The 131,988-nt window shown below is 44.4% G+C and overlaps 4 protein-coding genes and 1 long non-coding RNA gene across 9 annotated transcripts; 1 reads left to right on the top strand and 4 right to left on the bottom strand.

Moving 5' to 3' along the window:
* The first annotated feature begins 32,202 nt into the window (after positions 1-32,202).
* On the top strand, positions 32,203-72,188 carry LAMP2 (lysosomal associated membrane protein 2). 3 transcript variants are annotated; one of them, XM_032329938.1, is made up of 9 exons: positions 32,203-32,451; positions 43,506-43,624; positions 44,294-44,507; positions 48,844-49,002; positions 50,326-50,513; positions 51,742-51,864; positions 56,401-56,464; positions 56,989-57,153; positions 69,807-72,188. In XM_032329938.1, the coding sequence occupies exons 1-9, from the start codon at positions 32,388-32,390 to the stop codon at positions 69,947-69,949; spliced, it is 1,239 nt and encodes a 412-aa protein (XP_032185829.1). In that variant the 5' UTR covers positions 32,203-32,387; the 3' UTR covers positions 69,950-72,188. The 3 variants fall into 3 exon arrangements, with proteins under 3 accessions (XP_032185829.1, XP_032185831.1, XP_032185830.1); XM_032329940.1 differs by lacking the exon at positions 69,807-72,188 and adding an exon at positions 67,028-67,541; XM_032329939.1 differs by lacking the exon at positions 69,807-72,188 and adding an exon at positions 59,942-62,443.
* Positions 72,189-80,074: 7,886 nt separating this feature from the next.
* LOC116583058 (testis-expressed protein 13D-like) lies at positions 80,075-83,264 on the bottom strand. Of its 2 annotated transcripts, XM_032331023.1 has the most exons (3): positions 82,395-83,264; positions 81,999-82,284; positions 80,075-81,180 (listed from the first exon to the last, which is right to left on the bottom strand). In XM_032331023.1, the coding sequence occupies exons 1-3, from the start codon at positions 83,029-83,031 to the stop codon at positions 81,162-81,164; spliced, it is 942 nt and encodes a 313-aa protein (XP_032186914.1). In that variant the 5' UTR covers positions 83,032-83,264; the 3' UTR covers positions 80,075-81,161. The 2 variants fall into 2 exon arrangements, with proteins under 2 accessions (XP_032186914.1, XP_032186913.1); XM_032331022.1 differs by having other exon boundaries at positions 81,999-83,264.
* Positions 83,265-90,201: 6,937 nt separating this feature from the next.
* Positions 90,202-99,297, bottom strand: LOC116583367. The gene is made up of 3 exons (XR_004282697.1): positions 99,284-99,297; positions 94,283-94,287; positions 90,202-90,490 (listed from the first exon to the last, which is right to left on the bottom strand). It is a non-coding gene; the product is annotated as an uncharacterized LOC116583367 (long non-coding RNA).
* On the bottom strand, positions 90,901-91,664 carry LOC116583366 (histone H3.3A-like). The gene is made up of 2 exons (XM_032331456.1): positions 91,219-91,664; positions 90,901-91,025 (listed from the first exon to the last, which is right to left on the bottom strand). Exons 1-2 carry the CDS (start codon positions 91,565-91,567, stop codon positions 90,934-90,936), a joined length of 441 nt encoding a protein of 146 aa, XP_032187347.1. The 5' UTR covers positions 91,568-91,664; the 3' UTR covers positions 90,901-90,933.
* A 7,537-nt stretch (positions 99,298-106,834) lies between the features above and the next one.
* ATP1B4 (ATPase Na+/K+ transporting family member beta 4) lies at positions 106,835-126,491 on the bottom strand. 2 transcript variants are annotated; one of them, XM_032331344.1, is made up of 9 exons: positions 126,474-126,491; positions 126,063-126,227; positions 121,786-122,068; positions 117,391-117,519; positions 117,021-117,125; positions 114,004-114,200; positions 113,104-113,160; positions 110,827-110,922; positions 106,835-110,086 (listed from the first exon to the last, which is right to left on the bottom strand). In XM_032331344.1, the coding sequence occupies exons 2-9, from the start codon at positions 126,123-126,125 to the stop codon at positions 109,925-109,927; spliced, it is 1,092 nt and encodes a 363-aa protein (XP_032187235.1). In that variant the 5' UTR covers positions 126,126-126,227; positions 126,474-126,491; the 3' UTR covers positions 106,835-109,924. The 2 variants fall into 2 exon arrangements, with proteins under 2 accessions (XP_032187235.1, XP_032187236.1); XM_032331345.1 differs by lacking the exon at positions 126,474-126,491 and having other exon boundaries at positions 121,798-122,068; positions 126,063-126,456.
* Positions 126,492-131,988: the final 5,497 nt, after the last annotated feature.

The following is a 131,988-nucleotide window of genomic DNA, read 5'->3' as shown; positions in this document are numbered from 1 at the left end:
AGAGCCCAATGTGGGGCTCGATTCCAGGACCCTGAGATCATGACTTGAGCTGAAGGCAGAGGCTTAACCCACTGAGCCACCAGGCACACCCACATTACATTTTTTTACCTTACTTTTGTTGATTATGAAACAGAAGTATTATACATTGACATAGTGCTATTTGGATTCCTTTTCATTTTTTTTTAAAGATTTTATTTATTTATTTGTCAGAGAGAGTGAGCACAGGCAGAGGCAGAGGGAGAAGCAGGCTCCCTGCTGAGCAAGGAACCCGATGCGGGACTCTATCCCAGGACGCGGGATCATGACCTGAGCCGAAGGCAGCCGCTTAACCAAATGAGCCACCCAGGTGTCCCTTGGATTCCTTTTCTTTTCTAATTTGTCTGTCATGGCTTTAATATCTTAAACATCATTATGCCCCCATAGTGATAGTGTCTTCTGTCTTACTCTGCGTTCTCCCTGCGTCTATGCCTTGTGGCTCTGTAAATATTAGTTGATAGCCTTAGGAAAGTGCGCCCCCTGGCGTTCGTCTTGTGTCAGTTCAAGAGACAATGTCCCATTGACTGTGGTCTAAGGTCCCTGACTACTGCCTGTGAATGGAGACCTTTAGTCCCAGAGAGTATGGGGGCCGTTGAAGCCGTAGATTTTACAATAGAAAACCTCTGGCTATTATAAAATAGTCTTGTCCTTTCAAAGGTATCATACATTTCCTAATTAATATATAGCCCACATTAGTTGATCCATGGCCCAAAGACTATAACATATAAAACGACTTTCCTAGAAAAAAAAAGTCATAAGGATTTGGAGACCTCAGATCAAGGCCTTAGAATCCACTATTACTGTGTGGCCTTGGGAAAGTCCCCCCAGTTGGGCCTTCCATTTCTGAGATGAAAAAGACTGGATCCGTGTTTCATGAAATATATTTTTTAGAATACTCTACTAATTTTGAGGGATTACATACAAAGAAGAGAGGAGAGGCTACAAATAAACTGGGAAAATGAGGGTTAAACAAAATTAGTGTTTCTTTACCGCAAGGCTTCTCAGATTTTTACAGTGCTAACACGGTATTACAAATTTGCAAGAACATGGCTAGAGCTTCCCAATGGCAGTCGACTGCAGAACCTTTTGCTGGCAGAGCATCCTACAGGGCCAACATACTATGTTTTTTTAAGATTTATTTATTTATTTGACAGATCACAAGTAGGCAGAGAGGCAGGCAGAGAGAGAGGGAAGCAGACTCCCCTCTGAGCAGGGAGCCCAATGTGGAACTCCATCCCAGGACCCTGGGATCATGACCTGAGCCGAAGGCAGAGGCTTTAACACACTGAGCCACCCAGGTGCCCCCAGGGCCAACATTCTAAAGAAAACATTCTTGAAAATGCTGGTCAATGCTATGATTTAATTTGGTGAATCTTCCTGATCACTGGGTTCCTTTGCTAAGTAAAGACAAGGTCAAGCCACCAATCTGCTAATGTTAGGACACCAAGTCAGTGATAAAGATAATTTAACAGCAATCAAGAACATAGCCTCTTAATAATAGTAACAAAAACAATAATAATAGTTCATGTTTATCGAGTGCTCTATCTGCCAAGCACTGTGCTGTGTTATGCATGTTACCTCATTTCATCCTTACAATAACCCAATGAGTCTATTACTATTATCCCCATTAAAAAAATTTTTTTAAGATTTTATTTATTTATTTGACAGAGAGAGACCACAAGTAGGCAGAGAGGCAGGCAGAGAGAGAGGGGGGAAGCAGGCTCCCTGCTGAGCAGAGAGCCCAAAGCGGGGCTTAATCCCAGGACCCTGAGACCATGACCTGAGCCGAAGGCAGAGGTTTAACCCACTGAGCCACTCAGGCGCCCCCCACCATTAAAAATTTTTTAAAGTGGGTGCCTGGGTGGCTTAGTTGGTTAAGCGACTGCCATCGGCTCAGGTTGTGATCCTGGAGTCCCGGGATCAAGTCCCGAATCAGGCTCCCTGCTCAGCAGGGAGTCTGCTTCTCCCTCTGACCCTCTCCCCCTCATGCTTTCTCTCTCACTCTCTCTCAAGTAAATAAATAAAATCTTTTTGAAAAAAATTTTAAGTGAATTTATTATTTTTATTATTTTGAGAGACAGAGAGAGCAGGGAGGCCAGAGCCAGAGGGAGAGGGAGAGTGAGAATCTTACGCAGGCTCCACGCCTGACTTGGAGCTCCATCTCACATGCTTCAGATTATGACTTGAGCCAAAATCGTGTCAGATACTCAACTGACTGAGCCACCCAGGCACCCCTAAAAATTATTTTTCAAGATTTTATTTTTAGGGGCGCCTGGGTGGCTCAGTCGGTTAAGCATCTGCCTTCGGCTCAGGTCATGATCCCAGGGTCCTGATATCGAGTCCCCCATAGGGCTCCCTGCTTAGCGGGGGTCCTGCTTCTCCCTCTGTCTGCTGCTCCCCCCTCTCTCTCTCTGACAAAAATGATACTTTTAAAAATGATACTTTTTTAAAAAAGGATTTTATTTATTTATTTATTTGATAGAGATAGAGTGAGACAGAGCACAAGCACGGGGAGCAGCAGACAGAGGGAGAAGCAGGATCCCCGCTGAGCAGGGAGCCCTATGGGGGACTCGATCTCAGGACCCTGGGATTATGACCTGAGCCGAAGGCAGATGCTTAACCCACTGAGCTACCAGGTGCCCCAAAATGTCATTCTTCAACAAATGTTTTCACAAGACAAAACTCATTTAAGAAGTTGTCTTTGTTTCTTTTGGAAATTTCACCACATTTGGATGCTGAAAATCATAGGCCATCTTAAATTTTGTTTTGTTCAGGTACAGAATATAAATGTACCCAATTAAAATTTTATCCAATTAAGAAATAAGAACTCTATCAAAAAGTCAAGTGTTGGGGTGCCTGGGTGGCTCAGTGGGTTAAAGCCTCTGCCTTTGGCTCAGGTCATGATCTCAGGGTCCTGGGATCGAGCCCCACATCAGGCTCTCTGCTCAGCGGGGAGCCTGCTCCCCCCTCCCCGCTCTCTCTGCCTCTCTGTGATCTCTGTCTGTCAAACAAATAAATAAAATCTTTAAAAAAAAAAGTCAAGTGTCTTTTCACAAGGCAAGATATCCCAAAGCACAATTACAGAATTTCATGATTCAGTCCTATTTGTTTCTCACTGTAATCTGTCTCAATCCTTTTTTAGGGAAACATTTTAATGCCTTCCTGTTTTCATTAACCGCAACTCACTAAAAGCTTCAAAAGCCAAAGGGATTTTTTTTAGCCTTCTATCTGTTGAGTATTTTTTTTTAATTTTTTTAAAATTTATTTGTCAGAGAGAGAGAGAGCGTGAACACAGGCAGACAGAATGGCAGGCAGAGGCAGAGGGAGAAGCAGACTCCCTGCCGAGCAAGGAGCCCGATGTGGGACTCCATCCCAGGACGCTGGGATCATGACCTGAGCCAAAGGCAGCTGCTTAACCAACTGAGCCACCCAGGCGTCCCTATCTGTTGAATATTTTGATTAAATATTTTCACGTGATGGTAAACAAAAGACCCTGAAATTTAGAGAACTCTCTTTTTAAAAAATCCAGTGCCACTGTAGGACACTTAGGTGGAGTGACAAAGTAGTTCTTCAGAAGATCAAATGTTTCTAAAATCTGATGCTGCCATGCTAAGTTTTTCTTATTTTGGGAGGTAGTCAACATGAACTTTGTCACATACAAAAAATGTTCAGACATTAATTTTGTCTGTAGAGAAAATACATAATATTGCAGTTTGTTTGGGAAGCCTAGGTGGCTCAGTGGGTTAAGCCTCCAACTCTTCGATTCGGACTCTACATTTTGGCTCAGGTCATGATTAGGGAGGAGACTAAAGATTCTGTTCCTCTACCCCTCTGCTTGCTCTCTTGTGTGGATTCTCTCTCAAATAATTAATCTTTGAAAAAATATTACAGTTTGTTTGGATGCAGTTATCAGTTATATGTGTACTATGACCAATCTCAATGTTCCTGTGATTACAGACTTCTTAATTGAGTGAAACATTATTTTTACCACATTTTCCTCTGCTAGAATTTATGTTCACATTATCATTGAAAAAAAAACAAATAAATGTATTAACTTCCAAAACTGTTATTTGATCCAACACATTGGATGGAATCATTGCACTATTATTAATTTAACTTGTATTTGAAGCACCTAGAGACCCTGATGTAAAGTTGGTATCATGGGACCATTTGTTTGCTAAATTCAGCCAACACTTTAATAGCTGCCACTTCATTTTTCATACATACACAAGGAAATTAAGGATGAAAAAAAAGAAAATGAGTTTCGAACAACCATTTGATCTTGAAAAATTATGCTTTATAGTGTTATATGTAAATCTTTTCTACCTGCATATACATTATTAAAGTAACCACCAACTTCTTTTTTATTTTAATTCCAGTACAGTTAACATGCAGTGTTATGTTAATTTTAGGTGTAGAGTTTAGTGATTTAACAGTCCCCCCTCCCTTGCTCATCAGGACAAGCGCTCTCCTTCATCCCCATCACCTATTTCCCGCACCCCCTGACCCTCCTCCCTTCTGGTAACCATCCATGTGTTCTCTGGAGTTAAGAGTCTGTTTGTCTCTCTCTCTCTCTCTCTCTCTCTCTCTCTCTCTTATTTTTTCCTTTTTGTTTCTTAAATTCCACTATGAGCGAAATCATATGGTATTTGTCTTCCTCTGACTTGCTTTTCTTACCATTGTATTCTCTAGCTCCATCTGTATCATTGCAATGGCAAGATTTCGTTCTTCTTAATGGCTGAGTAATATTCCATTGTGAATAACTACTGAATTCCGAGGTAGATGCTGATGTTTTGTCATCGGACAGGTATCTTCTGGTTTTTGTGTGATCAGTTCTATCTCTGTGGCCCGCATGGGTGTCAGAGGTCAACAGACATCTTGGGTGAATTACATGTAAATCATTAAATTCAGTACCTACATTTTCATAAATACATATGTTCATTTATTTGTGCGCAGTACTGCCAAGAGGATTTACTGCAAAACAGAAAAGCACTATCAGTGAGTAAAATAAATAGCTGTAGATTTATACCATGCATAGATTGCATAACCATTGTTGCTAGAATGTTCACACTGCCCTCTCTATGTGCTATATGCAGGGCTGCTTAGTCTCTATTCCCTACACATACTCCATGTACACCTAACACTGTGATTTCCCACACTTCCCATTGACCCTGCCACCTGGTGAGCCAAGAGCTTGTGCGACTGACTATACACTTGATCTTAGCCAAAAGGCCGAGAAGTGACGTGCGACTGACTATAGAAATTGGAAGTTCAAAGTGGAAATCTATTAAGCCGAAATCAAATTGTTTTGGCACAGCTATTAATTATAATACCTGGTTCAAAGCTGAAAAGCGTGAGACAAACTTCACACCCGTCAGAATGGCTAGGCTAAAAAAGACAAGAAACAACAAGTGCCGGTGAGGATGTGGAGAAAAGGGATGTCTCGTGCGTGGTTGGTGGGAACGTGAACTGGTGCGGTTGCTGTGGAACACAGTATGGCGGCTCCTCAAAGCTTACAAAAAGAAATGCCGTGGGATCCAGTAATTCTACTTCTGGGTATTTACTTGAAGAAAATGAAAACACTAATTCAAAAATATATATATGCCCCTATGATTTTGTTTTTGTTTTTTTAAGATTTTATTGTTAAGTAATCTCTATACCAACATGGGGCTTGAACCTACAACCCTGAGTGAATGAAATAACTGCATGACATGACTTAAAGGTCCTGAAGCAGAATTTTCTGTCTTTCTTTCTAATGTGTTTTATTTGGGAAATAATGGGGAGCAATGTTGGGAGTAGTTGTGTTGTATGAGGTTGGGGACGGTTTGTGTATAAATTACCTAATGTAAGTCACCTCTGGCAGCGTAGACTTCTACTACAGGACTTCCTAATGTGTTTTGTGCCATGCACCTCTTTGAGAATTTGATGAAGCTTATGAACCCTGACATAAAATAATGTTTTAAATACACACACGTATATAATATATATAAGATTACAAAGGAACCTAATTATATCAAAATATAATTATTAGAATATTCAATAATATGTGATATAATATGGGCTTCTCTCTTAACATATAATATAGAAAGACCTAGGGGCGCCTGGGTGGCTCAGTTGGTTAAGTGTCTCCCTATGGCTCAGGGCGTGGTCCCAGGGTCCTGGGATCGAGCCCCACATCGGGCTCCCTGCCCAGTGGGAAGCCTGCTTCTCCCTCTCCCACTACCCATGCTTGGGTTCCCTATCTCACTATGTCTCTCTCTGTCAAATAAATAAATAAAATCTTTAAAAAAATAAATAGCAAGATCTAAAGATGTAAAAAGTAACAACGTTGAAGTACTGTTGAGCATAAACCAGTGTGCAGATACTGACAGTAACATTCATGTGATATCAAACACAGCCACAGTTTCTACTGGTGACTAAGTCATAGGTTTTGCTAAATTTACTGTGGGTTGTTGCCTATACCCATGATTTAAGGAAATCCTCAATTTCAGTAAAACACTGGTTCAGATAAAGATGCTGTTTTTTCCCCATCCCAGGTCATGAGCCCCTCTGAACTCCATCTACGGACCCTCGGTTAAGGACTCCTGGTGTAGAGTCAGGGAGTTCAGGACATTAACTAGAAGAAAACCTAGTATACCTATATATATTTCTGTAACTTAGGATCCCATTTGGATTGTCCTTCCTTTACCACAGCTCCTTGGTATGTGTTACTAAGTCGCTGGTTCACCCCCCAGTGTGGTGGACACAGAATGTACGATCCAGATCACCATTCAAGGAAGGACCTGGCGCCATGCATGCTCAGACACCAACTGGCACCCACTTAGGGTCTGCCTCCACTCCAGGTTGTGGGGTCGTGCTCTTCCTGGGACAGTCCACATCCCGTGATTGAAAGAGAGGAAGGTATAAAGTCCCAGCCTTGTCAGCCTGCTGTGGGATACTCTGATGGGTATGTTCCAGACCTCCCTGTGAAGTCAGCCGTGGCTTTGTTCGGCTGACATCTCTGTCCAACTTTTCCCTCCGTCTGATCCCACCTCCCACTCATTTCTGTCATAGATACTGACCTCGAAACATCGTGCCCCCAAATTCCACCTCAGCATCTGCTTCTGGAAACCCCAATCTGTCACACCCCACTTCCTGCCCTTATAGCAACCACCACTAAAGTCCACAAAGTCTGGGGTAACATGTCAGTGCAAACAGAGATGCTTGTGCATGTGTGACCCAACCTAGCTTGCCCACCCTGTGCTTCCCCAAGATGTGCCCCCTTGGCATGCAGATTATTCCGAGCTGGAAACAAGGCCCAGAACACTTGAGAAGAAACGTTGACCTCCCTGCCTAACTGCATGAAGGACTTGGGATAGGGGACCTGCTCCAGAAGAGAGTGGCCACCATAAATAACTACAGTATATTACGAATTAGGGTCCCAGACAGAGAAGAATTTAGAAAAGTCCCTTTGTTAAGATTCTTCTCTGTGTCCTATTGTTTCTAGATGGCCCAGCTAACATATGTTTACCAAATGTTTACTTTTTCATCTTCCTGTGAGTTGCTTTCCTTCCCTTTGTAGTCCCAGACCCCTACCCCCTTCTCCTTAGTTGAGGATGACGTATATACCTCTTTTTTGCCTGCCTCTGGAATCTCATGTGTATGTGGGTTCCCCATACTTACATAATCAAATTTTAATTTCTCCTATTAATCTGTCTCATGTCAACTTAATTCTTGTATCAGCCAAAACTCTGAAAGGCAGAGGAAAATCTACCCCCTTAGCACCTATATCCTGTCCCAGAGCCACAGGAAAGGCCCTGTTGTTGGCCCAGGGGACACAAAGCAGGGAGAGCTTCATGGAGTGGCCTGAATTTGGGGTGAACAATTCAAAGTAAGGAGAGAGAATGGGGAAGAGAATTAAGACCCACTAAGTTTACCTTCTACGTGTCAGGCTAGCTGCTGGGAATGTTGTCTGTCTCATCAGTGCTCTGCTCACAGTGACTCTGTGGGCTACATGGTTCCACCAACACCAATAACAAAATAAAAATAAGTCCACTGATTGAATGCAGTACTTACTATCTGTAGGGTACTATTCTGAGGCTTCCCACCCATTACTGTTGGGGTCCATTATCAAAGGAACGAGACTGAGACAAGTGAACGTTATGCAAAGTCTTATTCTATACCAAGCATTACAAGTCAGACTGACCGGCCAGGGCCACCTCCGAAGAGAGGGATGATGCCTCGATCTTGCTGGCTTTTTAGGGCATAACCGCAGGCCCAAAGTATGTGGCTTCTATTGTTAAGGCGTTTACTCCTGGAATCGATACCCGGAACCTTACCAGGAATTACTGGGGCATTTATTCCCGGAATCAAGTCTGTGGATGTAAACAACAATATGGCTACCTAGGCAATATGGAGTTGCTCTGGCTAAGCAGGCCCTAATAGTTAAACAGGTTTTAACATTAAATCAACCCTAATATTCCCCCCTTTTCTTTGGAGATTAGTCAATTTCTTGACTTTCAGCCCGTTTTATGTCTTTCTGTTGTAAGGAGTTATATTGAGTTTGTAGGACTGACATTTTTATTGCCCCAATTCCTCTTTTTTTGTACAAGTGACATTAGGGTGTTAATACCCAGAAGCAGCATTCATCTCCCAGGGCTACACAGAGCCCCTTCTTTTTTAGGAATAGTATGCTAAGTCCTTCTTTATTAAAGCTGTGGTTCCTATTGCTGTGGACCCTGCTATTCCTGCCACAACTAGTGCCGGAATTAGGATGGGAACTGCACACTCTGTCCGTTTAATTCCTGCAGTAAGATGTTGGAATCCTTTGGGTCCTCCATAGGATGATAGTAAACGGTCCCTTCCAAAGAGGCTTCAAGTTTCCCACTTGGTGGTGGCATATCCAAACCAGGTCTCCGGGTTGGTAAGGATGTGGTTCCACCCCCGTCTCCGTCTCAGTGTAGGCAGTTTGGATCCCTGCGTGGGCTCTTTTTAAGACAGACTATAGCACCTGCAGTAATTGGAGTACAGACTGATTGGTCATTTCCACTAGGGCAACCTCTTGTAGCCGAGGGCAGAGTGGAGGAGGTCTCCCGAACATTACTTTAAATGGGGTAACCTTGTTTAAGTAGGGTGTACATCATGCCCTAAGGAGGGCGAAGGGAAGGAGATACATCCATCCACCGTCAGTTTCCAGAATTAACTTGTCAAGATCTCTTTAAGAGTCTGGTTCATTCTCTCTACTTGTCCAGAGTTCTGGAGCCGGTAAGCACAGTGTAGTTTTCAATTAGTGCCCATGGCCTTGGCCAATGCCTCTGAGACTGAACTCACAAATGCAGGGCCGTTGTTTGACCTGATCTCGAGAGGCAACCCAAACTTAGGAATTATTTTTTTGTAGTAGTAGTTTTTTGGCTACTATTCCTGCCATCTCATGTTTGGCAGAAAAAGCCTCTACCCAGTCTGAAAAGGTATCCATAAAACTAACATATATTTGTGTCCAACGGGTTCTGTTATTATCCCTACAGAATATTAGGCAAGATCATCTAAACAAGCTATTGTGCAACTTTTCTGAAGTCTATCTCAAGTTGTCTAGCTTAGGTAAATAAACATTTAAAGACAACAAAATCTAGAACTTAATATCCATAAAGGTGTGTTACTGAAACATAATTTTTCTCTCTAAAATAACCCTCATTTCCAGACATAGCTAAATCAGGACTAATTTATTTGAAAAACAAGTCCAGTTTTAACAAACTTGGCCTAATTATTTACATAAGTTCCGCAAGAACAGTGAGTGATCATATAGATCTTTTAGAATCTGCTATGCTAGAACTTCTTTTTATTTATTTATTTATTTATTTATTTATTTATTTATTTGACAGACAGAGATGACAAGTAGGCAAAGAGGCAGGCAGAGAGAGGAGGAAGCAGGCTCCCTGCTGAGCAGAGAGCCCAATGTGGGGCTTGATCCCAGGACCTGAGCTGAAGGCAGAGGCTTTAACCCATTGAGCCACCCAGGCACCCCTTTGCTGGAACTTCTTATAAGGAATCTCTAGGTTGAACTTATAATAGCCTCTCCAGGCCAGAAGCCAAGCCAAGTACTTGCCATCAGACATGCCTGCAATACTGTCGATTTTGGTGAATTCCTCTTTCTGAGGTCCCCAATATATCCTGAGGTCCCTCCACCTTCCAGGAAGTGACATTCTTTACTCACGTGGTGAGGCTGTTGGGAACTCTGTGAGCAAGGTATCAGGCCAACAGTTTCAAGGGGCTGTATTGCTCCAGGTTTTATAAAGTCAACCTTACTTCCTTTAAGCTGTCTAGTCTGGAAGAGCAAACATTAGAGAACCAGCAATGTTAAAAATAACAGATACAACATTAAGAGACATAACATTACAATCTTTTAGTTCATCTTGTCCCATGTTACTAATTCTGGTTTAGTTTGAATGCAGCTCTTATTTCTGGAAATTTTTACCCATTTCAGCTCCAGGATTTCAACATATCAAAGACCTGTATTTGTCCTGAAAGTCTCCCATATGAATTTCCTTTAAGGCAGAATTCATTTTACAAGAGAATTAAAACAATTACAAATGAAAAAAACTCAGAATAGATATGATTAAATATCAAGTGATGACCCTTATCAAAACATTAAAACTTTAGGAAATGCATAGAATCTCTATAATAAGCTATAACATTTACCCAAATGTAACCCAAGGTTTATCATTGGTTTAGCAGTACTTCCTGGATAACTTAGCATACCAAGGAAAAGCCTTATGAGTCCAAAAGATCTCATTTATAATTTAAATCTTATTGACAACTGTTAAAATCTAAGTTTTAAAGTACATGCTTAAATAGGATTAAGGATGTTTAAGATCTGATAAAACAAAACATAGAAACTGGTTTCTCTGGGCAGGCAAAGAGAAAACCATTTACATTCTCTCTCTTTTTTTTTTTAAGATTTTACTCATTTTATTTGACAGACAGAGATTACAAGTAGGCAGAGAGGCAGGCAGAGAGAGAGGAAGGGAAGCAGGCTCCCTGCTGAGCAGAGAGCCTGATGCAGGGCTCGATCCCAGGACCCTGGGATCATGACCTGAGCCGAAGGCAGAGGCTTTAACCCACTGAGCCACCCAGGCGCCCCATTTACATTCTCTTTTTAACAGCGGATCAATTAATACATACTAGTTAACATTTACTTGAGTGGATCATCAATATAGATTTGTCACGACAGAAGGCTTTAATCTTTCTTCCTTAAATACTATGCCTCATTTGAACAAAAACATTTTACAGGAAAAGATTTATTAGTCTTTTTTTTTCTTGTGAATAAATCCATCAAAACTGATCTAATATGGTCAAATTTTCAACATATTTCATTGTTTCCTTTTAAACCTATAAACCAAGGCAAATAAAAGTCATTTTCCCTAAGCCTCCTACGACTTATTATATACCCTCAAGTTTAGTTTTTATTATCTCCTTTCATGTTCTGGTGCAACCAGACATTTTTACTTTAAGACAAAACTACTTACTCTCTTGGGCCCTCTTTTTGTGTGTGTACAGTTTTTTCTAAACTTACTATCAGTCAACTGTCTTTTTTCTGGTTTTTCAGACAACATTAAAACTTTTAATAAAAACCTTGTGGGTTTTTTTGTTTTTGTTTTTGTTTTTGTTTTGTTTTGTTGTTGTTGTTTTGTAGTCTGTCCTGACCATACCTAAATTTTTTTTTCCTGAAGATTTCTCTTCATAAACCTTTTACAACTTTCTTTTGCATCCAGGTTTTGTCCCAAGTCATTTCCTTTCAAACAACCATCTTATTTAGGACAAAATTACCTTTTATCTTTAACAAAATGTATTCCCATTCCTTATCTTTCTTATGTATCTCCTATTTTTTTTTTACATATAGGGTTATTTCCCTTACTTCCATCAGTCTTAGTTACAGTTAGCAGAATTTTCTATTCTTAGAAACACTTCAGTCTCTAGTGATGGTTATGTACTAACCAACTGTGAATAGTTACAACAGAATTCTGTAGATGGCAAATTTATGAATCAGTTAAGCACAAAATATGTTTACCAACAGATTTAAATATTCTTAGTTTCTTTTCAGTTACAAGTCAAAAGCACAAACCTACATCAAATACTCAATGCGTTAGCATTTTATCCCATTTGGTTAAGACCTAGATGTCCAACAAATTTAATTTCATTTGTCATCCAACCAAAACTTTAAAGTTTCAGGTTACCAAAGACTTTGAAAGTTACTTTAACAATTACCCATTAAAACTTTGAGACAGACAATTAACCATCAGTTTAGTTATTTCTTTGATAATAGGTTTTAACAAATAGCATGAGCTTATTTGACCTTTAGTAAATTTTGATTAACATTTCACATTTACTGCTGTAACTTTAAAGACATGTCTATCTTAATTAAACCAACAAACTTAACTTAGTTCAAATACTGGTTTACTTTTCACCTGGACCACTCCACTTTTAATGTTTACCTGAGACATGGGTGGGAAGATCTGGAGTGGGGGGTGTTAGGTCCAGGGGCTGCTCTTTTGCTCCTTGACAGTGAAGAGAGAAGGAGCCATGGTGCAGGAAGCACTGAGGACAGTCTAGAGGCAAGTTATGCAGGCCGAGGTGCATCCAAGCATCTAAGCTGGTGCAGAAACAGAAGGGGGAGACAGAAGAACAAAGTGCCGCCAAAAGGCAGAGAAAGGATTCCTAGTTTTAAAGAGTTTTCCTGGGTAAACCTTGTCACCCAACTGGGTGGTTTTACCTTGAAAATCCTTGAAATGCTGGAGAACAAGACTTAGGGGTGTCATAGGTCCCTCTCTGCTTGCCCCATTTCTTCAAACACAACAACACAACAGACAACAAAAGACAAGACAAAGACAACCACAAACCAGACCCAGTAGCCCTTCCTCAACCAGATATCAAGTCTAAGGGTGTGCAAGATACAATCCCAACTCAAAAATACGACCTGCCGCTGGTGGCGATTTCCTCAGTCCCCTGACTGCCTAGGGGGCTTCAAACCCCGGGTGACCACCTAGGGGGACTAGAACCCCCTGACTGCCTAGGGGGACTTGAACCCCCTGGCAATCTCCCAGTGGAGGGATGGGGCATCCCCGCATCCACTCCAACCCTGGGGAGCAATGCTGCATCCAGCTTCTCCCTGGTGGCCTATACCCTGGAGCTCCACAACCAGACAGACCAGATCCTGCAGAATAAAATCTCGAGATCTTACCTCCGGAGGCTTTTCCCAGAAATTCTGATGCTGACTCAGTTCTCGTCGCTTAATTGCGGACGAGCCCCTAGAATGTTGGGTCCGTTATCAAAGGAACGAGACTGAGACAAAGTGAAAGTTATGCCAAGTCTTATTCTATACCAAGCATTATAAGTCAGACTGACCAGCCAGGGCCGCCTCCGAAGAGAGGGATGATGCCTCGATCTCACAGGCTGGTTTTATAGGGCATAACCGCAGACCCAAGGTATGTGGCTTCTATTGTTAAGGCGTTTACTCCCGGAATCGATACCCAGAACCATACCAGAACTACTGGGGCATTTATTCCCGGAATGAAGTCTGTGGATGTAAACAATAATATGGCTACCTAGGCAATATGGAGTTGCTCTGGCTAAGCAGGCCCTAATAGTTAAACAGGTTTTAACATTAAATCAGCCCTAACAATCACTATCTCATTTATTCCTTAAGGGTCCTCAAGGCCTGGGGAGTTTTCAGATCTTGGAGACATACACCAGCTCCCACCCTCTAGCACTGGGGTTCCATGGACTGCACTTAGGATTAACTTCTGTGATAACCGTTCTACCAGCAATTTCTTTTTTTTTTCTTTTTTTTCTTTTCTACCAGCAATTTCACAAGACTTTACTACCATGCAGCAGCCCAGATTCGAGCCAACCCCTCCCCGCAACTGTAGAATAGAGGCCAAATGATCCCTTTTTCTGTTCCTCCTCTGCTGACCCTGATTCACTTAGGACCCTCTGAGAAGCTGAGGCCCCGGGAAAATTAGCTGTTCCTACAGCTGAGTGGCAAGATTTTGAGTTCAGACCTAGGCCAGCCTGACTCTTTAGCCTTTTTCTTGACACTGGTCATGTGTTACCTCTACTGGGCAGTGATGTTCCTTTCTTTCTTTTTTTAAGATTTTATTTATTCATTTTAGAGAAAGAGAGAGAGAGAAAACACAAGCAGAGGGAGCAGCAGGCAGTGGGAGAGGGAGAAGTAGACACTCTGATGAGCAGGGAGCCTGACGTGGGGCTCCATACCAGGACCCTGGGGATCATGACCTGAGCCAAAGGCAGTTGCTTAATGACTGAGCCACCCAGGTGCCCCTGGGCAGTGATGTTTCTTTTCTGGTTTTGTTTTGTTTTGTTTACCAAAAAAATGATTTTATTTGTTTTATTGAGAGAGAGAAAAAGCACCAATGGTGGGATTGGAGGGGCAGAGGGAGAAGGCGAAGAGCAGACTCCCCACCTGAGCAAGACCTGAGCTAAAGGCTCACTGACTGAGCCACCCAGACACGCCTCTTCTCTGTTTCTGATGCCCGATGGCATTGTGCTTTCTTAGGGGTCACAACCATAGTAAATAAAGTATTAATGAAATGTCCTCATTTAGGAAAAACTTCACAGGTAAAACCATGTGCCTATATTTACAGAAATTTAAGGCTTTAAAATAAGTAACAACTCACCAAGAAAAGGCAGGAGATAATGATTTTTTCACTACTCAGTGACATTGATAAAAGAAATATATTTTTGCATTTTATCAGTTCTTAATTTTGATTACCATTTATTACTTCTCTGAATGTGTTCGTTTTTAAAAGCTTTGTTGAGGTATTACTGACATTCAATACACTACACATATTTTAAGTGTACAATTTGATGAGGTTTGACATATGTACATACGCGACACAAGTGGGGTGTCTCTATGTCGAAATTGACTAGAGCCAACCCAAGAGAGCCCCACACTTTGGTGCAGGCTCCTGCGCTCATAAAGGGTACCAGGTGAGTAATTACGCCAGGTAAAGACTTCAAAGCAACTACTGCGATTGAACTCAGAAGTACCGACTTTAGACATAAAGGACAACACTTTATTGTTCTTTCCTCCAAGAAGCCATAATTAACTGTTAAGGATTGCATTCCACTCTTGGCGCCAAAGCCGAGAATAAAACAGCGTCACAAGGCAAAAACATGCTGCATTTAGAAGCTAGGCCTCCAGGGGGGAGAAAGCTCCTGGAGAAATGCCTGGAAAGCGGCAAAGCCTCCGGGAGTCACTCGCTCAAAATACAATAGTCGCTTTGCCAAGCAAGGTCTCCTTGACCGCTGGCACTGAGCGCAGCCTCCCACAGCGGCAGCCGGCCCTCCAAAGGTACCAGACGCAAGAGACACAAAAGGCCAATGTCTCGGCCGGATCGATGCGCCGCTGTTCCCGAAACGCCGGCCCACAAGTGCAAAGGCGCACCCGCCGGCCCAGATCCCCCTCCTTCCACCGCCCCTTCCGCTCCGGCCCGCCCAACCCACCCCGCGGAGAAGCCGAAGGAGATTTGCAGACGACGCTCCCCGCGCCTGTAACAATACCAAGAAGGGGTGGGGAAGGGAGGCAAAGCTCACCACTTCTGGTTTAGTTTCGTTTTTATTAAAAACTTCACGTGATTGCCGACTCTTGACTCAGCGATTTCGCCAAACAACCTCCTTTAATTTATTGGTTTGTCATCACCGCCTTCACCTTTTCTTGTACAGTGCTACCTACTAATTCCGAACATTTAAGCGGAATTCTCCCATTCGATACAACGAACAAATAAATTAGCTGTTCAATTCATTTAGCCAATTCGTTTCAAGCTCCCAAATGAGAAGCTAGGGGTTTTAAATAATTGCCGCACGTTTTCTTCAAAGGGTCATCGGGCCTTTTTTTTTTTTCTTTCACTCTTCTACCTTAGTTCTGGATTATTATAGATCCATTCTTAAGTAAATGAAATAATTAGATAAAGACTTCATAAACAGTTGTCCCGGAACTTTTTCTCCCTCCCCCAGAGATGCATCCCAATAATGACAATGCAGATAAGTTTTGGGTAAATTCAATTTTTAGAATACAAAGCTTGGTTTTTGTTTTTAAACGTTTATTTTAATCTTTATTGTTTTTATTTTGTTTCAAGTTTTTTATTTGCTTTAGTCACCTCTACATCTGTGTGGGGCTTGAAAATCAAGAGTTGCATGCTTCTCGGACTGAGCCAGCCAGGCACCCCTCATTTTAATCTTTATAATGAAAATAATACTCATTATAGAAAATGTGGACAATCAGACAATTCAAAAGACAAAAAGGCTATTATTTACAATCTCAACGCTCGGGAACAATTCCGGTTAATGATTTGGTGTCTTTCCAGTCTCTTTATTATGGAATTTTTAAAAAAAATTTCAATCGTTGGAAAGAAAAATTGTTCTCTACCACTCAAGGATCTTTTGGCTGGTCTAAGAATTAAACTGGCAAGAGACAGATTGAACAGGTTAACAGGAGGGGGCACTTTTCCATCTCCAAGAATATGAGACCCCAGGCAGTTATGCAATTGAGGTTTATATACCATCTAGCATTAAGGAGAAGGGATTAAGTTTCTGGATCTTTAAAGGGAAGAAGACAATTCCTAGGAAGACGAAAAAAGAATAAATGTTTGGTGAACAATGTTTCCTGGGTCATACAGAAACAATGGGACATAGAGAGAAATTTTTACAGATTTTGCTAACTTCCTCTGTGTCCACCACCCCAAGTTCATAGTATAATGTAGGTATCTAAGGGGACTCTTCCCTTCCTGGAGTGGGTCTTCTATTTCAATTCTTTTAGGCAGTTAGAAGGAAGGGAGAGAAGAAAAACTTCTTGAGTCTTCCATTTCTTCAATATAATCAGCTTAAAATTATCCACATGCTAAAGAGACATTTTGGGGTGGCTAATATTCCTCCCCTCCATAATTATACAGTTTCCTTTCCAACTTTCCCCCCTCATTACAACAATGGCATCTTCCCATTATATTAAGAACACAACTTCTTAAGATTTTATTTATTTATTCGACAGACAGAGATCACAAGTAGGCAGAGAAGCAGGCAGAGGGAGAGAGGAGGAAGCAGGCTCCCTGCTGAGCAGAGAGCCCAATGTGGGGCTCGATCCCAGGACCCTGGGACCATGACCTGAGCCTAAGACAGAGACTTTAACCCACTGAGCCACCCAGGCGCCCTAAGAACATAACTTTTAATAACCACTTAATAGTCCACTGTATTCATGTAACAGGCATCATCTAATCCTCCATTTGGTGACATCCTGGCTCAAAATTTTCAATTGAGCAAAACTCTTTAAAATAACCTAGAGGTAAATTCTTTCCACTCTCAGATCCAATCTATTTTTACAGGCAAAGGGGTGAAGAACATTTCCCTTTTTCCCTTCTGTGATTCTTGGCCTGGCCTAATAATCAAATTGACATAAGACAGATTAACAGGAGGAAAATGAACAAATAAAAATAGAGACACCCCCCCCCCCCAGGCATAGGCAGGTCCTAGAGGCTGGCGTTGTCTTCCTTGGCTGAGGAGAAAGCGGGTAGTGGCCTCGGGCTTCACGGGGGAGGAGGACAATTCACAGGAAGAAGAGAAGAGCTATTGTTGGGTAAACAAATATTTGCCATGCCAGACATCTCTCTGATAGAATAAGTTCACCCTGGGGGTGCTTGGGTGACTGTCAGTTAAGCATCCAACTCTTGATTTCGGCTCAGGTCGTGATCTCAAGGTTGTGCTGCGTTCCAGCTTGAGATTTTTCCCTCTTTCCCGCCCTCCGCCCCTCCCTACCTCTCTCTCCCTCTCAAAAAGAACAAAAAAGTGATCTCAGGTTAACAGCTCTCCTGCAGGTACAGACATCCTATCTAAATTCATTTAAGTGGTTAAGCAGAGAGGTAAAAAGCTTTTCCTGAGTTTGCTGAGTTTTAATCGCCTTCCGCTCAAACCGTTCCACATCCCCAAGTGACACACATTGGGGTACTGTGCTCTGCTCCCCTTCCTACATTTTTGAGTTCTCCTTTATTGGGTTTATGTAAGGCAAACCACGCCGGAACTTTTGCTTAAGTTTGGCAGTTGTTGGAGGTTTTCCTGCAAATGTATGTTGGACCACCCCCAACTCTGTTGTTCTAACCATCTTCTGTGTTTTCCCCAAAGCGCTTCATCGTTTTTTTAATATTTTTTTTTTGAAAGAGAGAGACCACAAGTAGGCAGAGAGGCAGGCAGAGAGAGAGAGAGAGAGAGAGAGAGAGAGAGAGAGAGGAGGCAGCAGGCTCCCTGCCAAGCAGAGAGCCCGATGCGGGACTCAATCCCAGGACCCTGAGATCATGACCTGAGCCGAAGGCAGAGGCTTTAACCCACTGAGCCATCCAGGCGCCCCTCCAAAGCGCTTCAATATATCCGGAAGCGCCTAGATCAGTGGAAGAGTGGTTTAACTGCCTTCCCACTCATTTCTTGCCCAACGAGGCGAGGAGAGAAGTGTGGGGAGAATGGGCAACCGCTGGAACAGCAGTCAGTGCTAAGGAGGGGAGAAGCGGGCTGAGCGCCAGGGGACGCGCCCCCAGGTGTCAACAGCCCACCCAGTCCGAGTGAAATGCAGCCTGTGTGTCACCCTGGGCAGACCGACCCTGAGCCACACAACGTCTTCTTCCTCTTACAGCTCTACCCCAGGATCCGGCCAAGCATGAGCACAGAGAAGAGAATACACTCATGCATTCAACAGTACTTCCTGAGTATCTAGTATGTTCTAGGAATTGTTCCTGGTGCCTAGGCCACCTCAGGGAACCGAAAAGACAGATTCCTGCGCCTGGGTCCTTAGCATTTTAGTGGGGGAAGACGAACCCTAAACGATAAACATAATAATAAAGACATTCTATTTTATGTCAGGAGGAGACAAGTTCTGGGGAAAAAACAGGCAAGGGGTGCCTGGGTGGCTCAGTGTGTTAAAGCCTCTGCCTTCCGCTCAGGTCATGATCTCAAGGTCCTGGGATTGAGCCCCACATCAGGCTCCCTGCTCAGCGGGGAGCCTGCTTCCCCTTCTCTCTCTGCCTACTTGTGATTTCTGTCAAATAAATAAATAAAATCTTTTTTAAAAAAACGGGCAAGAAAAGGGAGTTGAAAGTGTGTGTGAGAGAGAGAGAATGAGAGAGAGGCAGCGGGAGTATTAACTAGAGTAACTAGGGTAAGCTTCATGAAGAAAGTGGCAGGTAAGCAAAGACTTGGAAAAGAAACGAGAGAGTTGATCATCTGGATATTTAAGGAAAGAATGTTCTGGAGAAAACAGCCAGGATAAAGCCCTGCAGTGGGATTGTACGTGAACAGCAAAGTGGCTAACGCACAGGGAGCCGGGAAAAGTTCACTGCTTCCTCGAGTAAGTGGTTGGATACGGGATTACAAAGCAAGGTGTTAGCAAGGACGAAAACAACCCCACCCGCAGGGCAGATGGAAGGGATGAGGGCCTGAACCGTGGCTGAGCTGGAAAGAAGTGACCAGACGAGGTGCTGAGTGGGCTTTCTGAGACGTGATTGGTGGAAGGCGTGGGACAGGCAGACAGGACTCACAGCCGAGCCCTGCCCCCAAACTGGCCCATAGATGTTACCAAGACTGGCAGGTTTCTGGAAGGCTACATGAGAAACCTGTCTGGAGACCATCGAAAACTGGCATTTGCTCTTATTCTGGGACTTTTTAAGTGCCAAAGGCAGCAAATAAACCGACCCAAACCCCCAAACAACAAACTACATTTTCCACCAAGATCTTATAAAGGCCAGCTTTAAGGGCAAAATACTCTGGGATCTACCTCTCCTTCCCTAAAATCTGCGAGTCTTGCCTACAGGTGTTGTTTTGTTAGTTTTCTACTGGCTACTTTGACAGATCACCACAAACTTGGCGGCTTAAAACCACACGTATTTATGATCTTACAGTTCTGGAGGCCAGAAGTCCTAAAATCAAAGTGTCTGCAGGGCTGCATTTCCCCTGGAGGCTCAGGGGCAGATTCCGTTTCCCTGCCTTTTCTGCATTATATAGGCTGCCCGCATTCCTTATCTTGCGGTCGCTTTTTGTGATATCACCGTCCTTTGGATTTTCATTTATTGTAAATTCCCTCCTCTAAATTGCCTCCTTCTGAGGCCCAAGGAATTTCAAAAAGCTGCGGGACCCAAGTTGGTAGAGCGCTTAGAGGTCATCTGATTGAACTTTTCTGCTGGTGCTGAAACTCATTCTACATTTTTCTGGACAAATGCTCCTTCGGCTTCTTTTAAACACTTGCGGCAACTCACAACAAGTCACTATGAGTTAGTACTTGTTAGGGTCTTCCTGGTCCACTGTCTTCCTACTGAACCGAATCCTGGCTCCTTGGAAGTCTGAACAAACCTTCCCGTTTTCTCTCTGGAGCTCCAGAGAACAGTCTTTCTCTTTCCCCGTGTTCGCCCTGCAGGTATTTGAAAACTGCTACCCCCGCTTAAACTTCTGTTGTCCAGACTGAGCATGTGCCCATGGGGAGATTTTCCGGTTCCTCCCCACTCTGGTCACCCTTTTCTGGAGGCTCTCTAGCTTAGTGCCCTGAAACTGCGGTACCCAAAACTGAATACATGACTCGGGGGCAGAATCCACTGGGAGATAGCACCTTCTTTGACTTGAACTTTCTGTCTTTTAAAGATTATTTTATTTATTTGAGAAAGAGAGTGCTCACAAGCTGAGGGCAGAGCCCAACACAGGGCTCAATCCCGGGGCCCTGAGATCACAACCTGAGCTGAAATCAAGGGTTGGATGCTCAACCGACTGACCACCCAGGCACCCTTTCCCCTTAATGATCTGTAAAAGCTACTTTTTTTCCTGTTAATTTTCCTCTAAAAGTGTGTGTGTGTGTGTATACATATACATAAACACACACACACACAAAACACACATACACACACATATATATTTTAAAGATTTTATTTATTTATTTGACAGAGAGAGATAACAGCGAGAAAGGGAACACAAGTAGGTAAAGCAGAAGAGGGAGAAGCAGGCTCCCCGCTCAGCAGGGAGCCTGATGCGGGTGCTCGACCCCAGGACCCTGGGATCATGACCCGAGCTGAAGGCAGACGCTTAGCGACTGAGCCACCCACCCAGGAGCCTCTAAAAGTATATTTTTTAAAGATTTTTTTTTTTTATTAATTTGACAGAGAGAAATCACAAGTAGACGGAGAGGCAGCCAGAGAGAGAGAGAGAGGGAAGCAGGCTCTCCGCTCAGCAGAGAGCCCGATGCGGGACTCAATCCCAGGACTCTGAGATCATGACCCGAGCTGAAGGCAGCGGCTTAACCCACTGAGCCACCCAGGCGCCCTAAAAGTATATTTTTAAGCAAGTAAAAAATGCACCACAGAATTTTCTGGTTATAAAATGTAGCGCATAGACCACATACAAATGACTCACCTCGCTATTCTCCAAAGATGCAGACCCTTGAGCCCAACTCAGACTCCCATTCTCCAGTAGTGAAGCTCAGGAATCATCTGACATTAAACCGCAGGTCATTCTTACGGACGCTAGAGTCTGAGCCCCCTGCTTTAGGACTTCCACACAGTGATCTAGAACAACGGGTCTCAACTCTTACCACCTCTCATGTCCAGATCATACCTCCTATTGAGTCAGATTCTCTGGGGCTAGGACCTTGGTATCTGCCGGTTTAAAAATGTTCCCCAGGTGATTCTAACATGCAGTTGTTACCGAGAACCACTGATTTCTATGTTCTTCAGTAGAGATTTGAGGGTCAAATAATCTTTAGCCGCCTGTCAAATCTCAAAAAAACGCTTTGAGCTCATAATATGTCACCTGTTTACTTTGGACCTCGAGTTACTTGTCCGAGAGTAAAAATAGACTTATTGTGAGGAGAGATGTGAGATGCCTCTTAGTCAGCACTAAAAACGTCAGTAGTAATTGCCGTCATTTTCATTCCTGCAAGGAAATTTGGTGACTGCCATGTGTGTGACATAGCGTTAAGTTTTGCTGGCCGTGCTGGGGGTAGATAAGCTACTAGAAGGCATGACCCTCAAGGAACTGTGTCTAGTTGGCGAGTCCAAACAAACCCGGGAGAACCTAGAGTGAAAAATCATACAAAACCCCGTCATAATAAAATATCAAGCAATAGGACACTTGGTAGGTAAATACTAGTCCAGAATCTTAACGGAGAAAGAGGTGGGTGGGGACTCCAGGTAGGGTTTGAGGTGCATTTTGGAGACATTTCAAGATCTGAATGATGGTGAAACAGATGGGTAGCTTCCTGGCTGAAAGATACTACTTTCAGATGACTTCAGGTCAGGCAATTAAGTTCCCCAATGAAGAGTGACTTAAGTTTATACAGACATGTATTATCTCTCTTAACAAGAAGTTGGGAGGTAGGCAGTCCCAGTGGGAATTGTGCAGCAACTCAGCAATATTAAAAATATTTTTGTCTTTTTTGCTCTGACATCCTCAGGGCGACAAAGATGTCTTCCCTCATGGTTCCAAGATGGCTGCCACAGCACCAAACATTGCATCCTGACTCTAGTATCCCAAGCAATCGATGGATGCAGGCCTTTGTCACATTGGTCTCTTTTTCAGAGAGGGAAAAATCTCTTTCAGAGCTCCCTCGGGGTCCTCCTCCTGTCTCAGTCAGAACTAGGACACTTTGTCCCTTTTATAGCCACCACTAGCAAAAACTTGCATGGCTGGCTTAAAACAATTGTGATTCATCCCTTGGAGCTCAGCATATTGTCACCTGTAACGTAATCAAGGTTGTGTCACGAAAGAAGTAGGGGGAACGCCTCTTTAGTAGGAAACAAGCCATGTCTGCCGCAGACACAATGAGCATTGGCAAAATGAATGAAAACTTATGATAATCATTATAGCAATTCAAACTGACAAAGATGTGCACGTTATTTAAACTTTCTGTGCTTCAGTTTCCTCGTCTGTAAAACAGATATAACAGTGCCTGCTGTATAGAACTGTCATGGAAATCCCGCGAGATCGTACATGGAAAAGTCTTACAACAGTCTGAGGCATATAGGACCTGCTAGCTGTTATTCCTTTTTGGGTGTCTCCGGCTTAGAGGTGATTCTAGAGGACTCATGGATGTGCTCTTTGAGTGTTCTCATTTGAGCTTCTATTTTTATTTTTATTTTATTTTTTTAAGATTTTATTTATCTATTTGATGGAGGGGTAGCGAGAGAGGGAACATAAGCAGGGGGAGCAGAAGAGGGAGAAGCAGGCTTCCCACTGAGCAGGGAGTCCAATGCAGTTGGGTCCATGCCCTGAGCCACCCAGCTGAGCCACCCAGGCGCCCCCGAGCTTCTAGTTTTAGAACAAAATCCACCAGAGTCTTTCATCATAAGGCAGGACCCTGAGAAAGAACCTAGGATTTTAGACTAGTACCGCTGAAAGTGAACACGGTGATTTTCTTGCACAGTGTTTTTTTTTTTTTTTTTTGTAATTTTCTAGCAACAGGGCCATGAAAACTTGTGCTCTAAAACGAAGAAAACTGGAGCCATTGTCTTCCTTACACATGCCGAGATACCTCCCCTGAACCCTAGGGTGCCATGGAACACACTTTGAGAAACACTGACAGGAGTTCAAATACATAGTAAAGTGCGATTAAGCGGCCAAAGAGATGAAGTGGCCTAAAAAGGCAACTGAGATCAGGAACCAGCTTTCCGGGTTTGTAAGCTGAGGAGAGTGAGCAAATGTTCCGTGGGAGCAGGGGGCTAGACGGGGCATTACAGTCAAAACTCTGTGGGGCCCTGCAAAGCCCATCATTTAGGTGTTATCTGGAGGGCTGGTGACTTCATCCTGCTTTACAGGTCTTCAGGTAGACCTGTCTACCCCTGGAAGCCACCCTGGCTCGCAGAAACCACTGTGTCTGGGGGACAGAGAGACGCCCATGGAAAGGGATGGAATCAAAGGGACATGGACTTGTTTTTCTGGACTTCTGTTAAATCCGTAGTGCGGGGGGTAGGCCGATGGGCTGGCCTTCCTTAAAGCCCATGGTAAAGCCAGCAAGTGCTTAGGGGAACAGTCAGCTGGAAAGAGGGAGTAAATAACATCTGGACGAGGGAAGTTGCTAGGAAACTCCCACAGTTCAGCTCCTAAGAGCGCTAAGGTCTCTGTTTGATCAATTCTGTATCAGCACTGAGCAGTGCCCTCCGAGTTTTCCGGGCCTCTCTCACTGACAGGAAACGTCAATGAGTGGGGACTTTTATTTATTTATTTTACTAAGTTAATTTTTTAAAAAAGATTTTATTTATTTATTTGACAGAGATCAGAAGTAGACAGAGAGGCAGGCAGAGAGAGAGGGGGAAGCAGGCTCCCTGCTGAGCAGAGAGCCCCATGCGGGGCTCCATCCCAGGATCCCAGGATCATGACCTTAGCCGAAGGCAGAGGCTTTAACCCACTGAGCCACCCAGGTGCCCCAAGTGGGGCCTTTTAGAGCCCAGGGTGAGCTAACCAAGAATAGAGCACTAGACAAGAAGTACAGAGGTGAGTGTTTTAGTCCCCGTTTGGCTGCACGCATGGGTGAACAAGATGAGCTTCCTGGGCAAAATGAAGAGGTTGGCGCAGACGAGGGCCCTTCTGATTTGAACATGTCCATCGCTTCAAATCAAGGGTCTGCAACAAGGGGCCGCCATCTTGTGCCAAAGAGCCGGCTGCAGCCTTCTCAGTTACACCTGCAGAGTCAGCTTGTCGTCACCATGAATACTGTCACCAGGTGGGGTTAAGGATTTCTCCTCCAAACCCCTACTGAAAAGGAAGGGAAATGGCACATTATTTCCTAAGCAGTACATCATTTCAGCTTGTGGGTCACACTGTTCTGGGGTCGCTCTCCCGCATAATCTGTTGTGTTGAGGGGTGCCTGGGTGGCTCAGTGGGTTAAAGCCTCTGCCTTCGGCTCAGGTCATGATCCTAGGGTCCTAGGATTGAGCCCCGCATCGGGCTCTTTGCTCAGCGGGGAGCCTGCTTCCTCCTCTCTCTCTCTGCCTGCCTCTCTGCCTGCTTGTGATCTCTCTCTGTCAAATAAATAAATAAATAAATCTTTAAAAAAAGCAAATTTATAAATAACATATATTAAAAAAAGAGAATGTAGGGATCATGCGGCATGTAAGTGTGTGTGTGTGTGTGTGTGTGTGTGTGCGTGAGAGAGAGAGAGAGTGAGACTCAGAAAGAGAGAGAGACCAAGAGACAAAGAGAAGGCGGTAAAGGTAGAAAGCAGATGTTTGTCGATCGTCAGCCAGCTGGTCTAATGGAAAGAAGACGGTCACTTTCCCTGATGTGACTCAGATGGAAAAAAAACTGAGGAAGTATGCTGCTGGGGAGACCATTCCTCCAGCTCAGCACTTAGGTCATAGAGTCTCCAAAAGCCAGAACCTATTATTAGATGTGCCATTCATTCATTAATCCAATATACATTTACCGAGCACTTACTATGAGAAGAGATTGGTGAAAAAAATGGCCACGTCCTTTGCCCTGAGGAAACTTGCAGGCTCCTGTGGGGTCTGGGCCAATCAACAATTACAGTGTAATGGATGCCATGATGAGGGAAAGTCCAGGATACTGGGGAGGGGGAGCACATTGGTAAAACCCCCCTAATTCAGCCTGGGCTGGTTAAAGAAGGTTAAAGACTTTCTTTGGAGAAAGTCGTTTCACCTGGAGAGGCAGAAGCCAGCCTGCTCTAGGAGGAGGTGGGAAGAGAAGGAATGTTCTAGGCAGGAGGACTACAGGCTTTTGATTTTTTTTTGTTCTTTGTGCTTAGCGGTGTTTCACAAATATTCTTCACTGGAAATATGTCACATTAAGATAGAAGGAATTTTAGAATTTAAAGGATAGCAACGGCCCTCCCTTACTCAGTGAGCACCAAGGAGAACTTGCCTAGGTCTGTGACACGCTGACGGGGAGGGAAGGAAACACTATAATGAGCTCCACTGATCACAGTATGGGAAATATTTGTTAATTCTTTTCTATATGTGAGCGTTTCCCACGTACCTCACTTAATCCTTATAATAATCCTACGTGATAGATAACACTGTTATCACTTCCATTTCACGGTTGAGGAAACTGAGGTCCAGAAGTCACAGGGTTAGGAAGCGGAAGAAGCAGGAATCAGAGGCAGTCCAAGGCCAGAGCTCCCTCTCTTCCCTCCTAGGCTGAGCTGCCCCTCCCTAAAAGAGTGAAGCGATCCACACAGGAGACCAGTGTTTTAACTGCGCCCTCTTGTAAGAAGCAACATTTTTTTTTTAAAGATTTTATTTATTTATTTGACAGGCAGAGATCACAAGTAGGCAGAGAGGCAGGCCGAGAGAGAGAGGAGAAAGCAGGCTCCCCGCTGAGCAGAGAGCCCAATGTGGGGCTCGATCCCAGGACGCTGGAATCACGACCTGAGCCGAAGGCAGAGGCTTTAACCCACTGAGCCACCCAGGCGCCCCAAGAAGCAACTTCTTGCCATCAGCTGATATGCTCCTGTCTTCTCCAACTCGGACTGGGGGGGGGAACAGGGGAAAGTGTTCATTTGGGCATGGAGAGGGATATCAGATGCGCAAAACATGAAGGTTGCATAATCATCTGATGGCTGAATGGGTTCCCAAAACCCACTTCAGCATCACAACTGCTGGGCCCCACTTTGCTCTGGCCACACCAGCAATGTTTATCTTGTGCTAAGTTTCCAATTTTCCACACGAGCGACTTCAGTCTAGACAGTTTATTATAATTCCCTTATATTGATGCTGTTCTATGATGCAATTCCTATATGCACCACAAGGTGGTGCTGCAGGCAGATCTAGGGATTTGTTTGAAGGGAGCGGTTTAAGCTTATTTGTGTTTTTACGAATTACGATATGGCTACGCCATTAAATATTAAGCAGCCATTTGAAAGGATCAGATAGAGCTATATGGCTTTTAAGAAATATCTTCAAGATATGCCATTAAGTGAGAAAAGCAAGTCAGTAAGCAATGTGTAGAACATGCTCCTGTTTGTCTGATTAAAAAAAAGAATATAAATACATATGCAGGTACATGAATAATTTTTTCCTGAGAGCATTAAAAAATAACGTTAACAGTTATTACTCTGAGGGGTGTGACTGGAGCTTAAGGAAGGGGAAAGGATGTTTCCTTTTGGTTTTATCCCTTTTTAAATTTTTGACGTTTTAAATAATTTGCATTCATTAATTTAAAATCATTATTAAACAATGAATCTTGGAACACTAACAAAATAAAATAAAATTTAAAAAAATTTTAAAAATCATTATTGCAAAAACAATGCAATTGCTGTAAAAATGTAAATACTGCCGAAGTTAATCCAAGTCCCTTCCGCTCCCCCTCCCCACCTCGGATAGGTAGCCACAGAGGCGAGTTTGGGACCTCACTATTCAGAGTATGGTTTCCAAAACAGCAGCAGCAGGATCGTCTGGGAAGCTGCTAGAAAGGCGGACTCTTGTGCTTCACCCCAGACCTGCTCAAACTCCATAGTGGGGCTCAGCAAGCTGTGATTGATTGATTGATTGATGAATTGATTTTTTTTTTTTAGCAATCTGTGATTTAAAAGGTTCTTTCGGTTATTTTGATGCATGCTCAAACCATTTCGTTTGAGCAGGTAAAACCATACCTTTAGGGGGATGGTCAAGAAGAATCCCACTGGAGGAAACTAAGAACTCAAAACAGCAGGTCTCCATTCACCCAGAGAGCTCGGGCTCAAAGGTTGGCAGCCTCTTGAGTCCACGGTGACCTCTGTTGGCGTTGAGTGAGGATTGTATTATCACAGTTGGGAGGCATGATCCAGAAAAGGGGACATGCTAAAGTGAAAATGGAAAATGGAGTGGAGGAGAAACTTAAGGGAGGAGGGCTAGGGAAAGGAAAGATGACAGAGCGAGAAAGCAAATAAAACAACCATAGGATGGCTGCGAGGTGACGCTGATACCCCAGGGCCACTCATTCATTTATTTCATAGACCTTTTTTTTCCAAGAAAGCTTTTTATTTTTCGTAATTTTTTTAAAAAAGATTGCATTATGTATTTGAGAGAGACAGACAGGGAGAGAGAGAGTGCAAGCGGGGAGGAGAGGGAGAAGCAGGCTCTCCGCTGAGCAGGGAGCCAGATGAGGGCTCTATCCCAGGACCCTGGGATCTGACCTGAGCTGAAAGCGGATGCTCAACCGACTGAGCCACCCAGGTGTCCCCAAACTTTTCTTTTTAAGTTGAGGTATAGTTGACACACAATTTTCATTGCTTTCCTGTGTACAACATAGTGATCGAACAAATCGATGTTATGTTACACTCACCACGAGCGTAGCTACCATCTGACCCGGTACAGCACTATCACAATACCATCAACTGTACCCCCTGTGTTTCATAAACATTTATCACTTTCCCATTCTGAATCTCTGTATCTTTACATCTATTTCCTTCCTCTGAGCCACACATTTCATTGTCTATCATTTACCAAATCTGATGGAACCATTATTTCTCATGCCATTCAGAGTGTTCACACTTAGGGATGTGTTTGCCAGCGATGCCCTGCTCCCTGGCCAAAAAGTCATGAGCTCTCAAAGCTGCAGAGTCATAGGGGAACCTGACTGGCTCAGTGAGCGGAGCGTGTGACTCTCGGTCTTGCAGTTGTGGGTTCGAACCCCACACTGGGTGTAGAGATTACTTAAAAATAAAATCTTCTTCCTGAAGAAGATTTTTTTTTTAAAGAGTCATAGGGGCACCTGGTGGCTCATTTGTTAAGCGTCTGCCTTCCGCTCAGGTCATGATTCTCGGGGTCCTGGGATTGAGTCCTGCATGGGACTCCCTGCCCATTGAAGAGCCTGCTTCTCGCTCTCCCACTCCCCCTGCTTGTGTTCCCTCTCTCACTGTGTCTCTCTGTCAAATGAATAAATAAAATCTTGAAAAAAAAAATAAAAACACTCATAAACAGGGGCACCTGGCTGGCTCAGTCAAGCGTGCGGCCGTTGATCTCAGGGTCATAAGTTCGAGCCCCACGTTCGATGTAAAGCTTGCTTAAACGAATAAATAAATAAAAACTTAAAAAAAAGAGTCATGAACTACCTATGGGGGTAGAGGGTGGGGAGGGGTGTGCTGAGGATTTCTGCACACTGGGGAAGTAGGCGGTGTGGTAGGAGAGGAAGTGCTCATAAAAGCGCTCGGGATTCAGCAGTAGCAACAATCATGACACCAGATGTGAAGCTCAGAGGGATCTCACAGCGTTTCTCAAACATGGGTGCTGGTCCCAAACACAAGCTAAGCTCCTTCAGTTGGGCTGGGGTCATGGTCCCTGCCTATGAAAGGGAGTGGTTCTCAGTGTTTCTTACAAAATGGTGGTGAGTAAGGAAGCTCAGACCAAACGAAGATTTGAGAATGTTTAATTGATTCATTCTAACAACACACCCACCATTTACTTACTTCAGAAACATTTTTCTGGGGCGCCTGGGTGGCTCAGTCAGGTAAGCGTCTACTTTCAGCTCAGGTCATGATCCCAGAGTCCTGGGATCGAGCTCTTCATCGGGCTCCCGGCTCAGCGGGAGCCTGCTTCTCCCTCTCCCTCTGCCTGCCATTCTGCCTACTTGTGGACTCACTTGAGCTCTCTCTCTTAAAAAAATAAAATCTTAAAAAAAAACCAAAACAAACAAAAAAAACCCCATTTTTCTGTCCCCTGAGGTTCCTGTCCCAGTCAGGGAACTAATGTTTATTTTTGGTCAGGGGGAAAGGTTATGACGGGAAGGTTTAGCTTACAAGGCTGTTTAGATCTCACTGTCTTCCATTTTTTTATTCGATGATACCTGCAGAAAGTTAAGGGCAACGATTTATTAAACCGGACATTGGACTAATTGTGACACTGTTTCCTTATATTTTCAGTAAATGAACATTTATTTTTATTTTTTATTTTTTTTAAAGATTTTATTTATTTATTTGACAGACAGAGATCACAAGTAGGCAGAGAGGCAGGCAGAGAGAGAGAGAGGAGGAAGCAGGCTCCCTGCCGAGCAGAGAGCCCGACGCGGGGCTCGATCCCACGACCCTGGGATCATGACCTAAGCCGAAGGCAGAGGCTTTAACCCACTGAGCCACCCAGGCGCCCCTATTCTTTTTTTTTAAAAAGATTTTATTATTTATTTGAGTGAGTGAGAGAGAGAGAGAGAGAGAGAGAGAGCATGAAAGGAGAGAGGTCCACAGGAGAAGCAGACTCCCTGTCCAGCAGGGAGCCCGATATGGGACTCCATCCTAGGACTCCAGGATCATGACCTGAGCCAAAGGCAGTCGCCACCAACTGAGCCACCCAGGAACCCAATGAACATTTATTCTTACAGAATCTTAGCTGGGACCACCTTAGAGATCATCTCCGGCCCATTAACATTGACCTTGGGAGTTCTGAGAAAAAAAACAATGCCCAGGCCCCACTCCCTACCAACTGAATCCGAATAGAGTCAAGGGCTGAGACCAAGGGGCAACTTAAGGTTCCACCAGTTATTCCAATGCAGCCAGGATTAAGAAATTGCTCTGGTCTCACTTTTATTTTATGGGTAAAAACACAGAAGTTAAAGAGATGAAGTGACCTGTGCTCACGTTGGCAGCACATACACTAAAATAGATGAAGTGATTTGCCCAAGGTCACGCTGCCAGGAAATGGTATCTCACCCCTGACTCTTCTGATTGCCCATCCAATGTTCTTTCCACTATGCTTTTTTGTGTCTTCTTCTAGAACTTGGGGTTTCGCTGAACATTGTAGTTAGGTGATTTACAGCTGAGGGAGAAGGGTCAGAGTCCATCAGTAAGAATGGGTGGGGAAACTTGTAAGGACTCCACTCAATCAAGGATTCTCCAGGACATGGCTCCTTTCAAGTCTTATTGATGGTAGGACCGTCAAATGACCTTCCTTTGCTCAAAGCATTGCCTAATACTGTAGCGTACATTAGTTCCTCATAGAGCAAGCCACTGCTTGTGACTCAGTTGCACCCTTGAAGAAGACATTCGTGAATAAGTATTTGCACTTTGAGGAATTAACCATATTAAAGCAAGTGACAGGACATATCAATAACTCTTAATTTTTGAGCAGGGGTATGTGTTAGGGTGAGGACTTACAGGTCCCACTTGAGACCGGGTAAAAGCTATAGCCCTTCTCCCCCTGAAATACACACATACATAAATGCTGCAAGTAATGTCTGGAGATTCACAGATCCATTGACACCAGATTAAGATCTCTTGGATCTGATGCTTTTGGGGCTCGATTTTTTAGTGTTTCTCAAAGTGTAGTCCAGGAACCATAGAAATGAGAACCACCTGGGGTGTTTGTTCAAAAAGCAGATTCCAAGGGCAGCCAGAGACCTACTGTTTCAGAATCTCTGTGAATGAGGTATAGGAGTCTGTATGATATTAAAACTCCCTAGATGGCTCTTTCGGACACTCACATTTGAGAATTAGTGCTTTATCTCAACTTGAGATTTTTTTAGTAGTTTTTGAATGCTTTCCTTTATAGACTATTTTAGTTTTGATCTGCTCACTTGTCAAGTGTACCAAATAGTATGTTTAGTACAAACTCATTAAAGAATATATTCCCATGTGGAAATGTGGAAAAACAACTGGAAGGATAGATAGATAACCATCTCTCTGGGTAGTGGGAATATGGATGATCTTTTTTTTCCCCCCTTTATCCCCCTATCTTACTTCTCTCTTTCCTATTTTCTTTCTTGTATTTAAAGAAGATTCTTCTTCTTTCTGAGTTCAATTCCTCCATCTGCGAAAACAGGGCATTGTAACTACGCAATCTTCAAGGCCGCGTCTTGGTCGGGAGGTCCGCCACCAAGCCCTACCCGCAGCTCCCTTATCTATCTAATCACATGAACCGCAGGGATAACAACAGTGTTCCTGAAATAATTGTGTATTACTTTTATATATATTACGTTGTGATGCTTAGCAACCTTTTTAATTCAACAAAATCATTCTCTTCCTCCTCAAGGGGTTGGAACTGAAATGAACTCCACTACCTACACCACGAAAAGTTCATCCTCTTTCTTAAGCCTTAGAAAAAGCCCGACCGCACGTATCTCTTAGGCGCAGAAGAATGGTTGTGAACCAAAAAGCCAGGGCGTGGTCGCCCCGCCCACCTGCCCCTACATCACCACCCCTCTTGCCGCTTTCCAGCGCGGAGATTGGCTAAACGCAAGAAAAAGCCCCGCCCCTAGTCTTATGACCCGCGCTGAAGCGCCGAGTCCTGGCGTTGGCAGTGCTGTGGTCGGTGGTCTGCGGTTCTCTCGGCCGGATTCCGGCAAGCGTTTTCCCTGGTGTCGCTGCTGCTGTTGCCGTCGCCGCCGCCACCTCTACTCCGACCAGCCGCCGCCTGCTTTGCGGAATCATGGTGTGCTTCCGCCTCTCCCCGGTTCCGGGCACTGGGCTCGTTCTGCTCTGCCTCGTCCTGGGTGAGTTGTCGGGCCCTTCTGCTGTGTCCCTCAGCCGGGGCCCGGGGAGCCCAGTTCAAAGGCCACAACCTGAAAGACTGGTCCGGGGCAGGGCGGGGGTGAGAGGCTGAGCAGCTGACACTGGGCGGTGGCGCTTGGCCCGAGGAAGCGAGCTGTGACCTAGAGAAGGCCTGACTGAGGGATGGCGGGGAAGAAGGGCCCGTGAGAGAGAGAAGGGGCAAGTAAGGGGGGGTGGGCGCTGAGGGAGTAGGTGGGGAAGAGCGAGGCGTGGAGCCGACCTGGGTAGGAAGAGTAACTTGGGGAAGATACTGAGGAGTGGAGAGCGGACGTATATGCGATTGATTCTGGGGTGGCCGAGACCATTAGGAGAGTCCTGGTTAAGATCTTAGAACCAGAGAAGAGTTTTGAAGATGGTGGACAACTGTGGGATGAGAGCGAAAATTGGGGAGGGACGAGACTGTCGCCTACACGAAGAAGCTTGGGGGAAGGGAAAGGGTATGGGTAGATATGACAGTAGAGTCGGGGGGACAGCGACAGGGCTAGGGGGGCGGTTTGTGGGTGGGAATTTGAGGCCGTGGAGAAAGGGTGAATAAAGAGACGAGGAAGGAGATGCTGGATTTGAGTTTGTTAGTTGGAGTTTTGAGGGGTAGGGATCTAAGGTGGCCCGGGGCAATTTCCAGGGGGGGAAAACTCGGACTGAACCTCTGGAGACTAAAAGGAAGAGGGGGAACTTTGATGGGGAGCGAAGATCTGACTTGGAAGTGTTGAGGATGTCGGTTTCATGTCAGTTTTGCTATTTCCTCCCAGCCAGATCCTGATTAAAAACAACAACTTAAAGCCTTAAAAAAAAAAAAAAGTTCGCAGGTATTTTGGTTGGGAGGATCTCCCAGATGTGAGGTTTGCGGGTGGTGTGTCTGAGTGCCTTTCTGCCTTCAGAAGCCCTTTTTCTTCTCAGTGGCACAACTGGCCTTTTATTTCATTTTTTGGAGGAGGAAGATAGGTAACTTGCCAAAGACTGGGTTGTTACCCAGTCATAAGAATGGTTGGATGAATGTTCGCTGATTTGTATTTTACCCGCCCTTGCCCAAAGATCACTGGGTCCCCAGGGCTTTAATGCCTGAAAGGTGAACTTTGACCAGAATGTCTCTTCCTGACCTGGTTCATCCTGTGCTTGTTGCTCTTCACTGACATGCTGTTTGTGACCAAATAAACCCAAAGGACAGACCCAGATGGGAGTGGCGAGGAAATAGAGCTATTTGGGGTCTGAGAAGGCATGAGAGGTGTGCATTCTGCAGTTCGTATATCGGTAGAATAAAATCAGCACCTTGAAATAGTGGATTCTCAAACAGGGGACATTTGGCAATATCTGGAGACATCTTTGGTTGTCCCATCAGGGGATTACGTTTGGCATCTGATGGGTAGAGGGTAGGCATTCTACTAAGCATCCTACAGTGCTCAGCATAGGGCTCCCTCCACCCCAAAAAAGAATTACCCACTTCAGAACGTCAGTAGTGCTAAAGTTGAGCAGTCTTGCTCCAAAGTGACTGTGCGGGAAGGGTTCTTGGTGATCTCACCTAGTGATTCTCAGAGAACTTTGGGAGAGGGTGCTTGTCAGATGAAAACTTATTTCTGAAAGAACACCAAGAAGTTATTTGTCGTTTTCACTCACAGTCTCACCCGTGTACGGTGGAGTTTTCCAGAGGCTTCATGATGTGGAATGACATCAGCACTGATGGCTCTGATGTCGTGTTTCATTCACTTACCATTTTTAATTTCAAACTTTGTAAATACCAGTAGACAGAATGCACATGAACCAAAGCTCTTTGAAGTCCTCAGTGGGCAAGTGAGGAAGGGGTCCTGATACCACATGTCTCAGAGTCTCGGATCCAGTGCCGCTGTCCACATAGCACAGAAGACCACCTCCATAGCCCTTCTGAAAGGGGGCCAGGGAGACTTTGCTCAAACATAACTCGAAGCTCTGACACTGCCATGAAGCTCTTAGTGAGGGGCCAGTGACCCTAAGAGAGGATTGTTTACAACGAAAAGCACCTTATCAGTGGCTAGAACACATCTGACCCAGGCATCTGTTAATCAGTACTTCCCTGCCAGTTGAATCTGCACAAACACAACATGGTTATTGTTTAGAGAAAGTGAAAAAAAAATAATAGTTGTCCTACTTGTTGGCTTTCGTGTCATTAGGGTTTTTTGTGTGTGTCTTTCTTTCTTTCTTTTTTTAATGAAAGCTTTTTTGTTTTGTTTTTACAAAAGCAATGCTTGCTCATGGCGGAAAATAAACAGGCAAAAAGAAGCACATGAAAGAATCCGTCAGCTATCTGCTAGTTTGCCGTTTATTGATCCGGGACTAACTAGATTCATCTTCTTGGAAGATTTCCAAAATCGATTTCCTCCACTTCCAGGTTTAGAACAGGGTTTGGTGGAGTAAAAAGTTCATAATGTACCTAGATTAGATTTTTCAGATGATAGCAGGATAAAATTGAAATTATCTCTTCCAGGGCACCTGGGTGGCTTAGTGGGTTAAGCCTCTACCTTGGGCTCAGGTCATGATCCCAGGGTCCTGGGATCGAGTCCCACCCACATCAGGCTCCCTGTCAGGCTCTCTGCTGGGCAGGGAGCCTGCTTCCCTCTCTCTCTCTGCCTGCCTCTCTGCCTACTTGTGATCTCTCTCTGTCAAATAAATAAAATCTTTAAAAAAGAGAAATAATCTCTTCCATACAGCTGCTTTTTCTGGCATCTGCTGGTTCAGTGGAGCTCAGACTCCTTCCATGTGGCTCTCTCCCTTAAGACTTGAGCCCAACTTGAGTTGCTTGGTGGGTTTTGCATCCATCACAGTGGATACCCAGAGTAGGTTTTTAAGAACTCAGTAAATATTTATAAAGTACCTGTTGTGAATCTTGAGCTCTTCTGGGCTACCATTGAAGGGGGATCTGTCCTGAATTTGCTCAATCTCTACCAGTTTCACTTTGTAACTATCCCAGCTCCACGGAAACTTTTTAAAAAAATAGCTGCTTTAGAGCCAGTACAGAAAAGAGTTCTTAGGAGTTCTTAGGGGTTATGTGTTACCGGTCCTTTCCACAGAGATTAAGTTATGCTCTTTATTTGAATGACTTACAACTGACGAGAGAACATTTTGTAGAAGAGCTCTAGGAGTTTCCTGTAGAAGAGCTCTAGGAGTTTCCTGAAGAAAAGCTCTAGGATGCATCATAAAGAGAGGAGTGGCTAAAAATCATTTCCTAGTGTCGTTGTCTAAGTATTTTTTCTTTGTGGCACCAGAGATTCAGAATTCTTCAGTAGTTACTGATTTTTTACAACTAGTTTGACTTCTGGTTTTTACGGGGTTGATGTTTTCTGGGTGGGAGAAACCTCATACAAATATCCAGAGTGTGGACCTCACTGGTAGGAGGAGGCCCTCCCTCCCAGAAACGGTGATCTATCGAAGGCCGAGTGAGCAGAGACCTGAGTGTTGCAGGGAGGCCGGCCAGGTGACCATCTGGAGGAATAGGAAAGAATAAATCTGGCCATTCCCAAGCTCTTAAGGTTATTAGGCTGGCCTGTTTTCCACTCTTTTAAAGATCCCATTATCAGTCAAGTCTCCCCTAAGGCATTAGTCTCTAAGAGCCAAGACTAGCTTAGGCACGGTGACTTCCCATTGCCTACTTAGCAGAGCGCCTGGTACATGGTTTTAACCCTCAGTAGATTTTTTTTTAAAGGATTTTATTTATTTATTTGAAAGAGAGGCAGTGAGAGAGAGCATGAGTGAAGAGAAGGTCAGAGGGAGAAGCAGACTCCCCGTGGAGCTGGGAGCCCGATGCGGGACTCGATCCTGGGACTCCGGGATCATGACCTGAGCCAAAAGCAATCGTCCAACCAACTGAGACACCTAGGCGTCCCAACCCTTAGTAGATTTTTATGGAGGCTGTTCAGTGGTGGGCACTGGAAATAGGACTCTCAGACCAGCTTGTTTCTTCTGTGAACCTTAAGTTATGTTTTGCAAGAAGTGTTTTTTATGTCTTTGGATTGAGAACTTCAAGATCGGTGCTGAGCAGTGCAGATAATTATAAACCGTTTTACTGATGTGTGATCCCATAGGGAATGCTAGTATCTTACTCGTACCCCTTCAGCTGTACCTCCATAAGAGGCACGGTTAACAGGGAGAACTAAGAAGTCCTTGGTAGGAGGGAGAATAAGGTTTTCACAAAGAACCAGTCTCTCCCGTTTTGGAGGTGATCTGAGAGAAGGTAAGCGGGCGATCGCTCTCTAACCTTAACCACATTTCGTTAAACTGGTAACTTCGATTTCAAGGTTCTGCTAAAATTGTTTTTAGCTATAATAGAGATACTTGGAAGGACAGGCTTATTATTTGTCCATTAGTCATTGGATATCACATCTGATAGGATTATATTCAGATATGTTCACATGTTTCCCAGGAGTGAGGCTTTCTTCTCCTATGTCCTTGAGTGGAATTTGCGATTGACAATTATTTCATAGCACTGTGGCTGACTCAAGTGATCCTTGGTGCAGGAAGTCTGCTCTTCTCCTGCAGTGACAAAAGCATTCCGATTATAATTTCATATTAAAGTGATCAGAGATCGCCTGCGATCCAAAAGTGTGCTTTAGGAGTACTTGGTGGTGTCTTGCTGTGCATTGCAGAAGAATTCTGGAGGTCTGCCAAGCACCACTCACTCAGCAATAAGCATTTTCCATGAGTTGAATAGTGTTGAATCTTCCTTCCTTACCCACTGTCTGATCTTAAAAATAAATTACTTTGGAGCTTAAAATCATTTCATTACTTTTCTTTTTAAAAGAGATTTACCAGGGGCGCCTGGGTGGCTCAGTGGGTTAAAGCCTCTGCTTTCGGCTCAGATCATGGTCTCAGGGTCCTGGGATGGAGCCCCACATTGGGCTCTCTGCTCAGCAGGGAGCCTGCTTCCTCCTCTCTGTCTCTCTCTGCCTGCCTCTCTGCCTACTTGTGATCTCTGTCTGTCAAATAAATAAATAAAATCTTTAAAAAAAAAAAAGAGAGATTTACCAGAAATCCGGGAGTATCAGCAGTGGATTGGGTAGTTGTACCTATATTAGGAAGCATCAGTGAGGACTTGTAAATGAGGAACAGTTAATCAGATTTATTAAACCCGGGAACAGCAAAGAAGGAATAAATAAGTACTGTGTGCCTATGTCTTTTTTTTTAAACGACCCTTTGCCCGGCATCATTCTGAGCTGATGAGTTTGAGTTCAGAAGTTCAGAAGTTAATATGATGAAAAGTACGTTTAGAACTAAAATTTGGGAAGGATTCCTTTAGTTACTATATTTACTAGAAGGGAAGCTTGTAAGCGGGAGTATCCAACGTGCTTGGCGAAGTTCGCTTTAGCTCTGAAGGGCTTGCATGCTTTCGAAGAACCTGTTCGAGAAATGCTCCAATTCTTAGGGAGGATAACTTGCCTCGAGTCTCACAGCTAGTAAATTGGACTGTGACTGGATTTGAATTCTAGCTTTTCAGTGCCAGGGATGGGGCGCTTGATCGCCTCATTATATTGGCTCTTAGATCATTGTTTTTTATTGGTTTTGTTTTACCACTGCTATTATGTTCTCACCCCACCCCTCCCTTTGTTTGCAAATGTCTATTTTTCAACTACACTTCGAGTCAGATTTGTAAAAACCTAGCCACTTTTTGCAGCATCTCATGCTTGGCGAGAAAAGTTAATGAGTTCTAAAAGGACCTCTAAATGAACTCTCTGGAAATAAGATTGAGAGGATATTTAAATTTGAAAAAGTTGATTTTGAGGCATGCCTTTTTCTTTGTGGAGAATGAACTCCCAGCTCTGTAATTACACACTCAAGGATATAGTCAGCGGTGTGGGGTTTCTTATAAAAAACATTATTTAACTAAATGTAATTAATTTGTTTTTTTAAAAAATTTGAGTATAGTTGACACAGCTGTGGGGTTTTTTTTTAGTGTCATAAAGACTTAAACAAAAGTGGTTTAGCTGTGCTAAAATCAAATACAGCAACAAGGATAGAAATGGTTTGCCCGGAGACATTTTTAGCAAAGTGCAAATGTTTCAACTATGAGTTTGCCTTATAGGAAATGGATGATTCCAAGCTTGAAATTCATGTCACAACTTATTGAGGCGAAAACTTGGCTTGGGGGTTGAGGGAGTATCTAGAAGCCAGGTAGGTTAGGTTCATGATTTGGAAGAGCTGAAACACGGGCCTTTTTGTAATTAAACTATATTTCAGGTCCTTATTGCAGAGTATTTTTATCTTGATATGATCAACCAGGATTTACTGAGAAACTATTACGTATTCCACACTATTAGGAATGATAGAAGATGGAGAGTGATAGACACGGTCTCCCCGACCTTGGCCTCCTTATGGATGACCTTCATCTAAGGGGCACGCTCCAAGGAGCAGCGGCATAGATTAGATCTTCTGCTGGGAAGGGAGACTATTGGAATTCAAATGAGTGGTGGAGACATTATCAAAAGGGAATCTTAAATCCATATATATCATCCATTCACAGACTGAGGTCCTTTTTTTTTTTATTAACAAATTACCTGCTGTATACTATAATTTACCATGACACATCAGTTTGTTGTGAAGTTATAGTTGAAAACTGCTGTTTTAAGGCAGTGCCTGTGACAATATAGGGGTCAGGATTTACAGGCATAAAATAACTGAACTATTCAGGATAGTATAAAATATACAGAAAGGTCGGGGTATACATCATGTACGATTCTTGAGGCTTTTACAGTTAAGGAGATGGTGGAGAAAAATGGCTGCTGAAAAATGGGTAGCTTAATCTGTCCAGGTTCTTTTTTGTTGTTGTTGTTAGGATTTTTTTTTATTTGACAGACAGAGGAAGAGCAGAAATACGCAGAGCGGCAGGCAGAGGGAGAGGGAGAAGCTGGCTGAGCAGGGTGCCTGACGCGGGGGCTCCATCCCAGGAAACTGATCATGGCCTGAGCCCAAGGCAGACACCCAGCCGACTGAGCCACCCAGGCGTCCCAGTCCAGGTTCTTCATTGTAAGCACCAGGGATAAAATCTGATCGATTCTAAGCAGAAAAGGAGTTTATTAAAAAGATACCAGGGCATATGTGTAGGCTTGAGTCCCACCATTTCATCCCTAGATATACACCCAGCAGGTACACGTGCATGTGTGTTCGCCAACGTGTCCCCGTGTGGTAAGGCCAAACTGGAAACCAACCATGTGCCATCTGCGATCTGTCATCCCTCAGCAGGGGAGTGTTTGCCCAGGAACAGAAAGCTACACATACAGAGTGAGCAGGGACAGACTGCAGTTACACGCAGCCTGGGTGAACGGCACGGACATTAGGCGCGGTCGAAGAATCCAGACTCAGAAGAACACAGTGAATGATTCCACTGATAGCAAGTTGAAAAACAGGCAGAATGAATCTAATACAGTTATAAGTCAGGGTAGTGGATGCCCTTGGGAGGGGGAAAAAGGTACCTGGAAGGGAGCACAGCAGGGGCTTTCGGGGCTCTTGGAATGTTCTGTTTCTTGACACAAGTGGATTCAGTTAGCGAAAGTTCTTGGAGCTGTCTGCTTCGTGTTAGTGCGCTTTTTGCTTTCGTGTGTTGCAGTGTGCACTCTTCTATGTGTATGTCGCACATTGGTACAGTTTCACTTGATGAAAAAACGTGTATCAGGTAAGTCAGAATCGCCAGAGCTCCTGCCTGTGTATCTTGAAGCCTGGTTGAGGTTCCCAAATCGCACCACCGAGCGGCGCCAAGCCTGAACCGGCTGTCCCGCCTAGATCATGCCTGTGGTGGCAGCTTCCGCCCCAGGGAGACCGTTCCATTCGTGGCTCTGATTCTACCGCCCTCTTATCTGAAATCTGGGGTGGATGCCTCTGTCAGGCAGAGCCGAGCCCAAGTGCCCATCCTTGCCGCCAGGGAGGCCAGGACGGGCCAGCGAGTATCTGGCATTTTCAGCTCTTAGAGTGGGTGGTGATACTGACCAGAAATGATTAGGAAGAGGCAGTGTCGAGCGAGGGGGGTTTTGTATTTAGGGGCAGCCAGACGGAGAGGGATATCCTTCCTGAACTGAACATTGAGGTCAGTAGAAAAATTGTAAATTTCAAATGGTAGGGACAGTCGAAGCCTAGGGGTAGAAATGGAGTAAAGCATGGTTGTTTGGGTCCTGCGGGACAAGTTTAACCGGATTAAAGGGTGTGTTCTGGGAAAATGGTTTGAGAGAAGTTGAAGGAATAGGGTGGGATGAGATTAAGGATTACTTTGAAAGTCAGGTGGAGGAATTTAAATTTAATATGGGAGTTTGGGAGCTAGTAAAAGTTTCTGAACAAGTGTCCAGAAAGGAAGAGGTATTTAAGGACCATTAATCAGGAAGCATTTCTAGGGACAGCTGGGAGGCATCTGTAGTAATGTAGGGGTGGGGCAGTGCATTGGGAGTAGAAATAAAAGGCCAAGGTTGGATTTAAGAGAGGATTTGAAGGGGAAAAAAAACCTGGTTAGGACTTCAGGAAGGGAATGAAGTAGAAGCTATTCCCAAACTTCTGTGCCTGAATGACTCTACTGGGTCCCATCTCTCCTTGAGAACTAGAGAGGCTGAGAAGGGGACCAGCTTAGAAGAAGCAGAAGAGTGACTTTCAGTTTTGGAATCGTTGAGTGTGAGGTGATAGATACTGAGTGAAAGTGGTTTCCAGTGCGGTTGGGAGAGGCAGAGGGGAGGGAGTGGGGAAGCTCTATGAACGGAGTAGCTCTCACTGGGAGAAAGGCCGCGAAGGCACCAGAACAGAAAGTGCTGGAGCCCTCAGGGCCTTTCTCAGTTCTCATTTTCAGGTCAGCAGCTAGACTGTCTTGACTTGACTGTAGTGGTACATTGGAACCACAGCTGACTTGTGCCTTCTGCTTCATGAAGTTTGAGGTCCACATGGGCACCGTGGGGCTCTTAACCATCTTCTGCCATTTTCTTTCCGGCACTTTAATATCTTCGGAAAGTAAATGATTAGTTTGGAATGTAAATGATTAGTATGGAAAGTGAATGAGGCTTTTCTTGGTTATTTCCAGCTGATTTGAATCCTTTGACTACAAGGAGTTTATGTTAAAGCTGGGGCACTTGAAATGAGGTGCAGAGAGCAGCCTATAAAAAGCAGGCCTCCATTTGATAGGCAGCATTAGAAGCCAGAGTCCTCAGCCCCACTCCTGGGTAGCCTGGGGTCAGGGCTGACAGCTCCTCCATACCATACCTTACTTAGTCTTTTCTAGCCTTAACCAATACATTTAGGCACTCAGCAACCACAAGCTTTAGCATAATATTCGGGCTGGCAAGGCAGCCTGGTCTTTGGTGCATCCCCAGGGTCGGCCTTTGTGTACAACTTGAAAGGCGTTGCTGAGGCGTGCCTTCTTGGTATTCCTCTTAGGACTTTCTGCTCTGTAGTCCGCAGCATGTCCCTGCTTGTAGATGACGCCGCATTGCTCAGGTATCATTAAAGGATACGCAAGTGTCTTAACAGGAAACAGCTCACCCCTTGGGTAATGTGGGAGACAGTGCAGAAAACCCTTACGTGGTTGTCAGTCACTTAGGCCGCTGGCGTGTTTGCTGGCACATAGCATTTTGAGTCCTTGGGCGCTTTAGCTTAACAGGTAATGTCCCTGCGTGTATCCTGGTGTAGATCAGAGCCACGTGAGCTCAGAAGTCCCAAGGCTTTTGACCCTGTAGGGTTTCTCTGCCAAAAGAGGTTGCAGGTTCCAAACATGGGAAATGTCTCTGAGTCTGTATCAAAAGATTCGTCAGCCTTCCTAATCGATTGGATTTTAAAATAAAACAAAGTGATGAGTGTTACATTTATAAAAAATTAACCTTTTGCATTTAGACCTAACAACCTTTGAAACTCTGCTCTTTTGGTCACATGGTACACCTGCTTACAAGGCTCTCGCACACCTTCCTATCAGAGTAAAATAGTTTGCCAAGATATCTGGTGTCATAGGTCACATAGCTTTCGGCAGGATTGAAAGCAACAAGACCATAGAACATCCGGTCTATCATTATTTTGACAGAGAAAGTTCCATTGGCTGGTTTGAGGGAGACAGGGTTGTTTTGTTTTTGTTTGTTTTTATTTTTTATTTTTTAGAAGATTTTATTTATTTATTTGTCAGAGAGAGAGTATACACAAGCAGGCAGAGTGGCAGACAGAGACGGCAAGAGAAGCAAGCTCCCTGCCGATCAAGGAGCCCACCTGGGGACTCGATCCCAGGACCCTGAGCTGAAGGCAGCGGCTTAACCAACTGAGCCACCCAGGCGTCCCTGTTTGTTTTTATTTAAAATCAGTCAGTTAACATTGTGTATTACTAGTTTAAGGGGTAGAGTTTAGGGGGTCGTCAGTTGCATGTCACACCCCGTGCTCATTCCGTCAGGGGCCCCCTTGCATGCCCATCACCCCAATACCCCATCCCTCCACTCCCTCCCCTCCAGCAACCCCATTTGTTTGCTACGGTGAAGAGTCTCTTACGGTTTGTCTCCCTCTTTGATGATGTCTTATTTATTTCCCCCTCCCTTCCCCTATTGTTTATCTGTTTTGTTTTTTATATTCTATATCTGAGCAGATATACGGTATTTGACTTTCTCTGACTTACATCACTTAGCATAAGACCCTCTAGTTCTATCCTTGTTGCAAAGGAGAGGGACAGTTTAACACCCCTCCTGAGCCTTTCCCTTTAAGTTCATTTGCCTTACAAACAAAAGTCCTGACAGCAAAGCTAGCAAGACACAGATGAATGTGTATATATGACTGTTAGGAGGCAAAAGGCAAATGTCACCAGTCTGTGCCATGACCTAAGCATCCTAGGTCAAGTAACCCTTCTGGAACAGGTGATGCTGACTTTATCAATAGGATTCTGCTAAAAATACAAAGAAAAACCATTACCAAGATGCCATATATGTTCAGAGTCTTTTGTTTCATTTTAGAGCTGGTTGAACTTGAGTGGTGGATAGAGCTTTTTCCTTTAGGTATGTTGTTGTCGTACACTTTTACAGTCTGATTCTTTCTAATCTAGGAGCGGTCTCATCTTATGCATTGGAATTTAATGTGACAGACTCAGAAAAAGCCGTTTGCCTTTTTGCAAAATGGCAGATGAATTTCACAATACGCTATGAGACTACAAACAAAACTTACGTAAGTGCTTTTCTTTTTCTTTGAGTTTTACAGTAGGAACTCAGTTCTACCCTTTATCCTTTGTATATATTCACGTAGATAAGATTGCATATGTTAACTGACTTAACATTTAAATTCTGTTGGTTTCTTAAAAAAAAAAAAAGATACTTGAAGGTGTTCTGTTTAGGGTTGGAAGGAATATTTTATTTCCCGGGTTCTTTGGAGTTCTTTTTGCAGCTGATTAAGGGCAAATGATCCAAAGACTGTGGCGTTGAGGTCTGACTACATCTGTAACACTTAACATGTACACATCAAAGCTTTCCCAGTTTAATAGTTTGCTATTAAAATCTCCTTTGAGGGGTAGCCTCTCAATCCTTTTGCCTTCCTATTTTTTTTCAGTTAAGGTCCTGCCTGCTTATAACCTAATTTTTTTTTTTTTGAATCAAGAGCAGACGTTCAGGCCAATTTTTCCTTTTTCCTTTCTGACATACATGAATTTGTCCAGAGGACTGGGATGTAGGTGAAGAATCTGAGACTGGTTTACACAATGGGGCAGGTCGAGGGCAGCCTGGCTGTGGGGGGCGAGAGGCGGGGGTCGGTGACAGAGACCCAATTGGCGCGTCCTCTACAGATGCCTGGTGCTCGGTACTGCCTGTTTCCTCCTTACCCCCGCACTCCTTTTTCTTTTAGAAAACTGTAACCATTTCCGACTTCAGCACTGCATCATATAATGGAAGCGTTTGTGGGGATGATCAGAACAATCCCAAAATAGTGGTGCAGTTTGGATCTGGTTTTTCCTGGACTGTGAATTTTACCAAGGAAGAGTCTACTTACTCAATTGACAGCATCTCGTTTTCCTACAACACTAGTGATAAGGCGACTTTTCCCGATGCTAAAGATAAAGGTAAGCTTATGAATTAGATTTGTGTTATGCTTTCTTGCTCTTTTTTTTTTTTTTAAATCTTTGAGAGAGAAAATGTGCGGGGTGGGGGAGAGGCAGAGGGAAAGAGAGAAACACCCAGTTAGACTCCGAAACGGGGCTTGATCTCATGACCCTGAAATCACGATGTGAGCTGAAACCGAGTCAGACAGTTAACGGACTGCACCACCCAGCGCCCCTCTCTTGCTTATAGTAATACAAATGTAGGGCGCTTGGGTGGCTCAGTGGGTTGAGCAGTCTGCCTTTGGCTCAGGTCATGGTCCCAAAGTCCTGGGATCAAGCCCCGCATCAGGCTCCTCGTTCAGCGGGGAGTCTGCTTCTCCCTTTGCTCCTCACCCTGCTCATGCTTGCTCACTCGCTCTCAAATAAATCTTTTTAAAAAGTGTGTGTGTATGTATCTATATACACATTTAGAAAATCATACAAATGTAAATAATTTTTAAAAATCATCTGCACACACATGTGTCTTCCTAACTAGAACAGAAAGTTCATGTCTTTGTGTCCCCACCACCCATGTATGGCAGTGTTCGACATGGTGATGGTAATTTGCTGTCCCTCTTTGAGTTTACTTTGTACCACGGAGTACCCTAAGTGTGTGACTAGCTGACTTTCAGTCCCGTGACAGCAAGCCTGGGAAGTAGAAATTATCTCAGCTTTATAGGTAAAGGGAGTCAGTCTTGATGAGATTAAGTGACTTGCCCTGAGGTCACACAGCTTGTAAATGGTGAGCTGGTGTTCGAACCAAAGTCTGTTAAGCTGCAGCGTTTGTGGGCTTTACTCTTTTTACTTATTTCGTTCAGTAGTGGGTCATCGACAAATGCTGAATGAGTGAGAAAACCCTTTAGGGATAGATATTTTTTATTTTTTAGAGAGGCAGCGAGAGAGGGAACACAAGCAGGGGGAGAGAGGGAGAGGGAGAAGCAGGCTTCCGGCTGAGTAGAGAGCCTGATGGCGGGCTGGATCCCAGGATCCTGGGGTAACGACCTGAGCCCAAGGCAGACGCTTAATGACTGAACCACACAAACCCCCCCCATAGAGATTTTAAATCTGTACAAGTTCAGTAACCTGAGATCAGCAGAAATGTTTCATCCTCAGATTTTTTTTTTTTTTTTTTACCATTTAGATAGGATTTGGACTGAAAAGTAAATGATTAATTAAAGGCAAAATGAAAGGGAAAATGTTGCTATTTGGAGACAATATCGGATCCAGACCAACTTGGAAAAGCATTAGCAAATAAGGCGTCCTTGTCACTCTTAGAACTGAAATGCATACTGGATTTTTTATTTTGTACTGAGTATTTTGAGGGCACGGATAGTGGAGATTTCAGTTTAGTCGGGGTTGTAATTCTCCTTTCTTTCCCTTCTGTTGAGATTTGGGTCAACAGGGTGTCTGTAAGTAGCTTTCACAGATAGTATTTCCTTTCAACTGCAGAAACACACGCAGATGGTCTTTAGTTGCAAGCCCTGGGGATAAATGACTCACTGGAGGTATGGATAGCAAAAGATCCTATTTTCAGGACCCAGAGGTGAATGAGCTCATACAAAACTTGGGAGGCAACAGGACAGAGACTTGGAAATCAGTCCTAGTTTTTCTCTTTCCTAATCTCATGCGTAAGGGTAACTGGAGCGAGTCTGTTACTGTTTTACTTGTGTATTTAGCTTTGCGCCCTGCATTGTCCTTTCCAACTAGTCTGCGGTTTGCCCCTCACCTTCAAGGAGCTGTAAAACAAGTTGGGGAGACAAAGCAAAATGGTTTTTCCAAGTTCGATGGCAAAAGTAGAACGCGCCGGATCAGTGTGATTATTTGTTGTTGTTCCAGGGTTTTGTTGGGGGGCGGGGGTGGACATGAGGGAAGCCTGCTGGCCCTCTCGCCCAGGGTACAGAGTAAACTTGCAGATGCCATATGCTTCCTGAGCCCATCTGTGAGGGCCTGTGGTTCTAGAGTGCGTGGTCTGAATGTGTCCTCACCAGTCGTCTGCTCGCCTGCTCGCCTGCTGGCCTGCAGGCGAGCCAGAGGAGAGGTCGGCGGGTGTTGGAGGAGGACGAGCTGAGTCAGGCAGGGAGTTTGAGCAGAGGCTTTCCAGCAGGGGGAAGCATGGTATGAGCAGCAGTCGCTGGAAAGCTTCCTGATGAAAATAGAGGCTGTGTGTGTAGCAGGAGAATCAAGTTGGCTGGGCGCAGCGGGTCTAAATTATAGGGGGCCTTGGAAGCCAAGGAAAGGCATTTAGCTTGATGGCGTAGGCACTGGGGAACCATTTTAGGTTTTTAGGCAGGAGAATGACAGAACAGAAGCAGAGACAGTAGTTTATAAAGAATGTTCTGTAGGATTCATTGGGAAGTGAGGAGACCGCAGGCAGAGATGCCCACGTTAAGGGGCTGCTGCAGTAACCAAGAGGTGATAAGACCAGGGCCGAGATCAAGGGGTGGCGATAAAAGGACAGATGGGACAGATTTGAATGGAAAAACAGTGGACTCTAAAATTAACATCTTACTCTCCTTGTTTTTATTTTAAACGAGGAATGCAGTTTTTTTTTAAATGACCAACATCTATGAAATAACATATTTGAAAGTATTTGGAATTTAAAATGGTTTCCTTAAATGGACTGTTGTTTTTGAAATGATTTAGTGTTTTATTTTTAGGCATCTGATAATTGGAGTAATTTTGAAAACTGCTGTTTTCTTTTAAATTTTTTTTTGTGATTAAAGTACAGAAAAGTCCAGAGAGTTATGTAATAGACCTACATGTATCTGTTACCCAGAATTTATAAATGCCATTTCTTTCATATTTTGCCTCATCTATTTATTTATTTAAATAAAGCCTTACAGATACACTTGAGGTTTCCTTTGTACTCACTCCCCGGAGTCATTTTCCTGTCTGCCTCCTAAGTGGCAGCCACTTTTAGGAACTTGGGGTGGAGCCTTCCTATTGGTCTGTTTATATTGGACTAATCGGTACATGTTCATAAATAATACATAGTTTAAAAAATTACCGTTTCATAGTATATCTCCAGTATGTCTGTAGATGGTTTCTGAGCTCTGTTTATATAAGACAGTTCAAATACCTATTCACTTACGTAAACAGTGAGAAAAACCAGTTTTGGGGAAAAAATGTTCTAGTTCTTTGACTTAAATTTTTCCCCGCTTTGGCCATTAGGGGGTGCCATGACAGCATGAATTGGCTGTCTTGCTACTTCATGGAGAGGCCCTGAAGACAGCCCCTGTTAAGGACCTCGTATCCCTCCCTCCCTCGATGCTTCTCCGGAAGAAACTAAGCCATTTGGGTGTGGTTAGTTGTGGTCATAGTCTCTTCACCATGGGCCTTACAATAAAAACTCCATACAGACTGACTGTAACTTACTCCTTTCACATTCTGAAGATATCCTGAAATGGAATAGTCTTGAAATGCTAGCCAGGAAGAGGTTCCAGAAGCTCATTTTAGTAACTGTAACTGACTTCGGGATAGTAGCACAAAAGTAAGGACTTCTCTGAAGTCCAGAAGTCCTTGCCGAATCCATCTTCCTTCCTTCCTTTGGTCGCGAGGCCCTGTTGATCGTACGTTAGCTGTGTGTTCAGTTTGGCCTCTTTGCTGTCCGTCTTCTGCCTCTCACCATCTTAATTTAGGCAGCCCCTCACCTTTTACCTCAGCCAGAGCAGCAGCCTTCTAACTACTTTCCTTCTTTAATGACTTCCCGCAGAAGTTATTGCCCCTGCCTAGCCCCTGCAATTTTGTGTTCTCCCTTAGAATAAATTATATGTGTGTTATTTATTTCCAGCTGTAAAAACTCAAGCTCACCCTCCACTGCTGACAGAATAAAGCCTAACCTGTCCTCAACTCCTCCAGTTTTCCTTCAACGCGTGGCCACCTTTGACTCATCTTTCCCTCTTAACCCCCATCACGGCTTTCCTCCTTACTCGCTCTGTTTCAGCCCCAGTGAATTTGTCATTTCTTTCTTTCTTTTTTTTTTTAAAGATTTTATTTATTTACTCGACGGAGAGAGAGATCACAGGTAGGCAGAGAAGCAGGCAGAGGGTGGGGGGAAGCAGGCTCCCCGCTGAGCAGAGAGCCCAATGTGGGGCTTGATCCCAGGACCCTGAGATCATGACCCGAGTCGAAGGCAGCAGCTTAACTCACTGAGCCAGCCAGGTGCCCTGAATTTGTCATTTCTTGAACCCGTGTCCTCTGTCCCATGTGGATGCAGTGAGGCAGGATGGCAGAAGGAGGAGAGAGTCTGCAGATAAATTTACGTCCTCACTTTTCTCCTGCCTTCTTGGAAACTGTTAGTGTTAATTTTGTTTTACAGGAATTTTGACCGTCCGTGACGCTGTGGGATTCAGAATTCCTTTGAACGACATGTTCAGATGCAATAGTTTATTAACTCTAGAGAATAGCGGTGTCGTCCAGTACTATTGGGATGTTCACGTACAGGCTTTTGTCCAGAATGGCACAGTGAGCACAAAAGGTGAGTTCTTCAAACAGATACACTTGGATCCTGATTTAAGCTTCGAGTATACCAGCTGGCTTGCATTGAAGTCTTGTTATTTGGAAGCATTTCTACACTAAGACTTGCGTAGCTTTCACCGGACCATGAGGTTTTTGCAGATAACCATAATTCTTGTTCCTGTGGGACTTCGCAGTTTCAAGTTGATGATGCATACATTATGGGGGATGGTTTTTTGCAGATGCTTGACCTGTAGCATTTTCAGCGGATCAAACCCAGTCTTTGTTTGAACAAATCCTCAGATAGCTTGCTTGATCATCAGCTTTTTAGCTTTTGATGATTCAAGACCACAGCTTAGGAATGAGATTTTTGTGTTTGAATCTTGAGTTTACTCAACTGCTTTTATAACTTACGTATAGCTAAATGGAAATATCATAATTTCTCATTCACCAGCTCTGAAAATCGACCAGCCCTTCCTAAGAAGAGGTTGAAATGCCTCTGGTTTGCTGAAGGGGTGATACACATAGAGGGTTCATTTGTATTTGAACCCTGTAGTGATTTCTTTTTTTTTTTTTTTAAAGATTTTATTTATTTATTTGGTAGGCAGAGAGGCAGGCAGAGAGAGAGGAGGAGGCAGGCAGAGAGAGAGAGGAGGAAGCAGGCTCCCTGCTGAGCAGAGAGCCCGATGCGGGGCTCGATCCCAGGACCCTGGGATCATGACCTGAGCCGAAGGCAGAGGCTTAACCCACTGAGCCACCCAGGCGCCCCCCCCCCCCCCATAGTGATTTCTAAATGTTCCTCTGGTGAACACTCTCCTTCCTTCTAGTGGTGTGTGGGAAAGAAGAGGGAAGGAGGGAGATGTTTTCAGATTTAAATCTCTCATTTTCACATCAGAAGCAGGTGACAACTCTTTGGGAATAAAGGGACATCAGGGCGCAAAAAGATGAGTGTGTGGTAGCTGAAGTATGAAGTAGAGAAAGCATTTTTTTTTTTAATTAGACAGAGATCGCAAGTAGGCAGAGAGAGGGGGGGAACGCAGGCTCCCCGCTGAACAGAGAGTCCGATGCGGGGCTCGATCCCAGTACCCTGAGATCATGACCTCAGCCGAGAGGCTTAACCCACCCAGCCCCCCAGGCACCCCTGGAGAAAGCATTTGTATGTGTCGGGTGTGTCATAATTCTGAGAGACCCGTCAGTATCTGAAGCAGCAGTTTGGGAACCTCTGCCTGAGTCCCCTAATAAAACTCTTTGAACTTGTATTGTGAGAAATATTTTGCTCTTTCGTGGCCTTACGAATTAAGAAGAAGGCCACTTCAGTTTGTTTTGTCCTGTTTGTTTTCTTTAGAGTATCTGTGTGAAAAAGATAAAACTTCCACCACTGTGGTACCCATCACCTCCACCGCTGCGCCATCCCCCACCACAGCACCTACTCCAAAGGAGAAACCAGAGGTGGGATCCTACTCGGTTAATAACAGCAATGGTACTTGTCTTCTGGCTACCATGGGGCTGCAGCTGAACTTCACTCACAACAAGGTATAGTTCTCTGTGTTTATTGATACGTTCTTCTCATATCTCCCTTCAGATGCGGTGTATCTTTCCTCTGGCCTAAGAGTAGTTTTGTTGCTAGACTGGTTCTGTTTTAAAGATTTTTAAAAATTTCATTTATTTGAGAGGGGGGGAGAGAGAGAGACCATGAGCAGGGAGTGGGGCAGAGGGAGAAACAGACTTCCCACTGAGCAGAGAGTCTGATGTGGTACTCAACCCCAGGACCCCAGGACCATGACCTGAGCCAAAGGCAGCCACCTAACGATGGAGCCACCTAGGCGCCCCCAATTCTGTTTTTCGTTTTTGTTTTTGTTTTAAAGATTTTATTTATTTATTTGACAGATCACAAGTAGGCAGAGAGGTAGGCAGAGAGAGAGGAGGAAGCAGGTTCCCTGCTGAGCAGAGAGCCCGATGCGGGGCTCGATCCCAGGACCCTGGGATCATGACCTGAGCCGAAGGCAGAGGCTTTAACCCACTGAGCCACCCAGGCACCCCTGCCCCAATTCTGTTTTAAATGGAGATTTGATGTTGACCTGTTGAGGACTGATAAATTCGGAGTTACTGTAACGACGAAGAGTTAATGTCCCAGGCAAGGGGTTTTCTTGGCCTGTGGGAAACCTAGCCATTTCAGGGACTCTTCGGGGTTTAGATTCTGTTTACCATCAGTAGATCGGAGTACAGACAGTTGATTTTTATTTCAGTCCGTTTAAAATATAACTCCTTCACATTTGTATCTGGAACGCAGTGTGGGTTGACTTAGGGGAAAGTGCAGCTGTTTCTCCATGACTCAGACCGTGGCCGTGCACCCCAGGCTTGCGTCTGCCACGGCGCTTGTGGTTGCAGTGTTCCCCTGCGCCTCCAGGGGGCGTGCCGACGGACGCATCCCCATTTCCAGAGTCTTGCGCCTTCAATAAGCGAGCGGCACAGATGACTCTTATGCTCCATAAAAATGTGTCTTTTCATTTGGCTCATTACTGAGGAAGCTTCCTTCTTGTTTTTCTTTTCTTTCCTTTTTTTTTTTTAAGTTGTCTGAGTCATAGCTTGAGGGTCTGGGCCAACTTCGTTTGAAAGTAAGACACCATAAACTTAAGTATCCAGACAAAAGCATTCCCCCCCCCCCCCCCCCCCCCCCGCCGAAGTTGTTTATTAGAGGGTAAGGGTTTGCTATGGACTCGCCCCGGTCAGCTGTACCTTTCTCCCTCTTCTTCCCCTCCAGGTGGTTTCAATTATTAACATCAACCCCAACACCACGGACTTCACCGGGAGCTGCCAGCCTCGGAGTGCCCTGCTCAGCCTGAACAGCAGCAACGTCAAGTATCTTGACTTCGTCTTTGCTGTGGTGAGTAACAGATTTCCCTGAGATCTGGGCTGTTTTCTTAGAAACACATCTGAAAGTCTAAATAGCTGTGTGTGTGTAGCAGGGGATTTAGCTCTGTTTTCCATTTCAGCACTGCTTCATGATAAAGTGTGGGCCATCAGTCCCTCTTAACCCCTCAGTCACCTCGGGGGTCTGCAGGCTGGATTCTTAGCTTCATGTTCACCAGAAGTGACTGTTCTGCCCTCACATAGACTTGAGGGTAGGAGCAAGAATTAACCCACATCAAAAAAAAAAATCTCTATCTGCTGTAGAAATACTTAATAATAAAGTATATGTATTTATGGGCGCCTGGGTGGCTCTGGGTTAAGCCGCTGCCTTTGGGCTCAGGTCATGATCTCAGGGTCCTGGGATCGAGTCCTGCATCGGGCTCTCTGCTTAGCGGGGGGCCTGCTTCCCTCTTTCTCTGCCTGCCTTTCCCTCTACTTGTGATGTCTTTCTGTCAAATAAATAAAATCTTTAAAAAAAGAAAAAAAAGTGTATATATTTATATATTACATGTTATAAAAGGTAAAAAGTAATTTCCCTCACATGTTTCTCTGTTATTGGTTAGAAAACTCATGTTTGTTTACTCGAATATTTTAGGTTTTTTGGAGGCTATACTGTTTGTCATAGTATCAGGAATAATAATAGTTAACGTTTATTGAGTACTTGCCACCCACAAGGCTCTGTGTAAGTACTTATCATGCATAAATTCATTAAATCAACGTAGTATATAATGGTAGCATTCGGGTTTTTGTTGTTCATGTTTGCATGAAGGGCTGAACCCTAAAGAGAAGGTTCTAGGTTAAGCCTATGTGCTCTACTTCTTGCTAGCATAAATTCATCATTGAGGACTTTTATTTCTCCCTTCTCAGAAGCAGCTATTACCCTCATAATTTTTGAGTGTGTGTGTGTGTGTGTGTGTGTGTACATGTGTTTTAGCAAATGGGAAAGGGGACAGCCATCAGGGAAAACGTTAAGCTGCCAGCAATTCTCAAACTGAGAGTTATTGTATAGGTAGATTAAAAAACAGTTCTGCTTTTAAATCAGGTTATGTTATCTAGGATGGAGAAACACTCTCAACATCTGATACATAAAAAAATTAGGTGTGTGGAGTTTGTTTCAAGTCCGAACTTAGTATCTTTAGTCTGAAGCCCTTTTCTCTGTGGAATATATGTGGAGTAATTGAGGACTGTATCAGGCAATTACAGTTTAGAAAGGTTTATAAGGATCTTCCCTTTACCAGCATTGAAAGCTTTCCTCTGTTATGTACACATATGACCAGAGGATTAATATTAAAAATGTCTGGTCAGGCTCGTCCTTTTCGATGAGGTAAGAGCAGGCCTCCCTGGACATGTTGTCTTTTAAAGTTACCTCATAGAGATTATACTATAAGAATGAAGAAAGTAGTGTTTTAGGTTCCTTCCCTTTGGAGTGATTGAGTTTGATTTTTCTAGCTGTGGTTGGGTCCTAAAAGGAATATGGTTTCTTCTGACTGTTGTGGGGAAATATTTAATAATTACAATATCTAATTTTCCCAACAGACTATTTCATTTTATTTTTTTAAAAAGTTTTTTTAAATTTTTTTATTTTTAGAGATTATTTATTTATTTATTTGACAGAGATCACAAGTAGGCAGAGAGAGAGAGGAGGAAGCAGGCTCCCAGCTGAGCAGAGAGCCCGATGTGGGGCTGGATCCCAGGACCCTGGGATCATGACCTGAGCTGAAGGCAGAGGCTTTAACCCACTGAGCCACCCAGGCACCCGAAAAGTTCGTTTTTTAAAAAAATTTGATGAGAGAGCACAAGCAGGGGGGGTTGGCAGAGGGAGAGGGAGAAGTAGGTTCCTCACTGAACAGGGAGTCTGATGTGATAATGGGGCTCGATCCCAGAACCCTGCGATCATGACCTGAGCCAAAGACAGAGGCTTAACCCACTGAGCCACCCAGGTGCCACCAACAGATTATTTTGATTGCAGTTCAAAACAGTGACATTTTGGGGCACCTGGGAGGCTCAGTGGGTTAAGCGTCTGCCTTTTCTGCCTTTGGCTGAGACCATGATCGCAGGGTCCTGGGCTCGAGCCCCACATCAGGCTCCCCGCTCCTGCTCTCTTTTGCTGTCTCTGTCTATGTCTCTTAAATAAATCTTTTTAAAAAATGAAATAAACCAAAATGGTGGCATTCTAACCATGCCGTAGGCACTTCAAAAAATGAAGAAACACCTGTAATGTCACCAGACTTCACTGGGGCCCATCTTCAACCCTGTCATGATAGACGCTTCTAAGGAAAATTTCTTGAGTTTGAGTGTGTTGAGTGCTGGATCCCATGGTGGGATTCAAAGAAGAAGCCCTGTATTAATAAAGATCTCACAGTTCAGTGGTAAAGATAGGAATGTACAAATAATGACCATTTTTGTGGAAGATCTGGAATGCTGTGCTGAGACTTTCGAACTGGATTCTGTGGGCAATTAGAGATCCGTGGAAGGTGCATTCCAGTTAGGATGAATGATAGACCAGAAGAAAAGACAAAGTCTGTGGGAGCGTAGAGGAGGCAGTGGTTAATTCTGGGTGGAGGAGAGTTAGGAAGGTTTAATGGAAGAGACGACATTTGAGCTGGACCTTCAAGGATAGGTTTGTACACGTGGGGATAAGGGGAGGAAGCAGAAAAGTACAGATCATTTCTGGAAAAAGGAATGCAATCAAGACCACCTTGGCGAATGAGGCACGTGGCATAATCAGGGAAAGACAAGTATGGGAAAGTAGTTGGGACAAATTGCAAGGAGCCTTGAATGCCAAGCCGAGACATAGCCTCAGGCGAGGAAAGGTGTAATGAGGTGGTCAAGTCCTTTGTGCCTCCTCCTGACATTTCTCTGCATCTGTCCCTTCCATTTTTGTTCCCCACTGCCTCTGCTGAGTCCAGTCTGTCCTCTTCCTCTCCCCCCTCAGTGTTCTTCTGCATTCGTTTAATCTTCCCTCGTCCTCAGAAAGCTTCAGCGGTTCTGTTTTACTGACAAGAGAACCTCTAAGCTCCACGGCAGGTTACTTCAAATCTCTCTCCCCAAGCAGCTCCCCGCCCCGCCCCCCACCCCGCTCCCGCCACGCAGCGGATCTTGCATGTCTGACTCTCGGTGTCCTCCTTTCCCTTCACTTAGGAAGCCCATGCTTTCCTCGCTGTGTTCTGTGAGGTAGGAGAGCCCAGTAGCAGCCAGCGCTTCAGCTCTGTAGCCAGGCTTCCGGGGTTCAGATCCCACCTCGCTGACCACTGACGGTATAGTCTTGGGGAAAATCACTTAACATGTTACAGTTATTCAGTGATACCTTGCATGTAAAATTTTTAAAAAGATTTTATTTGTTTATGGGGCGCCTGGATGGCTCAGTGGGTTAAGCCTCTGCCTTCGGCTCAGGCCCTGGTCTCAGGGTCCTGGGATCGAGCCCCGCATCAGGCTCTCTGCTCAGTGGGGAGCCTGCTTCCCCCCCCATCTGCCTGTCTGCCTGCCTACTGGTGATCTGTCTCTCTCTCTGTCAAATAAGTAAATAAAATCTTCAAAAAATGTTTTAAGATTTTATTTATTTATTTGACAGAGAGGCAGGCAGAGGGAGAGGGAGAAGCAGGCTCCCCAGTTAGTGGAGAGCCTGATGTGAGGCTCAGTTCCAGGACCCTGGGATCATGACCTGAGCTGAAGACAAAGGCTTAACTGACTAAGCTGCCCAGGTGCCTTATAAGTAAAGTTTTAGGAACATCGCTTGGCACTAAATTTTCAAATGATGGAGTACTTGTGATAGTGCTTATTTTCTGGATACCTTTTACTCATGCTCTTGCCTTCCAGAATACCCTTTCCTGCTCATTCTCTGACTCGGCAGAGTTCAAGTGGCATATCCCTAAGCTTACATTGCTTTGCTTCTCCCCTACATGGAAGTCCTCTGTCTCCTTTTAATTTTTATAATTGATTGCTCTCTTTTTTGCAATATGGTTATTTCTTTATGTATTTATCTTATCTTCCCTGGCAGATTGCAAACACGGGTGGGGGCAGGATCCACACCTGGTTCATTTGGCTAGCTCCCTGGAGCACTTAGATATGTTGCCTTGTACATGCTAAGCACTGACATAATTAGAATGATGGGCTGATCAGATGCGTGCTTCACCGAGATAATAGTGGTAAGGAAAGCTCCCAGCTGGAGAGGCTGTAGGGCAGGGAGGGAGCCCAGTTAAGAGACTATCAGGATCCAGGCTAGAGTGGGTTGGGGCTTAGCAACTGACAGGAGGAATAAAATGAGGGAATGAATTGTTGAGTATCGAAGAACCACATGACTACACCCTTGGCCCGAAAATTGGAGACAGAACACGGAGGAAAAAGGGATTCTGTTAATTTTGCTTAGCTGCAGTTCATTCTTTCAGTCCGGGTCTGATTCTTGGTTCTATCTTCTGGTTAATAGTATTAGGTTGCTTTTCATCTGTAGATATTAACTGTACCTGTAGACGGCTGTGATGTGTTGATTAACTGGATACTCTTTTCCTAACAGAGAAATGAAAACAGATTCTATCTGAAGGAGGTGAACGTCAGCGTGTACTTGGTTAACGGCTCTGGTAAGCAAAGCATTGGCCTTGGGGAGCAGAGTGAGTTACACCGAAGGCATAGAAACCAGAGTTGTCTTGTTACCAAATAGTGCCTTTTACTTCATGGAACAGAAGAATTTGTGTGAAAATGGTCGCTTGACCACAACTGAAAATCAGTAACTGAGAACTCTAGTGTTTTATCTTTTCAGTCCCGCTTGTTTTCAAATAGGGTGGGTAATAGTTAAGGATGACTGATTTTTAGACCACAGGAACAGCTATAGAAAGATAGGAAACCTAGTGATCCTAACAATCGCTTTTTTTTTTTTTTTTTTGGTAGACCCTGTACCCCAGGCTCCTATACTTCACTGAAAAATTCTGAGAACTGTCCCATTTCTTCTGTTGGTATAATAAGAAGTTACTAATGGGCGCCTGGCTGGCTCAGTGGGGAGAATGTATGACTCTTGATCTTGGATGAGAGCTCAAGCCCCATGTTAGGTGTAGAGCCTACTTAAAAAAAAAAAAAAAAGCTCCTAACATTTTTGTTTTCTTTCAAGTTTTCAGCATCGCAAATAACAATCTGAGCTACTGGGATGCCCCCCTGGGAAGTTCTTACATGTGCAACAAAGAGCAGACCATTTCTGTGTCTGGAGCCTTTCAGATAAATACCTTTGATCTAAGGGTTCAGCCTTTCAATGTGATGGAAGGAAAATACTCTACAGGTAAGAGTTGAGCAAGTTTTATCAATAATTTATGTTCTTACGTTGACTAATAGGTGGCTTTTCCTTTGACTCATGGAAATTTAAGCACTGAAATAGAGAAATATGAATTCATCTCTTGTGACTCTGTTGGAGCATTCACGTGGCTCTGAGCGAGTTCTTCGAACTCTGTGATGGCCCATCATTTTGCTCAAAGTGGATTTTTTGTGTGTGGGGATCGGAAACCCATTTGCAACCAAATTCTTAAGACTCAAAACCGATGGAAGCATTCAGTGAGCTTCACTTCATAGACACTCCCTTCTGAGTTTTAGTTTGTAGGAAGGATGGCAGCTTTGAGCAGCTGGGATCTGTTTTCTGGGGGCCCTCTTCTCATTGGAAATATTCTCATACACAAATAAAAGCAGTCTGGTCTTAATTTGTTAAGACAGAAGGTGATGGTTAGGCAAAGCCTCAAATACCATGGACACTGTTTTGGCCATCCCACGTGACTTGGAGCATTTTAAAAGCATAACGCCAGTGTGCCTGAGGCGTTTTGGAAGATCTCAGGGCTCATGGTGGTATCTATTAGATTTTTACTGAAACCTTCTGTGGAGGACTCATGGCAGTGTGTTTATATGAATATGAAAGATGCATTTGGCATTACCAGATTAAAATTTGCACATAGGCAAAAAAAAAAGTCCGTAAAATTCCTTAATTAACTTGTCCTTTTAAACTGCTTACTTAAGATTGGGGCTTTGTGGATCACAGCTCTGCTGAGCAGAGCTTTTCAAACCATCCACCTCCTTTTTAACAATTAATTCTATGGTTTAGAAGGCAGTGCGGCAGTTAGGTGCTGCCGTGAACCATGTGGCCACCTTTGCGGTGGCTCTGGGTCCCCAGCCTGACCTGGTTCGGCCCAGGTAAGTTGGGATCTTCATCCTACCATTCTTGTGACGAGAGAGGTTAATCACACTTAGAAATTTTTCTCAAGAATTCATTTTCCCTCGTGTCGGTGTTGCTTATGTACTACAATTATTTTAATCCTTTTCATAGTTTTATTTTTGAGTCTTTATCTAGCTCCCCTCCATTATTACCCTAATTTTAGGTCCAGATTGGTGTTTAGAATTGAAAATCATTTGCAGCGTGATACCAGCTCGAGTCTGTTTATCTAATCAGCCGTAATAGCAATGAGCTGTGTTCTTTTCTCGAATTTGAAACTTTGGTTTTTATGTATGTCAAATTAAAAATGGTACCCAAAGGAATACGCAGCATTCGATAGCGGTAATGAACGTGTAATGTGTTCGCGGAGCTAGGTTCCCGACCCTGGGTACCTGTAGATAAGACACACCGCTGATGGTTGCCTGTGCAGGAAGAGGAAGTAGACTTGTAGTCAGGTCAAAGAGCATTGAATGGATTTTACTGGATCAGACGACTCTCTGGAAATAGAAAAGCTAGCCCCTGTGGGTTGCCAGCTCCGGCCAGGTTAATAAATGTAGTAAACACAACGCAGATCAGTAAGAGGTCCCCGTTTCTTGACTTCTGTAGCCACTAAGATCATACACTCTAGGTCAGGGGTGCGCAGAGTTCATTGGTAAGGCATGGACAGGAAGCGTTTCAGGTCTGCAGACCATATGAGCTCTGTCACCACTATTCATTCAGCTCTCCTGTTGTAGCACAGAAACAACCATAAACAGGCAATAAATAAATGAGTGTGGCTGGGTTCCAATAGAACTTTATTTATGGCTGCTGAGATTTGAATTTCATATAATGCTCATGTATCACAGAATTTCTTCTTTTGTTTTTTGGGTTTTTTTTTTTTTGGCTATTTAAATAAAAACGGAGAAAAGCCATTTTTAGCTCTTGGGCCAGATAGGGCCTCCAGTCTATAGTGTGCTCTCTGCTCTGAAAGATTCCAGAGTCAGCGTGGTTCTAATCCCCCGATGAAACCTTTCTGATCTGTTCTCAGTTTTCCCAAAAGACATTCACTCTAGCACTTAGAGGCTAATCTAACTATATAGAGATGGGTTAGAATTAGCTCTCCTCATTTCTTTTCTTTTTTTAAAAAAAGTTTTTATTTATTTATTGGGGTGGCTGGGTCGCTCAGTCGGTTAAACGTCTGCTTTGAGCTCAGGTCATGATCTCGGGATAGAGCCCCAGACTGGGCTCCCCGTGCAGCTGGGAGCCCGCTTCTCCCTCGCGTCTGCAACTTGTCCTACCTGTTGCTATCTTGGTCTCTCTTAAATAAATAAATACAATCTTTTCTTTAAAAAGATCAAAAAATTTTTTTAAAAAAATTGTATTTATCTATTTGAGAGAGAGAGCACGTGTGTAAGCTGGGCGAGGGGTGGAGGGAGAGGGAGAGAATCTCAAGCAGACTCTGCTGATCTCGAAGCCTGATGCAGGGCTGGATCTCAGGACCCTGAGATCATGACCTGAGCCAAAACCAAGAGTCAGATGCTTTAACGGACTAAGCCACCCGGATGCCCCTCTTCACTCCTTTATTCTGGAAGGGACTTAGAATATGAAATACATACACATACGTATGTATTTACTCCTAGATATAAATGAGTATGTGTGTATTCATATATATGAATATACATACACAAAAGAAAAGACACATAAGTTTAGGATTTTAATTCTAGAGCAATCCATACTTTTTGGTAGCTTTATCATTGAAATATACCTGTCTTAATTCCTTAAAGTTGATTTTGTAAGAGCATTTCTGACTTTTGAATCAATCAACATCTTTTACTTTTGGACATTCATTTTTTATTATACTCATTATTTGTTACACACTTTTTCTCACCTACAGCCCAGGAGTGTTCGCTGGACGATGACACCATTCTAATACCAATTATAGTTGGTGCTGGTCTTTCAGGCTTGATTATTGTTATAGTGATTGCTTACCTAATTGGCAGAAGAAAAAGCTATGCCGGATATCAGACTCTGTAATACTAATCCGTATGTGATCTCTGTTACAATATAATAAAGCAAGTACAAGTTCTAACATGGCAGTACTGTTCAATTTCAGGTATATTTAGTTGCAGTTCTCATTTTAGAATGGGTAGTGTGGGGGATTTCAGACTTAATAAATAAAAACACCATGAAAATATCAGCTACAAATTAGTCACCTGATTTTGGTTTCCTCAACCATGGAATTTAAAACTGTTAATTTCTGTGGCAAAAAGCATGTGTAAAGTCACCTGGATGATTGACTCCATTCTGTTATCTTGAGTTAGGATTCGTGTTTTCACTTTATGTATTCTGACTAAAAGCAAACAGTTTAGGAAAAGCAGTTTTCAAAAAAAGATTCTTTTTTCCCCTGCATGTAGTCCAAATTGAGACTGTGCATCCTACAGTGGATTTGTACTTGCTTCTTTTGTATTTTTTTGTGATTCTGTTTGCAGGTTAACTTAGCGACTTTGGCATTGCTGCATATTTGACCTATGAGAGTTATGCCAGTAGATTCGCATAGAGTCTGGTATTATGTTCTTAGCAATGAATGCTTTTCTAATGCCTTTTGAATATACTTGTATTTGATATGGCTGTAATGACAAAAGGTACAAAAGCTGTATACATTTTGGAATAGGTGTTAATCTTGTTTAATCCTTTAAAAAATCTGGAATTTTCTGTCTTTTAAATGGCAAGACACAAGACTCCCAACTGGGCATTTCAATCTATTTTCTAGGTGCTTTAGAGATAATTGCTAGGCCATGCCAATTTGGGGCATTAGTCCTTCGTACCTGTAAATTGGGCTTTAGGTACCCTGCTAAAATGAATGTAGTTTCTCTTCAGCTTTGTAGTATCTTTGCTAGTGGTAGGATGTTGTATTCTTTTTTTTTCTTTTTCTTTCCTTTTCTTTCTTTTCCTTTTCTCTCCTTTCCTTTTCTCTTTCTTAAAGAAGAAATGCCAGGAAGTCCTAGAACTCTGCTAAAGAAGCGCACTTCTACTTAGCAAGTAACTTGCACCTAACCCAAAAGTCTTGGTCTTCTCTTATCCCATTAAAAAGTTGTTCTTTGTTTCCAGCTTGCATTGACACTTACAGCATTTACTAAATTGGCTTTCACCGTTAAATGGTTCTGTGCTAATCAAAACTTAGCATTATCATTGTTCATTATGGTAGAATCATTATTCATTCATGTACTTTGTGATCGGTTTTGTGCCCTGGGAGATGGACCAGTTGTCCATTTACTGTGCACTACCTAATGTTTATATGGGAAAGCAAAACATTTCAGCTTGATAGTTAACACATAAAGGATTTCGCGCTGCTTCCAGGAGATCTTCTTTTTTTGGGTGTTGGAATGGCTGAGTAAATATTAAAGAGTTGTTAATATGCACCCCTATATGGAAGGTGCTTGTGTTTTGGAGGTGGGAGATGATGTGCCCCCATATTCACTAGAAAATGGGACATCTGGGTTCCAAACAATTACTGATGTAGAATTAATTTGGTAGCTTAGCTCTACACACCACACACACACAGGCAATTATTATTGCGTGGTAGCATGTGTATGTCCGTAAGTATCTTTCAAGTTAATATTGGAGCGGTAAAAATTTTCTTCTACTTAAATTTGCTCTCTGCTTAGAGTAGCCTGAAACTCTTACTGGCTCAGAATCTGATTCCTGACCAGCCCCTTGATACAGCTACATTGAGCTGCATTGCCAGCTTAAGGCACCTTTTGAGGACTAAATAGAAATCTGATTTTTAAAACTTATTTTTTACTTAAATAATGCTCTAGTGTATGATTGTTAACCTTATATGAATGGGTAATGCTTAGAAGAATATAGACGTTAGATACTTCTCATGAGTCGAAACAGAGCAGCCTTTTTTTTTTTTTGGAAAATAAAAATTGGAAGCACAAGCAGATGGGACTAGCTTAATGCTGTTCATGTTTCTAAAAGGTTTTACATTTAGATTATATACCTAATTCATATTAAAATACCTCTAATTAGCACTGTTTATAGAAACTCTGACTTCATTGAATATTTTTGTATTTTACATGGGCCAGTTTATATACTCTTATTCACACTGTTATTTCCTGTAGCCACATGTTCTTTGTACCTTTTGTAGTTTTGTTCATTTTACTGGGTTTATACCTTGATGGTCTAACATTGCTATCTGGTTCTGGGTGTTTTTCATGTCTTAGCATTTGTATAAAGAAACTGGTCCATGTAAATACTTTTCATGGTTTTTTTTTTTTTCTTCAAATGTTTAAACCACTAGTCGATGTATGGTGTTTCTCTTTAGATATTTGCCTGTCCATTTGCTTAACATATTGCTTCTGAAACAAACAATAAAGATTCTTTTATTTCTTAAGGATATTTGCTCACATTTTTTCCTGTTGGTTAAAGTAAAAATTTTGTATGCTACATAATGACAATTTCTTCCAAAAGGGAGAATTTTAGAAAAGCCTAGAAGTGGAACTAAATTATTTCCAGAATATTCTGTGTGTTAATCATCTAGAAAAATGTTCCTATGCATAGATAGGTCTATACGGATGCTGGGCTGGCTAGAATAAGAATCACCTGGGAAGCTTGTTAGAAAAAGGCACATGCTGGGCTCCATTCCTAGAGAATTTCACTTAGCAGGTCTGGGCATGTGTGTGTGTACAAGCATGTGCCTGCGTGTGTGAGCACGGGTGTGCACGTGTTTTGGGGGGGGTTGCGTAAGGTCCCGGGATCTGGTGTGTAGATCAGAAAACCAGTGATCTAGAATATGTATTTCATAGGAAAAGCTTGAGAGTATCTCTTCATTCACTTTCCTCAGCCCCTCTCAGTTGAGGGTGCTCCTAATAGGTGCACGTTGCTGCCACACCGACCGACCCGGCTGTTGATCTAAACCAAAATAGGATTGTGTGCAGTCACTGTCCGATCACCCTAAAACAACTTGAACCTTCCAAGTTTGCCATAGCTTCCCACACACAAAAACTTGGCAGCCTGGCTAGTAACTTTCCTTTGGCCTCCCCACTTAAGCTCCCTGACTGCCAGTTAATCCTCATAACTCCCAGCTCTACAACTGGCCGCCATGGGACTTTGGCCAAGCAGCTTAACTTCTGGGGTCTCCGTTTCTTCATCTGGGGGCCCACCGAGGTCTTTATAATCCTGTTCCTCTTAATTTCTGAGTGATAGTTTCCATTACAATGAAAATTTGAGGATTTTTAGAAGGAAGCTGATAAGCTACTAGTTAAAATCAAGAACATACTTTATATACAGCGTAAATGTGCCATCTGAAGTTTCTTGCATGTTTCAGGAAGAATTCTTATAAGACTCAGATATTTTTAAGATGATAGCATTTCATCCTCATTTCTTTAAGTAGATAAAGTTACACTGTCTTGGGCTCATCTCTCTCCCACCCATATCCTTTACTCTGATAACTAACTTTCTGCATCGATAATTACCGTATCTTGTTTTTTTTTTTTTTTTAAAGATTTTATTTATTTATTTGACAGAGATTACAAGTAGGCAGAGAGGCAGGCAGAGAGGCAGGCAGAGAGAGAGAGAGAGGGAAGCAGGCTCCCTCCCGAGCAGAGAGACCCATGTGGGACTCGATCCCAGGACCCTGAGATCATGACCCGAGCCAAAGGCAGCGGCTTAACCCACTGAGCCACCCAGGTGCCCCCGTATCTTGTTTTTAAAACTAGTAAAAGACATGTTCGGGTCATACTGAGTAGCTTCAATTATCTTCAGATTCATGTCCTATACTTCAGTTTGACTGTAGATCTAAAAGGTATATAGTAAGATGTCACATAAGAATATGACTCTTTTTCTTTTTAAGATTTTATTTATTTATTTGATAGAGCCGAAGGCAGAGGCTTAACCCACTGAGCCACCCAGGCACCCCAAGAATATGATTCTTAATGCTGATTCTTCCAAATAGAAATTTTGACACAATTGGCAAAAAGATGAATTCGTTTTATATTTTATTACAAATGTGTGTCTCAGCTTTCCAACTCACACTGAAAATTGTATCTGAAAAATTTCTGAGCTAACAGAAAAATGAGGATTAACAGTATTTTTAATCTTCATGAAACTTTACATTGACATTTAAATGGCCACGAAACTTTTATCCTTAAAAATCTTCACTGCTTCTGTAATTAATCATTAAGTTCTAACACAAATATACTGTCCCCCCCCCATGCTTTCAGTTTGGTTTCCAGTGTACATTATGCAAATCAGGTGGAAATGACTTAAAGAATGAGATTTTCTTTACCTCAGGATGTGATCCTATTAAAATTACTGTTTTCCAAAATGTCTTTCCATTACCTAAAGAATTTTTAAAGGTTGAATTCATAAAATCAATAGTTATTATAAATTAATACTTCACATACTAATTGAGAGCATTTTAAGTAAGTGACAGCATCTAGAAAGATCTTTGTATTAGTGGAATTGCCTTTTTGATCTACTCTGGGAATATTTGTCTTACATGAAAGCCTTATTGGCAGTATTTATGAAAGTTGTTTCAGTACTAGGTCAAATACCCAATTTGGGAAAAGGAGGACTGTGAATCCGTTGCCAGAATAAGAAATTAATCTACTAATGAATTTTTTAAAAACCAAGTTACATTAAATCCAAGGCATAATACTTTATGGTTCGTGTCACCTAACGGTTTATGTGGTGGGTGGTAATTTGGGAAATTAAAGGGGAGGAGTCCGCTAACTGGGTGCTCTTAACACCAAGACATCCAGCAGTCTCCGCTATCCGGATTTCTAACAGAACCAAGAAGCAAGTAAAAAAGCTCACTGAGCTGGCAGCCAAAGCTGATATCATAAAGTCCATAAACTCCAGGATTGCATCTTGTTCCCAGTTATTATGCAGAGGCTAGCAAAAGCCTGGCACATTTCTTAAACGCGGGCACGATCAGAATTGCCTGGCAGCCTATTCATTCTTTCTTTGACACAGTTCTAATAAGCATAATTATCTGATTTATCCACCCCTGGTAGATTGTGAGCTAGGAGGAGAACTAGGGCAATAAGAGGCAAGGACGTGGGAATCAGAAGTGGGGGTTCAACATCCCAGCTGCCTTCTGTCTGCAGGCGCCACCCCTTCCTCCTCTCCACTCTCCCTGGCTTTGCTTCTGGGACCCCATTTCACCTGCCTCCTGGGAGACCTCGGACTGTTGGCTTCAGTCCGTTGTTTGTGGCTCTTGCCCTCATTCTACAAACGCATCTGAGTCTCTTCCACCCTGAAGATACACTTTCTAGACCCTTTTGTTCACCTTCTGACTCCCTCCCTTGTGCGCTCTCTTCGCCAAACTTCTCGGGATGACCACTGGATGTTCCCAACCCAAGTTCTTGGTCTTCTAAACGGTCGCTTTCCATTTGCTCCTAAACCAGCAGCGATCTGCCTCACAGCCAATACCCTCCATGTCCACAGACCCCGTGGCCCCCACCCCCGTACTAATCGAAACTCCCTTCCTTGGCTTCGGTGGCACCATTGTCTACTTGCCTTTTTCTTTTTCTTGCTCCTTTATTCCTCAGATAGGAGTGTCCCCGAGGCTTGTGTCTCTGAGCCTTTTTAGATTCTTTTTGCTCTTGCTTGAGAAACAAACGTGTCCCTGGTTTTTACGACCACTCAGGTGAATCATTTTTTCACTGCCACCTGGTTGGGACACAGGCATCTGAAGCCCAGCAGGTCCAAAACTGAACGTCTCCCTCTTGCCCTTACCCCTCCTGACCCTTCCCACATGCAAATAACTACCAAAAAAACTGAACACATACGTTCTCCCTCCAGTACTCCCTGTTGGGATGAATGGCACCAGTATCTACGCAGGCACTCAAGTGGGGAATTGGAAGCCACTGGATCACCTCGCACCACTCCTCCAACACCCATCTGGTCCGTTCTGCCTTCCCATTGGATCTAGTCTGTCCCTTTCTGCATCTGCGCTTCGTTCTCACAGGTCACTCAGGTCAGGACCGTATTCTTGGTCCTCTGGCCTCTCTCAGTAGAGGCCCCGCCTCGCTTCCAGTCTCCTGTTGGAATGACTTCCGCCCTGCCTGAAATCCCACGGTACTCTTTCCTCCCATCAATGTAAGGCGGACATACGTAGAGCCTACAGTGCCTTTGTGAGCTGGTCCTAGTACCCTCTTCCTGCCTCTTCCAGCCACGAGTACCCTTCGGCCCGTCCCAGCTCTGCCAGTTCTGCCTGCATTTCCCCTCTAGCTCGTTTTGTCTGTGCTGTTTCCTGTCCCTGGAACGCGCTTCCCCCATTACCTGGGTGGTGAATTCCTACTCGTCCTGAACAGCTCAGCTCCAGTGTCCCCTCTCAAAGTATGTCTTGTGTAACAAGGCTGAGTTGAGTATCTCTCCGAAACGCTTCCGCGATGCTTTGTGCTTTGCCTGCCCCTGTGACAGCACCTTTCCAAGACTATAACCACTGCTTCTCTTGTCTGACTCATGCTGGACGCAGGCCGTCACGCCAGCCGACCCGCGAGTGCGGGGCGTGGAGTTCGCATGTCCGCTTGGCGTTGTTCCGTTTCGTTCTGTTCCTTTCATGAATACCCCACGGTCAGCGGTGTTGCGGGCGCTGTGCTGCTGCTATGTGATCCGCAGTTTGCCCCCTGAAAGCCCACAGCTGATCATCAAGGAAAGATTCATTATATTTACCCATTACCTTTTGTTTAGGGAATCTGGGAAGTCGGTGATCAATTGAAAATCTGTCATTCATCCCAAATGACTGTGTTTTGTGGGGGGGTGGGGGGGTGGGGGTGGGGAGCGGGGTACCTAAAAATGTATAATTTGGTTCCTTGGAGGATCACTTTCCTGGAACCTTTCATTCGCTGGTGAGGAAGGCCGAAGCCTGATGGCCGCGGTGTCAAAGGCAAGGCTGAGTGTTAACATAACATTTGCGGCTTTGAAATTGTGTCATTGTTCCTGTTCTCAATTGTCCTTTCTCCACGTCTAGCTCAAGACTGCAGTGCAGATGACGACAGCTTCCTTGTGCCCATTGCGGTGGGAGCAGCGTTGGCAGGAGTACTTATTCTAGTGTTGCTGGCTTACTTTATTGGTCTGAAGCGCCATCACGCTGGATATGAGCAGTTTTAGAACCTGCAGTCTGATCGATGACATAAAAATACACGCGCATGAGATTTTCTTGCCTCTCCATCTTGAAACACGTTGCTCTTTAAGATTGATCATGTTGAAACGGTAATTCTGAAATCAGTCCCAGCATTTTGAGAGAAGTCTCTCTGAATAAAAACTGTTCTCTTTTCCCAGCTGAAAATTAAATACTGTATTCACTGGTCCTGAAGACAAACTGGTTTAAAACACATCGGTGTGCAGTGTGTTAAGGTCTATCCTAAGAGGCCTCAGCCACATTTTGGTCCTAAGATGCCTTAAACTTATAAACATGGCTGTTACAAGAATAAAATATGCAGTTGTCTCTCAATGGAATTAATAAATTCTGTTTCACCACTGGTGTTCTGTTTTAATGTATGAGAACTATCCTGACTGAAGCTCACCACAGTACTTTTGTGTATAGTTCATTAAATAAATGTCGATGTGACATAAGTGCCCATCAGATATGCTCAAACTTGGTTTTCAGTTGAATGTCCTCAGGACCATCAACATTTTTTAGGTTATATGACTTTTGCTGTTTTCTTTGAGTTCAATTTAAGGATGGAGTCAGTATCTCAGGCTTGTGATTTTTTTCCCTAGGTAAAAAACAGCCCCAAGGGGCCACAGCAGAACTTCAGCTGGCTTCAGAACTAGAGTTTTAGAAAAATTGTTTCTTTTTCAGCAGTAGAGACTGAGAAGATGCAAACACATGTAACCACTTGCCTTTTTTCCCCCTTGTGTTTTTCTCGTCTTTGGATGCCTGATTAGCATTGAAAGATAGAAATATTCTATGAACTAATTAGGACAGATTGTGTTGTGTTTCTCTACCTCATCTTGTTGATCTCTAGAGCATTAAAATCTATTTAGTGTTGTCATCAGACTGCTACTTATGAAATGTAAGCTAACAGCAATCTCAGAAGGGAGGCAGTGAAGCATAGCAACTAGGCTCTTGCTTCTTCATGAAGGCCCCCGTGGGGCAGAGCATAGATGGGGAGCCGGGGAGAGAAAAGCTGTTGGCATGAAAATGAGCTAGATAATCAGCCTCTGTTGAAGCACCCTCCTTGCCATGAGGGCTGCTCAGATACTGAATGTATAGACAAATAAGAAGGAAGCTTAATCAATGGATTGGAGCAGACATTCACATTGAAGTGATTATTTTATTAATTCCTTCTGTGTATATATTGGCTTGTTCAGAATTTCTGTAACCCACTGATTACAGTATCTTGGTACCCAGCTATCTGTCTTTCCTGAAGGCTTTCCGTGAAATACGGTGAATCCTTCCAATAAAGGCTATGGTCGTTCCTGAAATTCATGTACTTGGAACCTTAGCAACTCTTTTTTGTTTGTTTTGTATTGTGTTTTTAATGAATGACAAAAGTGCAAGAGGAACAAAAGATAAAATTAGAGGAAAAAGGGCAAGTTATCACTCAGTCATAAATCACACCAAGTACCACATCTTGTGCATCGCATTAGGCTTATACTGGAAAGGGTGTTAAAAATTATGACTCTAACCCTGTAATTTCACAGGAAAGGGAGTGACTTCATGGAGGTTACATATCTGGTGGGCAGCAACACCATACTAGCATTTTGATAACAATTATCCCAAGGAAATCTAGTCACTCACTAGTAAAACTAGTTTAAACGTGAAATTAGGAGATCAGAAGGGGGCTTTGAGCTTCTGTACTAACTACTTTCAGTAACTAACACGATGTCAACTAAGTAATTTTTGAAAGCACTGAATATTGGCTTTTGATGTGTTTGCTACTTCAAAACCTAACCCTTGGATGGGATCACAGACATGGCAGGAAAGGAAAAGGGAAAGATCACCTGTTGACCACCTGATGTGTGACAGGTGCTTTAGAAATAGAACTGTCTTTAGTCCTCAAATACCTTAAGTACAGGCATGATTATCCCCCTTTTACAGATGAGGAACACGAGCCCAGTTTCAGTAACTTGACCAAAGTCCTTTAGCTAGTTATAGAAGTAGTCGAGGTGCAAAGTCGGTTCTGTCAGAGCCCAGAGCTCAAAATCGACATACACACTGCCTTCCTGGCAGTCCCGGAATGGACTACGATGTGTTGGATTCTATTGCTCTTCTGGGTCCCTGCTCAGCTACAAATAATCACGTATAAGCTGGCAAGCTAATGCCCATGTGGGGGAAAAAACTATACTGCATTCTCTTGATCCTAAGTCCTTTTTAACTTAAATTTTACTACTCTGCAGAATTCTTATTCCCATGTTGATGATCATTGTGGCAAGGGAGAATGGGAGTGGGAAAACATGCAGGCGGGGTGCTAAGTGTAGATGATGGTTCTTTCCCACAGTGTCATTAGACAACAAAACATAGAATCTTCCCATGTTAGGCGAGCACAGATCTTGTTCGTCCCTTCTGCTTTTTGTACTGAGGAAATTAGGTATCTGAGATGAAGTAATAATAATGGGAGATATTGGAGGATTGGTTCTTTAGAAATATTTGGATGGATATGGAGAAAATACGGACATAGAGGTAATGCTGTCAAAGACTAATCTGTGTTCACTTTTGAAATGCTTTATTTCTTGTTTGCTTGTTGCTGCTTAATTGCCTGCCTTACTAATTTCCTTGCTCTCTGTCTGTTCTTTTCTAACAGCTGAAGAATGTTCTGCTGACTCTGACCTCAACTTTCTTATTCCTGTTGCAGTGGGTGTGGCCTTGGGCTTCCTTATAATTGTTGTCTTTATCTCCTATATGATTGGAAGAAGGAAAAGTCGTACTGGTTATCAGTCTGTGTAATCAGTTAAATCTAGTGCTGTTTTTTTGCTATCAGAAGTTACATTTCCATTGGCTAGATGCCAGGAAATTCTGTGCAGCCAATTGTTTAAGATCTGCTGACTAACCTCAGTGAATTGCTAGCTAACTTGGGCATGAGTAGCACTTACGTAAGAAAAAAAAGTATTAGGACCAATTTCTTCTTTTTTTTTTCAATTTTTTCTTCCTTTGCTAAAGTGTTACCAGAAGAAAAATTGTGGCTTAGAATTTGTTTTTTAGTAAATAATGATTTTAAGCCTCTGGATTCAATTACGAAAGCATTTTTACTGAAGAATAATTTTATATGTTGCAGCTACTTGTGTTTGCTACTTTGGTTGACAGTGTTTACAAAATCAAAGCTGTTAAGAGAATTTAACTTGCTTGGGGAAATAAATTCAAGAACATCATGAATTCCTTTTCATTGGTGGCAAGCATAAAATTTGGTTCATAATAAGACTTCCTTTCCTCACCTCCTGATCAGGATTATTTAAATCTGTTTAGTATTTTTCTGTTTAAAAAAAGTGAGAAAGAAATGGCTTCACAATATGTGCTTAATAGCAACAGTCTGCCTGTTTTCTTCATTACCATTAGTGGCAGCTATATTTCAATAAGGATGTCTTTTTTTTTTCTTTTTGCCTTCTGGAGTTTGGAATATATTGATTATCTCAGACTTGATATTTATGCTGAAGGATGAAGTAAGATCTTCAGCTTTTTTTTTTTTTTAAGTATTGCTATAGGATGGGTTATGGTTTTTTAGGGTTATAATTTAGATTTTTTTTCCCTGAGAGCCTTAACTTACTCAGAAAGTGAATTCATCCTCCACCAAAAAACCCCCCCAAAACATTTCTGTACTTTGTGGGTCTCCTGCACTCTCCCATTGCCTATATGAATAAGTTCTAATTGACATTTTTCAATGTATTGATTTCTTTTTTTCTTGCAGCAGCAAGTGCTAACTCTAGAGGCTAGTGGGCCCTGAAGTGTCCTCAGTCAGATGGCTGCCTAGCCAAAGCTAGACTGCGATTACACTGTAAATTTGTTGATCTTGATAGAGACTTACATCCCGATAGGGACCTCTCACGGCTCTGGCTTCCGGAGTAAGGTACTGGAGACCGTTCATCCCAGGGCCACTTGGTTGGCTAGGCTGTTGAATTGCCCTTCGATTTGGACGCGCAGGGCTGTATTTCTCTAGGGCCCAAATGGCTACTTTGCATACCTGTTATTAGTATAAGGCAGATGCTGATTTTAACCGGGCTGTTTTTTCTCTAACTAAAAACAGAAGTCTCCAAAGATCTGCCTTCGCTTCGGAAGTGTTCCATGGATTACAAAATGAAGCCTAAACCTTAAATAAAGTTAGTTTGCTATTAAATCCAAGGATTCAGTCCCAGTCTACCTCTCAGCCCAGTGCAGTGCTTGCCACTGTGTTGTTGCTGTTAACTGATGCCAGAACTCTTTGCCAATAACTAGAATTAGAAATTTTGGTTAAAAAGGAAGAGATTTCATCAAGATCTTTCTCTTCCAACATGGCATAGGGTTGGACTGCTCAGTTACATCTCCCTTAGAACTCTCCAGCTCTGACTTGCAGATTCAAGCTCTCCTCTATTTGCTAAGTATAGAAAGTTTTCTTTTAAAATGTTCTCGTGTGAAAACAATTGCTTCTTTGTTATTTGGTCAAAATGATGGCACTGTAAAGAACAGTGGCTTCATTTCAATAAATATTTTTGAGATGATTGGGAAGCCAGATTATGTAAATCAGCTTGTGTCCTTGCTAAGTATATGAACTGGAAATTCAGATACATAGAAAATGAAGGCTTCACTTAAAAGTTTCCTACCTTCTCGGTAGGAGACTAAGAGCACTAATTTCTCATTAGGTATCATGGCTTTATCTTAGGTAATTAGCAGATGTGTTTAATTCTTGCTTGAGAATAAAGATTAAAATGCAAAATATTTGTGGAGGGTTAAAACAAAAGCTGCTTTAATTCCAATAAAATATGGGAAGGCCCCAGATCTGTGAACTGAGGATTCAATTAGTTTTGCTCACTGAGTTCATTTTTCCGTCAGTATGACAGTGGATCACACAGTAGGACTTGGAACTCACAGACAAAAAGGATTGCTTTTCACCTAAGTTTTTTTGGAAGAACTGATGTTTGCTGCGACTTAAAGTTTTGGCTATATCAATTTAATGAACTAACGGAACTGGCAAAATAAAGCATACTGTGGTATTCCTGTTGAATCTGATTTGTGTGATTTTTAGACGAGTGGGTTCAGAGATAATAAAGGTTACACAATCCATATCACTATGGATAACTTCATTTTTACTCCGTGTGCTCAGCCTTAAGAGCTTGGATTGATTTGCATGATCTAAGTTCCTCAAATTCTAGTCTCTTGGATTGTCAGTAGGAATCCTATGATTTCATAGGTCTGCAAATAAAGCCAGTGCCACCGGGAAGAAAGCATTAGGGACCTTTAGTATAGACACTTCAACTGTGGGGGACTATGTGGTCATGAAAATTCCAGGAAAACACTGAAAAGAAAATGTGGAAATCAAACAAATATAAGAGCTTCTGAATAAATGGGCTTCCAGCATGTGTCTGTCTTTCCTTAACAAACAGCACTCATTGTGAAGTTCATTCCATTCCGAGCAAGATGTACCTCCGGGATATGGCAGGGGCAGCAGGGGAGAAGCTACCCGTTTTCCACAGGTTCCTTTAAATTCCTTGTGACCTAGTCTGATGCCCACATGTTCTATCATTGGGTTAAATGACAACACATTCCTTTTTATGTTGGGCGCATTGCGGGTGGCAGATGGAATTGAACACTCATTCTCGCTGTAGCTCCTGAGTAATAGGGCTTCGCTTTCTATTAGACATTTAATGGCTGTTAATTAAGTTAAAAAAAGAAAAAGGCCTTACCTGCATTTGAGGGACTGGCAAGGGTGTTCTTGGTAGAAGCTGTCTTTATACTTCACAGTTCCGCACCTCGTGAGACCTCGGAAAAAAACAAGCACTTGGACGTGGCTGACAGAAGAGTGGTTCTCTCTACGTGGTGGGGAGGGTTACTGTGTATCTCAAAAGCCCACTTGGGGGAAGAAAAAAAGTCAACATGGGGGTTCATCTTTTTAAGCCCAGTGTGTCTCCTCTGTCTAGAACTGTCTTTCGGACTCTGAGGAAATGTTTTCTTTTCTCTTTGCTTTTACTCTCTGTGTGTATTTTGATGGCAGCGTAAACTTGAGTCCCTTTGTTTCAAGAGATCTGCGTAAGATACAGGAGGCCTCTTGGAACACGATGCATTTTTAGTAGGAAAAAGCTGTAGTGGCTGTTAGCCGTTACAGAGCCGTGCACTTGACACACGTTATTGCATTTAATTCTTGCAGCTACTCTCTGAGGTAGTGCAGTGTGGTTCCCAGTTCACAGATGACGTGACAAGCTTGGCTACTTAACCAAAGTCACACAGGAAGTCAGTGACGAACCTGACATTTGAGCTCGGCTCTGTCTGTCTGCAAAGACCATGCTCTTAACCACTGTGCATTCTGGTTTCTAAGGAACAATAGATTTTTAAAAAACAACAACCATATGCCTTATATTAAATGGTTAGAGAAATCTGGCTCCTGTACTCTTCTATCCTGTGTGTGGTCATCCTAGAAATGGTCTTCAGTATTCTTAAAATAACTTGAGTTTTGTCCAGGCCACTCACGGGGCGGACGGATGCTGTGGCCACACGGCTTTTGAAAGATCAAGCCAATGCCCGTTTGTGCTATGCCTCCTTAGTAATGGGAAGCCCTGAATGTCACTTTCTTCCAGAGGAGCCTCGTCTAGTTTATTCTGATCACGTATCATCATTCTGCCCTCAAACTGTTCTGCACCGTGAATCATTTTGACTGTGCATTAGTGTGTTTAAGAGACTAAATGGAACTGTCTCTCTCCTCACTTTGCCTAAATTAATGCCATCCCTCCCCCAAGCCGTCCCCCAGCTTTAAGTGCCCTGTAGCCATGATCGCCAGAAGTCCTTTCTAGGTGGTTCTGAGCTCCGATATGCGGTTCCTGCTTTCAGATGTAGAGCCTTTTCGAGAGGATTTCAGGAAATCTGTACCCACATACTTCAAATTTCCAGCCCCCTCTGCAGGGCCCTCCTTTCTCAGCTCATCCACTGCTCTTCTGTACTCATGCTGCCCCAGCCACCGGCCCTCGGGCTTTTCCTCCAAGTCTCTAAGGGTGCTCAAGGCCCCCCGCACCTGCTCTGCCTTAACCTGGAAAGATCTTCCCCTAGCTCCCCGCAAGGCTCACCCTGCCATCCCATTCAGTTCTCTTTTCAAATGTCCCCCAGCCAGTGCCACATTCCCTGACCACCGTAAAAATAGCACCCCTCCCGCCTCCGCTTCTCGCTCCCCTTCTCGCTCCCCTTCCTCTGCTTCACTTACCGCTCATCTCCTATCACCATCTGCAAACCACACATTTTGCTTGTGAATCTAGGTTTCATGGATGGCTCCCCTACAAGGGAAACTTCCGAGAGCTGGAATTTTTGCTGTGTTTACTGCTCTGTCCCAGTCCGGAGAATGGGGCCTGGTACATCGTTCACACGGAATAAATAGTGCTTGAGTGTATGAGTGGTCATCTTGTGTCCTAGCTAAACATTTATTATGCACTTACTATTTTATTTCACCAATTCTAAGATGCAATCCGTTGTAAGATAAATATGCCAATTAAACTGGTTGTGAAGGGCTCCGGGGTGGCTCAGCCTGTTAAGCGTCTGCCTTTGGCTCAGGTCATGATCCCAGGGTCCTGGGATGGAGCCCTGAATCGGGCTTCCCGCTCAGCGGGGAGTCTGCTCTTCCCTCTCCCTCTGCCCCTCCCCCTGTTTGTGCTCCCTCTTATCTCTTTCATGCTCGCTCGCTCTCAAATAAATAAATGAAAATCTCAAAAAAATAAAATAAATAAACTGGTTGTGAGGACCCTATTGGTGCCAAAGGTATAAAAGGTATAAAGGTATAAAACGTATACAAATGAACAGATGCAGATGCAGATGAAGATGAGACTTGATACGTGCCAGGGAAAGAGTGCTGGACATGGATTCTACCCTCTGCCTTTCATCCACTCAACGCATCTGGGATTCAGACCCAAGTAGTCGAAGCCCATCAGTCCTCTACCATAGCAGCCTCCCCTTGGCATGACCTGCTGGTTCTTGTGTCATTTTCAGTTCCAAAACCAGAAGTCCGTCTCCGGTTGCTGTAATTTTCACTTTCTTTTTTAAATATTTTATTTATTTACTTGACAGGAAGAGGGAGAGAGAGAGAGAGAGAGAGAGCAAGAGAGGGAACACAAGCAGGGGGAATGGGAGAGGAAGAAGCAGGCTCCATGCTGAGCAGGGAGCCTGATGGGGGACTCGATCCCACAATCCCGGGATCATGACCTGAGCCGAAGGCAGATGCCCAACGACTGAGTCACCTCGGTGCCCCTATAATTTTCACTTTTAAAGGAAATGATATTTAGCCTTCACTTTCTTTTAAATGCTATATGTTAAGAGTATTGTAAGTGTGTGAGAACAGAATTTGAATCCTGGCTCTTACCACAGAGTGGTGGTATGACCTTGGACTTAACCTCTATGCCAAGGTTTTTCCATCTTTAAAATGGAGATGATAGTGTTACCCATCTTCTAGGGTTTTTTTTTTTAAAAGATATTATTTATTGAATTGACAGAGAAAGAGAGCACAAGCAGGTAGAGCAACAGGCAGAGGGAGAGGGAGAAGCAGGCTCCCTGCTGAGGAGAGAGCTCGGCATGGGGCTCCATCCCAGGACCGCGGGTCACTTAACTGACTGAGCCACCCAGGTGCCCCCATCTTGTCGGGCTTTAAAGAGAGCTAAATAGCACAATGCCCCCAAATACATAGTAAGGCAATAAACATGGGCTTTTTTTAATGATGCAGAGCAAGGTCTTTCTAAAGATGATAGATGTTGAAGGTTTAGACAAGATCACAGACACAAAAAAAAAAAAAAAAAAGAGGAGTGAATTACGAAGTTACAGGGTAAGTCTCTCAGAATCCAAATGAGGGAAGTACATCCGGGACTCAAAGGAACAGAGTTAAATTACGACGTTTCAACTGAGAAAATACACAGGTGATGACTCCCTGGAAAGTTTAGAAAAAGATGAGTGATAACTTGCACTGCATTTATTAATGTGTTATAAAGCCAGAATCAAATGTTAGATGGGAATTAGAATAGACCAGCAGTTTTAACAGGCAACATACAAACTCTGTGAGTGTGTGTATTTGATAAAGGTATTCTTTTCAGATCAGTGGGGAAGGAGTATACACTGAAGCTGAGACACAAGGTTAATTACACTTAAACACCTACCTCACAATATGTACCAAAATAAATTCAAGGTTGATTAAAGACTTAAATTTTTGAAAACTATAAAATATAGAATCAAATATAGATGGCTGTAGATCTTACCTCAAAATAAAGAAGACCCTCTTGAGAATAAAGGAAAAAGAAGACATGCCAGTGGAAAAGATCTCAATATATAAAAACATAATACTTCTGATCATCGAAATACCACCTGGCAAAAATTTAAAGAGAAACTACAAACAAGAGAAAATACTCTCAATTGTAAGTATGACTTACTATCAAACACAAAACGAGATAAGAGGAATATTCCACGAGTGAACTTCAATAAGAATGTGAATAGCTAAATCATGATAGAAGAAACAAAAACTGAATAACTTGAAAAAAAGGTTCCATTGTCCAGGTCGGCAAAGAAATAGAAATCAAAACGAGATCTTTCAAACCAGTTAGGATATTTTTAACTGTGACATTCACTCTTGGCTGTGGTTCAGAAGACTGTGCATACTGATACGATGTTGAACGTGAAAATAAAAATTTGAAAATAATCTAAATGCCCAGTGAGATAGAACTAGTTAAGTCGATTGAAACGTTGACGTGACAGAATGTTACATGGTCATTTGAAATCACATTCTCAAGATGAATATGAGACAGCTCAGGTCTTAACCGCTAAGCGAAAAATATTGGAAAGAAAGATGTGCCATGATTCTGATTTGGTAAGTAAATCTCTATCTATCTGTATCTAGACATGCTTCTCCCTTTTCTTCCACCTTCCCTCACACTGGGTGCAGAGTCCCCCGCAAGAGGGGTCCGGATTGGAAGCACTACTTCAGCTAAGGAGGCTCCAGAAAAAAGCATGTACCCTATCCTGTTCAATAGATCTGTATGTGCAGACGTGTACATATGCCCGTGTGGCTATAAAACAAAGACACTGAAGTATAACCAGCAGTCACCTCCAGGTTTGGGGATTGTGTGCAGTTTTAACAGCTTTTGATGCTTCGTTTTGGGTCAGGCGAGTTTGCTTTGATAATCAGAAAAGGGCCTCAGGGAGCTAATTCCTGGAGAGGGTGGTGGGTCTGGGATTTCCATGGTGCTCTCTGGCATTCTGCTCTGAGCCTAGAGCCAGCTCATGTGAGAGAGATGAAAGTTAGATAAGAGGACAAAGCCTCCACTCCTACCAGGACTTTCCCCTCATTTGTAGCACGTTTATGTTTTTTAAGATTTTATTTGTTTGAGAGAGCAAGAGTGCACAAGCAGGGGGAGAGGGAGAGAGAGAAGCCGACTCCCCACTAAGCAGGGAGCCCAATGTGGGGCTCGATCCCAGGACCCCAGGATGACATGACCTGAGCTGAAGGCAGGCGCTTAGGGACTAAGCTTCACCGACTGAGCCACCAAGGTGCCCCTTAAAGCATACTTAATTCAAAGAAAAATGCATTTATTTTATCCTGTTCCTGAGTCCGGGCACCTGGCCTGTAACTGCGCTCTGTGCACAGCTCTGTCACCCTCCAGGGCAATGCAGAGGCAAGTTTCTCATGAGGCTGTCGTTGCCTCCTGTGGTATCCGGGAGCTGCTTCTCCCCATCTCTACACTTTTCTACATGCTGCCTGCAGATGCCCCCACCGGAAAGGGTGGGATTGGAGCCATTCCTTGGAGCAGCGGAAGTGAATGGGGGTAGTAGTGTAGCTGGCCAGGGGCTCTGTGCAGGTGGCGCTGGGGACAAATCCCCCCTTCATGCTGCTCCATCTTCCGGACTTCCAACTGTCTCTGCAGGTTCCACCAGGCTGATGCCTCTAGGGGGTGTGTCCACAATCCTTTTCTTCCAGTACCTTCTTTTCTTTCACCAACACTCCTGGCCACCAAAGCTGGACTCTTGCCGTCTCCACCCCCTTCCTTCCCCACCAGACTGCCTTTGTGACTTCGAGTCCTTTCATTGTAGTTAATTCTGTCAGTCCCAGCATTGACAGACCCTGTTAACTGCTGTTGACTGGGAAGGGGAGAAGTTTGAGGCACTGAAGTATTACAGTAGAAAGAACATGGAATTTGGTGCCAGGCAGATTGGAGTGAGAACCGAGGCTTCACCAACTCCCAGCTGAATGATTTAGGGTAAGTTATTGACTTGCCACATCTGTAAAATGGGAATACAATATGCTCCTTGAAGAACTGTTAGTAGAGGAATCTATTATATGTCACAGAGCTGTGACAGTCACAGTGGGATAACGGCCATGAAGTGTCACATGGTAGGCACTCAGCGGTACTCAGAGGTACTCGGTGGGTATCTGTTATACCCGTTACCCCATTATCACAGAGCAGAACGATAAGGGTAAGAGAAGGGAGACAACACTTTCTGGGGATCCGAGAAATTCAGTAGTTTGTTCAAGGTCACACAGCTAGTGAATGGCAGAACGGGTATACATGAACCAAGGTGTCTCTGGCCCCAAAGCCCAGGCTCTTCTCTTAAACCGAACTTACTGGCTTTACACGCATGTGCCAAGACCAGAATGAAGGGATCATTGAGAGCCAGCCTCAGTAATTCTGGCCAAAGATTTATGAAGGTTTTTACGAAAAAAGTCAGCCTTGCAATATTGGGTAATCACACTGGGCTGTGGAAAAGCTATGCCCAAGGATGAGTCTGCCTTCAGGCAGACCTAGAGACATTCCAGTGGACATCAGAGTGAGTTGTGAAGCCCTAAATGTACCAACCGTAATGAAATCTTGGGTGATTTGTTCACGTTACAGTATGGATTACAAACAAAGGTTCTTGAACTTCAGCAAGCATCAGAAATACCTGTTAGGCTCCACTCCCTGGACTTCTGCATTTGTAACAAGTTCCCAGGTCATCCTGATGCTGCTGATCCAGAAAACACGCTGAGAACCACCAGATAAAAATATCCTATAACATTGCCGAGTCACATCCTCCCCAGATTCTGGGGGAGCTATCAGCACACACAGGAGTATCACAAAACCAGCCCCTAGAAAACCTAGAAAACCCAGAAAACCTAGCTTTATGTTGATGTCCCTGATGGTCCTCCCTCCCCAGTGCTGCCCTCTAGTAAGCAAGTCCTCTCAGTTACCAGGACCGAGGAGAGAAAGCTGGTGGGGTAGGGTCAGTTCTCTGCCCCACCCCTGTCCCTACACCAAGCAAGCAGCCAGGTTCTGCACCACCCCCACTTTGCCTCAGGGAACATTTGCCTTATTAACAGGCTATCTAAACCTGGATGTTTTCTAGAATCATGAGCCCCTTCATGGGACTGATTATGCATAGGAGGGAGGGGACTGTGCACTGCAGGGCAGAAATGCAGGAGGGAAATTTCTGCTGGGACCTCTGGGAGACGGGGCCTCAGGTAAATGGCTTCTCGGTGCATATAGGGAGGCTGGACACCAGGCATTCAGGCTCCCAGCCTAGACTGAAGCCCCCTCCCCACCTCACCTCTCGTGCCCCATGGGCCCAAGAGCAGCGGAGATGCCCACCTTCAAGGGACCATGTGGTTCAGACAGTGAGGGGAACAGGGACATTCATGATAGATTGAAGGTCCCGTAGAAGCTCCCCCACTCCCAGCCTTGGGTAACTCACTGGAAGAGGAGAGGCCCTCTAACAGTGAATAAGATCGAAATTTCCTTCACTTTGGTGGGACAGTAGGAAGATGTGGGTTTAAACTGACGACCCAGAGCAAACCTGCCCCGAGATGCACACCACACAGAAGACCCAGAGGACAAGTGCACACTCTTTATTACCAGAACCAGGAAGCTTCTGACAGAGGCTGAGTTTGGTTAGCTGGGACTTCATGGGGGAATCTCCAGAACACCATTTGTTTAGACTGGAGACCATCTAACTTCCCACCCACTGGGCTCTACCCGCCTTGGGGGAGCAGAGAGCCTGCAGGGAACACACCAAATGGAAGAGAAGGGGCCCCGGGCATTCCCAAAAGGGCTTGCGCCAGTCCAGTTCTTTTTTAATCCAATCAGTCTTCCAAGAGGAGCACCATTCACAGCACGATGTCCGCCCTTGGAATCCATTTTGTTCTTCACCCATCTTGACTGGAAAGGAGCTTGGGAAGATGGTGGCCCCAAGCTGAGGGACCAAGTGTGTAGCCAACACTCTCCTTCTTCAAGAGAGCCCAGTGGTCTTTCAGACAACCGGAAAACTAGCAGTGCTTTTCAAGGGAGGAAATCAGCAGGAGTCTCGGAAAAGTCCAGCCTATCCTTTGGTGAGGCTGCTTCTCCCAGTCTTTGCCACGGCCTGTTTGTTTCTGTGGGGACTGATGTGCTAAGCAGTTCAGTCATTCAAGTCCTTCCATGAAAGTGCCTTTGACATTGCCTCCAGAATCACAGAAATAGATCTTGTGTCATTTCAGTTGGGTTTACCCAAAAGCCATATTGCATGCTAGGCAAAAAACAAAACAAAACAAAACAAACAAAAAAACAACCCCAGTGTACACTGTATCCCAAATAAGGCTCTTCTGTTATCTAACCAGACTCATCCAATTGAGCTATAATGTATGCACCAGAGAATAAAATATCACTGTAGTTCCTAACTCTTACGGGGCAATCAGTAACTATTTGTTCAATGAATTAATAAACAAAATTCAACAAGCTTGCTATAACCTCTAACATTTAATACTACCTTCCCATCCACCCTTTGAAATCTGCTGCCAATCCCTTTTCCATAAGAGAAGGGTCAAATTCTAACAAAATCTGTCTGCTTCCCCCGTTCCAAGATGTGTGCCAGAATGTCTCCTTTCCCCTGATTTCTTCACACTTCTACTAGCTCCAGCCAGTTGAGGTCTCACTGAGGTGAAGCCCGCTGAGAGCCAGAGGGTATTTTGGGAGGATTCATTCACACACTGGGAGCTGAAGTTTCTTCGGCTTCACACAAAGTTCCTGGAGCTTAGAGACACAAAGAACAGGTCCTCGGCTATGAATTTTGTAAAAATAAATCAAGAAACAAATAGGAACACTGCTGCAGTTTACAGCCCAGCAATCGCGTTCTGTAGAAGTGGTGTTCCTAGAATGTAATGGGCATGTGTTCTAAAAGCGTGATTATTCTTAGCCAAAGACCTGCTACTGTGGGAGAGAGGAAGTTAATGAGAACACAGAAACGAGAAAAAGAAGGTTTCATCATGTCAGCCTTGCCAGAGGGTCAACCGATTGGTAGCCGCCATCCAGAGTCCACCACCTGTGAACTCAAACACAATCGGAAAAATTTTCCCTTAAACGACTCATTAACTATTCACTAAAGTCTCATCTTTCTTTAAAGCAATACACATTAAACACAGACACAAATACATGTATAGTACGCAACTAGGGAAAGAGAGCCGCCTGTGGAAACAGCTATATCAATGTGCTAAAAATGGTCATTGCTGGATGGTAGGATACTGAAAATTTGGGGCATTTTAAATTTTTCTGTAAATATGTAAATAGAAGAGATGTAAACAGAAGATGTACATAGAAGAGTGAGTTTTTTATCAGAAAGGGGCCTGCCAAGATTGGTTTTTCTTTGGAGGCTGTCCCCATTCTTTTCTGCATGCCCAGGTTTCGGGAGGAGCTAGTTTGGGGTCAAAGTTAGTATCTAGATTTTCTTGCATTTATCACAAGCCAAGTGTCCAGAAAAATGAATCACGCTCTACACCACAGGCAGCCTCAATCCCTCCTCCCCAAGTCCAAGGCAGGTTTCTCCTTTTGCTGGCATTCAAAGCCTTTCTTACCATTTGGTTGCCTGGGCATCTCTCCCTGTGGCTGTTGCTTCATCAGGTCTCCCTGGCTCCAGTTGCGCCCTGCGGGGTTTACGCCAAAGTGGAGCCTGGCAGGACCTTCCTCTTGGCTTTGGCGTCTCTGGTTCCACCACATGGCTATCTCCTCCAGAGGCCTGAACGGAGGCCACATGCCAGGTGGGTAGATGGCTGCAGCAGGCATCTGGGGTGTGAACGCCGCTCCTGCTGCTGCTTCTGCGACTACCCTGGGTTGGGGAGGTGGTGGGTAGGGGAACGCCACCTGGAATGGCATGGGGAACGGCATGGGCAGAGAGGGTTGAACAACCTGGGCCCAGGGACTCGGCGGCGGCGGCGGCGGCGGCGGCGGCGATCCTGGCGCGTAAAGCACACCTGTTGTCTCAGAGGCCATGCGGGCCTCCTCTCTCTCTTTCTCCTCTCTCTCTCCTCTCTGGGTCTCCGCATCCTGCTCACGCTGCGACCGGGTGGCGGCCAGCACCTCGTTCCGCTCCTCTGCATTCAGGGGCCACACCTCCGTCGCCAGCCGCTGCACTCGAGACCCGACCTGCTGGGGCTGCCTCTGGGCCTGGAGAAGCTGGCCACGCAGCGCCTCGCGCTCATCCAGCACATGCTGCAGGTCGTGCTGCACACGGCGCAACTGCGACACCACTTGCTCGCGCTCCTGGCGTAGCCGCTGCAGCTGGTTGGCCAGAGCCCAGGTGGTGGTCTCGCGCTCCTCCAGCTGCTCCTGCAGCCGCCGCACGCGGTGCGCCTGCTGCTCCTGCTGCCTCGCGGCCGCGCGCACGCTCAAGGCCAGCGCGCTCCACGAGTAAGCCCGCTTGACGGCGCGCGGCACCTGCGGGTCCGCCACGATGGACAGTAGCTCGTCCTCTACCTCGTTCCAGGGCCTCGAGCAGAAGGTCAGGTAGAAGTCGGGACCGCCGCCGTTGCTGAGCACCTCCTCGTTGATGAACACCACCACCTCGTTGTGGCGGAACCCGCTCCGGGGGTCCCCGAAATCTACAGCCATGGCCGCTGCGGCCTAGTCGGCGAACCCGACCGCCCCCGCTGCTGGGAAACCACCGCGGCCTACGGGTCTGCCCCGCACTCCGCACCCCCACCCGCCTCGGTCCTCCTTCAGTCCTTGCCCGGTCCTGGCCTCCCCTTCCGCGGGCTTCCTCTCTCACCCACTCGTCCTCCCGACGAAGCGTGAAGCCGGCTCGCCACACCGCCCTCGGTCGGGGCGGACTAGCGCGTCAGAGATCTGGGCTCTGAGTCACGACCGCAAGGCCTGTTGGGAACCGCCCCTCTCGGGAGAGAGCCCCCTGCTTGTCTGGCAGGAGGGCTGCGGCGCTGGGCTCTGCCCCCTTTCCTTGGCAAGCGCCTCCTACAGGGCGCCTCGGGAGAGCGACTGTGCTGGAAATTGCTGCAAGCCCAGAGGACGCCTGTGGTTCCCAAGAGCTCTGACAGCACCCAGAGGCGCGCGGAATGAATTTCTGACCTGGGGGTCAGGTGAGTGCGTGCACGGGGCGGGGAGGGAGCTTTTTGGTTCAGCGCCCTCTCCCATAGCTCTCAGGTTCGATCCCAAACTTTCTGTAGTCCCAAGCTGTCCGTCCTCTTCCCTCTTGGTTCTAAGCAGGTGACCTTAGAGTTCCTGTCCTTGAGAAAATCAAGTGACTGAGCCGTGAAGTCCCTCAGCTTGCCTTGCTAAACCTTATCTTCCTGCCCCAGACCCTAGTCCCTCCTGTTCCATTTCCTCAGCCGCTTCAATACAGCTCATCCCCGCCCCCCCATATTTCCCAGCATCCCCTGGGCTACTGAATCTTTTTCTCCCATAAAGTCAACCTGTTCAAGTTCCCTCTATGCTTAGAATAATTTCCTCCATCTACCCCATATCCTTCCCTTCCTCTCTTAGAGAAATTGACTATGTCCCATTAGACATAGTCTACTCGCTGTCTGCTTCATCATGCTCCTTTTACTATTCAGCCTGCTGCATATTGGTTCTTACCTCCCAAAACCTCAGTGAAAATTCTCTGTTAAGGTCACCAGTAGTCCCTACCTCAACACAAAACAAGTGGATACTTTGAAAGTTAGTTGTTTTTTTTTTTTAAGTTCCTATTTATTTGCAAGAGAGACCACTTGCGCATGCGCGATCGTAGCAGTGGGGCGGAGCAGAGGGAATAGGAGAAGCAGACTCTGCTCAGCGGGCAGCGGGAGGCGGGGTCCCCTCCCAGTACCCTGGGATCATGACCTGAGCTGAAGGCAGACGCTTAACCCACTGAGCCACCCAGGTGCCCCAAAAGTTAGTTTTCACATGATTTTTCAGCAGTACATAATTCTGTTGACCATTCCCTTCTTGATGCCATACTGTCTTGGTTTCTGTAATACCAAATTCTCACTGACGTTCCTCTCAGCTCTGTCGCTTATCTTTCGTCGAACTGCCTGTTCTAAAGCCCACAGACCCAGAGTTGGTGTTTTCCCAGTTTTGTCTTCAGACCCCTCCTCTTTGGTTGCGCTTATCCACTCCAGTAACTTTAAACACTACTTCAAATCACAGCTCTGTATTTCCAATTTAGACTTTTCTCTTCATCATCGGATACGTATATTTTTCTTCCTTTGACAGATAGTTATTAAACACATAGTAAGCTCATTGGACAAAAGGTGAAAAATATGGAAAAGTTCCCGGCCCTCCTGTTATTTATATACCACTGGTGGAATAATAAATGAAAAAAGTAAATAAATAAGCAAAATAATTGTAAATTGTGATATGTGCTATCAAGTTAATATATAAGTTGATGTGAGAGATAGAGACTCTGCAGGGGTTTGAAATTGTCCCTTGTGAATAAGGAGTTTGGGGAGGGTCTCTATGAGAAGGGGACATTTGAACGGAGACCCAGAATTCCAGTGGCAGAAGTCTTGGTGCAGAAAATTTTCAAATCTTTAGGGAGTAGAAAAGATCCAAGTGGGCAGGAGCCTGCTAAGTTAGGGAGGGAGTGGAATAAGATGATGTTAGAAACATAAACAAAAGGGCCATCTTGCAATGGCCTTGGAAGCAATATTAAGAAGATTGAATTTTAGGGGCGCCTGGGTGGCTCAGTGCGTTAAGCCGCTGCCTTCGGCTCGGGTCATGATCTCAGTGTCCTGGGATCGAGCCCTGCATCGGGCCCTCTGCTCAGCAGGGAGCCTGCTTCCCCTTCTGTCTCTGCCTGCCTCTCTGCCTACTTGTGATCTCTCTCTCTGTCAAATAAAATAAATAAAATCTTTAAAAAAAAAAAAAAAGAAGATTGAATTTTATTCCAAGTATGAGGGAGCAACGTCGTAGTATTTCCTGTGGTAGTGTTGTCAGGTTTAAAAAGTTTCCCTCTGGATGTTATAGAATAGACATTCTATGAAATTACATAAACGGGGGCAACAGTTTGGAAGTTATTGCAGTGGATTAAGCAAGAAATGATCATGATTTGGCTTAGTCTAAAGTGGTGTTCGTGGATATGGACACAGGGAGAGAGAATGTATTTTGAAAGTAAAATTGGGCGCCTGGGTGGTTCAGTCAGTTTGGACATCTGCCTTCAGGTCGTCCTGATCCCAGGGTGCTGGGATGGAGCCCCGCATCAGGCTCCCTGCTCAGCGGGAAGCCCGCTTCTGCCTCTCCCTCTGCCACTCTCCCTGTTTGGGTTCTCTTTCTCTCTGTCAAATAAGTTAGTAAAATCTCTATTTAAAAAAGATAAAATTGACAAGTATTTTTAGACTGTATGAGGGTTATAAAGATTGAGAAAAAGAAAGGAGATAAGGATGACCCCTAGTTTTTAGGCTTGAGCAAATGGGTGGTTGATAGTACTACTTCTAAGACGGGGAAGAAAGGAAAAAACAGGAGTACTTTTTCAGAGTTGTGGTTGTGATGTCTCTTTGTGACTAGGGTAGATAGAGATTTCAAGCAGATCTTCTGGGATATACAGGTCTGAAGCAGAGGGGAGAAATTGGATTGATATATAAATTTGGGGGGAAAAAACAGTGAGTTGATGGGATTTAACAATGGACTTGAATGAGATCCCCTAGGAAAAGAGATGAGTAGAAAACAAGAGGACCGAGTCCTGGAGCAGTCCAACCTATAGAAGCATTGTTTGAGTGTAGTCAGTTATTAAAAGCACAAAATATGATTCCATGCTAATTCTTTTTTTTTTAAAGATTTTATTTATTTATTTGACAGACAAAGATCACAAGTGGGCAGAGAGGCAGGCAGAGAGAGGAGGAAGCCGATTCCCTGCTGAGCAGAGAGCCCAATGCGGGGCTGGATCCCAGGACCCTGGGATCATAACCTGAGTTGAAGGCAGAGGCTTTAACGCACTGAGCCACTCAGGCACCCTTCCATGCTAATTCTTATTTAGCCTTTAAAATCAGATGATTGGGCGCCTGGGTGGCTCAGTGGGTTAAGCCGCTGCCTTCGGCTCAGGTCATGATCTCAGGGTCCTGGGATCGAGTCCCGCATCGGGCTCTCTGCTCAGCAGGGAGCCTGCTTCCTCCTCTCTCTCTCTCTGCCTGCCTCTCTGCCTACTTATGATCTCTGTCAAATAAATAAATAAAAAATCTTAAAAAAAATAAAAAAAAATAAAATCAGATGATTACGACATATGGCATTTCAACCATAGAGAAATATGAAAAGCTCCCTAGATCATTTTGTGTAGCCATTATACTATAGTATTCAGCGAGAAAAATATATTACCTCAAAAAGAATGCTACTAACCCATTTCATTTATAAGTATAGCTGCAAAGAGGTTGTACCAACATTTCTATGCTACTTTTGGTTAATATCCAAAAGCAGTTCCTGTATGAAGGAGTATGATGACTCTTAAAGGTATATTATGATAAGCTAAAGATGTATATTCCACATCATAGAAAAAGATGGGTAGCTTCCCAGTTGCTCTTGTGAAGCCAATGAAATATAACAGCCAATCAGAAAAAAATAGCGTAAAAAATAATATAGTATAAAACATACTGGCCCATCTGTAAAAATTCTACATTAAATATCTGAAAAAGGACTATATCAGCATTCCGGTGGCAGATATTGCTGGTTAATAACCAACAGCAAGCCATCCTCTCTTACCTGCCAGCACAGCCTCTACGTTGCTTAGACAGTGATGTGTTAAGATATGGGCAGTGTCTCATGATTGGTCTCAGCCATCTTGTTTCCCTTTGTCAGTGATTGGTTGAGGGGTGGGTATGTTCCGCTGTGCTGGTCAGGGGGACACAGAAAATTTCCTGGTGGCTCCAGTGAAAGATGCTCCTTTGTGATAAAGGAGCAATAAAATGAAAACCTTACCACAAGCCCTCATCCTTGGGATGCTGGTATGAAGATGTGTTGTTGTCAGACCTTGAGACCGTGAAGAGATACATGGCAGACATACGTTGTGAACATCATGCGCAAACAAGGTGTATTCCCACCCAGAATTTGACTCAGATGTCAAGACTGATGACAATCAGAAAGAGGGTATGAACGTGTTTACTACTTACCTAATGGGACTCTCTGGAGAGAGAAGCCAGGCCTCCACAAATGGCTTAAGACAGTAAGGAAAGGAGACTGGTTTGGGATTTTAATGGTGGTTAGAGTTAGGGCTGGGCTGACAGTTCCTGCATGGGGTAGGGGCTTGAAACCTGCATGGGTATGGTTTGAAAACCCTGTCGGCACCAAAGGAAAACTTAGGCCTTCTTATTAACTTGCCCACATGTGGAACTCAGGGAGAGAATGCGGGTTGAGGCTTAAAAGCTGTCAGCAGTAAAACATCAAAAAATGGAGTCAGACTGTTCATTATAATTCACCCTGGATATCTGAGTGATGACAAAAATGTACCATGCTTCATTTAATCGAATTGGAACTTGTTTAAATAAGCCATTGTGGCACTCTATGAGGCCTGAAGCCTGTAGCCTGTAAGGAAAGTGAAAGTTTCACAGAATATCTTGTTCAAGAGCCCAGTATTTTATTTCTGAGAAACAAAATGAGTGCCTTGGTCACTATCAGTGATGTTTGAAACTCCAAAGGGGATAAAAAGTGTCTTGGTAAGGCCTTCTATTGTGGTTTCAGCATACGTACAAGCATATGTGACCCTGATTTTATGTGGGGTGTCTGTGAGGCAAAAGTTCTTTACCCCAAGGGGGAGAACCCCAGGCAAAGAATTATTATTTCTATCATTGGCTGGACCAGAGAGCCAGACCACTGGCAACAGTCTGCGAGTCCGTAAAATGGTGCAGATGGGGCTGATTCTTGGCCAGGAAAAATAGTTTTGAGATGCAGGCTTGAAATTTGGGCAACTGTGTTGACTCTTCTGTCTTATCCTTTGTTAGGAATGTCCTGGTTAAGGAATGAAAACAATAGCCCTCCAGTGAACTTCTGTCACATGTGATGGACATTATCATCTTTAAAATATGTAAACTCCCACTGTTCACTCAGCTGATCCCAAGGGGCTCCCCAAGTAGCCAAGGGGTCTAGTAGAGGGATGGCTTCTTCCAGTACCATGCCATCTGGCAAAGAACTGAGGACAGGGGAGGCCACCCCTCTTGCAGATGGGATATGCCAGGGGGCCTAGGTTTGGTTCTTTTTTTTTTTAAGATTTTATTTATTTATTTGAGAGAGAGAGAAAGAGAGAATACAGAAGGAAAGTGAGAAGGAGAAGCACACTCCCCACTGAGCAGGGTCCAATGTGGGGCTCGACCCCAGGACCCTGAGATCATGACCTGAGCCAAAAGCAGACACATAACTGACTGAGCCATCTAGGCGCGCCCTAAATTTGGTTCTATCCTGTAGCAAAGGAGGCCTTTGTGGTCACGGCATACTCATGGGTGCTTCTGCCATGACCCAATGCATAGTGAGTGGCTAGGTATGGAGGAACATGCGCTCAGGGCCTGTGGGAAAGCCCAGACTATGGCCAGCAATTGCCTCTCCTATAGTATACAGCACAGGGCTGCAGAGGACAGCAACCTATGGCCAGTATGGGTGGCCCAGAGACTCCAGGGGGGCATGAGAGAAGGTTGCTAAAGCTTCTACCATGAAGGAAGTCTGGTGGAGGGGCATTAATGAGAGTGGCTGTTGTAATGCAATTTTGACAGAATCTAGAGCCTCTTGTTGGAAGGGGTTCCATTCAAGTTGGACTGATTTACAAATAACTGCAGAAATGGGCTTGAAGGAAAATTTGTAAATGAGGAATATGTTGCCTACGGAACCCAAAAGGCCTAAAAGCTGTTGGGCTTGGTTTTTTTTTTTTTAAGATTTTATTAATTTTTATGTTTGCATGTGGGCCCATGCAAGAGAGTAAGAGAGAGAGTGTGTGCTCATGCACTTGAATGCAGTGGGGGAGAGGGGCAGGGGGAGCCACAGACTCCCCGCTTAACAGGGATTCCCCTTGCGGGACTCAATCCCAGGACCCTGGGATCATGACCTGAGCCAAAGGCAGACGCTTAACCAACTGAGCCACTCAAGCGCCCAGGTTTGTTTTAATATTGTGGGTGTTGAAAGAGTCAGTAGGTGTTAGGAATGGAGGGGCCCTTGGTTTACCAAATAATTTTTAGGAATTTACAGAGATGGCGGGGCCTTGCACTATGTGTGAGGCAATGGCCCATCCACTTTGCTGAGCTCCCTTATGAGTATTCATATGCCCTGAATAAGTGTTCCAAATAAATGTCCCCTGGGAGGGTGTCATATAATGCTTTACGTGTGTCCCTGGAAAAATCTAGATGTTGTTAAGATCACATCTGCAAAGATTGTGTGCGATGGCCAGGCTGTTGTGGTACTCCATAGATTACCAGGTTAAGGTGTATCATGTCTATCAGCAGGTAAAGGAACCTAACGGTAGAATAGACACTAAACAGAACATATGAGCCAAATCTATTATAGAAAAATATTTACCAGTTGCTGATCAGATAGTAATTTCAATAATTCTGAGTATGGGAGCCTTAATGAATGGGACCACAGCACCAAGGCTGCAATAATCTTCTGGGAGGTACCATTTGTTCTTTCCAAGTTTAAGAACAGGTCAAACTGAATTGTTAAATGGAGGAGGAGTGGTTAACAATCACTCTTTCTCTAAATATTTAATTACATAATATATATTATATAATGGGTTTCTATCATTGAAGGCCCTATTTAAGTTTACATTGAACCTTGGTAGCTTTTTTTTAACAGGTATGTGGAGGGGAGAAGTTGCATGTGGTCTCATTTTTTTTTATAGTTTAATGTATTTTAATAGCAAACTTACAGGAACAGCACAGAAGACAGACAACATTAAAAACATGTACTTGCATGTAGGACAACTCAGAAAAGTATAGCGAATGGATGGATCTACTGTATGATAAAAATGCTACAAACACCATTTAGTTGCCATCAATAAGAAATTTACTTGTTTTTAAAAAATCCAAATGCTGGCATTGTCCAGAAAAATTTAGCAGGTTTATTTATAATTGTTATAAAGTTGAACTGCTGAAACGTGTTCACTGAAACATTTTGACTTGCATTAATGCTTTATATGCCCCCGCATTTATATTAAAAATTCACACACAAATGAAAATGGAAAAATTGCCAATACCTGATTTCTGTCCCCTATTTTTCCACTTGCAACCATATACTTAGGTACCTTTTGACCCCATGGGAAAAAAATATCTAACATTCAGAACTACCAATAACAGGAAGAAGAGAATTTTTTTTTTTAAAGAATGAAATGTAGGGGGGCCTGGGTGGCTCAGTGGGTTAAAGCCTCTGCCTTCGGCTCAGGTCATGATCCCAGGGTCCTGGGATCGAGCCCCACATCAGGCTCTCTGCTTAGCCTCTCTGCCTACTTGTGAGAGAGCCTCTCTCTCTGCCTGCCTCTCTGCCTACTTGTGATCTCTGTCTGTCAAATAAATAAATAAAATCTTAAAAAAAAAATGAAATGTATTCCATCATAGTGGATTCTTAAGCACGTTCTCCACGTATCCGGCGCGCTAGCTGGATGTCTTTTGGCATAATTGTGGCACGTTTGGCATGGAGAGCACACAGGTTGGTGTCTTTTTTTTTTTTTTTAAGATTTATTTATTTATTTATTTGACAGAGAGAGGGAGAGATCACAAGTAGGCAGAGAGGCAGGCAGAGAGAGAGGGGAAGGGAAGCAGGCTCCCTGCTGAGCAGAGAGCCCGATGCAGGACTCGATGCCAGGACTCTGAGATCATGACCTGAGCCGAAGGCAGCGGCTTAACCCACTGAGCCACCCAGGCGCCCCCAGGTTGGTGTCTTCAAAGAGGCCCACCAGATAGGCCTCGCTTGCCTCCTGCAAAGCAGCAATAGCTGCACTCTGGAAGCGCAGGTCTGTTTTGAAGTCCTGAGCAATTTCTTGCACCAGACGCTGGAAAGGAAGTTTGCAAATCATAAGTTCAGTGGACTTCTGATATCGTCTAATTTCACCGAGTGCCACAGTACCAGGCCTGTAACGATGAAGTTTCTTCACCCCTCCGGTAGAGGGCGCACTCTTGCGAGCGGCTTTTGTAGCCAGTTGCTTCCTTGGAGCTTTACCCCCGGTCGATTTGCGGGCAGTCTGCTTTGTACGAGCCATGGTACAGAAACCTCCCTACTTACCCGCCTTCTCCTTCGGCTGGAGCTCGGCGAGCGAGAGGCGGCGCCGGCGTTGGCGAGCGACGGCGGTGCAGCGGGGGCTGTGAACACTGTGGTCTCATTTTTTAAAGCCAGTTTCTAAGTTCCAAAGATTTGATTTTAATTTAGTATCCATCAGGTTAGAGCGTCTGTGTCCTTATTATGGGATATTTTAGGGCAGTGGGTGCTACCATCACAGGGAATTTAGCCAAAGCTATTGTCCTGATAATCAGGATGAGGCATATCTGCCCTCTATTTTATGTTATGGTAACTTCCTATGGTTATAGGGCTTGTGTTCAAATTTAGAAGGATCCTCAGGTATCACTATAATTTGAGCCCAAGTATTGATTAAGGCCATCAAGGTTTGCCAGTTGATGCATTTCAGCAGGTATTAAAGTTAATTCAGAAGCTATGTTGTAGAGGTGCAAAAGCAAATCAGCACACTTTTATCTTTCTGTTTTATAAATTCTTTTAGTAAACTTTGGATCTTCAATTGGATCAAACTGTGGACCTCTGTTTCATTGTTTTGTTTTCTCCACTGTATCTGATTCCTCCTTCCCTCTCTCCCTTCCTTCCTTCCTGGTTTCCTTCCTTCAGTCCTTCCTTCCTTTTCAGTTACATTTCCCAAAACCCTTTTTTTTTAACTTAAAAAATTTTTTAATGCAACTAATGAATTGTTGAACACTACATCAAAAACAAATGATGTACTATACACTGGCTAATTGAACATAATGATAAAAAGAATAAAATAAAAATTTTAACAATTATTTAAAATTCAATTTAATTAACATATAGTGTACTCTTAGTTTCAGGGGTGGAGTGTAGTGATTCATCAGTTGCATGCAATGCCCAGTGCTCATTACTTCAAGTGCCCTCCTTGATGTCCATCACCCAGTTACCTCTTTCCCCTACCCACCCCCCTCAAGCAACCCTGAGCTTGTTTCCTACAGTTAAGAGTCTTTTCTGGTTTGTCTCCTTCTCCGATTTTGCCTTATTTTATTTTCCCTTCCCTACCTCTATGATTCTCTGTTTTGTTTCTTAAATTCCACGTATGAGTGGAATCATATATTTGTCTTTCTCTAACTGACTTATTTCACTTAGCATAATAGCCCTCTAGTTCCATATACATCATGGCAAATGGCAAGATTTTATCCTTTTTGATGGCTGAGTAATACTCCCTTGTAGATATACACCACTTCTTTATCCATTCGTCTGTCAATAGACATCTGGGCTCTTTACATATTTTGACTGTTGTGGACATTGCTGCTATAAACATTGGGGGAGCTCGCTTTCCTTTATGTTTCCGGTTAGGTTGGGACACAAACGAGTTTATTTTGGGAGATTTGGGGGACAAAATGAAGCAGTGGCCACTTCGTAGCTTAAACGCACAGTGGCTTTTTTGTGTGGATTCACCTTATTGACACAAAGTGGGAGCTGGGTTTGGAACTGTTCCACTTTTTGCTGGGTCCTCCTTTGGCTCCTCTGACTCCTGGGCCAGGTTGTGTGAATTTAGTTCTGTGATGAAGTGTCTTGGCCTCTGCAGAATACCCATTCCGTCAAGGTCAGAGGAAATAGGAACTGACAAAGGTTTCAGCCTATCCTTGGGGGTGCCAGCTCATGCTTGTGTGTTCCACTTTGGGTTTGTTCTCTGATGCTTTACATTACGTCCAGCTTGCTGTCCTGATTACCTACACTGCAGACCTCAGGTTTCAGCATCAGACCTAAAGATAACAGCTTTACAGAGACTCCTTAACCAATTCCTACAATTGTGTAAGGGAAAATCTCTGTAGAAAATCCCTTATAAATTACATGCATATACCTGCAAGCGCACATACAGACACACACATGGTAGTTCTACTACTTTGAAGCCTGACTGACACACTTTGAAGTAAAATTTAACCAAAAAAGGGAGGTAGATTTCTACTACTGGCCAAGATGATATGATAGGGATATAACAGAAAATAATTTATTTTCCCACCAGAAAAAAACCTTAAAAATGGACAAAAGATATGAAATAACAGTTTTAAGTTTAAAGTAATTGGCCATTAAGTAATTAAGGACAATGACTCCTGATAAATGAGGTGAACCCCATGCTTGTGTGGCATACGGTCCGCAGTGGGTTTCCAGGCCATGGTGTAAGGAGAGGGAACCCAGGTGGAACCTGAAAAACCGAGGAGATGGAGTGGAAGTCTGGGGAGACTACGGCAACTAGAGTTTGGAAGGCAGAGTACTAGATAGGAGAGATGTATATAGAGAGGACTCCACGGACAAACAGAAGGCCCCCCCAGTACTAATGTGCACATACATTTGAGGAAACTACCCAAGGCTAAGGAATTAACCACACAAAAAGCCTGGAACACAGAGCTAGAAATAGTACCTGATCCCTTAGTCAAACTGGTAAAACGTCACAATTCATGGGACATTGGCTAGACTCTTGAGGTTCTTTTTTTTTTTTTTTAAGATTTTATTTATTTATTTGTCAGAGAAAAGAGCAAAAGCAGGGGGAGCAGCAGCCAGACGCAGAAACAGGCTCCTCGCTGAGCAAGGAGCCTGATGCAGGACTCAGTTCCAGGACCCTGAGATCGTGACCTGAGCTCAAGGCAGACGCTTAACCGACTGAGCCACCCAGGTGTCCTGAGTATTGAGGTCTTATCTTAGTAGTGGAGGGTATTTAGACTCAGACTGAACACTGCTCTCAGTCCACCTAAAGTATCATAAAAGCCAGATCCTAAAGGACCCAACTGTTTCCATATAACTTAACTATGTCTGAGAAAAATGCCCAGTAATATTTGTGAGTTACAAAAACAATAAATACCCAATAAGTTAAAATTTATAATCTTGGGCATCCAGCAAAAAATTACTAGGTATGAAAAAAGGAGGAAAACATAAATCATAATGAAATGAAAAAAAAAATCAAGCAATTGAAAGCAATCCCAAGGTAACAAAGATGTTGGAATTAGAAGACAAGGACATTAAAACAGTTATAACTATTTTCTGTATGTTCAAAAAGTTTGGTAAAAACATGGATAATATAAAAGACAAAAATCAGATCTCGAGATGAGAACTGTACAATTTGAAATAAAAATATACTGGATGAGATTGACAACAAATTAGACATTGCAGAAGAAAAAAAATAGTAAACTTGAATATGTAGCAATAGAAGCCATCCCAAATGACACACTCAAGAAAAGGCATCCAAATAAATTAATAAAGGAAATTCTGTCACATACCAGAAAATGGATGAATGTTGAGGACATTCTGCTAAGTGAAATAAACCAGCCAAAAAAGAAAAATAGCATATGATTTCACTTATATGAAGTATCTAAATTCACAGAATCAGAAAGTAGAATGGTTATTGCCAGGGACTGGGGGAGGGAGAAAAGGAAGAGTTATTTCATGGGTATAAAGTTTCAGATTTGCAAGATGAAAAATTTCTGGAGATCCATTTCACAACAATATAAAGATACTGAACATTACTGAACTATACACTTAAAAATGGTTAGTATGGTTTTTTTTCAAAGATTATTTGTTTATTTGACAGAGAGAGAGAGAGAGTGAGAGCACAAGCAGGCAGAATGGCAGGCAGAGGGAGAGGGAGAAGCAGGCTTCCTGCTGAGCAGAGAGCCCGATGCGGGGCTCTATCCCAGGACCCTGGGATCATGACCTGAGCTGAAGGCAGAGGCTTAACTGACTGAGCCACCCTAGTGGCCCCCAAAATGATTAGGATGTTAAATTTTATGTTATATGCACTTTTACCATAATAAAAAACTATCGTAGAGAAATAATCAGAAACATGCAAAGAGATTTTTATGCAAGAATGTTTATTGCTATATAATTTGTAATATCAACCCAAAAAGGTAACAACTTTAATGCACAATTTGGAATTGGTTAAATACATTTGACACATCCATACTCTCAATAGTACATAATACAATTTAGTTATTAAAAGTCATGTTTGCAAAAAAATAATTGGTTAAGGCAAATAATAGCAATGTAATGTGATGTTTGTAGTTTATATAGAAGAAAAATATATGATGATAGCACAAAGATGAAAATGGATGTATATTGTAAATTTCCTATACTATATGAGAAGTGGTAAAATATGACTTCAAGGTAGACAGTGATATGTTAAAAATACCTGCTATGAACCCTAAAGCAATGTCTAAAAAAACCCCCAACAAATAAATCAAACAATATAGCTAATAAATCAATAAAGGGGATAAAGTAGAATCATTTTTAAAACCCAATTAATTCAAATAGAAGGCAGAAAAAAGAAGAAAGGGAAACAATGAACCAAGAAGACCAGCAGAAAACAAATAGCAAGATGGTAGATTTAAATAAAATTCATATCAATAATCACGTTATTAATAAACAGTCTGAACAATTCAAGTAAATGGTAGAGATTGTCAGCATAAGAAAAAACCCAAGACCCAACTACGTGTGGTCTACAGTAAACCCACCTTAGATATAAAGACACAAATAAGTTTAAGTATAAGAATAGAAAAAAAAAATACATCCTCCTAACATTAACCAAAATGAAGCTGAAATGGTGGCTTTAATTTCAAACAAAGTAGACAACAGAGCAGCAAACACAAAGAAGCATTGAGAAGTATGATCGAGCAAAAAATATGACTAACAGGGGTGCCTGGGTGGCTCAGTGGGTTAAAGCCTCTGCCTTTGACTCAGGTCATGATCCCAGGGTTCTGGGATTGAGCCCCACATGGGGCTCTCTGCTCAGCAGGGAGCCTGTTTCCCCCTCTCTCTCTGCCTGCCTCTCTGCCTATTTGTGATCTCTCTCTCTCTCTCTCTGTCAAATAACTAAACAAAAAATCTTTTAAAAATATGACTAACTTGACTTAATTGATATTTATGGAACACTATACCTGCAAACATCAGAATATATATTTCAGGTGATCATTTGCCAAAATAGACAATATTCTGAGTTATAAAACAAGTCAATACATATAAAATCATTTAGATAATATAATGAATGTCATCTTACCACAATGGAAAATTAAATTAGAAATCAGTAACAGAAAGATACCTATGAATACCCGCATATTTGGAAACTAAATAATACTACATCTAAATATTTCATGAGTTAAAGAAGGAATTAAATGGGAAATTAGAAAGCGTTTTGAAGGGAATTAAAATAAAAACACAATATAGCAGAATGTTTGAGGTGTAGCTAAAGCCCAAGCTTACTTAGAGGAAAATTTAAACATGTTTAAATATATTGTTTAAATCTAAACATACCTGAAATTTTATAGAACTAAATGTTTACATTAGAATAGAGGAAAGGTCCAGTTCGATGACCTGAGTTTCCACTTTAAGAACCCCCCCAAAAAAGAATCCAAAAATATAAGAACTAATTAAATGCAAAATAATTTTTAAAAATCAGAACAGAAATCAATGAGGTAGAAAACAGTAAAACTACAATAGAGGAAAATCAGTGAACTCTAAAGCGGGTCTTTAAGGAAATCAGTGAAATTGATAAACCCCCAGGCAGACTCACCAGGGGAGAAGAAGTGAAAAGACACAAATTAGCAATATAAAGAATGAGAGATGGTACATCACTGCAGATTCACACAGACATTAAAATGCTTTAAGGAAATATTATGAACAACTTTATGCTGCAAAAATATCAGTGCAGAGTATATTTTGACATATCAAGATACACTGTTTCCGCTAAACCTGGATCTGCACATCATCATTGGTGTTCCAGTTTGGGTTCTCCAGAAACAGATGCTGAAATGGAGTTAGGGTGTCAGATGTTTGTCAGGGATCAACACCCACGAAAGGCAGAGGAAGTAGCATTGGGCCAGTGGAGAGGCTGGAATATGATATAGGCCAAAGACTTCGGTGACCCAGCAAAGGGCTTTGGCATGAGTACTGCCAATCAGCGTGGCCCTGGGTCAGACTCACTCAGTTCCTACATGTGGGCTGCCACAGGAAGGGTGTAACTTGGGCAAAGAGAGATGGTTGCTGAGACACACTTTGAGAACACTGACAGCTACCTAGGGTCCGCTGACTGCCCTTCCCAGAGCTGAGCAGCAACCTTTTCCTCGAAGAGGCAGCTTGGTAGTATGTGTTTTTGTCTACCACAATATACTACCTGTGCCACTGCTTCTTTCTTTATATTTGAGGGGCAGATTCTACAAGACTCTATAAGATCTTTCCTCCTAAGGGGAAACTTAGAAGAGGGAGGTCAGTGTTATAAACACAAGCAACACTGTAGATATTGGTCTTGGGTTCACAATAATAGTCAATTTCTCCTTCCTCCACCTTCCATTTTAAGATCCATTTATCCCCAGTTACTACCTCTGTTGTCTCAGCGGCTTACCTAGAGGTATGACCCGGACCTTAGTCCTTGAGTGGCCTCAGTCACCTCATTAGGTCCTTCTCAGTTCAAGGTCGCTGTACCTGTCCATTTAGAGTCATAACCAGGAAAGGTAGTACCTAGAAATATTCAAGTGGATCACCTGGGTTCCAAATACATACCTGTAGGGAAATGGATCAACCATAGCGCGCTGGGAACCTTCATGTATCTGTGTAGGCCACATGGGTAAGGCTCAACCCTATCTTGCAGGAGGATGCCACAAATCAGGTGCTTATCTACCTCCCTGGTTCCAATGAGGCATGGACTGTCTACCTTGGCCTTCTTAGCATATAGATAAAGGCTCTAACATTTCTTAGCTGCAGTTTAGAATTGGTTCCTCCACAACAGAGTCCTCTATCAGTCTGTTACTTGACCCCTGTGGTTCAGGAGTCATTCTGTGAGATTAGGGATGTGGGGAGCTGACACTGAGCTGATCTTGCTTATACTATCTATGTCAGTAACGAAGTGTGTGTATCTAATTGGTCTTTTCCCCTTGCTGGACAGATCTCTGACAGAGTAGTAACCCAACCTAGCGGCTGCTTCTGCTTAGAGACTTCTTGATCCTCCAATCATTCCTCCCTGTTCCCATTGCGCAATAGTAGCCCTGTCTCCTGATGGTCAGGGTCAACTGACCAAGTTAAAATGGTGACTCTTCTTGCCTGCTGGACTGTGGACACTAGGAGATCAAAATGCCTGGGTGGCAGCCACAAATTATAGTTCAATATGAACCTTTTTTTCCTCTATTGGATAGAGCAGTGATTCTCAGCTTGGGGCAATTCAGTCTCCCAGAGAACATTTGGAAATATCTGGAGACATTTTTGTCCATCCCAGCTGGGAAGAGTGTGTTACTGGCATCTAGCCAGGGATGCTGTTAGATATCCTATAATGTATAGGACAGCCCCTGCAAACAAAGACTTATCTAGCCCCAAGTGTCATTAGGGGCAAGGTTGAGAAATCCTGGGCTAGAGTGAGCTCCCCTCAGGGCCAGCACCTCTGACCTTAGAAAGTTCAGAATTGCAGGGATGGCAAACATAAAGTTCTCCAAATGTGTCACTAGAAGTGATGATAATTGTGGCTACTCTTGTTTCCACTTCTTGGCTCCTGAACCCATGTATCCCAATTGAAGATACACACCATGTAAAAATGTTTGATTCGATGAATTTAATGCATTCTGGAGAACAGCATTCTGTCCTCACAAAGTATTTACTTTGAGTTGGTGCTTCAACTGTTCCTCAGCAGGCAATTCCACTACTTTGCAAGGCTGTCAGATTTCTGGGGGAATGTCATATGTTATGGAACCAGTAGATCTCATCATCATAGTCCCATTCTTATATTTAGTCTGCTGTAAAATGGATCTCCCGGCTTAATGCAATGTTATGTGATATGACATGCTAATTGATCAAATACTCTGTAAGATCTGAGGTAGTAGTGTTGACTCGGACTTTGTGATCCAGAAAGGCAAACCCATACCAGGAATATACATCCATTGCCATGAAAACAAACTGGTGGTATGTCCAGTAATGAAGTGGCTCATTGTAGTCAACTTGTCACCAAATGGTCAGTTGGACACATAAAGTGATGATGCCATACGAGATGTTCCCTATTGGCCTAATTTGTTGATAGATTAGAGATTCAGAGGTAGCAATAGCCAGACCAGTCTTGGTAAGTATGAATCCATGCTTTTGTGCCCATCTTTAGTCTTCACCTCTACCCTTAAGGCCGTCTTTTTCCTGTGCTCAACATGCTAGCACCGAAGTGACGGGCTGATGTCAACTGACCAAGTCATTTGTTTACTTGGTTTTTTAGTACCTCTTCTATGGAAGACACTGTCTGTGAGCATTAACAAGTGATACAAAGATCTTCACACTTTGTAAGCATTGCCATACGTTCGTCCACATCCCAGACTCTTTTGCCTGCAATTTTTTAGTCATTTTTCTTTCAGCTTCCTAATCAGAAGGCCAGGCCATGTACCCTCTGCCCATAAATCTGTAACCATCTAATCTTTTAAAAACATCATTGGGACATCTGAGTGGCTCAGTCAGTTGAACATCCGATGCTTGGTCTCAACTCAGGTCATGATCTCGGGATCATGAGATCAAGTCCCACGAGGGGCTCTGTGCTCAGCATTGAGTCTACTTGAGATTCTTTCTCTCCCTCTCACTCTGCCCCTCACCCCACACTCTCTCTCTCAAATAACAAATAAATCGTTAAAAGGGTCATTATAAATGTATTTAACATCCCCAATATAGTACAGAAAGATTGAACATAATAAATAGAGACATGGGAAATATGAAAAGGATCCAAATCAAACTTGTGGAAATGAAAACTGCAGTATCTGAGATGAAATAAGCACTGTATTTTTGATTAATGATAGATTGTCAGGTGTGGAGGAAAATATTAGTGTATTTGAAGATAAAACAATAGAAAATAGTTGAAATGAAATGCAGATAGAAAATGAATGGAAACAAAGGTCAGTGTATCAATGAATTATGGGAGAATATAAAGCAACCTAATACATATATGTATTCAGAGTCCCTGAAGGAGAGAATGAGGTGGGAGTGGTAGCTGAAAGAATATTTGAAGAACAAATTATGGCTGAGTTATTTCCAAATTTTAGGAAGCCCACGGATCCAAGAAGATCAATGAACTCCCATCACAAGGAACATGAAAACTGTGTCAAGCACATAATATCATATGGCCTAGAAGTAGTGATAAAGAGAAAATCTTACAAACAGGGTCAGGGTTAGGGTTAGAAGGGATGCCTGGGTGGTTCAGTCTGTTAAGCATCTGCCTTCAGCTCAGATCCTGATCCCAGTGTTCCTAGGTTCAAGCCCCGCATCAGCATCGGCATCGGCTCGTGCTCAGCGGGGAGCCTGCTTCCTCCTCCCTCTCTGCCTGCTTCTCTGCCTACTTGTGATCTCTGTTTGTCAAATAAATAAATAAAATCTTAAAAAAAAGAACTCTTTTTTTTTTTTAAAAGTAGGTTCCATGCCTAGTGTGGAGCCCAACATGGGGCTTGAACTCACAACACTGAGATTAAGACCTGAACTGAGATGAACAGTTGGATGCTTAAACAACTGAGCCACTCAGGTGCCTTTCCCAATCAAGAATCCTATACTCATCAACATATCTTTTTTTAAAGATTTTATTTATTTATTTGACAGTAGATGGAGAGGCAGGCAGAGAGAGAGAGAGGGAAGCAGGCTCCTTGCTGAGCAGAGAGCCTGATGCGGGACTCGATCCCAGGACCCTGAGATCATGACCTGAGCCGAAGGCAGCGGCTTAAACCACTGAGCCACCCAGGCGCCCCAACATATTTTTTTTTTTAAAAAGGCAAAAATAAAGACTTTCAGGGTGCCTGGGTGGCTCAGTGGGTTAAACCTCTGCCTTCAGCTCAGGTCATGATCTCAGGGTCCTGGGATCGAGCCCCACATCGGGCTTTCTGCTCAACGGGGAGCCTGCTTCCCTCTCTCTCTGCCTGCCTCTTTGCCTACTTGTGATCTCTCTCTCTCTCTGTCAAATAAATAAATAAAATCTTTTAAAAAATAAAGATTTTTTAAAAATTAAAAAAAAAGACTTTCAGGCACACAAAAGCTAAAAAAACCCTCACCAGCAGTTCCACACCACTGAACATGTTAAAGGACATTTTTCAAGCAGAATGAAAATGATGCTACTTGGAAACCTGGATCTACACGAAGGAATAAAGAGCCCTGGAAATGGTAACTACATGATTAAATATATATGATTAATTTTCTTGTTATTTAAATCTCTTTGTAAAACAATTGTTTAAATAAAAATAATAACAATGTGTTGTGGGACTTATGACATATGAATAAGTAAAATGTATAATAGTAGCCAAAAGGTCTGGATGGGGAAAATGGAAATATACTACAGTAAGGCTCATATACAATACATGAAATGGTATAATATGACTTGAAGGTAGGTTGTGATGTTAAAGATGTAAACTCTAAACCAGTGGTTCTCAGTCAGGGGTGATTTGGGGCCCTGGAGGACATTCAACAGTGTCTGGAGACATGTTTGGTTTCCAAAACTGGTATTTATAGGACAGAGGCCAGGGATGGGGCAAAATGCATGGGACAGTCCCCAAAACAATTACCTGGCTCTAGATGTCAACAATGCTGAGAGAAACCTGCTATAAATCCTAAAGCAACCATTGAAATAGAACCTTTCTTGCAGAAATTAACAAGCAGAGCCAAAAATTTAGATAGAAGTAAAAAGGATACATAAAAAGAAGAACAAAGTTGGAAGATTCCTACTTCCCAATCACAACTTGCTACAAAGCTATAGTAATTAAAAGAGTGGTAACTCAAGGGACATTTGTGTGACCTGCCTTCAACTCAAGTCATGATCCCAGGTTCTGAGATTGAGCCCTATGTCTCCCCGCTCAGCGGGAAGCCTGCTTCTCCCTCTCCCTCTGCTGCTCCTGCTTGAGCTCTCTTGCTCTCTGTCAAATAAATAAATAAAATCTTTAAAAAAACGCAATAACTCAAAATGGTCATAGATCTAAATGTACCAGCAGAAGCTCTAAAACACCTAGAAGAAAACACAGGAGTAAACTTCATGACCTTGAGTTAGGAAAGAGTTTCTTAGATATGAGACCAAAAGCACAAGCAACCAAAGAAAATATACATAAACTGTACTTCACCTAAATTAAAACTTTTTTACTTCAAAGGATTCTATCAAGACTTGAAAAGACAATGCATAAAATGGGAGAAAATTTATGTAAATCTTATACTTGATAAGGGTCTCATATCCAGACCGTAAAAAGCGCTAACAAAAATAGTAAAAAAGACAACCGAACTAAAAATGAGCACAGAATCTGAATAGATATCTCTCCAAAGAAAATATCCAAATGGCCAATGATCACATGAAAAAAATGTTCAACATTTTTTGCAAAATGCAAATCTAAACCACAGTGAGATGCCCCTGTACACGCAGTGGGATGACTATAATTTAAAAAATGGATAGTAACAAGTGTAGGCAAGGATATGGAGAAATTGGAACTCTCATATATTGCTGGTGGGACTGTATAATGGTGCAGCTGCCTTGGAAAATGGCCTGGCAGTTCCACTAAAAGCTAAACAAGAAGTTGCCATATGACCCATAAATTTCTGTCCCTCTGTCTTTTTGATGGATAGATAGGTGGATAGATAGATAGGTGGATGGATAGATAGACAGATAGATAGATAATAGATAGATATTCTCATTCCCATTGGCAATCATTCTATTCCACCCCCCTCCAGCCCCTCCCTGGCAACCACTGATCTGTTTTGTGTCTTTATGGATTTGCCTATTCTGGACATGTCATATACATGGGATGATATATGTGGCCTTTTTTTCTGGCTTCTTTCACTTAGCATCATGTTTCGAGGTTCATCTGTGCTATAGCATGAATCTGTAGTTCAGAGCTTTTTTAACTGAATAATATTCCATTATATGGATATGGCACACTTTGTTTATTCATTCTGCAGTTGATGGACATTGAGTTATTTCCACTTTTTGGTTATTATGAATAATACTGCTATGAACATTCTTTTTTTTTTAAAGATTTTATTTATTTATTTGACAGAGAGAGATCACAAGTATGCAGAGAGGCAGGCAGAGAGAGAGAGAGGAGGAAGCAGGCTCCCCGCGGAGCAGAGAGCCCGATGTGGGACTCGATCCCAGGACCCTGAGATCATGACCTGAGCCGAAGGCAGAGGCTTAACCCTCTGAGCCACCCAGGTGCCCTGCTATGAACATTCTAATACTAGCTTTTGGGTGGACATTTGTTTTCAGTGGTCTTTGGTGTGTATCTAGGAGTGGAATTTCTGGGTCATAAGGTAAAATCTATGTTTCACCTTTTGAAGAACTGTTGAACTGTTTTTTCCAAAGTGCTTCACCATTTTACATTCACTCCAACAGTTTATGAGAGTTTTAATTTCTCCATATCCTCAACAACACTTGTTATTGTCCTTTCTTTTAACAGCTATTGTAGTGGATGTGAAATAGTCTCTTACTGTGGTTTTGATATGCACTTCCCTAAGACTAATAATGTTTAACATCTTTTCAAATGCTTATTAGTCATTTGTATAGCTTTTTAGGAGAAATACCTATTTAGACTCTTTGCATACTTTTGTATTTAAGAAACCATTGTTTAATCCGAGGTCACAAAGATTGATGTCTATATTTCTTCTAAGAGTTTTATAATTTTAGCTCTTACATTTAGGTCTTTGATCGATTCAGGGTTAATTTTTGCATATGATGTGAGGTAAGGGTCCAAATTAACATTTTGGCATGTGGACTGTCCCAGCGCCATTTGTTGAAGAGACTATTCTTTGTTGAATAAATGTAGCACTAATTTCAAAATTCAACTGGCCATAGATATACGGGTTTATTTTTGGACTCTCAGTTCTATTCCATTGTTCTATATGTCTGTCCTTACGACAGTAGCACACTGTTTTAATTTCTCTAGAGTTGTAGTAAGTTTTGAAATTGGGATGTATGAGTCTTCCAGATTTGTTCTTTTTCCAAAATTATTTTGGCTTTCCCTGGGTCCCTTACATTTCCAAATTAATTTTGGATTAGCATATCAATTTCTGGGGGGGAAAAAGGAAGTTGGTTTTGAAAGGATTGCATTGAATATGTAGATCATTTGGAAAGTATTGCCATTTTAGCAATATTAATCTTCTAATCTATGAACATGGGTGTCTTTTCATTTAGCTCTTTTATTTCAACAATGCTTTGTAGTTTTCAGTGCACAAGTCTTGCATTTCGTTTGTTACTCTTTTCCTAAGTATTTTATTTTTATGCAATTGTAAATGGAACTGTTTTGTTAATTTCTTTTTTTTAATTGTTCACTGCTATTGCATAGAAAGACAACTGATTTTTGTATATTGATCTTTTATCTTGCAATGTTGAATTTATTTATTAGCTGTAAGATAGTCTTTTAGTAGATTTCTTGGGAATATATTCCTATATACAAGACGATATCTTCAGCTGGAGGATTGGAGAGGGAAAAGATGTCACCCTTATCCTGATTCTCATTTATGAATATGTTTTTTTTTAAAGATTTTATTTATTTATTTGACAGAGATCACAAGTAGGCAGAGAGGCAGGCAGAGAGAGAGGAGGAAGCAGGCTTCCTGCTGAGCAGAGAGCCCGACGTGGGGCTGGATCCGAGGACCTTGGGATCATGACCTGAGCCGAAGGCAGAGGCTTTAACCCACTGAGCCACCCAGACGCCCCTCATTTATGAATATGTTTGTCCTTAATGGAAGACAAATACTTTTCTGACTCAAGTTAACTGTGTTATAAAGGTTATATATTTCTGTTCCGAAAAGAAAATGTCTTATGCAAGCCAGACATTTAATACAGAGTTGAATTATAGCATGTTTTTTGGTAAAGATAAAGCAGAATAAAATCAAGGTGGGTTCTTTCTTTCTTCACCCTCCCTCTCTTTCAAGTGAAAGATGTCAACAAAATGCTAGGATAGAGCGAAAGGACTGTTCTTTGGAGATCTTAATGTTAAAAATTTGAAAATATTTTAGTTTAAAAGTTCAACTATCACCATAAATAGGTGTAGGATTACCTCCCCACACAATCACCTTGGGCTAGGTTAGACCTTCAATAAGGTCACCACTCTTCTCAAGGCAGTCAGTTGTACATGACTCAGTCCTTTTGGGTAGGGGGAGCCACTTCCTATGCCTGTCCCTTGAGCTCTAGGGAAGGTAAGAGTTTAGCTTCTACTAGCCTGAGTTATTGTGCTATTTTCTGTGGTTCCCTGCATCTACACATTTATAAGTAATCTCTTTGGGAAATAACCCGCCTTCCATTATCCCATTTTGTCAGGTGTGCTATTTATTGTTGGAACCCTGATTGATGTTATGGCCATGCAGGATCCTGCACAGAACTACATCCTGGAGACTAAGGTGCCAGACTGAGAGCCTATCATATCCTTCTCAAACTTTTCACATCTTCCTATCAGCATTTCTTCCCTTCTAGCCTGCAACTAAAGAGCTTTGCGAAGTAAGCAGGGCTATTTAGCCTTTCAACTCCCTTTTCCTCACCCTTTGCCACCATCCATCCTCTCCTTTCTTCCCGCCACCACACACATCCAAACCTCTGTTTTGGGCCTATATAAAATCACAGTGTAAATCACACTCTGCATGACTTGGCTAAATTACTTTATCATGCTTGAGTATTTTAAGAGGAAATCAATAAGGAAAATGACTCTAACATAGAACTTAGATAGGAGTAATGTACTGGGATCACAGACTTCACTCCCCAATCAAACTATATAAGCCTTGTAGACCATGGGCCAGGGCAGCTTCCAAAGAAATAAGGGATTCCTACAGCAGCTTAGTCTCTGAGCCAAACAAGGGAGTGGAAATATTTTTGTCTTTAATTGCAATTACCATTAGAGATTTGCTCTGGGAGACCATTTGTGACCAGATGTGCCCTAAAGTCACTTAGCTAGGCTTTCATCAAGCAACTGCAGCTTCTCTTTGGATTTTTGTTCCTTTCCCCCACTTCAGAGTTTCTTTTGGTGTTCTTTTCCTACACAAACAAATGGAACAATTTATACCAGGACTCGATGAAGAAAGGAAGTTTGCTCTGACAAAGTAGTCTTCTGAGAAACCAGAGCATGGAGACTAAAAAGGAAAGATGCTCAGAAACGAAAAAACTTTTAGTTTCATCCTCCTGTGATTAAACCCCAAGAGTCAAAAAAAAAAAAAAAGTGGGAGGAAGAAGAAGAAAAAAGTTTTAAACTAATGGGCTGTCAATTGTCAGGTTTTCCACCCACATGGCTGTCCAGGATTCCTGTGGGAAAATCAGTGATACCATCTAGAAAGAGGAAACCATACACCTCTTTTTAATTTCAATTTATTATTGTCAACAATTCCTCAATACAATAATGTTTTCTACATGAAGATTCTCAGCAAATAGATGCCTAAGAAAAGTTACTTTAAGGTAATGATTTCAGAGGGGTGAGAAATCATAACTCTAGCATGGACAAAACCACAAAGGCATTTGGAAGTAGTAATTCTCATTGACAATCAAGTAAAACCAAGTGCATTGCAACAGATGGTATACAAATCAAATCCCCATATGAAATGGTATGGGGGAAGATTTAGACTAATCCACCGGAAGTTTATTGAACTGTTAGAATCCCAGTTTAGTGATAATTTCCAGTTCTGTGTGATAAAGTTATTTTTACATGTCCCATCTGACAACCCAAACCATCCTAGTACTATTCAATACTGCTCGGAAACTGTGGATACAATGGATTCCACTGAATGAGAAATACTGTAGGACAAAAGATTCATAATTCCTTGTCTGTGTAATAGTCAACGTATTTAACAGGATAATGTATTATGTATATAGCACCAGTAGTTGAGTTCCTGTGAAATGTTAACTATTCTAACTCAAATTTGACATATGTTTCAAAATGTTTGGGGTATCATCCGTTGATTTTTAAAAAGATGGTACTTCCTGGTAAGCAGCAGCTCAGAGTAGAAAGAGCACTGGACCTGGAGTCAGATGCAATGCAGGTTTTCTCTAAACACTCTAGTATCCTTTCCAGATCTAATGTTCTATTATCTTTTCCTACTGAATTTTGAGAGCTTGATTGTTTGAGGAAATCTTGAAATGGTTTTAAAGTTACCGTCTTCAGGTATTTTGCTCTTTCTTTTGAAAGATTAGTTTTGGAAATGGAATTTGGTAAGGAAGGGTTGGGAGGAGACAGTTTCATTTTCTTTTTGTATTTTCCACAGATATGCTGTTGAGTATCTTTTATCTTGTTAATAGAGGTCAGCTCCCCTCTACTCTGTTGAGGAGAGTTGGGAAACGGGAAGGAGAATCCAAAGAGCAGCGGCAGAGGTTTCTGCCACAAGCTAAAGAGAAAAACACTATCTGAGAGACTAGATCCGTGGGGCGTGTTTACATAATTGGCTCGAGTTCCCGAGATTAAATAGCTTAGAATTTCTTAAGAGCGTTCACTTAAGCAAATGCTGTTTTTGTTCTCAGATTTCCTTCTCCCCAACCCCACTTGTGTTGACATCTCCATATCGGTGTCTGACCAATAGGAATCACAAGCTTTAAGTTGAGAACATCTTGCTCTCCAATCTTGTTTCTCTCTTGGATTCTCAGTCTCCATCAACAATGTCACCATCGCACTGGTTCTAGCCAAGTTCAAAACCTCGGAGGCATTCCTGACTCCTCCTTTTCCCTCAGTGCCCATTCCCCAGTCTTGCCCTCTCCAACACCCCCCCCCCCCACTCTAGCTGCCAAAGTGCTCTTTCCAAAGTGCAAATATGATCACAGAGCTTCCCTGCTTAAAATACATGAAGGACTCCTTTTCACCTACTGGATTAAACGCGAAGTCCTCTTTCAGTACCTGTATACCCCTCTAGCCCAATCTTCCCTGCCACTCCCGGCCATTCCTCTGAGCCCCTTACACTCCAGCCACACGAACTGCTCCCAGTTACCCAAACACACGGTGGTCTTTCGTGATTATAATTTCGCATGTGAAATTTCCTCTGCTACTTTCTCAGCCTAAGTTAGGTACTTTTCCTCATGTTCCCATAGCATTTCCACATACTAGTCGTCGAACTCGTCACACTCGTTCAGAGTTACTTCTTGGCTTGTTTGTCTTCACTACCAGATTGCCAGTTCCCCGTTTTGGGAGGAGATTCAGACTCTGGATGCTTTTCTAGATGGCACCGAAGCGTTCTTTGGACCCCGAGACACCATGCAATTGGCTAATGCTCACTTTTTCTCCTTGTGCCAGCCCTCCCCCTGGTGGAGGTGTTAAGAAGCTGTGGACCGGTCTCGTGGCCGGGAGAAGACAAAGCAGCCTGGCTGACCCACAACCTGGATAAACACCTGCCTCGCATCGTTTTCTGGGCACATGAAGCACCGGAAATGGGCCTTGGGTTTGGGGGAAGCCCGGTGGGAGCTTTCTGTCTTACTGTGTATCAGTTGGCAGACCGTGATTTCAATCCCTAGAGCTGTAGCTGGGGCTCACCATGCCCCTCCAGGATGGTCTCAAAGGACATTTTATCACTGCCAAGCATAGGGCCCAAGAATAATTAGCGGGTGGAGATCTTCCTCGTTTTCTCCTTTGCCTGCAGCTGAGACAAACCTGTGTGCAGGAATGTCTGCCTTTGGATGATCACACCACAGAGCAAGGAATCAAATGCCAATCCCATTCACATGGTAAGTATTCCCCCCAGTTGCTATGGACCTCCCCTCCCCCCAAAAGTCATAGGAAAGGTGTTCATTTGTATTCCAGAACGATATCCAGTTAGCACTGCTTTCTGTCCCAGTTGAAGATAACCTAGTCTTCAAATCAGTATTATTTAGTTGCCCATTTGAGACAGCCAGTTCCTCAAGCACTCTTGGATATAGAGTTCTCTAGGTATGATAGCCCTAGTATGCTGAGTTGGTCTGATTGGTGATTCCCAGGGAAGGAACTTGCCAGGTAGGTTAAGAAAAAATTAAAAAAAAAAAACCCAGAAACAAACAAACAAAAAGCTTATCAGCCTGGTTGGGAGGAATCTCACCTCTAAAAACAACAAAATTTTACAAAACACGATGAATTTAAAATCGTTATAGAAATTCTCCTTCATGGCCCTTGTGAATTTTATCAGATACTACGTTTACACTATGGTGAGACCTCTAGCAGCACGAATGGGTTTTAGTTTTAAGTAGGGGGAAAGGAAATTAAAATCATCTATTTGTTATCAGGAGAGACTACCTTTAAAAAATCAATCCCACAATGTCATTTTATACATATGTCAAAGGCAAGGAAAGATGATCTGCTGTCTTAGGTGTCCGTCTGGCTGTGTCCTGAGCGAAGAAAAAGAATTCAGGTCCTACCAGGGGTTACATGAAATAAAATAGAAACAGAACTAGTGGGAGTGCCCCGCAAAGTTCTTAGGTTTCTATGTTCAGAGTAAAGATCACCCTACCCACAAAACGATCATTGATGACATCATTTATGATGCCCTTGCCCTTCAGCTGGCACTGGACAGGCACCGCTTGGTTCTTCACCACATCTGTGAAGTGCATTGCCACCAGCGGGGAGGTGTAGTTAACCTGCAGGCAGAAGAACAATGACTCCTAAATGGGAGGGGCAGAGGCCGTGGGGGGTGGGTAACAGGATGCAAGGGAGCAAATACTCAGAGCAGAATGGGGTAACTCTCACCAGCGAACTGAGCAAATCCCAGTCACGAATGGCTAAAGCAACTGACACGCACTCTCTCTCTGCCCTGGTTCCGTGGGGGAAATGACACCTTTCTCCCCTAAGTCCCTGTCGGATGTCTGACTGTCCTCTGGGGAAAACCAGGTCTCTCTGTGTGATAGGATTTTCTGGGTTATCAGACTACGAATGTAGCCAGAACTAGTGTCTTTGAAATGTCTATGCTCAAGGTGAAGCCCGGCCCTGTGACCCACCACCCCTGCCCCAAGGCTTCACCTGGAACAAACAGGCGGGTTTGATCATTTGGGTGTTGTGGAATGCAGTGACAGGGATCTGTCTGCTCCTGGCTCTGCCACTAATTAGCTCTGTGTGTTGGGCAAGTCACTTTCTCTCTCTGAACTTGAATTTCTCCATCTGTAAGCTGAAGCAGTTAGACCAGACCATATGTGAAATACCTTCAGATATGGAAAGGAGCGGTTGTAGTAGGAATTGGGAGAGGGAGCTCCTGGTCTTGGCCAGCCACTATTCACCCCACTGTTACTACATGCTGCTCCCTAATTCTCAGAGATTCTGGGCAGCCCTGCCTCTGTCTCTGAGCCCTTTTTGACAGCAAAGACTGAAAAGGATACAGGCTTACGTGAGTCAGTTTGCCATAGTAAGGGTAGTAGCGAAGGTCAAAAGAAGCCGACTCTGGGTAGTAATTGATGGATCGGATGTCATTTTCATCACCTCTCTGGAAGTAAAAGCAGGTATATGTGGGATGCTGGGTCCCCCAGGGAATTGAAGCCTGAGCTCGAGGGGCTTGTGCCCCTGGTAAATCATGATGTGACCCAGAAACAACTGTCCCAGGAAGACCCATGAAAGCAGAATGGGGCATAGCTTACCCCACACCTATCGCCAGAACATTTCCAGGGAGAGACTGTGCCTCGGTTTTCAGTTCAAAGAATACAGAATGGAAAGCCTGGACTGAGGAGACCAAACGTGCTCAATATAGTTCCATACTGGCTCCTAGGAGACCCAGATAGAAGGGTTCTAGGGGGTGGCCAGTAGTCGGTGCTGCTCTACCAAGAGGGTCTACCATGCCAGCCCCTCTCGGGGGAAAAAAATAATAATAATCGTGGGCCTGGCAGCCAGTCTTGGACGCTGAGGCAGGCAGAAGTTAGAACATGCCGAGTAGATCCCACGCCACGACGCCTTGCACACCGGGGGCTCAGTTCCGTGGGGCGGGAGACCCGGCGTGCTGGGATCTGCTGCCCAGGGACACGGCCTGCAGTGTGGCCCACCAAAACTCGTGTGTCTGACCATCTTCTCTGTAGTGCTTACTTACGGGAGGTGACCTCGGGAGGACAAGCAAGAGGGAACCAGTGCTGGAAAGATGAAAGAAGTCAGTCTACCTTCATCATGTCACATCAGGTAGGGGACTGACCATTCTGCCTAGGCATTAGGCTTGCCCTGTTTAGCAGAGATCTGGGGACTAATGAGGGACAAACAGAGCTCACTACCAGCAAATCACTCACTGGGGTCATGTGATTCCTTCTGTCAACATAGTATGATCGTTCAGAGTATACTCTAAGCTCCCCTTAATTTATCCTCGTGATTACCTTGTCCTGCTTGATTTCCACAAGTGGGTGTGGATTTTGACCAACTGATTATTATAGAATGTATAATGACTCTTACTGTTTCTTGTTTTCTTTTTAAAAGACAGTTCTCAGCAAGGTTCTGTGCAAGCAGAAAGACGAATGGCTCTAGGGAGCTGTAAATAGGACTCGAGCCAACTAACATGCTAGTTTAAGACCGAGTCGGTCTTTATGATTTACTTACATATTCTTCTAGAAAGCCATGCAGTTCACGTCTGTGAGTAGTCTGGGGAATCAGTGCCACTAGTTTGTCGTCACACCGCATGTGCGTGTGTGTATTTACACAGACTCGTGTCCATGTGAACAGAATGAATGTCCTTCCTACCTTGCTGGCGGGGCAAACCGTGGCCTGACCTTTCATCACTCATCATCGTCAGTGTCCCCACTGCCCCTTTCATAGCAGCTGGAATACGTGAAGCCCCGACTTCAGAGATAGAGCCATAGTTATCTTGACGCCCCCAGCACCTAGCAAAGTACCCGGTAGAGCAAAAGTGACCAATAAATGCGTGCTGGGTAAATGCTACCTCTTGCGGCTTTCTGATCCACCACCATCGAGGCTGGAGTTTCAAGCTGTTTCTAGAACGGAGGATGGGGATTACCCGGCTTCATGAACAGGAGCGAGACGGCTGGCCAGGGCTGGGGGCGCAGTGGATGCTGGGAAACTGGAGGGAGCTACTGCTTCCAGTTGGAGAAGCAAACCCAAGACCTAGGGCTTCTTCCTACAAAGGAGCTAATTGGTGCCGATGAGATAGGAGTTAATGGTCCCTCGAAGGACAGTTAATTAGCATATTAATGGACTTCTGTTTATACTTCCCTTGTAGTCATTTGTTATCCCAACACTCAGTGCCCCTGGTCATTGCTGCAAAAAGTGAAATTCTGTTTGAAAAGCAGGGACTAATGACTCTAATAAAAGCTGTTTGTTTAGTTCAAAGAAACAAGTAGTTAGAGCTAAAAGCAAAAGTGTAAACAGAATCCCAGTTAATGACAGGCGCACTGTCAGTCCTTGCTGTGGCTTTTAGCAGGGTCGTTCTTCAGCTTTCGCAGGTATAAACCGGCGTGGACACACACATCCGCACAACACACACAAACACACATGAATTGAATGCATTCTGGCAAGAGGGAGGCCAGAAGCTACCAAAGGGAGGCATAGTTAGGAAAAGCCTAGCCCTTTCCCTAACCTACAGCCAGTCATCCACGATGAAAACCTTAGGAGGGAAGAACCATCTTTTTGCATAAAACAGGTGGGCTAGCAGTACTTATTCAAAAAGGCACTTTACCTGAACTTTGCAGGACACCTTCACAGGATCCCCAAGCTCAGGACGAAAGCCTACAATCTATCAAAAGAAAACCAGAATGTTGTTGTTGTTGTTTTTAAACATCAAAAACCAAAATGGATTGAACAGTAAAAATGGGGCTTTTCTAAACCCCCCTTAAACCACCCCTTCCTTAGGCATAAACAACCCATTAGCCCTCTCAGGAATGTTACAAAAGCCAACAACTAGGGGGGCCTGGGTGGTTCAGTGGGTTAAGCCTCTCCCTCTGGCTCAGGTCATGATCTCAGGGTCCTGGGATGGAGCCCCTCATCGGGCTCCCTGCTCAGTGGGGAGACTGCTTCTGCCTCTCCCACTGCTGCTCCCCCCGCTTGTACTCTCTCTGTCAAATAAAAAATAATTTTTTTAAAAGGCAAAAATATCTCCAGAGTTGTGCAGCTCAGCTTACCCCTTGTATTTGTGCCTGATGCTCATACAAAGGTAACTGCAGCAGGAGAACCCTGAAGATAGAAAGAACTTTCCGGTTTTAAGAGCCATGTGCCTGGTAAGGCTCTACCACACCTAAGGCATGGCAGGAGAGGAGGAAAGTGTATCTCTTATGATAGAAGAATTGTCCCTCCCCCATCGTGTCAGTCCCCTGTTCCAAACAGCTCAGGACCTCATTACTGACAGAGGGCATCAAAGGGCAGGTTAGGGGCATGAGACAAGAGTGGAAATAGGAAGTAATCAGGGAGAAAAGGGGATTATTGTTTGATAGGTTTGTCCAGTTGTTTGTATTACTGACGCTGTCAGTAAAAGTGGCCAGACTTGCAGTGTGCCGAGACAGAGCCCACGAGAAACAGAGGGGCCGGAGCCCCTACCCAGCTCCTCTACTTATTATCACAGGAGTGTCAAGGGCCAATATACCCGGTTCATCTTTAGAAGGATGCAAGGCTGTCCAGTAGAGTAGCCAAAAGTAGGGTCTTCCAAGCCAGAGCAGTTCTTCAGGAAGGAGCGCTTAAACTGGCAGGCCTTCTTGTCTTCCTCCTCATCGCCATCCTGGATGAAGTACTGCCCCGGGGGACAATCTACATTCATCTCCTCTTGGAGACTGTCATTGTAACCTAAAGCACGTGTGGGGGCAGCAAAGGGGGGGCATGTTAGACAGGTGCTACAGGGGAGGGCCACATTTTCAGGAGCCTCCTCCCTAGTTTCCTTTCTGCAACTTGCTGGTGCTCCTCTGAAAGCCCACTCAGCCTGGCCTAGGCTCTGTGACCCAAGGACCCTTGGGCGTCGGTGCCCAAGATCCCCCGGCAGCATCTCTCCCGGAAGCCTTTCAGGCTCGTTCCCTTGGCCCACTTTGATGGCGTCTCCTTCCCTACGAACTTTGGAATATCTATATTTGGGTCATGTGTTGGTCACTGTATAGCTTCCATTTTCCATTATTTCTTTTCAGATATAAGAAAATGAAAAGTGTGTGTTGTGGGACAGGAGGGAGGGAGAGGAGGAAGAGAGGGAGGAAAGGGAGATAAACCAGCTTCTCATCCCTTGCGGACAGAAGTTAGCACCACAGAATAGAACTTAGGTTGAAAGACAGAAACCAGTGACAAGCTGTAGGGTCTCCCCCGAGAAAGTGAGAGGGTGAGATCTTGTCTACCGAGACTCGAGGCACTCAGGGTTTGTGTCCCTTTACATCGGAAGGAATGGAGCACGAGTCCAAGGCATACTTATCAAGGAGAAAGGGGCTGTCTGTGAGCTCACTCTTTGGACTACCAGATGCCACGGACTGGGCTTTGAAAACGACTGCATTATTTCCAGTTTGGCTTTAAATGACGGAGTCCAGTTTGTCTTGTTAGGTCTAGTCCCCATGCACTCATGTTCCCAGTAGCTCAGTTTTTCAGAGGAGACTGTGCACCTATGATCTGCTGGTGGTAAAACTCCAAATGTACTGCTGGGTTGTAATCTGGACAGGTTGTCACTCGGATTTAGTATTGTTAAGAAGGAACTGGAAATTTTAAATCTATTCCAATTACCGTTAAGCCTTTATTTTTCCTTTGACAAAGCTACATTCGATTCAAGGTTTCTTTTTAATCTTTTTTTTTTTTTAGAACAAGAACTATGTTCAAATGTTAAGTTTCTAAATAGAAGCTCTAATCACGTGCTCATTGTTTCTCTTGAGGTAGTTCCATTAAAAATAATGTGACATGGGCATGACCCTTATTGCAAAATCGCAGTCCTCGTGGGAATGAAATTGATACTCTGAGATGTCTATTTCAGAGATGTGTTCCTTTTAAATAGGGCATGTTATCTACACTTAGGAACTAAAAACCCGATGCCTTCCCTAATGTTCTCCATCTCTGTCATCAGGTCAGAATTGGTATTTCTCTATCTACTAGCTTTTCAGGGGATTTCCTCAGCAGAGAGTCTGACAACATACTTGCAACAGCTCACAAACAGTTTGAAAGAAGAGAAGATACTGTGCTGGCCATTGATGCCCAAAATGTTTTGGGTTTTGTTTGTTTTGAGTTCAAAAAACTACGTGGACCCAGAAAGGACCCAGCCTCCATCATTTTACAGATGAGGATTCTGAAACTCAGACTTCCCCAAAATGATACTGAGCATGACTGATACAGAGCTGAGATTCTAACTCCAGGTCATATGGCAGCAGCAAAGAATTACGAGAAGTAGTATTTCTCAAGCTTTAAAGTTTATACAGATCACCTGCGGATCTTGTTCAAGTGCCGATCCTGATTCCACAGGTCTGGGGTGGGACCAGAGAGCCCGCCCTTCTAACAAACTCCCAGGGGATGCTGATGCTGTGGGTCCTGGATCACACTTCCCGTGGCCAATGTGTCACAACCATGGATGTGGGTTTAAACACTGATTCGGCTGCTGGGAGACTTCTGTCACATTACTTCCCCTTTCTGAGCCTCAGTTGCCCCATTTGGAGAATGGAGATGGTAGATTCTTTATGTAGCCCCAACACGGGGCTTGAACTCACAATCCTAAGATCAAGACCGGACCAGAGATCAGAGGTTGGACACTTGGCCGATGACTAAGCCATGCAGGTGCCCCGCCGGTCGCTTCTATGGAGGGTTAAAGTTAAATGAGAAGATTTATGCATTTACGTAACACTTTCAGTCACATAAAATATTGTTCTCTTTCGGTGCATATTCTACTGCTCTCCACCCCTCCATTTCAGCCAGGCAGGGACAACCAAAGCAATCAAACTGGCTTTTTTCCGCAAATAATTTATGCAACCCACTGGGGCTTTAGAACCTTCATGCTCTGTGTCGGACCTTAACCAAAGAGCTACCTCCGTTTTGAGTCCGTGGAAGGGCTTCTCAAAAAGCCACTTGTCGGTCCCTGGAAGTGTATCCGATGACACTATAGAGATGGGCGTCTTGCAAACATTTGCTATCAAAATGTTGGCATGACTGTCACCCAGAGATTCTTCCTCTAACTCCCTGCTGGGATGTTAATTAAATCAAGACCCTTGCCCTCTTCCTTCAAGATGGCCCATCTCCAAGAAAGGAATTCTCTTACCTTGAGAAAGTATAGGAGGCAGGACTCTTCTTTTCTCACCACTACCCACCCCCTGGAATGATCTTTTATAAATGGTCATTATTGAGCCATCTGGATGTGCTCAGGACATAACTAGGTGCCCTAGAATGTTTAAGAAAAGAAAACAAGTTCTCTGCCCCAATGAACTTAACATCTTGCTGGAGACTTGTCTTCTATGCTTTCAAGACAACATACAATCACAAACCAGAACAGTCTTGATTGTACATACGGCTGCTGAGGGGGATGTGAGGTAAGGAGAGACCGGGATGGGCTGGGGTTAGTAAGAGTGGGACTTCCAGTGAATTGTGAATTTTGAATCCCCCACCCCCACCCCACCGCTTCTCCACAGAGATTTCGCCCATTCAGAGGAACTTACTTACCCTGGAGAAAGCCATTTAGGCTAATGACATAATGCTGCCAAGTGTCAGGTTCAGAAACGTTGAAGTTGAAGTTAAGGCTATGGGCGAAGGGTCTAATCATAACTCCTGGCAACAAAAACAGGTCTTGGATATATTAACCCGTTCTTGGGGATAAGTTTTTTGTATTGATTCCCATGAAAACCATTACCCCCCTCCCAGGCAATCAAAATAAAAAGGACCATAATTTGCCAAGTACCATTTTACTTTTACTCTTAATAATTGAATCCCCAAGTCATTACCGGGAAGAGCCAAAGTTAATTGAGGCTGAACATGCTGTACAAGCAGATTTCTGTCCAGCGAGTTCGGACAGAAAGGGCATCTGGGCACTCACCAGGCGGCTTCACCCTCTCGGTGAAGGTCGGCATGTAAGGACTGATGGTCAGAAATAGCGTGTACATGCAGAGAGTGACCACAGCAGCCAGGGAGGCATAGAAGAAGAAGTAAATGACTAAAATCAGGCCTGCAGAAGGATCAGAGATGAGAGTGGTCAGTGCTTGCCAACAAGCCCTCCTGCCTCCTTGCTTGAACACATGAGCCAGAACCAACCCCAGCAGGTGCGGCGTTTCTTATTTATCTGTTTATTTTTTCCACCTTCCCCAGATTGAGTATGTCCTTGCTTATTCAGATCTCACCAATCTGGAATTCGTGAGAATTGTGTCGGAGGTCTGATCGCCGTGTACCTTTACAGCATCTCCGACAGAAGGGCTTGTTGAGCCGATGAGGGCCATGAGCAAGATTACGGGGGAGTGGAGTTGAAAGTACAGCAGAGGGCATATTGCTTGGGAGTCCTCATTAAAGCAGGTGCCCTGAAGAGTCCTAGCAGCTTGGCTCCAGTGATTATATGTATTTGCAAGTGATGAAAACAGCGTTTCTTTTCACATAGCCTATAATTCAAACTTTTGATTAATTTCTGCCGGACTTGCTTCTACTCTCATCAAGGCAAAGTGAGGCCTCACCCTACTTATTTCCAATCTTATTCATCTTCAGCAAAAGTTTAAGTGGCTCTGCTTTTCCAAAAGAACACGTGACGGGGAAGGAAGGGGGAAGAGCGTGTGCTTCATTCACATCGACACTTGCTCTACCCGTGAGCTAGGGCAAGTTCCAAAATCTCTCCGTGCCCCTAATTCCTCACAGGGAGAATGGAAACAAGTTTAGCTGCTCACCTCATATACTGATCCACAGCCCTAACAATATCTAAAACTCCACTTCTCCTCGAGTCCTGCTGGCCTCTCTGGGCGTCAATTTCCTCATCTGTCCTGGGAGGTCAATGATAGGACTTCCTTCTTGGCGTGGGACGATACATTTAAATAGCAGCGCCCAGAGCCTGGCAGATACCAAGTGCTCTTTACAAACATGGTTGGTCCCCACCATCGTCATTATTCATATGTGTGTTGCTGTGGGACCAGAAACACGGCCGTGTAAGTCCCTCATCCACCGGCTATTTTGGGATTAGGTTTGCCCCAGGATGAGGCAGCACCGAGCGAGGTGAATGAGCACGAGATGGCTGCTGAGAAGTTCTTTTCAAGTCCTCCTTGGGGCCCTCTCAGGCAACAGTGTCTGGCTCTGCTCACAGCAGCGACATGATGTCAGAACGACAGATTGGAACTGACTCACGAACCAGAAACCGGAACAAACCGCATAACTCTGCTGTACCCAAAACTGAATCCAAATATTAATTTTTAAATTGAACCATGAACCAAATAAAATGAACCAGAAAGGGGGGGGTGGGTAGGAGCAGAGGAAGGGGGAAGAAAGCTCCGCAGGCATCCCACTGGAAATGGAACCTTGATGTTTTCTAAGGTAAACTGAGGCAGGACTGGAGCCGGAACACAGCAATTCGGCTGGAAGCCCTGGAGAAGGAACAGCAGCACCCGTGCACCGGTGGTACTTGGTGCCTCCTCCCGCTTTCCTCAACCCGCGCCCCCAGCCCCGGAAAGGGAGCCATGGCCGGAGCCGTCCTGGCGGACGAGAAGACTCAGTCTCATGGATGAAAGGAAAGCGATGGATATAGGTACGCTCCCTTGGAGATGCCTTCCGCCCTGCCTAGAATGTGTGGCTAGGAATTGCAGAGGGGGGAACGGCACTAGTGGTGAGTCCCCTGAGCCTCACCCCTTAGCCCTGAAGTCTGTGATGGGCTAACACAGCTGCCCACCCCCCATCCCCACCAAGGAAGACCAAGCTCCATACCTACATCAGAACCCTTTGATCCCTCCAGCTTTTTCTTCCCTGGATGTCCAGGTTTTCCCTGTGCTACTCCTCTAGGTAATGCAGGTGTCTCTTCTGATTGCCTTACCCAAGCCTGGCTAGACCTGGGTATCTTGGATAGACATGGGTAAGGACCCATGATCTAGATTCTTTATTCCTCCCACCAGAACATCCCATCAGGTCCTGAGACCGTACCCGTCAGGGCCTTGCTCATCACTAGACTTCGTGAGGAGAATGTGGTGTTCCAGCAAGAGGGTGAACCCCAGTGTTCGTCTGACCTGGGCTTGAATCCCAGTGCTGCCGCTTCATAACTGTGTGACTTTAGATAAGTTACTTACCCTCTCTAAGCCTCAGTTTCTGCATCTGTAAAATGGGGATAATAATATTACTACCTCATATGGTTCTTGTCAGTATCCAATAAAATAAAAGATAGTTCCTAAAAATAGAAGTTGCCCCGCTACCAAAGGAAAGACCCAGACTATAACCATAGGCTGGGCGAATATGTGCAGGCTGAGACAGGGTTAGTAACTGCTCAAGTGGACACCTAGTTTTCAAGCAAGAGGGCAGCAAAACATGTGCTTGGTGGCCTAGGCATTACCATCACCATGTGCCGCCTGCCCAGGCAAAGCCCAACAGCAGAAGCCTGAGTTGCTAGACCCTCTTCACACCTGCCATCAAAGGCCCAGATACAGCCTACCATGGGGTGTCCCCACTGCCGTGTCTTCCCTGGGCACCTGAACATTTCTCCCCCATCACTCTTTTTGGCCCATGGATTATTCTCCATGGGACCAACTTGCCTCAGCTCCTCGGGTAAAGTTCCAGGGACTGGCCGTTTAGGGGTTAAAGTACAGCTCCCTCTCCCAGAAGCGCACTTGCATTTCACAAGGCCTGTGTTCCCAGTCTTCTTTAGGCAAGGGAGAAACAGCTGTGCCCCCTTTGGAGCCCCAGTGAGCGTCCGCATTTGTCTGCAGCTTCCAGAACGTTGGAATGTTCCTTGAATGGTACATTTGTTCCAGTTGAGGGTTTGAGGGATCGGCAGGGGTGGGGCTGGGAACTAAGGAAGGGTGAAGGGAGGTGGGCGTTGCTTAGAGCCCCACACCTGCTATTCCTAATTCCAGGAAGGAGGCCTGGCCCTTTCACCCTGACGGACCTGAATTAGAAACCTAAACTCGGCGGGGGGGGGGCGGGGGGAGAAAATTCTCAGCCAAAAGGGCCTTTAGCAGGCATGATGGTCAACTTCAGCAACCGAGACCTCAGACACCGGGGGACTCTGATTTCACCCGTCCAGTCATCTATTTTGTTCTGCTGTGGGTTAACTGAGTGCCAAGCCAGCAGCTGCTCTTTTTCTGGGCCGTGTGGAGAGTGTGGCAAGTGTGAATTTTATCACAGGCTAAATCTCTTAAGGAGAAGGCTCAGCGTGAATAGTTCAAGAGGTGAGTAGGACCCTGAGAGAGGGGTGCTGGAGAGGTTGTGAAGCCGAAACGCTGGCTAAGGAATGCCCTTCTGCCATCCATCGAGCACGATGCGGCCTTGGCCGTAATCACCAGAAATGACCTCTTTAAACAGAATTTCTCTGTGTGCCCCCCTGAGAGCCTGAAACACCCGCAAGCCGGGAACAAGGGCGCGCCTCCTGGCTTTCCTTTTCTGACATTCCCGGGGGAACCGATGGGATTTTATCAACCCGCTGCCAAATTAGCAGGGACTGCGGTCCCACAGCCCTGCAGCAGTCTCCTGCATAGTACCTTTGAACCTTGAACAGTGTGGGACTGAGGGGCGCCGACCCCCCTGCGGTCAGAAATCTATCTAACTCTTGACTCCCCCAACGTAACTCCCAGCAGCCTACCATTGACCAGAAGTCTTACCGGTGACAGGAAGTGTCAATTCACGCGTGTTTGGTACATTCCGTGTGGGATGTACTGTCTGCTTACCATAAAGTAAGCCACGGAAGAGGCGGCCTTGTGCGAGAGGAGATACATTAAGAGCACTACGCTGTGTTTGTGGGGAAAACACGCAACACCCGCGTGCAGCAGTGCCCTTCAAACCTGTGTTGTTCAAGAGGCAACTGTGCTTTCAAGTTTACAACTGAAGCATCCAAAATGAGCCTCAGGCTGATCCTGTGGGAGAGACAAGGTAGGGATTGTTTCCCTCATTTGGCAGGTGAGGAAAACCAAAGCTCAGAGAGGGTGAAGGATGAGCCTGAGGTCACACAGATAGAAAGCGATGGGGCTGGGACTTAAACAAACAAAATCTGGGCTTTTCCCACTCATTCTTACTGACCCTTTGCATCGCAAATGAAGTTGAGCCCAGTGGCTTTCAGCTCCACCATCCAGTGTGTTTACCTACTTGGTTTCTTCCGATGGGATCTGCCCCCAGTGCAGGCATTTCCCTAGGCATCGAGCCCTTCACATGAGATCTGGGAGAAGTGTGCAGACAAGCCCATCCAATGTATGGTAAAGGGGTCCTGGACACCAAGCCAAAAGCAAAGGACACCGACTGGGGCATTGGGACAACTGGGACTTACTCCAACTCTGACCTGTTCGGGCCAGAGACATCCTTTTCTCCGGATCCCACAGGTATTCGTTCACGATCTGCCATCTCTGCCACCAGGCATTGCCTGCTGGCTGACCCTGACCCTTTTCCTCCGCCTTCGCCTCCTCTTCCTCCTCCTCCTCTTCTTCCTCCTCCTCCTCCTCCTCTTCCTCCTCCTCCTCCTCCAGATCGGGTACCACCGTCACCCGAGCTTCTTCTTCAGCTTCTTCCTCTTCATCTGCTAAGTAGTTCTGGTTCACTTCATCCTGATCGTCCTGGAAGGGTGACAAAACACAGTCCCCTTTTTGAAAAAAAAAAAAAAATTCCCCAGAGCGCATCCCACCAGCCAAAAGGAATGGAAGACGATTCGTATTTGGAGAAGCCTCCCCGGACACACACCCGTGGTTACGAGAAGCACATGTTCCCTCTCTCTGCTCTTTTGGAGGAAATATCCTTTCTTTGACCCATTTTGACCCAATATTCTTTCCACAGAGGTGTAAGTTCTAGTCTCAGCTGCAGGCCCTTGGGTTCTTCCCCTCAGGGCTCTGCTTCTGTCTCTCCTCTGTCCTGGGCCCTCGGCCTCACTTTGTTTGGCCTGTCAGGGCGGAGCCGAGCTGGGCACCAAGGACGGAGTCATTTTAGACACTTGAGTCCACCACGGCAAATTCTAAGGCCAGGTCAGCTTTATTGTCGGTCCCACACGCTGGTGGGCGCTCAACTTGACCATCCCGCATTGCACCTGAAAGTAGCCTCTGACAGACAGCAGGACGAGGCCAGCGGCTGGACCCCTCCTCAAAACTTAGACTCCCACCCGAGCAAAAACAAAACACAGGAGTCTGTTTGCTGCTTCTCTGACTGCTGCGTGAGCTGGCACCTCTTCCTGCCTTCAGCTGGTCGAACAGACTCCCTGAGGTCTGGAACCTCAACTGCTACTTCCCTCGTCTCCCCGCTCCCCACCCAACCCCATACCCTAGGCGAGAATCTGGGCACGTCGTGAGTGCTCAGCACATATCTGTTGATTGACTGATTGCAGTCATTGAGATCCGAAACTGTAATCTTCTCTGAGTGGTTCTAAGAAAATTAAACCAAAAAAAGAGAAACCCAGACTTCACCGACGGGATTTCGAATGCCTCTCGGCCACAGGCAGGAGAGTTGGATCTTTGCTCTTTGGGGGTCTGCCAAGGCTCTCTGCAGCGGCAGAAAATGAGGCCACCCTCCCTTCTCTCTGCTGTCCAAATCTGAAGGGTGGCGGGGCCTGTGCACCTGTTGGGGTTGGATATGTCAAATGATAGAGACCAGGGGCTCCGTGCTGCCCCCTCCCTGCCTGATTCCTCAAAGGCCATTTAGAGGACACTCAGCTAAAAATGCTGCCATTAGTGGGGAGCGGGGATGCGGGGGCTCAGAAAATTGGATTGCTCAGAATCAGTAAAAATGACCCAGAATGACAAGACTGTGCTCTCAGCATTCAGTCTGCCCTGTGCCATCCGGCTGCGGATCAGAAGCAATCCTGAACGGCTCTCGAGTCTGTTCCAATATAGAACTTTCTATCACACACCACATTAGAACTGACAGGGACCCTGAAGATTCCCTTGTCCATCGGAGGCCCAGAGAGGGGGCAGGATGCAGCTGCAGCCACACAGAGAGTTCGTGATCAAGTCAACAGAACCTGTGTTTCCCGTTCCCCGGGGCAGTGACGTTTCTCCCCTGGCACCCTGAGCTCAAGCACCTAGACGTCGCTAACAGATTGGGGCCACCACTGGGGCGGGGGGGTTGGTCAGAGTCCGTGTTCCCAAGGGATTGTAGGTGCTCATAATCAAGGATTTCTGACTCTGATGTGGACTCATGGTGCAAGGCTCAGGAGGAGAGCCTCCATCCGCTCAGTGTTGAATGGACTAATAAATGCTCTTAAATCTCTTTCCCTCATGTGCAGACATGTGTACGCATTTGACCTCCCCAACTACATTCTGAGCACTCAAGGGGCAGAGTGGGTATTTTTTCCAACTCCTTGGTGTCCCTCCACCCATGTGGGGCCCACGGCTCGGGAGCCAGTGGGGACTGAACGAGTGCCAGCGATAACTACTGGGCTTAAAACCTGAGCCAGACTCTGGGAAAATTGCTCTCCCAGAGCTCATCGTCTTAACCCCAGCAGCCTTGTGGACTGTGCTGTGTAGTCCTCATGGCCTGGGAAGAATCCACCGCAACGGGAATCTCAGAGAATTTAGGTGGAATGATTCACTGCGGGGGGATTTAGTGTCCCCTTTATATTTTCTGGACAGCTTCCTTTTCTTTCCCTCTTGTGCGAGGGCCTGCGGTCCACCTCTGCTCCACGGAGCAGACAGCTGGCCTGGGCCTCCGCCTGATCTTATTTGTAGATATGAGCTTTCATGATAATCCCATTAAAGATGGCTTGTCATTAAAGCTTTACCCTCCCGGGAAGAATTAACCTTCTCTGAGCTAATTTCCCCACGGCTCTCACACTGCCTGAGTTTCAGGAACCTCAAATATTCTTTTTGCTCTCCTCTGCTTCCCTGTGTTAGGAGAACCTCCCATTATGCAAGGGAGGCACTTTTGGGCAACTAACTATTTAACAGAACCCTGTCAGGACTCTGGGAGTGAGAAGGTCTGTGTTTGCCCGCTGCCTGAAGTGGCCGTGCCCTCCTGTGGCAGCATGTGTGAACGTGCTGGACTATAGTAGTGGGTGTGTGCTCGGGCCATCGTGTTGCCCTAAAAGGGGAGAGTCTGAAGGGCAGAGGGTAGCTCCATTTTGAGCACTCTAAATATACAAACATATAAACATATAAACAAACAGTATGACCCAAAGGAAAAATTTGTGCCCTGCATTGAGTAACACCCTGTAAACATTTGAATAGTTGGTTAACTTCAAAGAGAAATTGGCATACGATTACTGCATTAAATAGTTTCTTTTTAGATTTGATCAAGTAGTCCCTCTACAGGGCAAGATCCCCCGGTGCATTTGAAAATCAAGCATTTCCTATAAAGAGCAGACCCTCGGATGCGCTTGACAACTAATCGAACGGATACATAACGCTTTAGCAACAGTACGTAGAGAAGAAGCCAAGGAAGGAAGTGTTGTAGGTGCCCTACAGGCTCTGGCTGCTCCGAAAGCTGGGAGGGACTCTGGAAATGGGAAAAGAAAGATTCTACGTGGTGTGGCTGAGAAGGGAAGCCCTCTGTAGGCTGATACGGGGTTGGAGGGGTTCGTGTTTTCCTCTGTTGACTCCTTGGTTATATAAGCAGCCATTTCCAAAGAAAAGTGGATTTAAGCTTTGTTTCCTCCCGGGGCTCAGATCACAGCCCTCTCTGGTGGAGATTTCAGACTACACTCCCCACACCCCCCCCCCCCCCCCGGAAAAAAAGTACTGTGTGTGGCGTATATTAACGATTTCGAGCAAAGTAAATGCAAGGATACGTTGGTTTCAGAGACCTCTGTGGTGCATCCTGGAGATAAACAGCGACAGCAGAGATTCGTGTGTGTGCCTGTGTGTGAGTGTGTGTGCCCGAGTGTGTGCCCATGTGTGTGTGTGTGTGTGTGTGTGTGTGTGTGCTGGGCAGGGTGGGGTGGCAGGCGGGCTGGCGGCAGGTGGGGGAGAGACAGAGGACTAGGGAGTCGCCTACCGCATGTCTAATAGAGCCCGAGATTAAAAGTGAGGAAACTTGCAAGTCACTCCGGTGCTCGGAGCCCCAGCAGCCTCCTTTACATAATGAGGGGTTCTGGAGAGATGATGTCTAAGATTACTCCCGGCTTCTATCTACGGTTCTCTGATTTTAGCAAGAGAGTTTGGAATTTCTGCTTTAGAAAAAGAGCAGCTGGGTTCCTAAGACTCTCCCACCCCAGGGGACTGGGGCAGCTGGGTGGGCAGTGTGTTTCGCTTCCTCTTCCCCTTCCTCTCTCTCCTGGCTAAAATTTCCTGCTAACGGACCAAAACCTCTACTCCCAGACTCCCAAAGCTCTATTTGTTTAAATTCCAGACGCCCCCCCCCCCAATTTTAGAAGGTCCCTATTCTTTGGCATCTTCCCCTCCCCTTGTCTTTTGTGCCCCCAGGAAGAGGGACTTCCTCCTTCAGTGCAGCAGTTTTGGGCACAATGGGGTGCCAGGAGTCACTGCTCCATCTTGAAGTTATAGGCTTCCTTAAACCTCGCCGTTCCTGCCCATGCTGAGGAGAAGCAGCCGAAAGCCAAGATCTACGCAACCCCCAGCCCACCCCCCTCAAAAGGGATGGCAAAGCATTCTGCTCCCCGGGACTCACAAGTCTGGAGCGGTAACCGTACGGAGAGGCCGGAGCCCTTCTGGACCGGAGCTGCCTTCTCATGGCTGTTCCGTGGGCAAAGACGAGGCAGAGGCAGGCAAGGGGGTGAGCGTTCTGGAGTTTCCACTGGTACAGGAGACACTGGTTGCTGGGGACACTTGGCGCCTAGTAAAAGTGAACCCTCCTGGCATGAGCCCTTCCCCAAAATAATCTAACATGCCCCTCTCTCATTGGTTGGCCCATTCCCTGAATCAAAGGAAAGCCCTTATGGAAAAGCAAGCTCATCATCACAGGGAGGGGGGAGATATTCTGGGTCACGAGGAGGAGCGACTCACCGCCCCCCTCACCTAACGTCTCTACCCGCCCTCTGCCCTTCTCTAGCACCCGAGCTACTATGGGCCCAATGGAAACCTTAAGTCGTGTTCTTCTCAATCGAGAGCTGAGTAGCAGCGTGTGCAGGAGGTGGGGCGTGGGTGGGAGCTAGGGGTGAGGGGACATGGCCAAGAATAACTTTTCTTTTTTCATAAGACTGATCTCATGCAAAAGGATCTAGGGTGTCAGGAAAGATTCCCTTTGCTCTCCCCATCCCCCCCACACCAAGCCACCTACAATATTCCTTATTTGTGTCAACCCATGAGCCCCCTGACATGTGGATTATGCATTCTGATTTTAGAAGCCAGATTCCTGCTTTACCCCTCCCCTCCCCAGCAAGGGTCTTGGACATAAAGAAGCCTTTTTCTAGCCCGCATGTCACAATGGTCCCATCAGTTGCTGCCCCTCATGCACACAGCCCTTGGAATCCTGGCCACATTTCTGTAGTGGTTGAGATCTATATTTATCCCTTAGCATCAGGGCAGGGAACAGGCCAGAACTTTGCCGTGTCAGTTTCCCAGACATATATAACTCCTGAAGCCAATGTGGGAACCAACAAAAGAAAAATTAGTAGAAAGAGCCAAAACACTGAATAGCGTTTTTGGTCTGTCCAGTCCACCCACCAGAGCCTGGGTGGCTAAAAGGTTTGGGTGGAATTTGTGATTCTTCCTTCAAAATCACCCCTGCCCCCCCACTGCAACCCGTTATACCCAGGTGGCTGAGAACGTTGCAGACAATGAGATTCTGGGCAGATACATAACCAAAAAAGCCAGCACAATAGCTTAGATAGATTGACTTATTCATAATCTCAAGCCTAGGCCATTCTGATGAAGACAGCTTCCATAGTGCTTAATTTCAAATAAAGACTCCATGTACTAGAACGCTACTAATTAGGACTCTTCCTTAACAGAGTCCCTCCCCCTGCCATACGCTTATTTGATGAGAAAGAGGCCACTGACAAAAAAAGAGACACTCATTCCACTTTCTGGACTTTAATAAAAACAAAATACCTTCCAGGGGTTAACCTGATCTCAGTATATACTGGGCTCTTTCACACTTTCTCCAATCAAGCCTTTTGTGTGACTCCCAATGTTAAATATAAGAATCTTGAAGCCCTTGGCAATCCTCAAAAACCAAAGGGTAGGTTAACTGGTCTTGTCTTCCTAAAGCAGAAAAGAGCACAGTCATGTAAGCAAGATTTCAAAAATCAAGAGTTGGGGGGGCAGCATTATTCATAATAGGCAAGGTACGGAAGCTACCTAAGTGTCCATTAGTGGATGAATGGGTAAGGAAAGTGTGATACACACACACATACACAAGAGTATCATTTCACCATGAGAAAGAAGGAAATCCTGCCATTAGCGACAACATGGATGGACCTTGAGGGCATTGTGCCAAGCGAAGTAAGTCAGACAGCAAAAGGCAAATACTGGAAGCGCTCTCCTGTATGTGGACTCTAAAAAAGCCAAACTCCTAGAAAGAGAGTAGAATGGTGGTCAGCGGGTCTGGGGGGATGAGACTGGGAAGATGGTGGTCAAAGGGTGCAAACTTCCAGTTCTAAGGTGAGTAAGTTCTGGGGATCTAGTGTACAGCGTGCTGAGTATAGTTGATAAGACTGTGTTATTACTTGAAAGTTGCTAAGAAAGTCGATTTTTAGTGTCCTCCCCCTAAAAAAGAAATGGCACTTAAGTGACGCGGTGAAGGTTTTATTAGCTAACACTATGGTAATCATCATTTTGCAACATACAAGTGAGTCAAATCACCTCGTACACCCACACTTACACAATGTTATATGTCAAGACATCTCCATAAAGCTGGGGAAAAAAACCCCAAAGCAGGAAGACAAAAGGAGATTCGGAGCAATGTGACCTCAGGTAACAAAATATTCCATTCTCCAGAGTCTCCCACACCCGAGCCTTTTTTTTTTTTTTTTAAGATTTTATTTATTTCTTTGACAGAGACAGATCAGAAGTAGGCAGAGAGGCAGGCAGAGAGAGGAGGAAGCAGGCTCCTTGCTGAGCAGAGAGCCCGATGTGGGATTCGATCCCAGGACCCTGAGATCATGACCTGAGCTGAAAACAGAGGCTTTAACCCACTGAGCCACCCAGGCGCCCCCCCCAAGCCTTCTGGGTAACCTGGGGTATGCTGTACACTTAATATATTTGCCATGTATTTTGACTATAGATCAGGCTGTCTTCTGGAATGCCAGCTGTTGGGTGGGGTAAAATAACAAAATCCCATAGGACCTCAAAGACAGAAATCTGTGTGAGTTCACACTCAGAAGACTCTAGCTTCAGGAGAAACCTTTGCTGCCAGTTTTGGGGGGGCATACATGGTGGGAAGCAAGCTGCTGAACAGCACAGCAGGCTGGACCTGGAAGGGACCAAGGAAGCTGCAAGTGAACGGTGGCTCTGGAGGCAAGAGTGGCGAGGAGAGGCTTTGACAGCAGACTGAATGGCAAATGACTCCAGTTTCTCAAACTGTATATGCCCAGTCCTTGAGCGCAGATGTTAGCAGCTGCTTCTAGAAGCCTCGTCTCCTGGATGCCTGCTCTGGTCAAACTGCACAGTTGCTGGGTGGCTGTTGGGGAACCGAAACCTATGGACTGGGTCCTCCTGTTCCCAGAGCATTCTTCAGAGAATCTTCACCTTCACCACGGGAGGGGCTAGTTTCTGACATCTGTTCTTGTGGGTCACTTCCGCAATTGTGTGTGTGTGTGTGTGTGTGTGTGTGTAGGGTGGGGGGAGGGGAGAGTGTGTCACAGAGCTACCAAAGAGCAGTTATGTGCTTCCTTACCTAGGGATTTGCTAAATCTTCTCTGGGAGGCCATGTGCAGTGGGGCTTAAGGGGTCTTTGCCACTGGATTCAGCTGGGTAGCACTGGGGACTCTCTAGAACCCCAGACCCTTCCAGCATCAGTGACCTATGGACTCTGAAGTCATGGGTGCTGAAGGTCCAGGCCAGCCTAGGGCCTGAGACTGCCCGTGAGTACTGCCCAGCATAGGGTGTCATCTTCAAACTGCATGAAGCGGTGGGGGCGGGGGTGGATCTTATTTGTGATTGCAGAGATCAGGGAAGGCTTCCCGGAATAGGCGGGGCTTGGGTTGGACCTTGAAGGGCAGTCCTTCAAGCTGGAACAGCTACTGCCCGACTTTGCTGATGCCAGTATGGTCCCTGGTGCCCGAAGCTCCCCCTCCCGCACAGCTAGCCTCTGAGCAGTGGCCAGCAGGCGTAGCCAGCAGGCTCACTGGCTAAGGCCAGAGGGTTTCCTTGACCTGAATGGTCCAGATAATGGCCCCAGATCCCTACTTCGCTGGGTTCCAGGAAGAACCCTTAGCGCATCACATTCCTGAGCAGAGTTTCCATCTGTCGAGTACAGTTGTACAGTGAGAGATGCTTTCATTTCGAGGGACTGAAGGCCATGAGTCTGTGACTGTATAAGCCTAGACCCCTGGGGGTGGAAATGAAGGCTTGGGAAAGTGTGAGGTCCTTGTGGAGATTCAAGCCTATTTCCAGTGGCTAAAAGGCACTAATGAACATAATGCGGGCAAGAGACGTTGGTTCAAACAAACAGCTAATTGGAATTAAGAGAAGAAGTGTGCAGAGGCCCCTAATGAATGGATATGCTAATTGGTCTTCTTTGCTAGCCCCTTGGGCTTTGGCTGTGACATAGACTAGCCTATTAGACGCCTGTTCTATAATAACTGCTGAACGCTGGGGCCCTTTATCGCCATGGTAACATTGATGTCTAGAGTCTAGCTGAGCCCCGGATCTCTTAATTTACTACTCAGGCGGCTACAATTCTTTGGGTTTTATTATTCTTCGTGCCCCGGGTGCCAGAGTGGCAGTGAATCATGCTTATTCATCCTCTGCACCGCCCACGGTGTCTTTGAATAAGTCAGGGTGTCTCTTACTGCGTGTGATGAGCAGATTATTAAGTTAGAACCTATTCCTGCCTTAGCTAGACTGCCGCCTCTCAGAAAGCCAGTACGCCTCTCTGACTGCCTGCTTACCTGCTGCATCGGGTGGCTTTTGGCAAGCCAACTCTCGGCACCGCAGTGGGCCCGCAGAGGCCGCAGTTCCCAGGAGCCTCACGCTCACTGGGTGGGCCGGGAGGAGTGGGGCCATAGAGGCGGGGCCGCCCCGACCGACACCCCCCAGCCCCACCGGGGAAACAGAGCTCAGGACACAATCCTTCAGAGGCAACAGCCAGGGTTCCGGCTCGGAAACTGTAGTGCTAGAAGTTTCAGTCCCCCTAGGGTTGGGGGTGGGGCCTGGGTTCCCTAGGAGATCCCTTGTTCTGAAGAAGGAAGTAGCCCCCAGTGGCTAGCAGGTACCAGGACGATGGATTGCTCTTGTTTTAGAAAAGACCTCTCTTGAAAAGAAGCTGGTCACAGACACCAGCTGCCTCTGAAAGCCAAGGAGTCCCTTGTCACTGGAGCTGCCCGAAGTTTGGTATCTCGGCCAGGGTGGGTGACGAGGAGGATGGGAGGCTTTGCCGGATGACCTCTTAGGAGTCCTCCAACTTTGACATCTCCTGTGTCCCTAAGTGATGTCCCTAAGTAATTTATCAGGACGTACTAAACTTGGATGATACTTTATGTGTACATGCGCTGGCTTCAACAGCACACACGCTAAAACCGGGCTGGCATTCTATATGCGTTTGTCTGCGTCTGTCTCCAGCCGCAGCTGAGACTTTGCAACAGGTGCAGAAATGTTTTTTCTGATACCTCTGTCGCTAGGAAATGGGCAACCTGAAACTGAAGATTAAACTGGACAGTAAACCCCCAAATTACCAGTGGCTTGCTAGTAGGAGACGGTCTTGTTTTTTTTTTTTTTTTTTTGCTTTTCGTTTTTGTGGGTTTCTTTGTCCTATCATTTTCATTTCACTGCAGCATCTGACCCGGCGTTCTCACGGAAGAATTGAGTGATTGGGGAAAAGTGTGGGCTACCCAAAGGGAGGTCCCTCCACCAGGCTCATTTTCTGCTAATTGGGAATGGAGGGGGGGATTAGGGAGGTGAGAGGTTTTCTGGAGCTAATGAGAATCTAAGAGGTCGCATTTTTCCCGGTGACAGGTTGGACAGAGAGCCAGAAGCCTAAAGGCAGTCGATCACGTGTGCCAAGCACAGAAGGGACTGTTGGGCAACATTGGTCTTTTCTGCCAAAGCCTGCAAACCTGTTTATTATCAAGCTGCAGCATTTCCCTGCACAAAGGACAGTGATATTAATCCACCCCAAACCCACTCTAGATTCAGCAAGTACCAGTCAGAAATCACAGTGGCTCTCAGCTGCCTCTTAAATCAAAATCAAATTCATAAGCAAGAGCTTACCGTCTCTCCATCAGCGGCCCTGCTCTGCTAGTCGCTTGCCAATTGATTTCTGCGTCACTCCGTCTCCCTACCTTGAAAGAGAATAAGCCCAGGACCCCCGCTTCCTTACTCCCAGGAATGCCAAGGGCCCAGAAGGCTTCAGAAGAAAATGGTGAGAGAGTCTTGAAGTCAGGCAGAGTGAGTGCTCTGGAGGGAGTATGGCATGGCGCGTAGAAGCATGGGCT

Source organism: Mustela erminea, chromosome X, assembly GCF_009829155.1.
Source record: "Mustela erminea isolate mMusErm1 chromosome X, mMusErm1.Pri, whole genome shotgun sequence".
NCBI lineage: Eukaryota > Metazoa > Chordata > Mammalia > Carnivora > Mustelidae > Mustela > Mustela erminea.
The sequence above is the reverse complement of the archived record's forward strand: the minus strand, read 5'-3'. Positions and strand labels throughout refer to the sequence as shown.

Coding starts and splice junctions, on each gene's coding strand:
- LAMP2 (XM_032329938.1), top strand. CDS start 32,388: ATGGTGTGCTTCCGCCTCTCCCCGGTTCCGGGCACTGGGCTCGTTCTG. Junction 49,003..50,325: donor TGGCACAGTGAGCACAAAAG/GTGAGTTCTTCA, acceptor TGTTTTCTTTAG/AGTATCTGTGTGAAAAAGAT. Junction 50,514..51,741: donor TGAACTTCACTCACAACAAG/GTATAGTTCTCT, acceptor CTTCCCCTCCAG/GTGGTTTCAATTATTAACAT.
- LOC116583366 (XM_032331456.1), bottom strand. CDS start 91,567: ATGGCTCGTACAAAGCAGACTGCCCGCAAATCGACCGGGGGTAAAGCT. Junction 91,026..91,218: donor GGGGGCGCCTGGGTGGCTCA/GTGGGTTAAGCC, acceptor AAAAAAAAAAAG/ACACCAACCTGTGTGCTCTC.
- ATP1B4 (XM_032331344.1), bottom strand. CDS start 126,125: ATGAGAAGGCAGCTCCGGTCCAGAAGGGCTCCGGCCTCTCCGTACGGT. Junction 113,161..114,003: donor TCCTTCTAAAGATGAACCGG/GTATATTGGCCC, acceptor TTCTTTTGATAG/ATTGTAGGCTTTCGTCCTGA. Junction 110,087..110,826: donor ACTATGGCAAACTGACTCAC/GTAAGCCTGTAT, acceptor TTCTGCCTGCAG/GTTAACTACACCTCCCCGCT.
- LOC116583058 (XM_032331022.1), bottom strand. CDS start 83,031: ATGGCTGTAGATTTCGGGGACCCCCGGAGCGGGTTCCGCCACAACGAG. Junction 81,181..81,998: donor GATGCCCAGGCAACCAAATG/GTAAGAAAGGCT, acceptor TGTGTCTCTAAG/CTCCAGGAACTTTGTGTGAA.